Source organism: Rattus rattus, chromosome X (assembly GCF_011064425.1).
Source record: "Rattus rattus isolate New Zealand chromosome X, Rrattus_CSIRO_v1, whole genome shotgun sequence".
Taxonomy (NCBI): domain Eukaryota; kingdom Metazoa; phylum Chordata; class Mammalia; order Rodentia; family Muridae; genus Rattus; species Rattus rattus.
The window spans coordinates 86,183,775-86,311,501 of record NC_046172.1 but is presented as its reverse complement, the minus strand read 5'-3'; the positions used below and the strand labels follow the sequence as shown (position 1 = coordinate 86,311,501).

General features: G+C 40.8%; 4 protein-coding genes across 5 annotated transcripts in view; 2 read left to right on the top strand and 2 right to left on the bottom strand.

The window, feature by feature from the left end:
* The first annotated feature begins 7,139 nt into the window (after positions 1-7,139).
* Positions 7,140-56,024, top strand: Sytl4 (synaptotagmin like 4). The gene is given in 18 exon segments (XM_032890198.1): positions 7,140-7,261; positions 29,582-29,754; positions 29,986-30,207; positions 30,746-30,849; positions 31,085-31,187; positions 40,041-40,145; positions 40,681-40,756; positions 41,097-41,187; positions 41,300-41,403; positions 41,864-41,885; positions 42,206-42,282; positions 43,305-43,483; positions 43,733-43,835; positions 44,724-44,885; positions 48,871-48,979; positions 51,204-51,303; positions 51,996-52,204; positions 54,360-56,024. Coding segments are annotated over 17 exon segments (2,025 nt in total). The 5' UTR covers positions 7,140-7,261; positions 29,582-29,644; the 3' UTR covers positions 54,509-56,024.
* Positions 56,025-59,468: 3,444 nt separating this feature from the next.
* Positions 59,469-80,176, bottom strand: Srpx2 (sushi repeat containing protein X-linked 2). The gene is made up of 10 exons (XM_032889439.1): positions 80,092-80,176; positions 75,581-75,661; positions 67,485-67,676; positions 65,176-65,352; positions 64,778-64,904; positions 63,933-64,064; positions 62,376-62,554; positions 61,957-62,090; positions 60,950-61,071; positions 59,469-59,948 (listed from the first exon to the last, which is right to left on the bottom strand). The coding sequence occupies exons 1-10, from the start codon at positions 80,174-80,176 to the stop codon at positions 59,768-59,770; spliced, it is 1,410 nt and encodes a 469-aa protein (XP_032745330.1). The 3' UTR covers positions 59,469-59,767.
* A 9,638-nt stretch (positions 80,177-89,814) lies between these two features.
* On the top strand, positions 89,815-96,812 carry Tspan6 (tetraspanin 6). Of its 2 annotated transcripts, XM_032890127.1 has the most exons (9): positions 89,828-90,006; positions 90,380-90,396; positions 90,886-91,074; positions 91,400-91,474; positions 92,265-92,363; positions 92,769-92,903; positions 93,253-93,336; positions 95,133-95,239; positions 95,967-96,812. In XM_032890127.1, the coding sequence occupies exons 3-8, from the start codon at positions 91,063-91,065 to the stop codon at positions 95,199-95,201; spliced, it is 474 nt and encodes a 157-aa protein (XP_032746018.1). In that variant the 5' UTR covers positions 89,828-90,006; positions 90,380-90,396; positions 90,886-91,062; the 3' UTR covers positions 95,202-95,239; positions 95,967-96,812. The 2 variants fall into 2 exon arrangements, with proteins under 2 accessions (XP_032746017.1, XP_032746018.1); XM_032890126.1 differs by lacking the exon at positions 90,380-90,396 and having other exon boundaries at positions 89,815-90,006; positions 95,967-96,808.
* A 19,246-nt stretch (positions 96,813-116,058) lies between these two features.
* Tnmd (tenomodulin) overlaps positions 116,059-127,727 on the bottom strand; it is a 15,308-nt gene continuing 3,639 nt past the window's right edge. The window contains 5 exon segments of the mRNA XM_032890217.1: positions 116,059-116,431; positions 116,743-116,909; positions 118,840-118,993; positions 122,111-122,212; positions 122,428-122,568. Of these exon segments, the coding sequence (XP_032746108.1) occupies positions 116,222-116,431; positions 116,743-116,909; positions 118,840-118,993; positions 122,111-122,212; positions 122,428-122,568 (774 nt within the window). The 3' untranslated portion in view covers positions 116,059-116,221.

The window sequence follows — 127,727 nt, the reverse complement described above, 5'->3', positions numbered from 1 at the left end:
ATATAATTCAATGGTAAAAATATAATTCAATTAAAAGTGGAAAATGATGTGAATAGATATTTTTTAAAAGAGGAAAATTTAATGGATATTAAACATGAAAAGATATTCAACATCATTACTTTGTAAGAAAAATGCAACCTCACTGGGATATCTGTAATAAGAAGACTGATACTAGTGGGTGCTATTAAATCTATCTATCCATCATCCATCTATCCATCATCTATCTATCTGTCTGTCTATCTATCTATCTATCTATCTATCTATCTATCTATCTATCTATCTACCTATCAATCTAAATTGTCTTTGGGAAAGTAAAATGGGGAAGCTACTTTGGAAAGCAATCAGGATTCTTCAAAAGTCTGAACTGAGTTTTAATAAGCACCAGCAATTCAATATATGGGTATGTAAAAAAAAGTGCTTTGAAAACAAATATTCGTTAAAAACTTTATATGTGATTGTTTATGTGAGCATTATTCATAAAGGCCAAAATTGGAAATGGCTCAAATGGTATCATCTTCTGAATATATTAACGAAGTGTGTTTATCTGTAAAAAGAGTATTATTCACCTAGAAAAGGAGATGAAGACTAGTTAAACTATTGGCGTCACCCAAACCCCAAAGTCTTAAAAAGCCTCTGAAGTTCTAACTCTTACCCATATATTGTGAGTTAAATTTTGTATCTTAAAATTCATGTTGAAGTCCTAACCTCAGCACCTTAGAATGTGTTCTAAATTGGATCATTGCAGATGTAATTAGGTAAGGTAAATTAATTAGGATGGACTCTAATCTATTATGATTGATGCCTTTATTAGTGTAGCTCTCATCCCTCATAAAGAAGCTTCTTTTTGCGAACAGATGGAGATTATTAGAGAGATACATAACAGGTCAAAATGCAGAGACTATGGGATAATGGAGTGCCTAACTCTAAATGATACATCTGCAATGCAACCCTTACACCCAAAGCTTAGGAAAAAAATCAGAGAAGAGGAAGCAGAAAGGTTATAAAAACCAGAGGTCTAGGGCATCTGCTTTTAGATATTGTTCTTTATACATGACAGGAAATGTATGCAACAAAACAGTTGCCTGAATGTAACTGGCGTGACAAAAGCAGTTGGCATGCCAACTTGAATAAGGAAAGTCCATATTGTCCCACTCCTACATGAAGAGGTACAGGAGTCAATGTCTGCTGGGAGAGGGAGAATCAGTTTCCTACAAAGAAGAACACCTGCATAGGATGTCCAATCCCAGTGGTCAGCCCTGAACACATGTATGTGTGTGTGTGTATATATATGTATATATATATGCATCTCAATATATTATATATTATATATGTGCATTTGTAAATTACATATATGAAAAGGTCATTAATTTGGCATGGGAAGAATTGGGCATGGAGGGTGAATACTGTAGATACAGTACAAAGTTCTCAAAACATATTTTAAGAGAAAATTTATTGTGGCACAGGAACACATAGAGAAGACACCACATGTAGGTGAAGGTAGAGATAAGGAAATCTTTCTACAAGCGAAGAAATCACTAGCTGCTGGGGATGGAGGCATTAAACAGTTTTTCTCACACTACTGAGGAAAAACTCTGTAGACAGCTTGGTCTCAGACTTCTACTTTTTGGAATTATTAGACAAGCTTTTTTTTTTTTTTTGCCTAAGCCACTCAGTTTGTGATAACTAGTCACTGCAGCACCCCAAAACAATACACCATCTTTCCCCTGTTTTCTAATTATTTGTTTCATGCAATGTATTTTGATATTTTACCCTCTTCTGACTCCTTTCAGATCATACCCACCTCCCCACTCACCCAACTTTATGTTCTTTTTCTTTCCTTGAAAACATCATAGAGCAAAACAAAAATTAAAATGCAAGAACCAGTAAGACCAAAACCATCATAATGAAATAACATATGCATGCATGTGAACACACAGACACATAAACACACACACACACACACACACACACACACACACACACACACACACTTCATGGGGTGCTTTTTGTGTTGGGCTTGTGCTTGAGTATAAAGTGACATTCCATTGGAGAAAATTGACTCTTCCCTTTCCCAGAATGTTTCAATTGCAAATAGCTTCTTGGTTAGAGGTAGATTTTGTGTCCACTTCATCTTCTCTATGGGATTTTGTCTGGTTCTAACCTGTGTGGGTCTTATGTGTGCTATCATAGTCTCTGAGACTTCATACATGTATCAGTCCTATTGCCAACACACCATCTTTATAACCTCATTCATCATAATTTTTTTCTTGGCACTTTATTCTGTAATACTCCCTTAGTCACAGTTCCACTGTACATTACTTAGTGTTTATAGCCCTTTTACTTTGCTGTATGCTATTTTTCTCCTATAATACCTTTCGAAAAATCATCTTTTTTTTTTAAAGATTTATTTATTATATATAAGTACACTGTAGCTGTCTTCAGACACACCAGAAAAGGGCATCGGACCTCATTACAGATGGTTGTGAGCCACCATGTGGTTGCTGGGAATTGAACTCAGGACCTCTGGAAGAGCAGTCCGGTGCTCTTAACCACTGAGCCATCTCTCCAGCCCCTCGAAAAATCATCTTGATCTAAATCCTACTTATCCCTTAAGGGTTAAAGAACCTAATTTTCCCCAGGAATACTGTATTAGTTGCTTTCCTATTGCTGTGATAAAAATATCATGACTAAGGCAACTTGTAAAGGAAAACGTTTGATTTGGCTTATGGTTTCAGAGGGTTAGAATCCCTCATGGAGTAATGAACGCATGGCCGCAGGAAGGGCTGAGAAGACTGATCCTCCCTCTCTCAGTAGTCATTAACTGCCTCTAGCTTTTTATCTAGGTGTGTGGCTTTGTGAGATTTCCCTAATCCATGTTGAAATGTCAGCTGATGCTGTCATTGTGCAGATGTTGTTTGGGTGATCACATTGTGGTGCTGCTCTCTGTTATATATAGAAGACACTATTTCACAGAAGATGCTCTGGTTCTATGGCTGTTACAATCTTTCCAGCCCATCTACCATAAAGTTCTATGAGTCTTAGATGTGGGAGCTGTAATGCAGATGCCTCAATTAGATATGCAAGCCTCAGAGTCAGTTGTTCTCTGTATTTTGACCAGTTATAGGTTTCCGCGATGGTTTCTTCTTGCTATGAAAAGAAGCTTCTTTAACAAGTGATGAGAGATTACTTATCTGTGACTATAAGAATAGGTATTTAGAATGCATTTGGGATTATCCTAGTTTAAGAAGTGGCAATAAAAGTTCTCTGTAGTACCAGACATGAGTACTTCCTCTTAAACTGGCCTTATGTTCAATTACATACACCTCCAATTACATTGGTTACCTCCAATGTGTAAGTGCCACTATTGCACCCGTGGGGTTCTTTCGGGAGGCCAGTCATTGTTGTCTCTCCCTATCTTTACAATTGGAAAGATAATTGATTGCTTTTCTCATCTGGCAGCTTGTATACAAATTTAGATACAATGAGAGCTAGTTCTTAGGGAGGGAAGTCTCCAGATGAATTCCAGATCAGTTCCTCCGAGTTCTGTGCCCGAAATGTGTGGTATCTTTAGCAAACAATTCTTTCTTACTTTCAAGTTCTGTGCTACAACCAAGGGCAACAGCCAGAGCCTATGCTGTATTGGGAGTCTCTTGAACTCCCCTGAGGAGGGACTTGTAGGGAAGTTTCCTGTGGCTAGTACTAGGGTTTTAATTAGCATATGATTATTGAGGGACCTGTTAATCACCCCAGTGACATAATTTAATTTATATTTGTATTCACATATACACATATATTATATGTACATTTATATTAAGTAAATAGAAAATTGTAGGTTTTCCTACAGGTTTTTCAGTCATCTTTAGTGTTCTATATTTCTCTTTCTCCCTCATCCTTGTTCCTTCCCTCCACTCTCACAAGTTAAAGCCTCCCCCACTCTATTTTCCCACGTTTTCCTTCATAGTACTTGTGTTCTACTGCCTCCCTTTTGGAGCTCTGATGCCTGATGACCTGTTTTCATAGGTCATTGTCTGAATTTGTTTGTATTGTTAGACTCTTCAAAAATATTTAGTAGAATTTGAACACAGAAATATTGTAGCAGTCAACTAGTGTCCAAGCAAAAGTGACAGCAATTTACAAAGCAGACTATGTGTAAAAAAGGTTAAGAAAGGGTTACTGCCCAGTTCTTTTAAAATCCATTTTGATGTTTGACTCAGTGCATTGACTGCTGGGTAGGTAAGGGTGTCCTAGAGATGAACATCATATCCTTGCATCTTTTTATTGAACTAGCTCTTGATGACTAAGAAATCGCACATTTGGAAGCAAAATCTTAAAGTGTTGCTGAGTAATAATAAAGGAAGAATAAATATTTTTTAGGTAAATTCTGGTTGAATATATTTTCATCCCTATTAAGGACCACCTGCAAAAAAAAAAAAGGTATTTCCACAAAACAGCTTCGCATGTATGTGCATGTGTATGTGTTTAAAATAAAGTCCACATACTCTCCCAATCCAACCTAGATGTTAGCTGTCAAAGCTTCACAAAGCAAGAAGATTTCAGCTTTGAAGGGGTTTCTTCATGCTTTAGGGTAGAGGAGTGTATTAAAAAGTCATGTTTCAGAGCCCGGGAGCTGGATTTTTAGTGTTTTGTCTACCAAAACTGAAATGATTTTTCCCTATTACAATTCTTTTTTAAAAAGATTTTGGTACTGGGGCTGGAGGGATGGCACAGCAGTGAGGAGCACTGGTTGCTCCTCTGGAGGACCTGAGTTCAGTTCCCTGCACCTACATGACAGCTCACAGCCATCTGTAACTGTGGTTCCAGTGGATCTGATGCTTTCTTCTGACCTTTGCACACATTGTGTGCTTGTAGTGTGCACACATATATGCAGGTAAAACATCTACACACATGAAATTTAAAACATCATAAAATAAAAATATTGGTATTATCAAAGCCATCTATACTTACCAGAAAGTTGACAAATAAAGAAAAATGGGAGAACAAAAATTAATTCCATCAGTTTTGTTACAAGTATCCATTATTAATATTTTTGAATGTTTCCAAACATTTATTTATATTGTCATAATCATATTCTCTATTGAAGGTTGTATCCTACTTTCAAACAATATTATATATTATACACAATATAATAGATTCAAATATTATATACACTATATTATACATAGTATAAGCATTTCCTTGTTATTATAAACTGTGTATATATCAGTTGAATTGATCATAATAATATTTTATTTGTAGGACTATATAATATTCTACTTAGCCATTGAACTATCTTTATCTGTTTTTTTACTCTATTTTATAGTGGAACAGAAACTTTGTGTCCACCTCTATTTCCTTAGGATTCATTAATTAATTAGCCCATCATGCAATTGATACTCAGGGCTTACTATTATATACTATTTTGGATGCCAAGTGTCTGCCTCAAGTGGCAGGTTGTCTTTTACTAAGAATCCTTGGGGGAAAGGAACAAATTTCAGAGAAAAGCTGCCATTCAGCTTTGGTTGTGTTGAATTTGAGGTGCTTGCAGGCTATCTGATGGAGATGCTAAGGAAACAGAGCTCAATATAGCCATCTGGGAAGAATTATAGAATTACAGTCGTGGTCATATAGATGAAAGATACCATTTAGAGAGAGCACATTTATCTTCACTTTGAGATTGCCTGACGTGACAGCAGAACATGAACCATATCAAGGAAATGGAGGAGAACACAAAATACTAGGAGGAAAAGCAAGGCAGTGTGGTGTCACAGATAACACAGAATTCATTTCAGGGGTAAGGAAATGGCCAATGGGGCTAAATGTAGGGAAGAGGTCAGGCAAGATAAGAGCCAGCGATGCTTTATTTGTTTATTTATCAAGGAATTTATTGAAGCAGAGATCATTGGTTGGGTAGCTCATTTAGCTCAGTCTTAGTGGTGGGGGCAGGGAGAGGAAACTAGATTTCTAAGAGTTGAGAAATGAACAAGAAAGAAGAGAAGTGAGAAATTATAGACATGTCTCACCTGTAAAATAGTTGCAATCAATTGACCCTTAAAGGAGGTATATATATATCTATATATATCTATATATATCTATATATCTACATATCTATCTATATATAGATATATATAGATATATATATAGAGAGAGAGAGAGAGGGAGAGAGAGATCTTATATATGCATAGGATGCGGATTTTCTTTTAAGCTGGTAGAAATTTGGGTATGTTTAATTGGTACCGGTAGATAAGAAGGATCTGCCTACCTTTCATGGCTGATGTGAAGCAAAGACAGAGAGAGAGAGGAAGGTGGAGATGTGGGTAAACAAAGCATTTTAGTGTGTCTTGAAGAACAATGAACACGTCCTTTCAAATGAGAGTTTTTAAGCAGCATACATTCCTGCTAGAGGCTACAAAGGAGCTTATCTGGCGATTACTCAGTCACCATTGAATGCCTTTTCCAAATCCCTCACAAACTTTGTGCTGAAGAACCCACTGTTGTTCTAAATCGTTGTCTAGTTCTTAATGAGGTGAAATAGTTTAAATAGTTGTGTCTTTGAGTGTGAATGCATATATATCCTTTCCCTAAAGAGTACTTTCACTTGCCTAAAAAAAAAACCGGAAAGTCAATCTGAATGGTACATATATTAATATTCCCTCAACTAAAATTCAGACTCCTTTTTATTTTATTTAAGTTATTTATTTGATGACCCAATCCGTTTCATCAGGGTTGCTTACAGGGTCCTGGTGATTATTCACAAGCATATGGGCTCCTTTCCAATGCCTCCATCGATGAAGAAGTTATCTTTCTCTCTCCCCAGTGAGAGACTCTTGTTTTCCTAGTACTTGACAATTGGACAACTTTTGGCTTGCTGAATAAAGTGGGAACTTTATTTCCCACCTTCCCCATTATCTAAGAGAGTGAGCAAAGACAGACAGAAAAGGCAGAGGAGGGACGACATCTAGTAGGTTCTCAAACTCTACTAACTCAGGAGGAAATTCCTCCAGTGCCTTAAGGCTTCACTCCCGGAAAGCTGTACTGTGCTAGTTGGCCCTCAGTTAAAATAGCCCTGCGCTCGGTGCGGCCCCTTTAAGAGTCCAGCTCCTCCCCGCTCCAGGGAAAGTTGCAGCTTTTTCCGCCTCCTGGGAGGGTTGAGTAGGGCCGGCCGCCCGGGTTGCTGGTCTCAGTCTTTTTGGAACTAGAGACCCTTCCAACCATTCAGCACCCGGACCTTTGGTCACCTAGTAGCACCTGTTGCAGGTGACAGGTAGGTGGCAGCTAGTGTCTGAGCGCACCCTCGCCTTCTGTCTGGGACTTCGCGGACTCCCCCAGTCCCGTGTCTCTCCCCCACCTCGGGGGCGTGTGTCCTGTTTTACCTTGTGTGCGGTCCCTGTCCTCCCTCCCCAGCTGCCACGCGGGCTCTTCGGCTGTGTCCGCGTCTAGGGACCGCACCCCCACGCGGTGCCTCCCGTCTGCTCCAGGCGGTCCCTCCCTGCCACTTTTCCTTCTCTCGGGCTGTTTCTGCGTGGTTCCCTTGGACAGAGTTTCTGAGTGCTGCCTCTCCACAGGTATCGCTGGCTCCGTGCGCCCCAGCTCCCCCCCACCCCCCTGCTACCCTTGGCCCCTTGGGAGAGCTGGTCCCTGGCGCAGGCTTGGACAGGCTTCTAGTGGAGCTGTGCCCTCGGACTTGGAGTCTAGTCACCTTTTCAGTGACTGCTTCTCACTAGGCTTGGCTCTCCAGCTCCTTCTATGGCCCCTCGCTGTTTCTGAACTCCAAGCTTCTATTTCCCTAGCTTCACCTTGTCTCTCCACTACTGGTACAGACTAAAGGCAAGTTGACTCTGAGCTCTGCCTCAGTGGGCTCCCTTTGGGCATGGAGCTGGAGACCCAGCTGTGTCCTTTAGAGCTCCACTGCTTCACCATGCCCCCTTCAAACAAGCTTGGGGTTTTGCACCTGGCAGAAGGACACCAGTGTCCCTCCAGCCTGCAACACTGAAGTAGATGGATGGGGTCTAGGAGAAGTTGATAGCAAAATAATTTGGTTAAAATTTCTGGTAGCTTGAAAAATTGATGTGTTTGCTTTAACCAACCCTTTCTTCCCCTAATATACTACAGTTTCAGGACCAGAGGACCTAGAATTCGCTTCTAGCATGATTGACTCTAAGCTCTTCATATCCATGGGAGAAAATAATCGCCTATATTCCTGGACATCCCCCTACCCCACTTTCCCTTTCTGTTTTTGTTACTTCAAGACAGGGTCTCTCACTATAGTGCAGGACAGTCTGGAATTCATTATGCAGACCAGGCTGGACTCACACTGGCTGGTAATCCTCCTGCCTCTACCTCCCAAAGTGCTGCTGTTACAGGTCTGCAACATCACATCTGTCCTCTGCTTTTTTTTTTTTTTTTTTTTTTTTTAAAGCGGGTTACTTTTCTACTCTTTGTTAGCTGCACTCTTCATAAATATGTTGACATTAAGGAGTTAATGAACTAAAGTGTAAATTTGCCATGAAGAACTAAAAACAGTAATTAGCTCTGAGAGCTGTGGCAATTTTTTCCTTGGTGTGTGTGTGTGTGTGTGTGTGTGTGTGTGTGTGTGCGTGTGTGTGTACCTACTGGAAGTCCTAGTAGAAAAAGCCCCTTTGGGTAGCAGATGAACATGATTTTAAATGCTGCACCCTAGGTCAGAGTGGTGAACTTGAGCTTGGAGTCCGGTTCTGGGATTATTGGTCTGTGAGTATAGAAAGCATTCTGGTTGGTGTTCTCTGAGCTTTTTTCCTTCAAGGCTGGAGCTATTGTAGAGATGGCATAATGAACAAATGAAGTCAGGTGATGTGATCAGTTCTTATGCTATCTCAGACAAGCCTCATACTAGTTCAATGCAATTGGTACCACAGTTACAACCAGGATACAATGCAAAGGCGGCCCAGAGGTTAAGTGTGGTGCTCTAAATTACACTCTGACAATGGGACAAGCTTGTGTGAAGCTATCTTCTGGTCCTTGGTTCCATCTTAGATGCACCGTGGAGGAGTTGAATCTCCTCATTCATGTCTTAACCGAGTTAATTTCAAACATGGGGCCAGTTGCATGTTGCTGTTGTTAAGTACATAGGATGACTGAAGCCTCCTAGGCTCTCGGCTCCGTGGTAATTGTCTTGAAGTTAGGAGAGCATATTCCTGGGTTTTAGAGGTACGTTCCTGGATTCTAGGGATGGACACCTGATTCAACTTCTTCCTTTCCTGATGGCCAGGGGAGAAACAATGGGGTAGTAGCTGACAGGTATTTGACAGAAATATGTGTATGTGACAAAGCCACACAAGGCAAACAGAGTGATAGCATACCCTTTTTATTTGTAGGTTAGGCAGCGATACTCAGGAGAGTATCTCTGGAACTTTGTTTAAAGTATTGTTTTTTTTTTCTTCTGACAAACTTGGTACTCATATTCCCAATGTCGTCCTCTCATTAATTCTTATTCAACTCTCAGGATTTAGCCTAATGTCCTTGCCTTTGAGTTAACCTCACTGAACCCACACTTCCTTCCCCCAAGCAGAATGACTAGTTATATTATCTTGAAGGACTTTATTTAGACTTCAACAAAGGTCTGAATACCACTCCGTTTTTCCATCTGGAAGGTTATAATGTCTGTAAAGGCAGTAACTGGATCTTGAAGTACAAATATTTGTGCTAGGGATCAGGGATGCCATGTCTTCCAGGGATCTAGATGTGCTGGTGGTGAGATTGGAATAAGAAGAAACCATCCCGAGCTATTTGTAACACACAGTAGGGGTTTGTACACAAGCATTGTGCCTATGTTTCAAGGCAGTCACTTGACCAACCCACTGAAAATTGCAATCATGTCCCTAACATTCTTTTTTTTAAAAGCTTACTTATTTTTATTTTATGTGCATTAGTATTTTGTCTGCATGTATGACTGAATGAGGGTGTTGGATCCCATGGAACAGACAGATGTGAGCTGTCATGTAGGTACTGGGAATTGAACCTTGGACCTCTGGAAGAGCAGCCAGTGCTCTTAACTGCTGAGCCATCTCTCCAGCCCCTTAAACATTCTTTCAACCTCCTTCCTACATTTGTTTTGCTTATTGATTGTTTCACTTCTACCTCATAACACAAAGGCCATGTGGATAGGACTTTCTGTCTTTTGTACTCACTGGTGGTCAAAGGAACCAGGGTTCTGAGCAAATCATAGGGGTGACACTGATGCCGTTGAGAGAATGAATGAATGGCATTGCCATTCTAGGAATTGGAACTCTTGTACTTTTCTGAGTCTGAAACCAAGCCTCCAATTTGCTACCTTATACATATAAGGATGCCCCAGCCCCACGGCCCGGTACTCACACTGCTTTCCTTCTGCTGAGGTTTTCTGTTTGGTTGTTTGTTGTTTTGCTTTGAGACTCTATTTCTGATAACAACTTTGACCTAGTGATAAATATTTCCTCTCTCTTTCATTTCTATGTTGTTGGAGATAAGAATCTCAGAATGTACCCCAGGCTGGCCTGGACCTCACTGTGTATCCTGGCTAGCCTCATACTCATGGTTATTCTCCTGCCTCACCTTCCTGAGTACCAGGATTGAAGATGTGAACCAATATGCTTGACTAGAACTTCCCCTTTATGTTGAAGTACAAATCTGTGGGTGGAAAAAGAAAGACACCCTTCTCTTGTTCCATCTTAACAGTGGCAGCACTGGGGAGAGAGGTGTGTATTATCAGATGTCCCAAGGCCATTCCGGCATTTGTCAAGGTCAGTGAGAGCGGACAGAATGTGATTGTGTAACAGGTATAGGCCCCAAAGAATAAAAGATGACAGAAATTAGGTTTTTATTCTCATCGACCTTAACCTTTTTATGCGTGAGGTGCTTACTATATTCTGGGCTCTATGGAGACGGTCCAGCTGAGTGGTACTTTTACAACAATTGCCTAGTTGAATACTAGTTTTATAGAGGAGTAGGCAACAACCGCGTAGCAAAATAAAAGTGCTATTTTGTTTAAATGCAGTTTCAAATATCCAGTCAGAAAAAAAGTCCAGAATTCATGTGATAACAGAATTGGAAGGACCTAAACCCTGGCAAAAGTAGTGATGATGTGTACCTCTCACCATTTATTGTGTGCTAACTTCGTTGAAATTTAAGTTTGCACAAATAACTGCTCAGGCTCTATCAATCTTATGTCCCTAAACCCTGAGCATTGGACTGTCTCGGAACTCAGCCTACAGACTTTTCTCCCTCCAAAACCTGCTCAGAAGTTCTCTTTAAGCACCAAGGCTGTGACATCTAGATAGCCATCATTCATGTTTGTGTTCTGTGTTTCCTTTGTGCTGAAGCCTCGTGTTTTTAGTGGCCTATTTGACATCTCTACCTGTCATCTGATAGATGCCTCAAGGATAGCATGGCCAAATGTGGATTACTGATTGCCCTAACACCTTTAATCCTTCCCTTTTTCTACCCATGAGTAGGAAATAGGGTACCATTATACATTTAGTTGGTTGAACCAAGAATATTGGGTTATCCAGGATTTCTGTCATCTTCTTAGGCCCACCACATACAATGTTTGAACTCTCATTGATCTCACTTTCAAACTGTATCATGAACTCTTCCAAGCATCTCCATCTTCTCTGCCTGCTACCCCCGTCCCAACCACCATGAAGCTTCGCTGAACATTCTTGCACAATGGTAAAATATACACAACTATTTCTGTGGAACAGCTCCATATGGGTGTGCGAGATGCTAAACCATGCCAGGAAGCTTGGTGGGTAGAGAGGGTTGAGACACCAGAAATTCATTCCTATGATGGTAGGAATCTCCTGCTCCCTAAGGAACTCCTGGCCTACAGTAGGCACCTCCTTAGTTCCTATCAGATTCCTGGCCTGGAACATGTGCCACATGGATGTGGGATGTATGTGTGCGTGTACACATGTGCTTATGTGCGGGGAGGGCTTTAGGTGTTTGGCTCTATCGCTGTTGCCTTTTTGCCTTGAAACAGAGTCTCTCCTCACTGTATCTGGAGCACACCATGTGCTTGCAGCTAGTGAGCCCCACCAATCGTCCTGTCTTCGCTCGCTCTCTATCAGGGTTTTTACACGGGTTCTAGGGATCGAACTCAGGTCATCGCTAGAAGTCTCACCCACCAAATCATCTTCTCAGTGCCTGGAAAATCATTGTAGTAAGTGACCTTCTGGGTGAGGGAAGTATTGATCAATGGATTCATATTTCTCTTCTATTGGGGAGATTTGTTTCAGTCATTTGTTGCACTACATGCTAACAATAATGCATCGTATATTCTTACATTGTTAAAAGAATAAACTGAGTCTTTCTATAATATATACACACATCCAAATTGATTCTTTCCTATAAATATACACAATTATTGTTAATGAAAGATAAACACACACATACATATATTAAAAATTTAGTATCTCAGAGAATTTGCATATTTACAATCAAGAGCACTTTTGTTTATTCCCTTATTAATGTTGGATGATTTTTAAAAAATATCTTTTTTTCTGTGGTGGAGATCGAACCCATAATCTCGTGCATAGTAGGCAAGTAATCTACCAGTCAGTTACACTCCCCTGTTTGGGACAATGTGGTATTTATATTGAAGAAGCTTGGCTGTAACGGAGGGAGGACAAGTCTCAGGGGAGATGAAGGTTTTAATTTTGTGTTACTTTAAATACAGGATTGAGAGAAGGCTGTTTATGAGGCAATCACATAGAATTAGATGATAGAGGGTCCCTGAGGAAGCTGGGGGGGTAGTGACTGAACAGAATGAAAGTGGAAAAAATACTGTACTTAGAGAAAGGCAAATAGCTCTTTGGTTGAGACAACAGAGAGAGAGCAAAACTAGTGATGCTCTGGAGGACAGAGCTGTGGATGGACTGGTATTCTGAGGATGGTCCTCTTGACAAGAGTGGGGAAGGGCACCAGTGGTCTTTGAGAAAGATGAAAAACAGGTGCCCCATCAAGATTATACATATGTGTTTCATAGCCTCATATTTACTGCAAATGCGTCCATCTTTTGTTAATTATCTCTCCATAATGCTGCAAGAAGTAAAATGGGTCTGGACTATTATGTTTTGTTTCTACCTGAAGTCACAGAGGCTGGTTTCATTTTTTCCCAGAATCACCAGCCAAGATCTTGAAGCACTATGAACAGTATAGTTTGAGAGATTTGTCCAGATGGCTGTGACAGAAAATGACAAGGTCAGAGATTAGACAGTGCCAGCAAATGAAGAGTTGAAATGACAGATCAGTCAATTTCATGGCCATAGCTCTCTAAAACTACCTTGAATTCAAGGTAGTTTTAAAGAGCTGGAAATCTCCCGTGGTATCTGCACTATTTCATGTTTGTAGGTTTGTTCGGTTTAGGTTCTAGGAGTACCTTAGTGTGTGCATCTTCAAATTATTGCCAGTGATGCACAAGAAAGCAGGGTTTTATCTGCTGAGGGCCCACTGTGTGGTAGCTAGGAGGAACTGAAATGTGCTAGGAGCCTTGCATTGGGTCTGGCCATCCAGACATTTGACTTGTAGTGCACACAGACACTGGTCTCTTTTCCTGGGGAGCATTTCAACAGGGAAGGCGTGTGTTAAACATAGATTAAATTCATTGCAATTGGGAAAAGTTCTCTGAAGTTCAAATTGTGAAAAATCAGCGTGTTCTAACAGATTTTTTTTCTTACTACTTTACGTTTATCAAGAAAGTTTTCTTTTACGTTTCTCTTTTTAAAAGTTGAACATTGGGGCTGGAGAGATACCTCAGTGGTTAGGAGAGCTTGCTGCTCTTCCAGAGGTCCTGATTCTGGTTCCCAGCACCTACTTCAGACATAGTACACATGTGGCATATACCCACAAATATCCATAAATAAAAATAAATCTTAAGAAGATCAACACTGTCTTTCTGTAATTTTGCAAAATTGACACCCAAACATTTAAAAACTTATTTTCAGTATGGGTGGACCTTTTTCTTTTAGATTTCTTTTGACCATTTGATTTTCCTTCATTAAGACTTATCTGTTTGTATTCTCTGTCTGTTGGGTATTTTTGTCTCTTGTATGATGCCACTAACCACTTTTTTATTCCTCCTCAAGATTTGGAGAGTCCACCACGTCTTTTCTCTGTATTTATAGTTATTTATTTCTATTTCCTTTTAACTTCTTCCTTATATAGCTTGGTGTGCTCAGAGATATGAAGATATTTTTATTACTTGACCTAGGAAGAGTTAAAACATAATTTTATTGCCTCTGCTTATCTTAATTCCTAGAGGAAAATTTTTTGTTTGTCTTTTTTCCCAGACATATTTTATATGCCTATATAAGATATTCCAATCTATTCATTTATCCTTTCCATCTCTCTATTTTTATGTATAAAGAAATACAAATGGACTCATATACGTTTTTATTTAATATCCCATGGTAAGCTTTCAATATTGGTAAATAGGACTGCTTTTTAAAACTACTGCATAGTTTACTCTTATATGTATCCCAACCAACCAGTTTCTTATTAATGGAATATTTTTACTGCTTTAGACATTGTTTATCCCTGAATCTCTCACTCTCACTCCCTGTCTCTATCTATTCATCTGTCTATCTGTCTGTCAGACTGTCTTTATGTCTATCACATCTTGAATGTCAGCCCAATAGTTTTTCAAAATGTAATAGCTCTATTAAAAATGATCAGTTCTGCTATATTAAAAGTGGTTAGTAGTAGTCAGGTGTTGGTGACACACACCTTTAATCTGGGGTGACAGAGGCAGGTGGATCTTTGTGAGTTTGAGGCCAGACTGGTCTACAGAATGAGTTCCAAGACAGTCAAGTCTACACAGAAAACCCCTGTCTTGAAAAACAAAACAAAAACAAAACCAAAACAAAACAAAACAAAAGTCAGCGGGGCCAAGGATTGAAAGAAGTTTAGGGAGAGAAAGACTAAGAATTCCCCATGGTGTTTACTGAGTTTCTGACTCTTACCATATAGCAGGAACAATTTTAAAGTGCTATAAGTTAGAAGGTTAGACTGATAAATTGAGAAATAATTTGGGGAGATGAGGAATTGGAGGTACTAAGTATGGCCAATTCCTTAGAGAAATTTGGTTCTGATGAGCAGAGAAAGGATAGTAGTGGGAGAGGGGGGGTTCAGGGAATTCACTTTTCATTTAGTATCTCTGAAGGATGATCAGGTGGATGGTGGAATTGATGCAGCAGAATCCTATGCTTCATGGGAGGGGATCTGGAACTGGGTAGAGGTTCATCATGAGTGGGCATAGATGAGCATAAGTATAGATTTGGCATCAGTAAGTAGTCTGATGGCATTTATATTTCTTTATGATAAAAGGTAAGACCAACCTCTTGAACAAGAGTTGAAGTAGACAGGGTTTGAATATTAGAGTCACTCGAGCAATAGGGATTGTGGAGAACAGGCGGGCTAGCCAGACCCAGAGAAGCATATTTGTGGTGCCGAGCAGTGTTGAGGTGAGCTTGGTGATGAAGAATTCGTGTGGATAATAATCTACCATGCCCATTTTCTTTTTTCACTGGATCCCAGGAGTGCTCATGAAGGCATAAAAGTGCCAACATGAGCTCAGCTGAGTTTTAAAAAAGCAGATATTTGTATATGAAATTAGGAGTTAATGAAGACACTGACAAGAGTGTATTTGAAAGAATAGAATCCAAACTGTCTAGGAAAGGTACTGAAGACAGAAAGGGGCTGACCAGATGAAAGAGGGTTTGTAGAAGACTGTTCAGTGAGGTCTTTGAGGAGGAATGACTCGGGAGAGATCACTGAGTGAACAAGTTGGAAGGATAGGTTGTTAAATTCAGAGAGGAGTATTGAATCAATGATGTCAAAGGTGGAAAAGTTCTGCGGAATAAACTCTTGGGTGTGGTTGAATGATAAGTGGTATTTTTTGATGCCAGCTCATTCACTCTACAAATATTGATTGTATATTGTAGGTCAAGTATCACTCTAAACACTAAAGGTACAGAGATGAACAAAATAAGCTCCATTTCCTTCCCCCTCCAATAATCCACAAAGAGATGGACAAAAAATAAAATTCCATTTCCTTTCCCCTCCAATGATCTACCAAGTTTCTTTTATACAGTTTACAATCCAGTAATATATAAAATATATATGCACACACATATAATTTTGACATTTATAAAATAAGAGGATATGAGCAGATTTCTCTCTGTGTAATTTTATTTAGAGACCTAATAATTATAATACTAAGAGCAAAACTTTGTATGTGTGGCAAAGAAAGCCCTTCTAGGCATTTTGAGTGCTTTCCCTTTCTTAAAGTCTATTTGTTTCATTATGAGAATTTGTATCTCTTTCCCCTTAGAACTTGTAAAGGTCCTTTCATGTGTCTTGTCAGTTTTGAAAATAAAGAAATGTACGAATCTACTTTGAACCTTTTAGTGTTTGTAGCTTCTTGTGTTTGTTTTTTGTAACTGTGAGGACATTGCTTGTGCAGCACACCAGATGTTGGTAATGCATGTACTAATCTTGTGCTAGGGATTTGAAGTAATGTGTCAAGTAATTCTTGTTAAACAGTTTAGGAGGAAAGGAACACTGGCAGCCACTTTGTATGTTAGATTTATTTCGTAGTTTGTACTTTTCCCTTACCCATTGCAGAAACATTCTCACATATTTATTAGCATTTTACTTGAAAGAAATTGACACTTTAAAATGGTTTGCCACATATGCTGCTCAGTTAAAGTTCAAATGCAGGTTATTTGGTGGTGTTTAAGGTTTCTATGGCCATAGCTAGATCACAGCATCCCTAAAATTAAAAAGAAGCCGAATGCATGAAATTGCAGCTAGGTGTGAACATGGACTGGATTAGTCATGAGCCGTCATGACTTCTCATTTAAGCGGATGGTGTGGGTGCTTGGGAGGTGACGTGGCCTGAGAGAAACAGATGCCAGTTAGAGTTTAGCTTAGAAATCGCCACCATCTGTGACCCTGGCAAAAGAACAGGGTCTTCCCTGCGGGGTTTCTGCCTTATCAAAGCTTATAGAACAGGGAATGATAATTGAATTACAAGGTGATAAGCTTTATTGAAAAATTACAAGCCTTACCACACTTAAAAATGATTATAAATTAATAAGATTTTATAATATTTCTTTATTTGGGGGAGTAGGTATGGGGTGAGATGGATCAAACCAAATTCAGGGCTTTGTGAATGCTAGTCAATGCTGTTCCACTGAAACACACCCCTGGCTCGTGGATTTTTGCAACCGGATCTCTTACATACACCAGGCTCACTTTAAACACACAGTCCTATTGCCTTGGCCTCCTGTTTGCTGGGATTCGCCACTAGGCTGGGTAGTTTTGGTTTGTGAAGACCCTTAGAGTCTTTACAAACTTTGAGGCTCTTAAGGTCTTTGGTATAGAAGGTGGTGAACTGTTTGCTCTTCTACCACGAACTGTATGGGACCCTATGGAGCCTGCCCGGCTTACATGAGAGGAAGATTTTCTAGTGAAGATTTTGAAAGTTAGAGATTTAAGTAGGATTGTCTTAATAGCTATTTCTCCTCTTGCCAGATGGGACATTTGGATCTGTGATCTCATGTTTGACTAACAATCTCATTTTTTATGATACTTAATACTTCTGTGAACCACCTGCATGGAGACCTGCCTCTAAGATTTGTGGCAGGTTTAAGTCCTGAGAAGCAGGGTTTTATGACTGTGAAATCATGGGAATAAGGCCACATCCACATGTTCTTGTATGCTGCCCTGTAAGGGCAATGTGTAGAGTCGCATATCTAGCTTCCCCTTAGGAGTTACTGTAGAGTTGTTTATAACACACAAAGTGGAATTTTCCTCAAACCACTCAAGATCAGTATTTGACAATTTTGAAATATAACTATGCAGATACCGTCTGGCGAAAACTGTCCGCACACATGATTTTAAGAGCTAACTGAGGACACTTCATGTTGGTTCCTTTTGCTCCCTTCGGTATGCTCCCACTGTCCATTAGAAGAAATGCCCTAGATGGGGAGAGCGGATCTTTTCCTGTCTGCAGAGGAGCGGTCTGGAGAATGAGAGAGTAAGCCAGACTGAGGGCCTCTCAAACATTCATCCATTAGTACATAATGACTTTAAATACCTACCTCAAGTTCCTAGGCATAAAGTGTACCCTTTTCCAAATGTCACTATGCAGTACACTATTTCTAGAATGTAAAGAGATGGTACAATCAAATGACTAAGCCCTTGGACTCTGGAACCAGACTGCCTAGTCAGAAAATTAGACTGTCTCTTCCAGGGTATATAACCTTGGGCAAGTTATTTACTCACTCTGTCTCACTTTCCTCCTTTGTAAAGTGTACACAACATTTTAGTGCCTGCCTCATGGCATGATTCTGAGAACTAAATGACTCCAGGCATAGAAAATGTGCAGAAAAGTGCCTGATACATAATAAATGCTATAGACATGTTAGCTGCTGTCACCTTCAACACAGCCATCATCCTCGTTGGTATATATCTTAAAAGGAGCTAACACTGCAAACCACCACAGCACATACAAACCCCTTTCCTAGAACCCATTTAAAGAAAAAAAATATTTGAGACCATAAAGCTTCATGTAGACCTGTGAGCTAGCAGTAAATTTCTCACTATCAAGGAAAAACAGAAAACAACTGTGCTACTCTAAAACTGTTGATGGCAGGCCCAGAGAGGTCAAGGCCTGAGGCATGAGTGAGAGGAGGTTGCCTCTGTGACGGCCCAGTGGGAGGCTGAACTGTGGTGAATCCAGGTACTTGACTGAAGCCTCATTTGCTCTTTGATGTGAGCTTTGGCTTGGGATCTTTTTCTTTCTCTCCGTTCCTGTTTTCTTTTTTATTCTCTCTTTTTGATCCTACTTTCAAAATGTATGATATTTTTCTATGTTTTATGCATCTTTATAAATCACTTTAAGTCCTGTCTGGAACACTGTATAAATAATTATCTTTAAAAGCGATCATATCTAATTACTAACATTTGCTTAATATTTATGCTTACCAGTCTACATCCATGCAGAGACGTACGGGCAACTTTCCATCTGGGCAAGAATACTGATTAGATTTCTCAAATTTCATAGAAAGATGTCAAAACAGCCATATGCTCATATATTTTCCAAAGCATATGGTTAATAATAATTAAAACTAAGCAGCTAACAATGTTGGGTTTTTATTCTAGGCCAGACACTGTGCCATGCCTTTTACTCATGCATATTTGATTCCTCATGGCCCCTGGCAGGAATTCTTATTTTTGCCCTTCTTTCAAGTGGGAAAACTGAGATTTAGAGAGCTCAAATAACTGTTGCGAAGTTCAGAGAAATAAAATGCCATGAAGGTAGCATCTGACAGGCAGCCTGGCTTCAGCTCCAGTACTTTTAAGTACTCTCCTATGCTGTATTGTCCTTAGTTAGGAATCTGGTCCATCAGAACTCCATGTCCTCAGAGGAGAGACTGTTTCTGTGTTATAGATTTGCAGATGTTACCTCCGCGTTACCTTTGTCATTGTCTCCTTTCCCTCTCTACTACTTCTGTGCTCTGAACTTATTGTTTCTTGTCATTTTCTCTCAGGATTGATGCCACACGCTTCTCAAAACAGTGTTCTTCACAATTGTGTGAGTGCTCTGAAATGTCCTTGGCTTACCTGAAACCACTTCAGTGTGCCTGTTGTCAAAAGCTGACTAGCGATGCTTCTGTGCACAGCGTGCCAAGCTCTCAGAAACCTTCTGCTCCCTTAACACCCTCCCTTTATTATTTGTCAGTCGTTCTCATCATAGTGCTTGTTGTAGCATGTTGCTTTATGCTTCCATGCTTTTTCCTCGTGATGGAAAGCCCTTGTTCTACTGGTAAACCAGCTGCTACCCATTAAACTTACATTCAGTTCATGTGTTCCTGCTGATAAGTCCCTTTTTCCTCTCCTTTCCACCCAGCTGGGTTAGAGGCTCCAACGTAGTGTTCTCATGCTATCATGTGCATGTATTTGTGTGTGTGTGTGTGTGTGTGTGTGTAATCATTTTTTACACTTTATTTAATCGTCAAATTGTTGATAATTTTATATCTGTATACAATGTGTTGTGGCGATATTTACCTCATTACTTCTGTTGTCCCTCGCCCACTCCTGCTAACCCCTCCTCTTCCCACACTAATTCCCCTCTTACTTTTAGTTATTATTAATTTTCTGTGCAGTAGCTGCAGGTGCTGTGTGTGAATGATGGCAATGACTAGCTCATATCTCGAAGCATTATCATAACACTCTTCCCAATCTTCCAGCTCTTTTAACCTTTTCTACACCTTCTTCTAGACCGCAGAGGCAGTAGTATAGTTGTCCCATTTATGGGACTGAGCACTCAACACTCACTTTTCAGCACCTTGGTAACAAATGAGCTTTTGCACTAACCATCACCCACAGCAGGAGGAAACTTCTCAGATCCACGGTGAGAATGCGGTTGAGTTACAAAAGAACAACAGTATTACATTCCTCATCAGTATAACGTTCTGTGGCCTCTCCAGATATAGGCTTTTGATTAGGTTTACGGTACTAGGCATGCATGTCTTCCCATGGAGCAGGCCTCAACTCTGCTTGGAAAGTGGTTGCTTATGTCCTACGTAGCCATGCCACTATTGTACCAGTGGGCAGATGTTGCCTGGTAAGTCATTGCTGATCACACACAATTCACAGCTGGGTAAGATTGTTGATGATTTTTTTTTTCACCCGGAAGCCTGCTTAACACATCTCAGCACTATTAATGCTAGCTAGTTAAAAGGAGGCTTCCAGTTCAGTTCCACCTTAATTATCCACAGTGCATAGTGTCTTGAGCAACATTGTCTTATCTGAATCCACTGGGCAAGCAGGAGCAATGACAATATTTGGGGGAAAGCTCAGGGCGTAGGGTCCCTGGTCAACAATTCATGGGAAGTTGTTTGCTCTGGATTTCATTTTAAAAAAAAAATACATGGATTCTAAGAACAGCATTATGCCTGTGCTTCTTTGCTTAATGTTTAAATGATTATTCAAGTGTCTGCTTCTCTGACTGTGAGGTCTTTGTGGTCATGTGCTGTGCTTTATGCATTTATCCTTAGTTAGCTTGCATAGTACTTAGAACACAGTTGGTTCACCTAATCGTGAACGTTTTGTACACAGTACAGAGCCCTAAGCCTGGGAAGAAACCATACAATATTCAAAGGTAACTGCTAGGACAGTCTAGAGGGTGATCTTATGGGGAAAATCTGTAGAAAAATATCTGGATAAATTTATACTTACCAATCCAGGAGGCAGAAGGGGAGCAAATATTCATAGATGTTATTGTGATAGTGCTTTTGGTCTCCTTCAGATATTGTCATTGTCCTAGTGACAGTTAATGGAGTCCACTCTGGAACGCACCAAAAAGAACTTCTAAATTTTGGAGACACCAATTCTAATACCTTTGCTATTTGAATCTATGCTAAATTTCAGTAGTCTAGACTAGGTCGTTAAGACATATTTATTTCCATGATTATATTTATTAAACACTTCTCCCCTAAAATGGAGAGGAACAGTTGATACAACAACCCCACAGTATTCCAATGTGACATTGTGTTGTACCTAGTGCCTTCTGTGTAGCAGAACCAACATGGGCTTTCTGGAAGCACTGAATCCCAAGAAGTTAACTTGCTTGTTTTCCCCCTGCCCCCTTTCTCTATATATTACCTAATTTCTCCTGCCCCTTTCCTTTTCCATCCCTCTTCTCCTCTTCCCTTCCCCTCTCCCGGTCTCTCTCCTCTCCACCCTCTTTTCTTTTTTCCTTGCCTTACCTTTTTGAGACACAGCCGTGCACCGTAGCCTGGTTGTCCTTGACGTTGTGAGTCTTGTGTCTTTGCCTCACTGGTGTCCAGTAAAAGCCTTCTTTTCTATGTGCTATGGTTTTTGTTTTAAGTTCTAAAGATTGAACTCACACCCCGATACACACACACACACACACACACACACACACACACACACACACACACACACACACTTTACCATGCTCTAGAAATCAACACTCTTACCTTAAGATTGTCAAATACGTAAACCTACATAGGTGCTCGGTTTTTCAAAGTCTTAAGAACTTCACCCATGATATGGAATCTCATAGATATAACAAGTACTAATTGTGACAGTTCTTTATAATAGTCTGCTTCAAATACTGTCCTTTTGTTGGTGACAGTAGAGTCCACTTTGTCATGTGCCTTAAGACTGCACAGCTTTCTACGCTACACTGTGTGCACCAGGATAACAGCATTGTAGTCATCAGAAGGATTTACTACCTCCTAGATAAAAGTTACCTTGCATGTCTATATACAAGCAGATTCAGAAAACATAGGGTATGTAGTTTGTAAAATTAGCTTCCCCTCAAGTCTCCTGTAATCTGCTTTTCAAGAATTTTGGTTACTTACCCCTTTTACTGAAAATTTAACCCTTAAAATACGTACTTTATTTAGCGCTGTACTGATAGCATATTATGAAGCATGCACAAAACTAGAAATATGGAAGAATGAAAGATAAATACTGGGAAGAACAATTTAGCATTTATTAAAAGTTTGAACATTTGCACTCATTTTGATGAGAGCAGTGCCATAAATGCTTTTACTCTATTAGAATGATTGTCGGGGAGGGAAGAGACAGAGGGAGAGACGTTTGTGTGAGTGCCAGCATTCAAGTACCATAGCACATGTGGAGGAATCAGAGGGCAACCTTTGGGAGTTGGTTCTCACCATCCACCTTTCGGTGGTTTTTACTGTGCCATACACTACCAATTCTAGGCTAGCTCAGTCCTTGAGCTTCTGGGTAATTCCCTAGTCTCTGCCTGCCACCTTGCCATAGAAATTGCAGATGTGTGCCACAGACATTTTTCTTTCTCACATGGGCTCTGGGGATTGAACTCAGGTCATGAGGCTTATGTGATAAATCCCATTACCCAGTGATTACTCCAAGAGCAGTGATTTTTTAAACACAAATTTGATTGTGATATGGCTGCTTGAAGATGGGATTCTAACCCATGTTCATTTTATACTTGATTTTTCACAGAATACATACATCTATAAATGAAAGGGCCTTTTTGGATGTACTAAGTTACAGTGCTCATGGTGCCTCTGTTCATGGTTCAAAAGAGTTTGCTATTATTTCAGCTTCCATTCTCTGATCATGCGACAGGCTGTGTTTTTAACATCCTTTCATCCTTCTACTCTTGAAGTAGTAGAGCATGAGAGGGTTTAGAGGAAGGAGTGGGAGGGGAAATAATGGAATTATAGTTCAATTACAAATTGAACAAAAGTGGTTGAAGGCTGTAAAATTATATAAATATGTCACACCTAGTTCATACTGTTTTATATTTTAAAAATCTTGAAATAAAATATCTTAATGTCTTAATTTAAAGTTTCTCAGAACCCTAGACATACTTTGTGATGGTAAAAATCACGATTACATAAAGTCAGCTTGTATATTTATTAATATATATATATATATATAAAATTGACATAATAATATGTACATGAAACCAATAAGCAGAAAGATACGGTACATATCCACTGCTTCTGCTTCCTGCTATAGTCTGAATGTGGTCTTCAACATACCCATTTTGAAAACTTAATCCCCTCCATGTAACAGTGCTGGGATGTGGACACTAGTAACAAGTGTTTTGATTGTAAGGCCTCCCCCATTAGGAATGGACTTATGACATTATTGTGGTAGTGGGTTTGTTATAATGGTAGTTGAGCTCTCTCTTTCTGTACCCCACTTCTTTTCTCTTTTCTGCATGTCCTTTGTCGCTCTTCTAAACCTTGTGCCATGGGATGAGAGAACAAAAAGGACCTCTAAGATGTGTGAAGTGAAATGAGTCATATTCAAAAATGTAAATATTACATTTTTCACATTCAGACTCTACACTTTATATAGATGGAGTGAGATACTTCCAAATTTTTCTTTGTAATCTGTTGCAATCTTTGCTTACTGTCCCTTTAAAAAATAGGTTTTATTTTTACATGCATGGGTGTTTTGCCTGCAAGTATGTCTATGTACCATGCATGTGTGTGCAGTGCTCTGGAGGCCAGGAGAGAGCCTGTAGTTACTGTTTGAGCTGCCGTGTGGGTGCTGAGAATCCAACCCAGATCCTCTGGAAGAGCAGCTGGTGCTTTTAACCTCCGAGCCATCTCTCCAGCCCTTGATTCTTTCAACTGTTGCATGTTTGGAAACGTTGTTCATATAACCCTGTTTTGAAAACAGTGATTGTTTTTGTTTTGATTACATGTATGTTTATTATGTGCTCCTGAGTGTGAGTGCTTGATGATGCCAAAGGCACTGGATCCCCTGAAGCTGGAGTTCCACTCAGTTGTGGTCTACTGACATGGGTGGATGGGATTAAAATCCAGTCTTCTGTTAGAACAGTAACCTCTCGTTAACAACCGAGCCTTCCTTCAAGTCCCGCACCTGTTTACAAGTAATATTTCTTGTGATGTATACTTTAAATAGATTGTATTTTTCCTTTTAATATTTTAGAGATATCATCCGACTTTTGTTTACAGTTGATTTTAGTAATCAATGTGTTTTCATCATAATCTCTGGGTATCCATGTGCAATGCACCTCTTAACTTTTCTTACTGTTTATGGTTTTAAGTGACTTGACTATGGTCTACTTTCCTTATATATCATGACCATAACTTTCCTTCTATACTATGCTTGCAGTTCAGCGAACTTCTTGTATCAGTGATCTCATAGTATTTTTTCAATTTTAGTTCATTGGTTTTCGGAAAGATTTTTAGAGCTTCCAATTTCATTGATTACTCTCGAGTATTTACATATATACTAGACAGCTCGGAATTGTCAGGCAACTCATTTCATTTCTTTTATAGTTTTCCTTGCCGTGCATCATTTTGTATATTATTTTGTCTTTATTGCTAATTGTCTTTCCACTACAATGTCTAATCTGTTGTTAATGTCATGTTCTGTACGTTTGGTCTCCAACACTATAGTTTTCTATTTCTAGGTTTGACTTCAGAATTTACTTTTACAGCTCCCAAATCCCTACTTAACTTTTCAAACACACGGAAAGTAGCCATAGGAACTATTTTTAGTGACCTTGTTAAATCCTATATTGGAAATTGTGGAACATTTTTAATTATCTTGTTCCATATTAGAAATAGAAATGCCTAACTTTTGGCAGGCCTGTAACTTTTCACGGATACTAGAAATGATGAATTTTACATTATTAGTTGTATGTTTTTGTATCCTAAACATTCTTGAGCTCTGCTTTGGGATTCACCTAAGCTGTTTGGAAGCTCCTAAGTTATTTGAAAGTAGACTGAGCCCTTCAAGTTTTTCCCATCAGATTTGGTAGGCAGGATAAGAACAATTCACAATGTAGGCCTAATTGTTTCCCACTACTGAAATATAAGGCAGTTCTTTAGCCAGTGCTCTATGAATCATGAGGTTTTAACAGTCTGGCTGGGAGAATAGGCATCCTTCTTGTTTTATTTGAATCCTTTCAGGTGGGTCTTCCCCTAGCCCAGAGTGATTTCATTACAGGGATGTCTTGTACTGGAAAGTCCTTTGCTAAACACTTGAGAGAGGCCACATGTGGTGCTTGAGGGGCTCTTTTGCTGTTCTAGCACATACTCTGTCTCAAGTCTAGCCCCCTAAGGTTTGCTCAGGTTCTCAGCCATCTCAATTTGGGAGGCTTAGCAGGCTTTCCCTGGTTTCCTCCTCTATCCTTTGGCTTGAAAACACTCAAGGCAACGAGCTCTAAGAATGAGAAATCTCACCCCACTGATCCATAGAGATTGAAGACTTGCACAGCCTCATTTACAGTGTCGTGGGCAGCATTGTTTCATGTATTTTGCCAATTTATTGTCTGACTAGATGTACATTGTCTATTACTTCATCTTGAACATCAGTAGGCATGGCACTTGGAACCTCTCAGTGATTATGACCAAGCTCAGTTTCAGTTGTCATCTTTCAAACATGTTGACAGCCTCACATTACTTGTTTAACATAACCAAAGCAACCCCTAAATAACTATGTTCAAATGCATACAGAATCTGGCATCCGGTAATGTAAATCTCACATAACAAATGAGTGTCTATGTATACTATACCAATATTGGCTTAGCAAGAATAGTTTAATTCGGACCTTCATGGATAAACTAACATTTTTTGAACAAATCTAGTTCCCTCCTTTATGCTTAGTAAGATCTTAATTTGTACCAAAATTGTTCATTATCCTTTGGTGGGAAATGACAGTTCATCCATTAGAGTTGACATATTAAAACCATCATATTTTATTAACATTTGTAAGTCTAGAAAAATGTTTAATATCACTTCAAGCTTTTATCCCTTCAGCATGAGTCAGGCTTTCTGAAAATCCTGTCTGCAATTTCTTATTTAAAAAGTGCTAAAAGCATCACATACTGTTTAGAGCCTAACTCATGATCAACTCACATTTTTTAAAAGAAAATGAACAGTTTTCCAAGATGTCGTCGAATCTGAAAGTATGAATTCTAGTGTATAAAGTGACAGTGTACAGGCTGGGGTAGCTCAGTGGTACACAGTAGTAGTCACCTGTAATGTGTGGGGCTGTTTTAAAACACAGTATCTGGGTTCACATAACTTTGAGCTTTAAGCTCAGAGGTGTGAGTCTAGTTACAGATGTATAAATTTATTTTACAAATAAAGAAGGCCTTGATGAGGTGTAGCAATTTACCCAGTCACATAGTGAAGGATAGAGTTGAGGTTCTAATTCAGCCTGGTTCCAAAGCCCTAGTGTTTAATCTCAGCATCCACACTGCATCAGAAGAACAACTGTTTTTGTTTTTTCTTCTCTCAGCTCTTTTACTACTATTCTGTTTTTGGGAATCTGAATCTAAACACATAAATGCCAATATTTCTCAGAGTTGGAGACAAATTCTGGCACCATTTATCAGCTATGTGACCTTTGGAATTACCCTCGAAAGTCATTCAGACATATGCATCTTCCTAATGGCACTCAGATTAAAAATTGCTACTGGTGTTCTAAAAACAAAAGGTGATAGAAATAAGAAAACAGTTCTTACAGTACAAAGAAAATTTAACATATTTGACTGGGTGGTATATTTGTTGAACACACGAATAACCTCTCTGTCTCTCAAACATGAAGATTTCTTATAAATGTGAAGATCATAATATTTGTGTTCAAACTAGAAACTTCTGCCAGATATGACCTCCTTAGAAGAAATTGTTGGGCATAGACACCCAGAAGTTTAATGCAGTACCTGACATACAGTATGATTTCAATGAATGATTGGAATACCTTATTCTGGGCCTAGGCCCTACCAAAGTGTTAGATCAATGAAAACTGACACTATGTGACTACATAGAACAAACAAGTGGTCCACCAGAGCTCATGTTTTGACAAGTGATCTTAGCCGTGACTTGGCCATTTTGACTATACATTTATGACTGATGGGAGTGAAGTGGTGTGGTAAGTCCTCTTAGGCTTTAATCTCTCCGTTATGAAGTTCTCCTATCCATAAATTGGGAGTATCTGAGTGGCCATAGAGTTTTAGACAACTTTGTGTTTGTCTTTCTGACTATGTGTATGCCTTTGTTATTTTCTTTATCCTGTTTTTCAAAATGTGATATTATCATTTGCCCTAAACTATTATCACTTAATGCACTGCACAGGAAAGCATTATTTTTCTTTCCGTGTATTCCCTTTTGAATTCCTAGAGAATATTTTTATCCAATAGTGTGCAAACAGCCATGGTAGCAGAGGTGAAGCAAAAGGCAGGTTTATTTGCTAAGATATTAAAGACATGGTTAGTCTATGATGAGTTCTTCTTTGACCTATGAGTTAATTAGAACTGTCTGGCAAATTTTCAGACAGTACTGAGATTAGAATTAGCCTTTAAAATTAACTTCTTTTTTAATGTTCTTGAACTCAAAGACTGGTTGTATGAAAAATACATTTTTAATTTATTGAGACTTAGGACTTTTTAATTTATTGAGATTTATCTAGTACATGATTATTCCTGGGGGGGGGTGGTGGTAAATATTCCAAGTGTGCTTGAGAAGAATACTTTCAGCTCAATATATAGTTTTTAATATGCCATTTAAATGAAGTTTCTTTTAATGCTCAACTTGTTTATACATTACTAATTAATTTGTTTTTCTTTTTGAGACAGGTTGTCATGTCTACTAGATTGACCTTAAGGTTGTTGTGTAGCAAGAATGCTCTGAATTTTGGTATTCCTGTTTGTGCTTCCAGAGTGCTAGAAGGGGTGGGGTTTACAGGTGTGAGCCACCACACTTTGTTGTTAAGCTGCTGGGCTTGAACCCAGGACTTCATGCATGGTAGGAAAGCCCTTGTTCAATCGAACTACATCTGCAATCATAGTCATAGGATGTTCTAACATCAAAAAGCATTACCAGAATTGCTTGATGAATTTGTACTGTGTATGTAGTGAGTTATAAACTTACTCACTGTCAAAAATACTTAAGAGGTATGTAAGTTGTCTACAACCATTTTCCCCTTCATTCTCCTTTATCAACAAATGTACTCATAGGGCTAGAGAGATGACTGAATAAGAATGGCTATGACTCTTCCAGAGGACTCTAGTTATGTTCTCAGCACTCATGTGGATTGGCTTACAACTGCCCATAACTCTCGCTCTGTGAGATCTGATGCCCTTTTTTGGTATCCCTTTGTACCTGCATGCTCATGATAAACACACACACACACACACACACACACACACTTTTTAAAAACACTCAATTCAATAAGGTAAAAATCCATATCGTCTGTAAAAATCCTCACATGTAAATAGCTTTCTCTTTCTTTGACTATTTCTCTCCTCCTTCCCCTGTCTGTGGAAGACAGAATTGGATTCTTCTATAAGTTTCCATAGATTTAATCTAAAGTTTCTGGATAGCATTTGCACGAAGTATTGTGGTCATGCCTGTCAATTTCTGGAACACAGGGACCATGGTTTAGTCATCTTTGTGTCTCCAGTGCTTTGAAAATACTTCACAGAATGGTGCTCAACAAATGCTAATGAAATGGGAGAAGCGGCTTTCAAGTGCAGAGCCAGTACATGTTGTTTGGAAGGTAGCTGGGGTAGCAAAATCTTTTGAAACGTTATTAGTAAGATGGCTAAATTCCAGGAACACATGAGCCAGTCAGGCATGGAGAATTTAGCCTAAACTGGCAGCCCCCTTACATCCAGAGAGCACCTGCCTGATTATTTGGATTAATGGACTTGAGAGTTGAGAACATTTACAATAATAAACTTGGATGATGAGGACATCCTTCGTGGAGGGAGAGTTTGACTCAGCTGTCTTATAATTCTTCCTGACTAAGATGCTTAATCTGAATGACCCAGCCACTTTCCAGAGTCATGAGTAATTTCTTGAAAAAAAAAATTCATTGTAGGCCAGGGTTCAAATGTGCAAGTAGAAATAATGAATCGCAGACATTTTTTTTTTCTGTTTTGTCTCTTTAGCTTAACTCAAGAAGAAGGCAGACTGGAAAAAATGTTCTCGGGCTGGGCAGTGATTCTGGAGTTAATAATCTTCATGAAATTATTGCTCTTTTATTCTAGACACCTCTGGTCACTCTTCTTGCCCAGGTTGCTTTGAAGAGAGAGGAGGAGACTCAATACATCATGTCGGAGATACTAGACCTCTCTTTTCTGTCTGAAATGGAAAGAGATTTGATTCTCAGTGTTCTGCAGAGAGATGAAGAGCTCAGAAAAGCAGATGAGAAAAGGATTCGGTAAGAGTCCCAGAAATACTAAGCACTTCCAAGTTTTCAACCAAGGAGACAGACCCAAGCTTTCGAGTTGCTTCTTCATTCACTGTCAGAATTGGGTATATGATTTAAAGCTTCGTGAGTCTAGTTGGGTTCAGAGTTTGTTGCTTTTGCAGAACACAGTAGTCTTACTGTCATTCCCTCAACTTCTGTACATCCTGAACCCACTTGTGCTTCTCTTTCCGGTCTTGGCAGGCGACTGAAGAACGAGCTCCTGGAGATCAAACGAAAAGGTGCCAAAAGGGGCAGCCAACACTACAGTGATCGAACCTGTGCCAGGTGCCAGGAAGGCCTGGGCCGTTTGATTTCCAAAAGCAACACTTGTGTGGGTTGTAATCATTTAGTGTGCCGAGAATGCCGAGTTCTGGAGAGCAATGGCTCCTGGAGGTGCAAGGTGTGCTCGAAGGAAATGTGAGTGTCATGTCATGGTGGCATAAAGAGGGGACATAAGTTGGGCTGCCCTGAGAATTTCTCTCATCAACTTTGTTACTTGGGTGACAAGAGTCATTGTTTCTACAGGTCTTACTTAGGGTTTCTATTGCTGTCACAAAAAAACCATGGCCAAAAGCAAATTTGAGGGGAAAGGAGTTTATTTGGCTTATACTTCCAGGTTGCTGATGATTATTGGAAGAAGTCAGGATGGGAACTCTCCAACAGGGCAGGAACCTGGAGGCAGGAGCTCATGCAGGGGTGCTGCTTATTGGCCTGCTTCCCCTGGCTTGCTCTGCCTGCTTTCTTATAGAACCCAGGACCACCAGCCAAGGGATGGCCCCATCCACTATGGGCCCTTCCCTCTTGATCACTAACTGAGAAAATGCCTTACAGCTGGATCTCATGGAGGCATCTCCTCAAGGGAGACTCCTTTCTCTATGATAGCTCCAGCTTGTGTCAAGTTGACACACAAAACCAGCCAGTACAACACGTCTGACATTTCTTTTCTTTTTCCTCAGAAGAGCTGAAAAGCAACTGGAGATTGGTTTATGACCAGAAAAGTAAATCGCTTTGCTTACAGAACAGGCAGCGAGATCATCAGGATGTCCCTGCGCCGTAAGCCTGCAGGTATTGTTCAGGGCTAGAGGCTGTCTGAAGGACCCAGCCTTGGAAATAGCTAGGCTTGTGTGGAATCCAGCTGTATTCTGGTTAGTGGTGACTTAAGCCCCCAGGGGCTCAGCCAGGCTGTGCGAATATCTCTGTCTGTCTTGTCTGCAAGTGTGTTTTTTGGGGGAAGCAGCTGTGGAAGTTGTTTCCTTCCTTAGTCTCATTATTACTACCCTGCCATGCTTTTGTTTTGAAGTGAATAAAAGAGAGACAGTGGGGCAGTCCCTCCTTCAGCAGACCCAGATGGGCGATGTCTGGCCGGGAAGAAGGATCATTCAGGAACAGCAGAAGGAACAAAGGTGAGAGCCAAGGAATTAGTATTGTTTAGTTCTTCTATTACTATTACTTTGTTTTCTAAAATAATAGGTATTATTGGAGGGAAATTGGAAAATACAGATAAAATTGTAGAAGAAGAGGTGGAGGAGGAGGAGGTGGAGGGAGAGGAGGAGGAGGTGGAGGGAGAGAGGAGGAGGAGGAGGAGGAGGAGGAGGTGGAGGGAGAGGAGGAGGAGGAGGAGGTGGAGTCAATCCTGATCCCATTAGCCCCACACAAATATCAATATTTTAGCAAATTAATTTTGTTCTTAGGCTGCACTCTCCTGTAAAAAAGTAAGCTATTAGCTCTTTTTAAAAAAATATATAGCACAATTTATTCATTTTTTCCGGTTTTAACAAGGATTTATTTCCTTAAAATGTTAGTCTGTGTTTGCAGGTATATATACCTGTGGGTAGGTGCCTGCAGAGGCCAGAAGGGTGTTAATCCCTTGGAGTTAGACTCATAAGCAGTTGTGAGCCACCTGACATGGGTGCTGGGAACTGAACTTGAGTCCCTCTGCCACAGCAACACCTATCATTAACTGTTTCCCCAGTCCCATATTAACTTTCTTCCACACATCCCCTAATCTTTTCTTTTATTCTCGCTATTCATTATTAAAATTTATTTAACTTTTTCAGGCTTTGTGATATTTTCTTTCTGTTATGCAACCATAAATCAACAGACTTTAAAAACCAGTTTAGTTTTAGTTTCACATTTATACATATTGTTTGCTTACGATCAGGCCTGGAACCGTGACTTCTCTCCTCCTGAATTCTTTACTTTGGCTTTATTTCTTGGTTGTCTAGATTTCATCACTGGGAAGTGCCATCAAGAAGGGTTTGTGATGTTCACTGCATTCTTTCATGTTTAGAATGCTGCCAACTACCTTGGCAGTTGCATAGCATCTTAAATCAGTATTACAGATGTGAGTTATGTTTTCTCTCACTCAGACTATTGTAGACGTTGCTCCATTGTCTTCTGCCATTGAATCTAACTATGAAAAAGGCCAGCTTGACATTTTTACCCTTGGAGGTAACTTTGTGTGTATACATACACACATGCACACAGGTGTGCATGGGTGTGAGATCTTGTGTTGAAATTATTGAATTTACTGGAAAATTTTGAATATTAGTTATTTAAGAATATAAATCAATAAAGATTATTCTGTACTTTTTGACATATGATATACTCTTCATGATCTTTTTCTTCATAGTTGGAATTTTTTTCTGAACCACCTCCTTGAACATTTTTCCTGTTTTGTTAGTTAGGGATCCCACCTTGGGAATATTGGATTCCATGATCCTCTATTTCTGTAATGTTTTAAAAAAGTGTATGATGTAAAAGCAAAAGAGAAATATGGAAGCAATTAAGCATGGAGACCCCAATGTCTTTGTTCCCTATATGCTATTTGGGTTTGGGCCATTCTTTTTCTTTCTCTCTTTCTTTTCTGTTTCTTCCTTTCCATTTGCTGAGTTTAAAGGTTTGAAGGAATTACCTTGTTTAGATTTGGTTTATATCCTCTTCAATTGTTTTATCATTTTTGTTGTTTTATCATCTTGTATTTGAGTTCACACACTTTAGAAAGTCTACATTATGCCTGTGCAAACAGAATAAAATAGATTATGCAAACTAAGATGGCTGTGACATTGTTATGTTATATGATGAAAATTTGTGGGCCCAACATCATTCATATGTATACATATATATTCATACATACACACACACACATATATATGTATATATATGTATATATGTATATAGCCCCTTTTGAGTACCATACGGCTGGGTTTTTAATTAATTTTATTTTTTTAAGATTTTTAAATTTTATTTTGGAACTACGGACCAAACCCAGGGCCTTGTGCTGCTAGTCAAGTACTATACCACTGAGCTAAATTTTCAACCCAAGATTTAAAAAATTGTATATACTTGCATAATAACTCATAGTATTTCAATAAATCCATGTAATAAATTAGTGTAATGCTTAAGTCAAGGTGATCGAGCAGAGCTACTTTTCATATTACCTCTTATGGTGAAAACATTCAAAACTGCTTATTCTTTAAAAGGATATAGTACGTGTTATCGTGTGTGGTCCTAAAAATGCAGAGTTGCGTATTCGAACTTCTTGCAGTGATCTAACTATAACTTAGTATCCTCCCATTCTCCCTTCTTTTGACAAGCACTGTTGTGCTCTTATGTGTGGGGATGTTTAGCCTGCTTGTATGTCTGTGTAGCACATTAGTACTTTGTGTCTGCAGAGGCCAGAAGAGGATATTGGATCACCTGGGGTTGGAGTTACAGATGACTGTGAGCTACCATGTGGGTGCTGGGAACTGAGCCAGGACCCTTAGACAGTCCAGCTGTCATTCCTAATCACTTAAGCCGTTTCTCTCGGCCCTGTTGTACTAATTTCTCTGTAACCCTAGAAGAGAGGTAGAAGGTGGGTTGTAATCTCAATGTTTGTCTCCTGAACTTGGAAAATATTTTTTTCTATTTTTTGTGTCTGTATGGTGTGTGAGCACATGTTTATGTGCATGTGTGCGTGCATGTATGTGCATGGGTACGTGAGGAAGACAGAAGAAATAAATCATCAGGTGGTTGGTTGGCCCTAATATCCTTCACCTTCTTCCCTTGGAACAGGGTTTTTCCCTAAGCCTGGAGACTAGGCTGGAGGCCAGGTCTCAGTGGTGCTCTTCCTCTGCTTCTACATGAAGACTGGGTCCAGGCACACGACAATACCTGTTCTAGGGATTTAAACTTGCTTTCCCCTGCTTGCAAAGCAGTCATTCCTATTTACTGACCCATTTCTTCAGCATCTTCTTGGCTCCCAAACCCTTTGTTTTCTGAACTGTAGGGTTTATTTTTAAACGTTGCTTTATGATCATATACTTTACCCCCTGTTAAGTTTTAAAAAATGAAAGAAAAAGGACTTTCAAAACAGTAGTACAGACAATCCCCTAGAAAAGGAGAAAAAGACCTGAAGAGATAGTTCATTAACGAAAATATACAGATGTCAAATAATGAAGTTCAATATCATTAATCACTAGAATACAAATAAAATAACAGTGAGATGGCCCTTGTCCACTAGAATGGCCATCATTTGAAAAGATCAGTTGTACCACTTGCTGGATGCAGAACAACTGGCATTCCCATTCATTTCTGTGGAGAAATGTACCATGCTCAGCTGCTCTGTAAGTTTACTCCTTAAAAAGTTTACCTGCACACCTACTGTGATTCAGATGTTTCATGAATGTAACTCAAGAGAAGTCATATATGTCCATTCAGCAACTTGTATATACATATTCATAGAAATTTCATTTATTTTAAGACAGTAAGAAATTATTTTATTGGATTTTTGTTTTTATTCATTTTTTGCCAGTGCTGGTAATTGAACTTAGGGTCTCATATATGCTAGACAAGTGTTTTTTATTGCATTATATTCCTAGATCTGGAATTAAAAATGTTTTAATGTACGGGCCTGGAGAGACAGCTCAGTTGGTAAAGTGCTTGCTGCCCTACTAGAGTTTAGCTCTCCCAAATGGACTTAATAGTTGGTTTAGTGTGGGAGATGGGGAGGCTTTGACAAAGAATCCCATAGCAAAATGATAGTTCACCCTGTCACCCAAATACCCTGCCTCAATATATGGGTAGAAGGATCAAGGAAAACACCCAGTGCCAATCTTGGATGGACATACAGACACATGCACACACACACTTTGTGCCTACAAATATGTAAACACACATTTCTCTATCCATGCAACTCAGACATATGTCTTAAGTATATTTCATCACAGAACTAATTAAAATTATTTTGCCCTTATAAAAACCTGGAAAACCATGATTATAGCAAATTTAGTCACTGAATATATAGTCTATAAAACCAAAAGATGGCATATTAATAGTAATGATGTGAATATGAAGGGCTTCTATACAAGTAAAGCTACTTCTCTCCTTATACTTTTATCTTTCTTTCTTTCTTTGCAGATTTTTTATCTTGTGCAGATAATCATAGTTGCAGTGAGTTTATGGGTGGTGCAGTAGCCATGTCATGTCCCCAACACAGCCTTTAACAGTACTCTTCCTTAGCCTCCAGCTTTGACATTCTTTTCACCCTTCTGTGATGTTCCCTGAGCCTTGGCAGGGCACAGGAGGACAGTTGATCCAGACGTTCTATTTAGGACTAAGCACTCAATAGACACTTACTTTCAGTTATAACTTTCTGTAGTAACTGTCGAGCATTTCAGAGAGAAGCTTTTTGGCCAGAGTTCAGGCAACATTAATTTATGGATGTAAAAGTACAAATACTTAGAAAGCAATTTGACAACATGTCATGTACCAAAACAACAGTAGTAGGTTTTTCTCTAGGGCAGTGGTTCTCAACCTTCTTTGTGCTGCAGCCCTTTAATACAGTTCCTCATGTTGTGCCGACCTCCACAACCATACTATTACTTATGTTGCTACTTCATAACTGTAATTTTGCTACTGTTAGGAATTGTAATGCAAATAGCTGATATTCAGGCTGGTCTTAGGCGATGCCTGTGAAAGGGCCCACAGGTTGAGAACTACTGCTTTTGGTCAGGTTTACAATACCAGGCCTTAATTCTTCCTGTGGAATAAATAGCCGATTGTCCTCATATACATTATGCCCCCACTGTACCACTGGTGCATCTTGCCTAGCAGGTTAGTGTTGTAGCATGTAAGGTTGGCTTCGGGGATACCACAGTTTTTGTTTCGTTTTTTGTTTTAGTTTTTTGTTTTTTGTTTTTTGTTTGTTTCCCTCATAGTAGCCTACATAGCACCTTGTAGTACTATGAAAGCTTATACACAGAAATGAAATACTTGTATGACCTTGTCCTAGATGCTAGTTTATTGCTCTATGAATTTGCTTCTGTGACAGTACCATGTGTGTTTATTACTATGTCTTTGCAGTTTAGCTTGAAATCGGGTATGGTGAGACATCCCAAAGTATTGTTTTTTTGTTCGTGCTGGACTACTGGGGTCTCTTGTGCTTTTGAGTGAGTTTTAAGACTTTTTTCTCCTATTTCTATTTCTATGAGTGTCACTGGAAATTTGATAGGGATTATCTGAATCTGTAAGTTGCTTTTAGTAAAATAGCCATTTTCACAATATTGAATCTTTTTCTTCCAATTCGTAAACCTGAAGGTCTTCCCATCTTTTAGTAGTCCCCTCAGTTTCTTCAGTGTGTTGAGGTTTTTATTGTAAAAGTCTTTCCCATCCTTCGTTAGGTTTATCCCAGGGTACCTTTAGGCTATTGTGACTGCAACTGTTTTCTATTTCAGCTTGTTTGAAGTTTATATATAGAAAGACCGGTGACTTTTATGTATTAATTTTATATCTTGCCATTTTGATGAATATGGTTATCGGTTTTAAAAGATTTCTGGGGGTGTCTTTAGGCTCTATTATGTATACAATGGCTTCATTCATGATAGCTAAAACCTAGAAACAATTGAAGTGCCCACCAGCAGGTGAATGGATAAACTGTAGTTTGTTTATGCCACAGAATTTGTTAATGAAAGGTATCATGAATAGATCTCAAAATACATATATCGAGTGAAAAGCACTAAATAGGAAAGTACTTATGTTCTGAGTGTGGTGGTGTAAACCTCTAGTTCCCGCAGTTAGGAGATGCAGAGGTAGAAGTCAGAGGCCAGAGGCCAGAGGCCAGAAGGCAGAAGGCAGAAGGCAGAGACAGAGACAGAAACAGAGACAGAGACAGAGACAGAGACAGAGGCAGAGGCCAGAGGCCAGAGGCCAGAAGGCAGAGACAGAGGCAGAGGCAGAGGCAGGTGGATCTCTGTGAGTTTAAGGCTGATCTTGTCTATCTAGCAAATTTCTGACCAGCTAGAACTAGATAATGAGGCCATGCTTTTTTTTTTTAAATAAGAACAAAAAACCCTCAAACAAACAAAACAAATAAGATTCTATGAATCTGTATGATTCTGGTATATAAATTTCCAGAAAATACAAACTAATTTTTAGTGACCAAACTAAATCAACATTCGCATGAGACCAGGGGCTAGAAGGGAAAGACAGGATTGCCAACGGGCATGAAGACACTTCAGCAGAGTGATTAATGTGTTCCTTAACTAAACTGTAGCAGTAATGTTCAAAGTGCCTGTCTATTGCCAGAAATCATTAGCGTGCGTAATTAAGCACGTACAGCTTGTTTGTACCAATTAGTTAAAACCAGCAGAAAACTGCAACACAGACACTTTTCCAACGCCAGAGCACTCCATTCGTTTTTATGTTTGTGTGCTGCTTGACTGTCTATATGTACTGTGATTTTATCAGATAGCCTTGGATGTGTGAGTCATCTGTTCCAGGTGATGAGGCCCCCCCTAGTCCTTTGTAGTTAAGGTTAAAAATGGCTTTTATTTGCTGAACTTGATTAACGCATCTGACATCACTGGTCAGAATGTAATTTCTGAAATCTACTGCTTCTGGCTGTCTGGGACCTCTTGTCTCATTGGATTGAGAAGCCTCTTATTTATTATAAACATGAAAACAGATTGAGTGAGCATAAGTGACTTTTACATAAAATTATGGAGCCTCAGAGATAATTTAATTCAGCCCTTTTATTTTTATAGAAAAGAAAGCAGGATAAATGATTTACCTGAGATCACACAGATAAAGACCAGGACTCCTATCTCTGAGTTTATTTTTTACTGCACAGATGTCAAATAATTGCTTTTTTGCCCTACGGTTGTTTACATCAGCTCAGGATCAGAACTTATTCATCTTTAGGAAAAAAAAAAGAAATAGAAAGGAATACAAGCACGGAACACTCCATGGACCATTGTTGAACAGTGGCTCTAGAGGAATGATTCTGTTTGAAGTTCTTTTTCTCTTTGCATGGAAGGGGACAAAAGAATGCTTTTAAAAATAAAGTAAAGAAAACCAAGCACCTTGCTGCGTCTTGTACAATAAAGCTGGTACATTTGTCAAGAATGACCTCTGTCCCACCTCCTGTCTTCTCTAAGGTTTCAACTCAGCTCCTTCTGTTTGTTTGCACAGCCATATCTCAAACATCACCTGACAAGCTGGAAAGCTTATTCCCCACTGGCTGAGACACGGAGACATTATAGATTTGGTTACTTGTTCATTCGCTAAATATATGTGCAAGCTTACTCTGAACCAGATACTGTTTTACGTGCTGGGATACTAGCGTGGATACAAAAAGGTCCCTTGTTTGTAGATTGTAGATTTGGGGGTAGGGAGCACATAAAACAAGTCAAAAGCAAATAATCAAATAAGTAGTCTGCCAGATGTTGACAAGTGTGATGGAGACAATGGCTCAGAGTGAACAGATGTGGAGGACCAGGAACACGCGTGTGTCTGTATATGCTGTTTTCCTTAGATAGGTAAGGCAGGTCTGGATCGTAAGGTGACATTTGAAAAAAAAATGCAGGGGTAAACATGGAGAGTATTTGGAGGGAGGAATATTGTAGACAGAAATCTCAGCAGGTATAAGGAGCTCAGAACAAATTTGACACATGTGCAATCTGGAGTTGACTTGGGGAGTGGCGCTTGTGCGAGGAACTAGGCACAGAAATGAATGGGAAGCCAGTGGTGTAAGACTTTGTTGGCCTCTGTAAAGACTCTAAGTTATTTTGAGAGAGAAAGATATCAGAACCAGACTTAACAATTATTGCTTCTTTTTTGTCTTTTAAAAACCGAGGTAAAATTCACTTAGCATTAAACCATTTTTAATTCTGTCAAGGTCAGTGCCATGAGTGTTAGAACTTTCAAGATGTTGCACAACTATCACTCCAAAAGGAAACCTTCTACATGAACTAGATACTACCATTTCTTCCAGAATGTACTCTCTGATCTGCCTTTCCATGTTTTCATACCCTGGATTTATCGTCCGAATTGAGTCATAGCAACCGTGGACATTCTGATTGGTTTCTTTCAGTTAGCATAAAGTTTTTGATATTCATCCATGTTGCTGCAGACATTAGAGCTTTATACTCTTTTATGGAGGAACAATGGGGCTTTGTGCTGCTGTGCAATATTTTGGCTATCCCGTCATCTGTAGATGAACAATTGGATTATTTCTACCTTTTGGGTTATGAGAATAACGCTATGTGAGGCTTCACTGTTCAAAGCACTTGTTCCTCTTGCAGAGGACCTGCATTTGCTTTCCAGCACCCACCTGGCAATTTATAACAATTTATAACTCTGGTACTGTGGATACTGTGCCCTCTTACTAACCTCCATGGGCACCAGGCATAGACATGCCCCACAGGCAAAACATTAATATGCATAAAATAAAGGAATGAACAAACACTTAAAAAACAGGTGTTTAAGGGTAGGATGTTACCACCAGGCATGGTGTTGCAGGACAATAATCCTAGTGTTCCAGAAGCACAGGCAGGTGGATCTCTGTGAGATTGGGGTTAGCCTGGTCTACAAAAATAGAAGAACGGGCTTGGGATATTTAGAAAGTAGGAGATATTAGTCTTCTGGGATGTAGAGTATGGAGAGGGGTGATGGGTGAAAGATAAAGCTGGAGACCTTTGAAGGGGCATTACATTAGAAGTTCCACATTATGCTAAGGGATTTGAACTTGGTTTCCACAGAAATGGGAAATGACTTAGATGTTTGCAAAGTCTGCTCACACAGCTGGGCATGCAGCTCAGTGTAGAGTATTTGCTTAGCATGTGCGGCCCTAAGTATGATTCCCACTGTTGTAAAATCGACTCACATTTATGCTAAAAAATTGCACAGGTACTACTGTGGGTCAGTTGGAGAGATACCTATCCAGAGGCAGGAGAATTCCATTCCTGTAAAACACTGGATCTTGGTTTTTATTCTAGTGTGCTGTTTGAAGTGCCAAAGCTGAAGAGTGGAAAGAGGCGGCGCTGGAGGCTGAGAGGCGAGTCTGGATGGCACCACACCGCTGACTCGGTTGGCACACTCAGGTGGGTTCCCCATCTGAGTCAGAATCTATCAGACTGAACTCTCATTTGTTCTCTAGCATCAAGTGCAGGTTTCTTCTGCCTTCCTAGTTTCTGTTCTTGGGCTGTTGGATGAATCTTTCCTCTGACGTCACCAGAAATCTCTGTTTAGTACTTCTATTGCTTTGGCTCTGAGCACTGCTTCCTGGAGTGAGCTAACTTCCCCTGGATGCTGCATTGTGGAAGACTCTGCCCCTTGGGAAAGGAGGTCTGAGCATTTGTGTGTGCATGTGCATGTGTGTGTGTGCGCATGCGTGTGTGAGTGTGAGTGTGAGAGTGTGTGTGTGTGTGCGTGTGCGCACGCGCGTGTGTGTGCAAACAGAGTTGTTTGCCCGATCTTCTGCACTCTGTCAAGGTGCCTTGGATGGATGTGAAATGGGCCTTCTCAGTTTGGTTGCTATAGTTCTGGCAATGACTCTCCTTCCTTGTTAATGCGTTGGGGGCTGGCTAGAAGATGGAGTGGAACGCGTGGTTTAGTTCTAACTTCTGATACTTCTAGGAGAGATTCTCTGGATAAATCTGGACTCTTCCCAGAATGGAAGAAGATGTCTGCTCCCAAATCTCAAGTTGAAAAGGTAGACTTCAGGCTATTGGATTTACTTCTTTTCCCCTCTATCCTTTCCTCTTTCCCTCCCTTCCTTTCTCCCTCCCTCCCTTTCTCCTCTTTCTTTCCTTTCTTCCCTTCCCTTTCATTCCACTCTGTTTTCATATCTCAAGTCAGGAATTCAACTAAAATGTTACCCCAGCTTCATTTGGAAACGTTTCAAAGGTCTTGGCTGAAATGTGTGTGAACATGAGTTTTACATTAATCTTTCCTTTAACTGTCATAGTTGGATCAAAATCTAACTCTTAAGTTCCTCCTTTGGTCTACCTGCTGGTCTTTTTCTCCATGTCCTTGAACTTATTCTCTTCTAGGAAATTGCACCAGGGAACCAGAATGCAGTCTGTGGTGATGAGGGTGACATGATATTTAAGAAGAACACTAGGAAAGTCCTGAGGCCTTCAGGTAGCATCTCCATCACAGCAGCCCCAGGCTTGTTTTCTAAGTGCTTTTGCTGGGCTCTTGGTGTGGAGTACAGTGGGTTCCTTTTGACTTAAGGTTTTGGCCTTTCATGCAGAATACACTAAGTCTGTGATAGACCTTCGTCCAGAAGATGTGGCCCAAGAAAGTGGCATCTTGGGAGATAGAAGCAAATCTGTACCAGGCCTCAGTGTGGATATGGTGAGTACTCTTACCTTTCACTTGGGTACTGTATTAAAAAGTTTAAATTACGAATTTGCTTTAGTACCCAATTCTCTTGTTCTAATTGTTTTAACTCTTTAGGAAAGGTGAAATAACCTATAATTTCCCTTAATTTCTGAACTATACTAGCACCTGATTTACTTAAAGTACAGCCTTTGTTATCACTCACCATTGTCTCATTGTTGGATATGTGGTTGGCCACTCAAATAAATATTTATATTGACTAAAATGTAAAGAGAGGACCAGTCAGATGACTAATGGGGCAGCAGCACTGGTTGCAAAAGCCTGACAACCCATTTGACCCCTGGAGTCTATCTACACTAAGGTGGAAGGTAAGAACTGACTTCCTAAAGTTGTCTTTGGGTCTCCACATACATGCCATTGTACAAGCATGGTTGAATACAGACACGATGATGATGATGATGATGATGATGATGAGGAGGAGGAGGAGGAGGAGGAGGACGACGACGACGACAATGATGATAGAATATACAAACAACAAAAATTATAGTAAAAATTTATACAAAGAGATGGCTACACTGGGATATTCAAATGGGAAAGTTAAAAACCTCCCATGAAAATATTAAATATTTGTTTTCTTTTGAGACATCATGAAGATATATTTTTTTAAAGGATATGTGCATATAGATTCACATGAAAGCTCAGAACCTTTGCAACCAATTTTTATCCTCACTGAAGGGAAGACCTTGGTTTTTTTTTAACCTTGCTTTTTTATTAACCTCAAGTTTCCATTTGTTCCAGGAAGAGAGGAGGAGGAAGAAAGACATTGACCACCTGGTGCAGTTGCATCACAGAAACTGGCCAGAGGGCAGCATGCAGAGCGGCTCCTCCATGTATGTCCATCCATTTGGTTTTAGACACATTGGCGCTGCCAGGAAGGAAAGCAGAGCCGCCGTCATTAGAGCAGACCAGCAAAATCCCCTAGTCACTCTTCCTAGACAGGGGGCATGCATTTGTTTTGCTATCATCACTTAGAGTTTAGGTGCTAGTGGAAGCTTCTAGGTGACTGCCAGAACCTCTGATCTGGAAAGTCTCCAAGAGATAGCGAAGGCTCTGGTCGTTCTTTCATCCTAGCTTTGGGGAAACCTCTGAGAGGATAACCAGGCCATGATGTAAACAAGATCATACTTCCAGATGTCTTAAGCTGTACCCTATTCTTACACTAAAAGGCAATCAGGTGTCATGAGAAAGACCTTTGCTATGATACTGAGGTTGTAGATAGGATGAAGACAAAATAGCCTCCTGGACACTTGCTAACCAGTGCCTATATCTATTATAAGTACAAAGATTGCTATTTAGGATAAACAGATTTTGGAAGAAGACTAATTCGACTTTCACACTTACACTGGAAGAAACCGTAGAGCTCAACCTTATCTTCTTCACTGCTACCAAAGGGGAGGGCAGTGGTAACTCTCCTGCTGCTCTCAGTTTTGGCTCAGTCACTCTCCCCTGTCGACACTGCTCGATAGAAGGTAGATAATTGAGGCCCCATTTAAAACCAGTGACTAACATCTTCTAGCCAACATTGCAACATACATAACACGCAGCACAGATGGGCTTAGCTGTACCTTACCTCCCTACTCCTTGTCATCATTCTAAAGATGGGGAAATTAATCAATAGATTGTGTAAAATGAGGTGGAAAGAGACATTAAGAGTCTGTGTGAGCCAGGAGGTGAGCTAACTCAAACAGTTGTGGATGTGCTGCTTGCGCTGACTTACCCTGTGGAGAAAGGACAGTTGGCACTCCCAGCTCCTTGCAGTCCTTTCTGAGGCTTTTGGCTTTATCAGAGGGGAGATGTGAGCAATTCTGGAGGTGGAGTTTGTTTCCCTGAGCTATTTATAATTGCTTTCCCCTCAGAGTACCATTGGCAGCATGATGAGCCTCTATAGCGAAGCTGGTGATTTTGGGAACGTCTCTGTGACTGGCAAGATTGCCTTTTCACTGAAGTTTGAGCAGAAAACACAGACTCTGGTCATCCATGTGAAGGAGTGCCACCAGTTGGCTTATGCTGATGAAGCCAAGAAGCGTTCTAACCCGTGAGTGATTCTGGGACCTGAGTAATAAATACTCTGACAGGAGAAAGTAGACCTCAGAATCTATCAGGGTACCCTTGACCAAAATGATCAGTTCTTTGGTGACAGAATAGTAAGATATAATTTAATAAAGGCCTTGGAAAAAGCAAAAATGAAATTTTCACATAGTATTTCATCATGTGCCAAGCAGGAAAGTAAAGACAGGCCTTGAGAGAGGAGAGCAAATAATTTAGTGTTGTTCTTGGTTACTAGATACGTGAAGACTTATCTTCTGCCTGACAAGTCCCGCCAAGGAAAAAGAAAAACCAGCATCAAACGGGACACCATCAATCCACTATATGATGAGACCTTTCGGGTATACATTTGACCCTAGAGGGGAGAAGGGTTTTTTGTTTGTTTGTTTTGGGTCTTTGTGGTATAGCTTTTCCTGTATAGTGTGACTGGAAGAACATGCCTGTGTCTGAGGAATCACTGTTCATATCCTCACCTCTTTGGGGAAGAGAACAGAGGTGAAATTCCCAGTCCCCACATGATGGGTCACAGCTGTCTGTAACTCCAGTTTCAGTGATCCAATGTCATATTCTGGCCTTGGTGGGCACCTACATACATGTGTTGCACATAAACACACTCAGGCATACATTCACATAAAATGAAAAAGAAATTATGTGAGGGCTAGCAAGGTGCCCCACATGGTAGAAAGTGACAACCGACTCCTGTAAGCTGTCCTCTAATCTCCAAACACATGCCACGACCTACTTGTACCCACACATACATGTACTTACATCCATACTAACACAAATAAGCAAAATATAACAAAATCATTAAAAACAGTTTGAGATAAAGACTCTCCTTGACATGTGTTTGTGGATATTCTCACGTCCTTTCTGCCAGTCAAGGAAAACTTTAACTTTCTCTGGCTTCCTGTGGACTGTGTTAGGGTTAATGGACGAGGAGCAGTTGATGCTTTAAGCTGAGCACTTCCAAGAGCTATTCAAAGTGCTTAGGAGCTAAAAACCATTTGACACGCTGAACTACAAATTGGGGGACAGATTGTTTAGGGTTTGGAAGAAGTAACTTTTGAGGAATTACTGCAAACTGCCCACCTTGGGATGTTTCTTTCCCCTCTTTTTCTTTTCTTTTCTTTTTTTTTTTTTCGGAGCTGGGGGACCAGACCCAGGGCCTCTGTCGCCAGGCAAGCTCTACCACTGAGCTAAATCCTAACTGAGTTTCTTTCCCCTCATAGTATGAGATTTCGGAGTCTCTTCTGGCTCAGAGGACCTTGCAGTTTTCCGTTTGGCATCATGGTCGTTTCGGTAGAAACACCTTCCTTGGAGAGGCGGAGGTCCACATGGACTCTTGGAAGCTGGATAAGAAGCTGGATCATTGCCTCCCTTTACATGGAAAGGTAGGCAGTCTGCTTTCAAGGTCTTTCCCAGCTTGCTTTCCAGGTGAATTGTCTGCAGCGGCCTCTGCTGGTCTGTGTTGGAAGTACCTTTGCATGGACTTGTATGTAGAACTCTACTGCCCTCTGCTGGCCTTTCTAAGTTTAGCAGGAACAATTTCTTCTGTGTAAATCAGGCAAAGCAGAAAGCCACAGCTCACATGACTGTCCAGAGCCTGCATGTACTCGGACATCCTAACTTGCACTTCCTCTCAAATCTAACCTTTGAGGCATATTCTAATCTGCACCCTTTCTATGCCCAATTTCCTGCTTTAGAAGTGAGAGGTACAACAGTTGATGGGTCTGCAATGGCTGGCATCTTGGTTCTTGTGCAGGCCAGGGAAACTTTAGAGTTGGCATCTCAGATGGCAGTATAATAAGGTGGCACCATAGTAATGGGTCAGTTTAGTGCAGCTCAGGACTACAGTCCTGCTTCTGTGACTTACTGGTGGTCTGGTGAATTCACCTACCTTCTATGAGCCTCAGTTTTGTCTTCAGCAAAATGAATAGCAGTGCTACTCCATGTTGCGGGACTTAATGCTGTATCGTTTAGTGTGTAGCACCCAATGGCCAGTCCATAGTGTACTGCTATTCTTGTTCAGATGAAGCAGCTACATCAGGAACTTTTAGGCAGCAACTTCCTGTTTATCATAGTGAATCCGATGCCAACCCCTTTAAAAGTTATAATAACATTTCGACTGTTTCAAACAATTAACAGCACATAGAATACCTTTACCAAGATGGCCTAGAAACTCAGAAAAGGGGCTGCCTCTTGGAAGTGGAAGAGGGATGTACTTTTTCCATTTTATTATTGTCTTTTTTAGTGTTCTTTGTTTTAAACTTTCAAATTTTTGCCCTGCTAAGAATATTAAGTGCAAAATGATCTATATATACATGGTCCCAATTAAAGCAACAGAAATATGTAAAAGAAAGTAAATTTTATTAATTACAAACATCTACATATTAGCAATATTTAAGTATCCTTCTAGAATTTTTGTATTGAGCAGCATAGATATTAATCTATCATCTATCATCTATACATACACATACATAGTGTATTCTTTTTTGACTCAAGTGAATTGAATAAGCCTTATTCACATATATGTATATATAAACAATTTATTATAGGTATCACTCTACGGCATTACTTACAGATTGATCTGATTTTACTTGTTATACACTATTCTCTTAGATTTTTGTATTATACATTTATTTACTAGCACCCTACTAGTGACTACTTAAATTATGACGTCATGCTTGAAAACTGCTGTCACACATCTTCCCCTCTGTTTTCAGTACTGGTGATCCAATCTGGAGCTACATATATGCTAAGCAAGTGCTATCCTGCCGAGCCACACCCTGCCTCCTATCTTGACTTTCTTTGGGGGAAAGTAATTGTCAGAGAAAGTCCTAGTGGCAAAATAATTGAGTCAGAAGAGAGTGTATCTAGTAAATTGATGGCTGTTGCCTTCCAGAAAACTTTAGTGACATTGCATTTTTCCACTTTAAAGAATCATAAAAACAGGAAAGCAATTACTATCAAAGTAAAACATGCTATTAGAGTCCTAGAATTTCTTAACAATTTGGGATGCAAATCATTTCCCTGTGGCTTGGAGCTTATATAATTATATCAAAAATGTCACTGTAAAGCACCATGAATTGCCACCAAAACATGTCTTCCATTAAAATGGAGGCATTCGCTCTTTGGAAATATTTTCAGCAGTATGAAAGAAGCCCATCATACTAAACTCTGGATTTTAAGAGTTCACTAAAGTCAACAGGGTAGGAATTAATAAATCAGGTAGCTTATGAAATAAAATAATATCTTATCTTCCTCTTTAAAAATTTTAATGACTTGAAGTTTTCACCTTATATCATATTTAAAACTTTCTCAAATCATTTTGCTATAGTATTAGTTAATATGTAAACTGTATTTGCTAGACTTAAAGCAAGGTTTTTAAAAACTAAACTTGTAGTTAAAAAATTTAAAAATCATACATGTCTTCTTAACTTAAAATAATCCTATATTTAACGTTTCTGGGGTTTTTGACATCCCCCCCCCAATAAACGATGTGCTACCATTTTCTTTTCTCTTGCTAACAGTCCTTCCCCATAAACTAAGCCTGTGTATTCTGGATATGCAGTATGCCTGTTGAAACGTAAGAGATTATGCCTACCAGTATTAGCATGCTCAGTGGTGAAGACCTAGCTTAGCTCAGCCTCAAGAAATATGGGTACATGAAAGGGTACTCTGGCTTGTGGTTGGAAAAACTGAAGCATAAAGAAAGTGACAGCCAGTGAGCTAAGAGAGGGAAGCACGCCCCGCCCAGAGCTACCTGCTCTGGGTCCTGGGACTCCTGTCCTTTCACTGCTATATTCATTCAGTCAACATGGGGGTGCCTGTGTCAGCTTGGTACTGTGCTAAGTGTTGGCCTTTCTGGGATGGACAGAAGTAAGCTTGACTCTGGTACACAGATTCTAGTAATAGAGAGTTGTTAGCTAAAAGCATGTTTAAGTCAGGGGCTAATATAATGCAGAGGTAGCCTATATGCTTAGCAGGTCCGAGGCCCTGGGCTTGATACCCAGCACTGAAGCAAGTAAGCAAACTGTCAAATAGTAAAAGTATTTTTTTACTTTTAAGAAGCCGATGTGGCTCTTTTTTTCCACAAGCAGGACACTGTCGATGGTGATACAAAGTAGCACAAGGTCCTTTTGCTTTCCCCAGTCTGTTCTCCCTAGTGTTAGATTCTTCTGTATCTTTTTGTATTGTTTTATTCAGTCTAGTGGTAAAAAGCATGGACTCTGGAACCAAGGTGTTGTGAGAAAATGACTTAACCTCTCTGTTTCTTTATGCAATAGTCCACAAGATGAGGGTAATACCTATTTCACAGAGATTACATACTAAACAAGTGATATAGTTAGACTATTCATAACAGTATCTGGCAAATAGTAAGTGCTATAAGAGAGTGATGAAAACATTACCCAATGTTGTTCATGGGTATAGTTTTAGTATATTTTATGTTTATATATAATACGAGGTTTTGTTTTTCTACTTCTTGCTTTGTTTACTTAAGAGTAAGTATATCTCTAGTATTTTCCCTTTTTGGAAAGTATAAAATCAGTGTGATCATATTTAAGGATATAAATGAAAGCAGAGATGTAAGTTGATTTTACTCAACAGGTATATAACTAATTATGTGTTCTATTCAACCAAGATTGGAAATAGAAACATGACTGAAATCATCCAGGTTCTATTTAAACTAGCTGGAGTGTAAGAGGAAGGTCATGTTTAAACTATGACTGACAGGAAATCCAAATGGTTTCTTTTCTGCTTTGACTTTGCTTGCACTTAAACTCTCAGAAATAGTCTGTGTTCCTTCTGATAACCTCATGCCACGCGTCACATGAAGGCATTAAAATCACTCTTAACCTGGCCTGTGTTCACTGACACTTAGGTAGCTTTCACTTCTTGGCTCTTACTAACAATGCAGGTAGCAAGAGTCTTACTCACATATCATTGATTCTTTTGAGAGTTTGTGTGGCCATCTTGTTGGCATGCCTTTGGGAACATTTGGAATCTAGTAATCCTATCCCCAGAGTGCACAGTAGTGCACCTTGGTTCTTCTGGATCACCTTCTGAAGAGACTGCCAAAGAAAACTGTATCTGCTGTGGCATTTAGCCATAAAAGATGGATCGACTTGTGCCATGAACCTGTTCTTGGGGTAATTGTATCTGTTTATTTTCTTCCTTTATTTTTGTAATAGGGTCTGGCAATGAATTTGAGGCTAGCCTCCAACTCACGGTCCTTTTCTTCAGTCTTCCCAGTGCTGGGATGACAGAGATGTACCACCACACCCACCTATGGGGACAACATTATGATCCTCTCAGGGTGAGGTCCCAGTGTTTCCCCGAGAGTCCTGATTTTACTTGTTGGGTTTCCCTTTTCAGATCAGTACTGAGTCCTCGCCTGGTTTGCCAGCACACAAAGGCGAGTTGGTGGTTTCATTGAAATACATCCCAGCCTCCAAACTCCCTGTTGGAGGTGACCGGAAAAAGAGTGAGTTTTCTTTGGGGGGCCCTGGATTCAGCTCTTAGGCTTCTATACAGGGTCTGTGAAAGATTCGTGCTGGCACTGTTGGCTAGGAAAGAATGGAATGTTTCCTGGATCTTCTAGGTAGGAGTGTCTTCCTAAGGAAGCCTTTATGTCTCTCAGTTGGAAGGAAATGCCATAGTGCTGTCATTCCTTTTAGATGACGTTTAGGCTGTTAATGTGATTTGGTCTTGTTCTATCTGTGTCAAGCTGCTAATAAGGCAGAAGAGAACAGGAGATTTGTGGCAGAGAAGGGTACTTGGAAGGTGTAGTGAAGCATGAGGAGTAGGAAGGACAAGGCTGAATCACTCAATGTGGCCAGCATGGTGCTGGGGACTGTAGATATGTATATAGGAGAAACAGAGTACTCGTCCTCTGAAAACAACTTTTAAAGAAAGGTAATCACGTGCCCAGGCCATCCACCTATGTGGGTGATGGAGAGGCCTTTGCTGAGGAAGTAATATTGAAACTGGACCTTGAGATTATACCAGGCACAAAACGAGGGATGAGGAAAGGGAAAAGGGAGTTTGGCCTAGGTGATGCATGTCTGGAATCCTAGTACTTGGGAGGTGGAGGCAGGAGGATTGCTATGATTTTTCAGGCTGGATAGGTTACAGGTTTACAGGATAGGTTACTGGGTTACAGGTCAGACTTGGCTGTAGAGTGAGACCCCATCTCAAAAACATTGAGTAGCTAAAACAAAAAGGAAAAGAAAATAATTATTTAAAAATGTCGGTGGGGAATGCGGCTCAGTTCACAGAGTGCTTTCATAGCATGCATAAAGACCTCTGTTGTATGCACAGAGTACTTCAGAAACTGCCACTTGGGCGGTGGAGGCATGAGGATCAGGAATTGAAGGGGATCATAGCTACCTAGAGAATTTGAAGCTAGCCTGGGCTACATGAGACCTTGTTTCAAAAAATAAAAATTAAAACAGGCTCAATCTATATGCCTGGTAAATGTGGGGTTGAAGATCAGTGATCAGGAATATGTTCCCAGTTTTAGTGGAGCTGGAGTTATGATGTACGTGTGTATGTATATGAATAAGCTGGGATCGGTGATGAGTCTAGAGCCAAATTTAAAAAATGGAAATGGGCCTTTGATGAAGAGCTTAATTTGATCTGCTGGCAATGGGAAGCCCCAATTCCCTTATATGTATGTATATGTTTATGTATATATGTATGTATATATAATATATCACACACTTATATTCAGGAAATTGCAGTGTAGGTTTGAGGAATCAATAGGTCACAAGGACTGTGTACAGAATGACTGGAAAAGAAGTAAAGACAGAACCTTTGGGATCAGCAACATTTAAAAAGGATGAAGAAATGGAAAATGTCAAGGAGGGAGAAGGTCATCAGGACACAGAAAGGCCAGGAGGAACTTTGAAGAAGAGGTGGGCAGGAGCTGTCAGCACTCTCCAAACACTCCGAGCAGCCAGGCCAGATGAGGACTGAGAAAATGCAGCTTCTTACAATTAGGTTGGAAGGCATTAAAGGAATCTGATTTCCCAAGAAACCAGGCTCTCAATGGATGAGGCAGAGAAGCAGAGGGTGATGAGGGCAAGAGTTCTTTGCCAAGCATTGGTGATTGGGAAAGGAAAGAAAGGCACAGAGAACAGCTTGAAAGGACTGTCAGATTGAAGGAAGGGAAGTCTTCTTTGAAATTGATTTTTTTTTTAAAGAAACAGATCAGCAAGTGCTCAGACTGAGGGCAAAGGATCAGTCTGGGGAAAGGCATATTCAAAATGGTAGGTGAGTGAGTGTGGAGATAGATGGTGTTCCGGTGAGTCCTGTGCAGTAAGAGGTGCGGTCTAGAACTCAGCAGAGGACTTCCTGCTTTAATTGCTTAGCAAATGACAGGCAACTGCTTCTTTTAGCCTCAGTCAACTCATGAATGAAATAAGGACAATCATAGTGTGTATCTCATATGACTATTTGGAGAATAAATGCTTAAGGTGGTGTTTGGTTCATAGCAAGTTTTTAATGAATGTGTGTTGCTATTGGTATTATTAGTTGAGCTCCTACTGCTTATGCTGGGCACTGTGCTAGGAACAAAGGATGCAGGTCTAATTCAGTTAAGGAGTTTGCAGTGTTCCAAAGCAAAGAGAGAATGTGCTATGCAGTTAAAGTTCAGGATATAGCTGGTGGCATGGGGGTTCACTTGCAATGGCTGACATCCCTTACAGGTAAAGGTGGGGAAGGGGGAGAACTCCAGGTGTGGATCAAAGAAGCCAAGAACCTGACGGCTGCCAAATCAGGAGGGACATCAGACAGCTTTGTCAAGGGGTGAGTCCCTGGACCAGCATCAAACTAAGCAGTTATAAGACAAAAAGTTAGTGGGGAAACCCAGTTTAATTTTTCCCTTTGTAGATCCTGCCTCCCTGCCAGCCCCAGCAGCTTGGTTTTGTAAATTAGGATGGCAAAATCTCCACCACTGATTTTGCACTTTGGTTCTGAGATCAGTTAGGGTCTCAACTCTGATGCTTGCTTTCACAGGCGGGAGAGTTGGCTCTGACTTTCTCATACTGCCGTGCTCTAGGGTGGAAAATTCATGTCCCGTGAATTAGGATACGATGCTGTGTGCTCCATAATTTTTATTATGGACTGTAAGCTTCCTCCGTATTAGAGATCATTTACTGACTCCAGGTCTCTTGAGAAGCCATGTTGACTCAACTTATGCATATAATTAATGGCTTCATTTACCTTGTGTGAGAAAAGTAGAAGCACATATTTAAACTCAGCCTTGGTGGAGTAGAGGCCACAGCATGACTAATGCCTTCATTTTTCTCTTTAGGTTAAAGGAAGTAGATGATCTAGTGGAAGTAGTGGGAAGTCTGCTCAGCAGCTTCAAGGAGGAGGTTGTGTGTGTACTTGGACCTAGGGTTGCTGGCTTACCATCCTGGCTAGGGCCTGTGGTAGGGGCAAAGGGAACATATTGCCAGCTTGAGTAGGTGTTGATGACTCCCGCCCTCTGCCAGATACCTCCTTCCCATGAGGAACAAGGCCAGTAAGCGTAAAACTCCTGTGATGAAGAAGACCCTGAATCCCCACTACAACCACACATTTGTCTACAATGGTGTGAGGCTGGAAGATCTACAACACATGTGCCTGGAACTGACTGTATGGGACCGGGAGCCCCTGGCCAGCAATGACTTCCTGGGAGGGGTCAGACTGGGTGTTGGCACTGGTGAGACTCTCTCCCCCATCTGATCATCACTTGTCTTAAAGGTTCCTTGTCTCTCTTCTCTTCACATCTCTCGGCCACCGCTATGTACAAAGAACTTTGCTGACAAAAATTTTCTTCCTTTATGTAAACATCCAAAAAATACTTATAGAGTGCCTGCTACCTCCCTGCTAGGCCTAAGGGAAGGTAGACGTCATGCAGTGTTCTATGTATAGAAAGGTGACCCTGAAGGCCAGGAACTTCATCGTTCTCCTTTAACTGCCTTAACACCTGACTTCTATCTTCTATCTTGGTATAATGATAAGGGTCTTTGCCAGCAAATCCTTGTTCTCTGAGGATTCTAGATTACCTCTTACCTCCTCCTAATGGTTCTGCTTCTATAATTTCTGTCTGTTCTGTATGATCAATTTCATTTGATTCGACTATTGAAGGGGAATGCTCTGGTGACACCAATCTTTCTGTTCATTTCTTTCTTTGTTTTGAGACGGGGTCTCATTAACCCAGATTAGCCCTGAACTCTTACCTTGACCTTCCAAGTGCTCAGATCTAGACAAGGGCCAATGTACTCAGGCCTAATTTGATTAAATAAGAGCATATTTTCCACGGACCACATGTCCTCCTCACTCTAAAAAGAATGGCCTCTGTGTACCAGCCTCTTCTTCCAGATCTTAGCCCACCGTGATACAGCATCTATTCTTCTACTCTTAAGAGTGCTTACTCATGCAAAGTGGGGTTATTATCTCACTAGAATTCCCGAGCACTATGTAACAGAGCAGAGCGCTTCCTTCGTCTTGAAATGCTGTTTGCGTTCTCCAACTCCCTTTGATTCTATTGTGTATCAGTTTTCAATTCCCTTCATGGGGTCTTCATTTTGTACTCAAACTCTGAATGATGGTGCTCTCTGGCTTGGTCTTGGATGCCTTTTTTTCTTTTCTATAGTTTCATTCAAGCCTATCCAACCTTTTGACATTGTATCTTCATGACATTTTCAAATATAATGCTCACACTCAAGAACTATGCAATTGAGTATCAAGAATCACAAAAAAGTAAAAAAAAAAAAACTTCATTGCTTTAATTAGTTATGATTGGATCACATTCATAGCTATCCTTATCTCCTTGAAGTTCTGGTTTGACATGTCTGCTAGATTCTTATGACCTTGAATACTGCTTGTATATGAGTACCTAACAGAGCATCTACAATGATATTTTTGCACGTGTAAGTAACTTCATGTCTGCCCCTTTAAAACCCTTCAGTGTCTTTCTCCCACATTTAGAAATTCTTATCAAATCCGCAGACCCCATATAATCTTGACTCTTCCTTTCTTATCTTTCCTGCACCATTTCCCTGTATTATTGTGTTAAAACCACTCTAATTTTTACTCTGCTCTCCAAATATACCAAATTACTTCCTACTTTCGGATTTTATAATGATTGTGCTTTCTATTCTCATGTAATCTGCCTAGGGCAGGGGCCTTCTTTGTGTGTTCATCATAGTATCTCTAAAACAGGCATAGAGTAGGCACTCAGGAAACGTCCACCGAATGGATGAATGAATGAGTTACAATAGAACAGGAGTAGGAACACATAATATTAATGGTAATAGAATTTACAGCTATAGAAAAAGGTATTTACAGGTTGTACATGCCCATGATATAAGTACTTGGCAGACAGAAGCAGGATGATTGCCACAAATTCAAGGCCAGCCAAGATTTCCATGTGAAACCCTGTCTTAGTAATAACAAAAAAGAGGTGTTCAATTCTTTAAAATGTTAAGTCAAGGACCCATGTAAAGACTAGTACTCCTGTGACCATCCAGATCACTGCCTTCTTACAGTATAAGCAAAAAATTGCACTTTTGAAAATCAAGTCAAGTTCCTAATGACAGAAGGGTAGCAGTTCTAATATGGGGTGCCAGACACCAGAGCTCTGAAAAGGTCACTAAACAACAAGCCTCTATTGACATCACATCATTTCAAGTCCCCTTTTATCAACCTACACTCTCCTTACTTTCTCAGAAGCACATGTATTCGTAGACTTAGCTTGCCAGCTTACTGTCCCCAATGTCTTTTCTGGGTTGGATTCCTTTGCCATATAACCAATCCTCTCTGAGGGGCTCAGTGGTAGGACTCTGTTCAGTGTCCTCTGTGTTTTCTCTCAGGGATCAGTAGTGGCATAAGGGTGGACTGGATGGATTCGACTGGTGAAGAAGTAAGCCTGTGGCAGAAGATGCGACAGTACCCAGGGTCTTGGGCAGAAGGAACTCTACAGCTACGTTCTTCAATGGTCAAGCAGAAGCTGGGTGTCTGAGTTCCTATCCTCATCTGCAGGTGCAGCCCTGGTCAGTCCAAGTCAAAAGAAGCAACGCAACTACAAGGAACGATTTCTAATTTAATGTGTGTCCGTGTGTGTGTGTGTGTGTGTGTGTGTGTGTGTGTGTGTGTGTGTGTGTTTGTGTAACGTGTATTTCTGCATATCTTATTTTGCTACCTAGTGTGACACAGGCTTGTTCCTTCTGTTAAAGCAGCCCAAGAATAAGGGCCCTTTCAAATGGTTTTTATTTATATATAGTCTAGTATGTTTTCTGAGTACATAGTTGCCTCTTTCTGTGGTTTAATTAACTTTAAAAACCTTTCCCAACAACTCTACCTTTTATCTTGCTATATTTGCTTACCCTTTCCCTGGAAGTGTGGCTACTTTGGGCACTAGTTCTAGTTTGTGGGTCTAGGTGCGCCTGATTAAAGGCCAAAGCTCTTAGAAGCAAGATATTATTAGACTATGGGAGAGGGGTGAACGACCAGTCCTTCCTCTCCAATTTGTATTTTATCTCATCATCTACCTTGATACACTTCTAGAACTTGTCTTTTAACTTTTCCCGTTTTAAGCAATTTCCACCTTGCTTGAGTATAGTGCTTTTCTTTGAAATGCAATGAAAATTCCCCAGCTCCTTCTGAGACCTTTAGGGAGCCCTTATAATGGAGTCACTTTAGAAAAATCACTTTAATTAGATAATGGCCTTTTCAATGAGACATTAACATGTCCTGTGAGACCTACTAGCTGATCCCACTAGGTCCAAGTGACTCTGAGTAAAGTTTTTCAAAGCCCTGCTGAGTTCTCTGTTTTAAACTGTTACCGTAGTTGTTGGAGAGATACCCCCTTATTTTCCTCATGGAAGATGAGGCATGTTCACTCTCCCGTATTATAGCTTTCTCTAAGTTTGTGTCTAAGGTGTGCTGCTACATAGAACATAGGCTTATACCTCTGCTTCAGCTGCAAGAGCCAAAGACTGTCTAAACCGACACAGTGCTCCCTCAGGTTGGGGACTACTACAACCCCATGATAATGTGGATGGAATCACCCAGCTATTTTAACTTTTCACCCAATATATTTTCAGTTCCTCTCTTTGGTTGTTTCCTAAACTTGACCTGGGTGTAACATGGGAATAGTGTGTGAGACTTAAAAGAGGCTCTAGTGAGCTTTTATTTCCTGCTACTCTTTCTTCTGAACTGGGCTTTTCATTCATAGCAGTCTATTTGTAGATGGGTGGGTGTGTGTGTGTGGAAGGTGCCTGTAACAGAGAAGACTTGCCCGCCAATGGAGCCAGCTGCAAGCTGATGTTCCTGTGAGGTCACTGGATTGCAGGCAGCTAGAGTGGTTGAGATTATGGGTGGAAATTGCAGAGAATGTGTTTTCGAAGATGCCTTCACTGTGGATTGATCCTGTAATGGAAACATACCTGAGAGCCGAGGCTCAGACTTGTTCTTTAGTATTACTCTACTTTAATATGCATGTGCGTTTCAATAAAGCTTTCTCACCTGAGTGTTTACATTTGTGAGTTCTGCAGATGCTTTTGTCTCTGTTGCCACTGACACCCACAGCTTGAAGATCCGAACCAGAGAAACGAATGCACCTCACTCTACTGGAAGAAAATCTGCTGTTTCCCACGCTGCTGTCTGATACTTTTGCTGAGCCCAGATTCCTTGTTTTATATGATTGGAAACTTAAAGTAGCACTGCTCTTTTCCCTCTTGGGTACCAATAGAAGCTGGCCTTTGGCTTTATACACTGTCCTCACTGGAAGAAGAGAGATATCCAGGTGTGGGTGACACCCATGCCACCAGCGCTTCTTTTCTAGGTTATTCAGTTTCCTGGGAGGTTGATATTTTTCCTCATCTCTCCATTATTTAGATTCGAGAGCTAAATCATTGATTCTAGACAAATTGTCTTTGAAATAAGGCCTCCAGTTTCTAGCCTAAGTGATTCTTGGCCTCTGTGCAAAAGCATATCTGCAAAAACAAATTGGGTTTTGTACACAAGGTTTGGCATAATATTGCCTGACTCTAACACCTTATGAAGTAGGAAACATTCTCTTCTTGCAGCCAAAGAAACATGAGCTCCTTGTCATGTGACAGTATTGGGTTTTGAATTCAGATCTAACTACCAGATTGCCTCTTATAAATAGGATATATGTTAAGGGCGAAGCGCTAAGGAAAAGGATGTCTTCAAAATACCATAGAGAAATGGAATTAATTTACAAAAGGGGACAATTAGAATGCTTTTGGTATCGCCAAGCCAGTACAGTGACAAGATAGCTTGTGTTTTTGTGTGTATGTGTGAGAGAGATTAGAAGACAGGGAGGAGGAAGGAGGAGAATGGCAAAAAATGGGAGAGCAGGACAGAGAACAGGAGAGGGGAGGGGGAAAGGGAGTTGCACAGGAAGGAATTAAATGGTGCTTGTCATGCTAGCTCCCCTGTGTCTGACTGACTGTGGCCCTGACTCTACTCCTGTCTCTTTCCCCTATTTGTATTTCTTAAGTCATAATCTCTAAAGGACTACCTAGGAGATTGAGGTAAGACCTACCTAAGGGAAGTCAAGAAGTATTTGGTTACTCAAAATGAAACAAAAATACCCCCACACAAGTTGTTCTAAGGTTCACTTGCTTGGAATCTTTCCGTGCAAGGATCAGGCCCAGCTGGGCACTTTATGTAGGAGGCAGTTGGGCCCAGCATTATTTTCTGGGCCTTTGATCTCCTAGCATGTCCTGGCTTGCCAATTGATGTGCTAGGGTAAAGACAAGGAGAAGGTTTATCTCTCCCAAGGCCCCGTCTTTGCCTTTGGAATCACAGACCTTGTCTGAGTAGAAATTTCCTACATGAATTAACTGTATTTCCCATTCTGCCTATGATTTGCCTTTAGCCTTCCAAAGTTCCAGTGTTTCTTTCAAGAGACGATGAAGAAGGGCATTTGCCCTTCTTTGAGGTTTGATCATTTCTTCCATGTTCTACTCCACTTAGCAACTGACTGACTTCTTGCCTCTTAAATCAGAGACTTCCACTAAAACCCCAGTTAAAATTGCTTCTCTCTGATTTCACTGCTGCCCCTGTGCTTAAGCTGCGGATTTGTGATTTATGGCTTATCACTCTGCTTTAAGGAGGAATTTTTCTGGGCTGAGAGCCTTTCGTTTTGCTCTTCCCTCCTGGGACTCATGTGAATATTGTATCCATAGAAGATGAACCTCGGGCTGGAGAGATGGCTCAGCGGTTAAGAGCACCTGACTACTCTTCCAGAGGTCCTGAGTTCAATTCCCAGCAACCACATGGTGGCTCACAACCATCTGTAAAGAGATCTGATGCCCTCTTCTGGTGTATCTGAAGACAGCTACAGTGTACTTATGTATAATAAAATGAATAAATCTTAAAATTTTTTTAAATCTTAAAAAAAAAAAAGATTACTTTTAATGGAAAGTAGAAAGAGCTGAGGTCCATGGCTTAGAGGAGCTCAGCTGCAGTTTGTTTAGGCCTGACTGCCACGTCCTAGTTGTTTGGCTCTTAGCATATTGCCTAGGGGAACCGACCTCCTGCGGCTCTTGTGACGACATCTGACTTAATAGTTTTTCCTTGTTTACAGTGTTTTCACAATGACACCTGACACAGAGTAGGTGCTAGAGTACTGTTATCTCTGCCTCCCCAGCTAGCCTGTTGCTGTCTCTAGTTGCCCAATGAAGCCCAGGAGAAAGTTGAAGGAACAGGGCATCTAAATCTTGACTATGACTGTGGCTCCCACTTCTGTATAAAAGACTGTTCTCAGAAGCAAGGGAAGAAGGTTGTGTATCAAACACTAGGGAAACACTCTGTGTGACACCAGAAGTGCTCCTAGCAGCAGTGCTTGGCATACAAGGGCAGGGAGTTGGGGGGCAGGGGTGGGATGGGGGAGACAAAGGGTGCATGGTAAAGGAAGAAAGAAAGGAAGAGCAGAAGAGCAGGGATCAGTGTGGCTCCATTTCCCTAAAGCCCAACCTCATGTTTACTTTCAGGCCTTGTTCCTTACCTTGACCTACTGTAGCAACCTACTCTGTGCTCTTCTTTTAGAAGTGGGTAGCAGGGGTTGGGGATTTAGCTCAGTGGTAGAGCACTTGCCTAGGAAGCGCAAGGCCCCAGGTTCGGTCCCCAGCTCTGGGGGAAAAAAAAAAAAAGTGGGTAGCAGAGGAAGTTAATGCATGAAGTTATCCATTTTGTTTTTCTGCTATGTTTGGTGAAGTGGTAGTGGTGGTGGTGGTGGTATGTGTGTGTATACATGTAAGTGCACATATGTGTACCTGTATGTAGATATCATTGGGCTTTATTTCTTATGCCATTTACCATGTTCTTTGAGATAGTGTTGCTTATGTGGCCTGGTACTCACCATTAGACTCTGCTTGCTGAGCAGAGACCCCCACAGATCTGTTTATCGCTACCTCCACTGGAGATTCTGAAGTGCACACATAACCACTAATCTGGATTTATGTTACATGGGTTCTGGGAATCAAACTCAGGTCTCAATGCTCGATGGCAAGCATTTCACCATCTGAGCCATCTCCCCCAATTCTTAGGAGCCAATCCTGTTCGTCGACTGCAGAATTCTCTAACGAAGGGCCATCACCAGGGTATTAAACACCTCAGTAAGCGGAAGTTCTTGCCCACAAGCTAGTTGGATCATCTAGGAGCTGCTGCGGCTAGATGATGCTTCCCAAACTCCCTCTGGAGAAAAGGTTTTTCTAGCTCTTGATGAAGAAATGTTTGAAGTGAGCATTGTTTTTAAGCCCAGCATCCTGGAAGTGGGGGAGACTAGCAGCTTTGTTTTGTAGATCATAGCCCCCCCTCTCCTGCTCCTAACACAATTAACTGTGAGGAAAATCTATTTTTTCTTGTCCAAAGTGTCCTGCTTGTCTGTTGCGATGCTGCCCTCTGCTGTTACCATAGGGTAGAGGAACCATTTACAACAGTAAAGGAATGAATTTAGGATTTACTTATTTGAAAGACTTTGGAAAGCTCCAGTCAGGGGAAGAAGACCTTCTGTCTACAACTCACTGCCCAAGACATATCCTCAGTCCCGACCTACTTTCGAAGCTCCTCCAGCGCTACCCGAAGTGGACACTTGCTTAAGGAAATGAATAATCTGCCCTAAAATAATGCCTGGAAATGTCCTAGAATTGGCAAACCTCGCCCCCACCCGAGGGCTGCTCCCAACGGTGTGGGAAAACATTTCCTCCTCAGTTTAAGCTTCCTAGGAGAGCCACACCCTGGCTCAAGATCACTCGCAAACATCCCTCTGCTCCGCTCTTCTTGCCAGCTCCTGGTTGCTCAGTAGGTAGTCATCGATGAATGTGAAGATTTCCTCAGGGGTGACAGGTTCCATGTAGCGCTCCCGGTCGATACCCTGCTTGTCAATTAACACCATGTTGAAGTAGGAACGAGTGAGGCGCTGGAATTGCCTAGACAGAGCAGTTCAGAGAGGTGTGAGACCTTGGTCCAAGTGCCACAAGGCTGTACTACTACCCTCTCCTGTTTCATAGTTCTGCCACTCTTTTTTCTACCCCCCCTGCCACCACCATCGCAAATTTTTTTTTTTGCTTATTTTCTGTTGCATTTCTAGGCTTGGTAGCTTTCATGTCTCACCTTCCTCCTAACTATGGCCTGTTATTTCTTCACTGTGTTTTCCACTTGGAAGAAGAATATTGCGTACTGCACACAGCCCACGTGGAGCAACTCCAGGAAGCATGTAATTGGAGAACGTAGGACTTGCATGCACGTCCAACCTAGAAGCCCCAAGGTTGATTAGCAAATTGTGCTTAACTCTTCTATCTGTAGCTGCAAATCTCCGTCCTCAGGATTTTCTAGTCTCTTTAACTGCCCTGAATTGTTCTGTCCCCATTGAAACTGAATCCTAGAGCTAGGTATTATTTCTCAGAGAACACTGATGCCTTTATTGGACCTGAGTATAATTGGGGGCACTGTAAGGCTGATAATGGATAGATAATGAGAAAAGTCAACTTCTACCACCTGTTACCTCTAACCGTCTCTTTCCTGAGGGACAGATAGATACAGTTCAGATTTCAGTGACCAAAGATGCCTTTTTCTCTTTTGGAGACTGTAAGTAAACAGAAGAGTGCATAGGCAACGGGGTCAGAAGCTTCCTAGTGATTCTAGTCTGGAGTAGAATCCTTTGTGTCTCTCTCAGTTGTGGCTCTTCAAAGTCACCTGAGGTGCCTTTATGAAAGCCCAGATCTGTGCTTTGAGATAAAGCCTGGTTATGTGTATTTTAAGGCTCTGTTTAATTCCTTTAGAGCTGAGAATCACTGTCCTTATTTAGCTATAAGAGTTCAAACACAAGAAATGTCTCCAAGACACTAATTCACATCTGCCTGCTCAGCCCTGTTCTTGGTTGCTAGTGTCCGTCTTGCCCATCCCTGCCCCACAGCCTCGAAGCCTGCACCTGAGCTCCTCAATGATGCCTGCTGATAGCTGTTGCTCCCGGATGCGCCCCACCTCCTGAGGTGGCTGTCCCACCAGCTCAATAATGGTCACATGCCGCAGGTCCAGTCCACAGGTGGATTGCTGGGAGGGAGAGAAAACATTAAATAGAATAGTATTTACATTCTTAGGCTGCTTGGCTAACCCCCCACCCCATGACTCCATTAAGGCAACATAGAAAAAGAAGGGTTTCTGCACCAATCACACAGTCCTTTGGAATCAAATGATCACAATACTATGAAGTCTGTACAACCTCTTCCCTCTCATCCCTGAAGTACTGGCTTCACAAAAGCGTTTTCTTTATTCTACCTAACTGTCTGAAACATACTGTACAATGTGGAATAGAAGAGAGAAAATTGTTGACAGCCACCTAGTCTGGTCTTTTTATCAGTCTTTTACCTACCTCCCTTTCTCTCCCACTCATCAGGTAAATTCACCATGCAACTTCCTTGCTTTCCTTTGCGATATCATGGCACTTAGGTACTGATGGTGAAAGACAGCACAGACCTGGAGCTAGGTAGCCTGGCTTCAGTCCCAGCTCTACCACTTACTAGCTAGTGATCTGGGGCCAGTCACCAAATCTGACTGTTTCAGTTTCCTCAAGTCTTCAGTGGGGCATAGTACAGTACATACATCATAGGGGTTGGTGTGAGAATTAGTTGTATATGTGTAAAACCATGCCAGTGAAATTCCTTTGGAAACATACATGTAGTTTATTCTTAATATTAATATTTGACCATAGCTGTTTTACAAGCCTCTGTATATTCCATTCCCAGCCTACATCCAGTTCCTTGCAAAATACATCTACTATGCCATACTTACTGACTTTTCCACAAAACACTATTTAAAATGTGACCAATATACGTAATGATAAAATGAATCAAATACTATCTACAAAAAGTAGGGAGATGTAGGTTTGGTGTGGCAGAGTAAACTTTTTACTAAGCCATCCTGAGGCAGTAGGCTCACCTGCAGCATAGAGATTTGCATTTTGTAGTATCGATTGGAGGGATCAGGAGCTGAGACTATGAGGAGTCGCTGTTTCTCATAGAACTGATCCAGGAGGCCAGCAGCTGAGTTAACATTGACATTAATCTTCATAGCTAGGGCAGAAGCATATAGTCAGTCAGAACATGCCCCCCCTCTTCACCCCGAAGGCATTCCAGTCTTGTACATTCTTGCCACCCGTTCCATGAGGTGAATTCCAAAGGGAAACCTGAATATTTTATGCTCTTTTTTGAGGTATAAGTCGTCTTTGGGGGAGTGTTGGCCCTTAAAATAGAATCTCTGTTCTTATACCACACACTGATAGTTGGCCCCTAGGCCATGGAAGGTCTTCCGGAGTGCCCCTGAACATGCCTAGTCACTCCCTTCCTAGTTTCACTCACGAGTACAGACAGGTGGTGATCCAGACCACTGTCGACTTGACTGACAGACTCGGGAAGGGGTCCCTTGGCGTTCATAACCACCATCGCAGTGGTATTCACAGATCGCACCATAGTTGTCCCCCGCTGAGCTGCAGGTGAGGTAGCCATGCTGTGGTGGTTTCAGAATAGGACAGCGCTCACTGCCAGGGAGAAGGGTGGGTTAGGGGTTATGATATCTCTCATGGTCAGGAAGGCCTAAAGGGTCCACTTCAGGTTTCTAGAACAAGAGACTTGAGATAATCCAAATGAATAGATTTTTCTGAGTTTCCAGTAGCCAGATGGAACTAAACTTGACATGCAAATCCAGGTTTGTAGTCTTTAAATCATGCTTCTCTCTCTCTCTCTCTCTCTCTCTCTCTCTCTCTCTCTCTCTCTCTCTCTCTCTCTCACACACACACACACACACACACACACACACACAGAGTCATCAGATGACTGTAAATGTATAAAAGAGAATATTGTCATCTATGTTTGTAGACTTTTATAGATAACCAGTGTAAATATGACCAACTTGCAGAATGACTTTCTTTCTCATGAGACCTGATTCACAATCAATATAGCACAGGCTGAAAAGGATTCTCTAGGGGTGGGGTGGGGCGCAAGAGGCCCCAAACTCACCATCTGTCTGCCTTAGCTTCCCAAGTGCTGATTTTACCATACTTGGTCACACTCACTTTTAAGTGTGTATATGTTCGATGAGACTATGATTGAGAGACTGTTTAAACCAACCATGATACAGATTTAGAGCAGAATTATTATGTTGTGCTTAAATATATTCTGAAATATTTTTAAATACACTTGATTCTGGAAGTGGTATCCAAAAACTTGTGAACATTATTTGTGTTTTAATGAAAAGTAGAAAGAGTGAGCTTCAATTTCACATTGCAAGTATGTCTAGAGAAAAGACTAGAAGGAAAATACTAAGATGTTACCAACAAGGCCCTAGAAGATGGGTACAATAAATTATTCTGTTTAAGTGTTGCTTTAATTTTGTTTTGAGGCAGCATTCTGCTACTTAGCCCAGGCTAACCTGCAACTTGCCTTTTCCTTCCTGCTTCACCTGCTGGATTTAAGGCATGTGATACTCTACCTGTGTTTGTTTGTTTGTTTTTTAAATTTTCAAATGTCTAATAAGCATGAATTATTTTAAAGATGACAAAAACAAAGTAAAACTATGTGACCAGAAGCAGGTAAGGGGACCAGTAGGCCACCAACGTTATCATTTCAGCAGATAGACACAACAACTGATTAGATTTGATTACTTTGAATACTAAGAAATAGATGTAGACTATTTGTGAATGTTATCTAGATTTAGAAGGACAATAAAGTCTTGTTGGAGAATCAAGGTTTACAGAACAATTTTGTGACGAAGTAGTGTAGGTTTTCTTAATGAATTTGTTTGTTTGACGAAGTTGGCTTTTCTCCAATATAAAAAGGAGGAAATAGCTGTCATGGGTTTCTGAAGGTCAGGGCAGAGCAGGAATTTGAACAGTGTATACAAGGAAGAGCTCCCCCCACCCCTTCTGACCTTGTACTTTTACAATGAACTTGCAGCTGGCCCGGTTATAGGCTCGGTCATATGCAGTATAACGAATCACATGCTCTCCTTCAGGGAAGTGAGAACCAGGCTCTGGACCCCGAAGTGTTACCCTGCATGAGACAGGGTGAAGGAGTTACTGAACAACTAAGGGAATGATAGTTAGAATTGAGATCTGAGGCACATCTTCAGGCCCAGCCTGTATTATCTGATCACAAGCACACTTGGGGGTTGGAAGATCCTGCTATTTAAAGGTCATAGTCTACCATGCATAGATAGCTCCCCTGAGCTCCATGCTAAATGGAAAAACAAACTCCTTTTCCCAGCAGGGCTTCCTCTTCTCTACCTTATCTGGGGAGCCTAGCCCTTACATTCTAACTGAGAAATGTCACCTAATCCTTGGTGAAATTATAGGCTTAACTTCCTGGATTGCATCTCTATGCAAACGAGGTATCCCAGAACCTTAAGCCTCAGCCAATCAACCTTCACCTTAAGAAGAACCCTTTCCTACTTTCTGAGGTTTATGTAGTCCTTGTTCACCACAAATAAAGAATATAAACTCTTTCGTGGAATACCATCTAAGACAGTTGTTTCACTCAATGTTGTCTAAAAGAGCTGTAACACTGAAATCCTCAGAGAACCCCCCCCCCCAATTCACTGCTGGACCAGGACCCTGCTGACCCACCCTTTCAGGACTTTGCTCCATCATTCCTCACCTGGTCCACACCAGTGGCTGGATACTCAGAGGAAAGAAGTGGACAACAGAACCACACTGGGAAACTAGAAGAAACTGGGGACACAAGAGGCATGAGTGACTCAAGCTCACCTGGTGATGGTACCATCAGCGGAATCTTTCACTAAGGGTGGGTCCCAGTATACTCGAGCAGTTAGTTTCTCTGGCTCTGCCATTTTCTCCCGAGAGTGAGGACAACGGATCTTGGGTGGATCTATGTCTGCCAAGGTCAAAAATCAAAGGTGGATTTATAGATCTCCTGCCTTCCCTCATGGAAGCAATATCACACACCACTGGGTAGGTAAAAGAACAAGAGTTCACGTACATCTAGCAAAGAGGAGTAAAGGAGCCTGGCTCTGTAGGTGATAATGCTATGCCCATTCTGTATTGTCACAGTGAAAAATAATTCTATCATTAGAATTCCACATCTTCTGTGAACATAATGCCAGATCACCTTTTGCAACAGGATAACTGGAGCTACTGGCATTTACCTACACATACAGGCTCGCCTCCACTCCATCGCCCATCTTCCATGCAGATGCGGCTGCGATCGCCTTCCAGGTGGTAACCACTAGAACAGCTGTAGTCACAGCGGGAATCAAGCAGCATTCCATTGGTGCAGGTGTAGGTGCCACTAGTGATGAATGGCAGTGCGTGGCACCTCATCTCTAAGAGAGAACCAAACAGCAAGTTCAGCACCCTATGGGACTATCTGGAGAGGGTGCAGGAGTGTCTACCACAGTGTGTGTGTGCGTGTGTGGGGTATATTCAACAGAGAATATACAAATCTCACCCAGTCTGCCCTTAACATTTTTTAGTGGAACCGCTTTTTCCTCAAATTGCCTTTTTTTAATTTTTATATTACAAAGTAAAAAAGCAATCTGAGTGGAATGGAGAGTGGGGTCTAAAAAATTAAGTTGTTTCAGTTGTCTGAGTGCATGGTTATGAAAATGAGACCTCACTTTGCATCCTACCTTTACCTCTTGCTCTGTGACTTAGAGACATTGCCTTATTTCTTTGAGTCTTACTGTTATTATTTTTTAATCAATAGACTACATTTACCTCACAGGACAATTTAAGGGAAGCCTCAGCAATGGCTCATTTTTGTTTCTTGTTCCTTAGACACTAGGAATTCTTCAATTGTTATATTCCCTAAAGCATGTTCAAAGTTCCTCAGCTGGACACAGTTAAGCCAAGACTCACTTGGATGCCACAGTCACCTGGCTTTCAGTCCTCTTGCGTCAGGCCACTGTCTGGAGGGCATGGTGATATTTAATAAAAGTGGAATTTGTGTGCTTTCAAGATTGTTAGCAAGAGGGCGATTCCGCTCTATGTATTTAAAGGTTGTTATTAATGTTCTTAAGGGATGGATGGTACTGGGCTTTGTATGTTTAGGTGGGCAATTATATCTTACCAATTGGATCAAAAAAAAAAAAGACTGTTAGCATAGAATAGTTGTGAGCCAATCATTAGTCTTGTTTAGGATAACTGATATTTGAAAGAAGTAAGCCACACACAGTTCTTTAGCTTGTCTAAGTCCTACATAGAGTTTGAATGTTAGGACTTTGAACAAAAATTTTATATAGGCTCTGTTCATTTTTCTTCATGACTAAAGGAAGCTTGACGATGAGCTGATGAATTTTCTTCCCCCCTGCCCCTGCATTTGTTATGTAAAAAAATCACACCCAAAAATGACCACTTTGAAACGAGAGCCAATGATAAAGCTAGGTCTCTTCAGATGAATCTATCAGTATTATGGGACAGTGAAAAGAGCAGATTCAACCATGAGGAAAGTCCAAGCTAAAGAAAGGACTCAACTGTAATAGCCAATTCATGGAAATGGGTACATCTCTATGCTTTGACAAGTTTTATGCTGATAATTCATAGCCTTATATCTTTTTTTGGTCAGGTCAAATTAATTTTGGAAACGATGAGGTTTAAGTCCTAAAGCAATTTACTTACCATGACCTGAAGAGTCACTGTAGTGACTCCTTTTTGGCCATCCAACCTCTTCTCTCCTCCATAGCTTCTTTTTTCGCCAAGTTCATTTATCTCTAAATACTCAGCCCATATGCATACAGGTGTGCAACATGCATGTGCACACATTTAAGTTTCGATCCCATTAGCCTATTAGCAACCTAAAGGTAGTCAAGGAGCTGAGTGAGCTCCTGAAGCACCTCATGCATATGGAGGTCCTTCAAATGGTGTGTGCTGACCACGTATGGAAAGACAAATCTTGCTGTCAAAAGACTGAAGAGTTCGAATAAGAAGTAGGGCTTTGAGAGATGAAGTGAGTTAGAATGCAAGATATGTGTGTATTGGTATTCCCATATCACGCTATTGGGAATTCTTTTTACTTTAAGAAGAAAATGAAGACTAGCAGATGTCTCATCAGCTTTACTGGCAAGACCTTTAAGGCTGTAGGCTAGGAAGGTTAATGACCTTTGACCACACGTGGGAAGGAGTCTGGAACACATCCTTGGAAGCAGCAAGAGGTGGTCCAGGCTTAGGTCAATTCCTCATGGCCAAGTCTTATCCTCCTACACACATTTCTGGGTTCTATGAGTCAGAGTGGCCTGGCTGTGGCTTAAATATCCACATTACTTGGACAGTAACCACCACATACAGAGAAATAGAAACCACAATGTCAGGAAGAGGAAAGGCTCTGTCAGAGGCCTATGGAAAGTTGCCAAATTTCACAGCATAAAGCCTCCAGGTATATGCCTTTCATGGCCAGCAGGCTAACTTCTCTCTCATACACATATTTGTATATATATATATATGCTCACATGCAACTTACGCCTGCAGTAGGCAGTTCCAGACCAACGCCGGCTTGGCAAACATTGTACTGACTTCCGTCCAATCAGTCGAAATCCCCGGTCACAGGAGAGCTCACAACGTGTGCCTAGGCTACTGTGATAATTGCCTCCCCTTGGTGAGTAGCATGTGGCTTCTCCATCCTGGATATTCAATGTGTAACACCATCGGGGGACTATAATAGCAAAAGAAAAGTAAGCTAGAAGTGCAATGATCAACCTTACATGAATAGTAACTATAGGCAACTCAGTAAAGCTGGGAGTAGGAGAGGTGACCCTCCTCAGGGAAGAGTACACTGATTTGTTGTCCAGTGCCTTAAAGGTCAGCCCTGAACACATGCATACAAGTAACATTATATGGACTCAATAGGCTTATATTTAGGAATATGTGTGTGTACACACATGTGTGTGTCCGTGCATGTGTGTATACATACAAAGGCATATATGCATACAATAACAATTGATAGATAAAGAGGCCATAAATTTGAAGGAGTTATATGGAAAGGGAAAGGAGAAATGTAATGAAAACACAAGCTAAAAATAAAGTAAAAATAACAAAACAAAAACAGCAGCAGCAGCAGCAGCAGCAGCAGCAGCAGCAGCAGCAGCAGCAGCAGCAAAAAGTGTGGTGTGTCAAAAGGGAAGAAACAGAACTCATTGGAACAGAACAGAGATCCCAGAAACAGGCTGAAGTAGGTCAACATGATTTTGGACAAAAGTGCAAAAACAATTCAATGGAGAAAAGACAGCTTTTCAAAACAAAGGCTACTAGAGAAATTGGAGTTTCAGGTGCTGAAAAAGAAGGCAGGGAAGGAAAAGAACTAGAACTTAAATCTCACACATTACTCAAAAAAATTCATCAAAATGGACATTAGATTTACATTGAAAACAAAAGAACAAAGCTTACAGAAAAGTAGAAATTTCTGGGATTCAAACATAAGCAAAGAAGTCTTAGAAATGATACCAAAAGTATAAATTATTAAAGAAAATCAATAAACTGAACCTTTTCAAGGGTAAAAACTTTTGCTCTATGAATAATTTCAAGGAAAATGCAAACACTGGGAGAAAATATTTGCAAACTCCGTATCACATCCACAACAAAAGGCTAGTGACTAGAATATAGAATATAGAAAAAAATGTAACAGTAAAGATGTGGACAAAACATACAAAAGAGACGTGTTATTAAAGAGGGTCTATGAATGATTAATAAACATATAAAATGATGTTCTGCACCATTAGTCACTAAACAAATGCAAAGTAAAACCTCAGAGCAATCATTAATAAACCCCTTAGGATGTCTAATGTATGGAAATAAAGTGCTAAAGGAGATGGAGAGAAACCAGAACTACAAATTGCTTTAGGAAATAGAAAAACAATGGCACACTGGAAAATAGTAGTTTATCGCGACATTATATACTTTCTGGTAAAGAAAGTTGATCCTGCGACTTCATTTCAAGGTGTTTACTCATTGGAAATGAAGACCTGAGTTCACACACACTCTTACACCCTGATGTTTGAAGTACCTCTATTCGTAATTGTCAAAAATTGGTTCTGCGTGTGAACAGCATAGCTAATGGGTTTATCTCTGTATAAAGATGTTTAAGAATAATGTGCTGATACAGGTGACAACACAGATGAATCCTAAGTGTATTTTGGGAAGCTAGAGAAACACGACTCCATTCTACGACAAATACGCAGGCAATACCATTGGCGTAGAGAACAGCTCAGTAGTTGCCAGACGTCAGAGGTAAAGACAGAGGAGAACTGCAACGTGACAGCGTGGCACACATTCCTGAGGAGGCAAGACTGTTTTTGTTCTCTGGTGGTAGTTATCTTACTTTATGGATTGGTCAAAGTTCAAAGAACTGTATACCAGAAAGTGCATTCTGCTGTATGAAATTTAAAACAATGGGAAAAAACCATGGAAGATGTTCATTAGAGAGAGAACAGGAATGTGACCGCAAAGCAGACTGATGAGGACTGAATGTCTGATCCCAGCTCAGTATTGAACACATAGAGGGTGGTTCTATCATAAAGATGCCTTACTGGTAACAAAAGAACTGACCCTTCCACTGGTTCCATGTTCTTATTTATATGTTGAGATAGCGTCTGCTTATATATAGTCCATGCTGGCCTCAAACTCACGATTCCCTGCTCTAATCTCCAGAGTGTTGGATTACAGGTATGCACCACAACTACTTGCTCCATGTGGGTCAGCGTTTAGAGGGACACAGAGAAACAACTGCATGGTGGACTGCACAAGTTTCCCCACACAGCATAGCACAGATCTGTTTGCCTAGAATTTGGAAGGCAAAAAGGATGATATAAGGTTATTTGATTTTCAAAGCAGAGGGACAAGGATATGGGAACCTTTTACCAAAAGCACATAACAGCGGGTCAAGGAACAAATGAAAAGGTAGGGCTTCTGTTTGCATGCAACTGGAAAATAAAGATAGATGACAGAGGGAAAACTCTTCCCCAACCACTATTAGTTTAAGTCAGTGGCAGTGGTGGGGCTGCCATCTGGGGACACCATCTCCAAATTACATAATGTCGCTTAAGTGCTAGATTTGTGCAGAGCTGGTAATTACAAAGCCACAGCACATATCACAAAGACGCACACGGGAGCCTGGGACCTTAAAAGCACGTCTGTTCTTTTTGTCTCTCATATTCTGTGAAGGAAAGACACACCAGATTGAAACTGGTAGAGGAAACAGGAATGGAAGTCAGAGATACAAAGCTCAGAATCAATACAGAGAGAGTGATGGGGGCCCAGCTACTGTAAACAAATTCAAGTTTGGTGGCCTGGTCTCAAAAGACAAAGAGTACATTTAAAAAAATGTCTGTGGTTTGTAGACTATATACAGATGTAGAGAATTATGGCATGCAGGTACAAATGGAACTATCTAAGGGGAACAATGGAAGCAGTGAGGGGTGAGAAATGGGAGGATACAGAGGTAGGGAGGGATTCATTTAACACATAATATATACTTCTAGGAATTTTTTTAAAATCGCTAGCCCAGAAGAATCGTGACATAAGGACAGAATGTTGGAAGACAGGAAAGGGGCAAAAGCACAAACTCATTTTTCAAATAAGGGAGAAGGTAGTCTCTAGGTAGTGTAGTCTGGTGCCATTGATGGGACTGATAGCGCAGTGTTCTTGAACATTTCAAGGTGAGGCTTGTGAACCAGCGGGAGCACTCAAGAACAAGTTATTCCAGAATGACCTGATTTCCTTTCTGGGCAGGGCCACCGGACTGGTAGAACCGGGATGATGATAGATATGTGCAAATCAGTGAGGCATATGACAGACTATGCTTTCCAAGCCACTGATGTGGAGAAGATGAAGAAATACAAAAGAAGTGACAGTACAGTTCAAGAGAGTTGTAACTGGTCAAACAACTGTACGTAAAAACCGCCAGTGGCAACTGAAACTAAGACTGTGGCTAAATGCTGCATGGTGAAATGTCTGATGGGAAATGTAATCATACTGAGTCCCCTGTTTATGCATCATTCTTCTGTTTCCATGTCCATCTCATACAGTTCTCTCAGTAGCTCTGTGAGGTATGCAGTCTTCATCCTTATTTTGGAGATGAGGAAGGACTTTCCCAGAGTTCCTTGGGAAGTAAGGCATAGGCAGGATGGAACCCAAGCTTTTGTGTAGTCTAGAAATGGGTTGTTCAAGTATAAGACCTGTGACTGCAGCTGCCATTTTGAAGTATTTATTAATCCACCCACATGTTTTATGAATCCAAAGTGCAATTAGCTATATAGTAAAATGTCTCCTCTGAGTCTTCCTCATATGCCTATGCTCAATATTCCCCTTCCAAAGGGCCATGGTGCCAGTTTGTTTATAGATACAAGTCCTTGCATAGCGTCTTACTTTTTGTTGCTTTTTTGACACACGTGCGAGCATTGTGTTCATTGTTCGCAGCATTGCTTTACATTTTGTGGTTCTTGGGATGAAACCCAGGACCTTATGCATGCTGGGCAAATATTCTATCACTGACCTATAGGCGCAGTCCTAACTTCGCTTTTTCAAGTGAATACGTTTCTGAAATCTTTGCATATCATAACAAAGCAAGTGTGCACTTTATTTAAATGGATAACATTTATGGAACACTTAGTATTCTGAGTGGCACATGGTAATAGCTTGACCAATGTTAAGAAGCTTGAAGGCCTCTCTCTTTAGGGCATACAAGGACAGGAACGTCTGTCAACAAGGAAAAGACCTTCTCTGTGGTAAACTCAAGGTAACCCAGGCAGTTACAAGTTTGCTCAGGACTGAGACAAGCTTTGAGGTAGCTGTTTAGCCACGTGGCAGGCTAAGGCTGCACCTCCAGACTAAAGTTTCTGACTCCAGGCAGGTTTTCTGGTAAGAAAATGGCAGAAAGTGTAAGGTTTGTGAAAAAAAATATGAAACTATGTGGATAGTTTTTCCTAAAATGGGAAACCGTCCTTTCCTTTGTTACCTCTCCTTTTATCTTAAAAAAATTACATTTTAATGAAAACATAAAATAAGCTTTGTGGTCAGACAGACCTCATTTTAAATGCCCATTCTGCCTCGCTAACTTCTGTCAATATAAGCCTTCCCCATGCTTAGTTTTCTGGTGTGTAAAATGGGAGATAATAAAGCAGCCCCATGTGCCTGTGATGAGAAGCAAATAGAATCCTACCCATGAAATGCCCACTCTCCGGAATGCTGCTCTCTAAATCAGTGTCTGGGTTGGAGTCAATGTCTCACCTGTCTTGAAGCATCAATACACGGTGGTGTCTATTTTCGGTCCTTCCATGTGGAGCTATCACCTCTAAACTGTAGGAAGTTTTTAAATGGTACAGTTGCAGAGAAATGGATACAAGACACAAAAGAGATTACAAGGGAGGCCAGGACCTTTTCCTGGCCCCTCCTTTCCATGCATCATTGATAACCTTGTTTAGTTTGTTTTAGGCCTGGAGACCAAGTTCCAAAGACACCTACTGGATACTCGACACCAAGGCAAATGCTATTGTGTGGCATATAGGTATTTAAAGGGCTTTTTGATCTTTTAAAAATAACCAGTGAGGCATATTAAGGGGTAATATTGGGGATGCTAGACCCTTCCAAAAGTACTTCTGGGACTGGAAGTGTGGCTGGGTGGTAGAACATTTGCACAAGGCCCTGAGTTTAATTCACAACACCTTGTCCTCTGCCATCTGCATGTGTGCAGTGGCGCACTCCCTCCAAATAAATGGATACATTAAATAGAAAAAAAAAAGAATTAGTTGTCAAGGAATGGCTCAGTGTACTAAATCAACGTTGGAGGAAAACAGTATACCACTCTAGCTAAAAAACAGATTTCCTATGGGGAAATGTTTTAAAAAGTGGTCAGACTAGGACCCAGAGCTAGACTTTGGTTTAAAATTGGTTTACTAGGTCACTACATTAGGTGAATGCAGAAATTGAGCCTGGGAATCTAATTAGGAAACAGTAGCCTTTGTCCATGTATGAAATAATACTAAGTATAATTCCATGTACTAAAGAAATGATAGGTCTTGGAGAATGACTACTAAGAAATGACGAGGAAAGGGGGTTAATTAAACGTGCTGGGGGTTATTAGAAGTGACACTAGGGTACTTCGAGGTCTGAGTCACTAAGAGGGCGGTGGTGGGATTATCAGAAAATAGAAGAAGGACAGTCAGGTTACAGTAGAACTTTTTATCAGATAAGACAAAAGAATTCTCTTTTAGACGTCTCTAAACGGGTGTCTAGCAGGGTTAGAGATGCAGTCCTGGAGCTCTGGAGCTGTGTCAGGGATGCCCGACATTCAGAGCCCAGCCTTCTTCTCTCTATGATCACTACCCACACCGCATTTTCCTACCTTGGCTTCAACTATGATCAGAATAGAGAAATTACCATGGGATCCAAGGAAGGAGAACCAGGAAGAAAAGGATGTGCTTACTCCTGCTTGAGAGACCAGGGAGACTAAAGCTCAAGGCCATATGATTTGGAGATCAAGAGAGAACTATCATTTTCAAGATGTGGTGTGTCAACTCAGATATGTGGGTGGATGGGGAGACAGGCTGCAGGGGACTTAGAGTCAGAGTTAATGATTGTGCACCAGTAGCAGTAAAGAAGAAGACAAGAAAGAATAGCTTGAACGATGGAAGAACCCCATTTGGATCATTTCCCTACTGGAACGACTTTCTCAAAGAGCACCATTTTCCACCTCAGCAACTAAAATATTTCCTATCCTTTGGTTTGATCTTTCTGCAATACATGTAGTCCATCCCATATACTTTCCAGATTTCTAAATTTTCCTCTGTAGCTCTTGTAATATTCCCAATAGATAGTCTTCTTCTACATTGACCACTAACTCTCATTCGCTGATGTATCTTCCTCTTCTACACATATCTACCAATGGCTTCCGAGGCTTGACCTTAGTTCTCTCTTCAGAGAGCCTTTTATTTAAGTTGCATATTCACAAAACTTAACCTTCCAAATTAGTGTGTGTGTGTGTGTGTGTGTGTGTGTGTGTGTGTGTGTGGAGACATTTGAGTGCTCACAAGTGTGTTGTGTCTGCGTGTCCTTATCTCATGTGATGCTGGAATTAAACTCACGTTGTCAGATTTGGCTGCAAGCTCTTTTACCAGTTGCGCCATCTTGGTGGCTCCTAGCATAATTTTTTAAGTTCGTCTTTCTGAAATGGTTTATACAGTCCTCCTTGGTATTCAGAATGGATGTTTCCAGGCATTTGTGCACCCAATCTTATCATCTGCTTTCCAACTCCTGTGGAATATATCCTTTTATTGAGGTGCTTGGAGTCAAACACAGGGGAGCCGTCTACACTCCATGAATTCACTGTTATTGAGCTCCACAGCTGGCTCCTCTGGGCTCCATCCTCACTCTACATTTATTGGCCCCTAGACTCAAATATTTCTACATAACATTACTGTATCTGATTCCTGGAGTCCCCTCAACTCAGGCTCTCCTTCTAACCCTTAATTTCTAAACAAAATAACCTAGTGTTCTAAAATATATTTGACATTGTCAGCCCCCTGTGAAAAATCACACGACTACCCTTTAGAGCTCCTAGTATAACAGATAAACTCTTTCGTGTGTCTAGGAAAGCATGGGCAGAGAGAATCATAAATTAAAGTCGTATTAGACATCGTATGACCTAACTTGCTATCATCTCAGGAAATACTAGCCAGCATTCTTTCTGACTCTCCTTGGAAGGACCCCTAAGTCATGGGACCTTTTCTACTTCACTCTTTCTATTCAAGTCTCTTCTCTGCTACTCCACCCATATATTCCATCCCTTCAAGTCAGTGCGATTTCTTCGTCGTCTCTTAGTGCAGCAAATCTGGTTTACCTTGTTATCTTTGGCTATCTGCTTTGGCAAATGTCTATAACCTTTTCCAGTTCATAACAATCTGCCCATTTTCAAGGCCTATCCTGGATGTCATGTTTCATGCATGACCTCTTACCTGAATTCTTATATTCCTAGTTCATTTATGGCTGCCACACAGTTTCACATATTCACCCTACATGTGTTAATTTTATTCTCACTTCACAACCAACAGAGTGCAATCTCCTTGAGGGGGCAAACCCCGGATATATTCTGTGTGTTCCCCATAGGCTTACCCTGCACAGGAATAGGCATAGAGCCGATACTCAGTCCATACTTAATGATCCCTTCAGGCCAGGGAGGTAAAACCTCACAGCAAGCTTGTAACCAAATTTGTAATTAGGAATCATAGCACACCTGCTGGGTGTGGCGGTACATACCTGTAAGGCCAGCGCTGAGGAGTCTGAGGCAGAAGGATCTTGAGTTCAAAACTGTGCAGGGATAAATAGCGAGACCCTGTCTCAAGAAAGAAATGAACAAAACAAGAGGGCTTGGGCTCAGTGCTAGAGCACATACCTAAAAGCAAAGAGAAGCAAAAGAAAAACAACGGCAAAGAAAATCAGAGATCTTCATGATTCTCTGTGCTTAATTCTGACACATATGAGCTAAGCATGTGCGATGATGTTTCTGGGAAGGTCCAGATCTTAGGCCAGAAACCATCCTTCCTGAGCTTAAGAGACAATGAGAATTACCTCTGTAGTCCAGGGCACGGGTGTCGGGGACCTCTTCTGCATATACTTCATTGTAGCTTTCATCTGGAGAATAACCTGAGCCTAGGATGAGGAGGAAAATATAGATGCATATTCATTTCTCACTCAAGTACTTCCAAGTACCCTCACCCGTGTCTTTTCCTTGGGATCTGACACTTCACGATAGAGCTGTCGGGTCATTTGTAAAGCTGCTGAATGGCTGTGGGTGATCCTGATCATAGGAGGTCCACAGAGAGCAACATCAGAGGGCTGAGGTGTGGTAGGGGCTCACTGGTTGTACTAGAAGACTTTCAAAATAAAGACCATCGAACTCCTTAACCACTTATCAATTCTGCCAATCTTGACTATAAACCACCCAATTCCCTTGATGTAGTTCAGGCACCGTTTTAGTGAGTAGCCAATCTCTGGGGATGAACTGTTGTCCCAGCTCTGAGGAAATAATGGCACCTAAGTGTCTTCTCCAGTGACAGACAGTGTACACAGTTTTCACAGGGAAACGATATTTCGAGTTCTCACTAGCCTACAGGGCATATTAAGCACCTGATTGTAATTGGTAGGGAGGCACGCCAAGACAGATGGATGGCTTTAAAGGGCAAAGGGGAACAAGAACTCTTTCATAAGCACCTTATTCTGGCTTGGGATAAAAAGAGAAGTCGGAGTAAGGTTTTGTTTATTTTTGTTTTTGTTTGTTCTTCCTCAAAGCTATTGATTGAGCTTAGGACTCACACCTGTGAAGATAATTTCCTCTCCTTCCTGTCAGAAGCAGCTTTAGCAGTGAGCTGCTGAACTAGGAAACATTCCCAGTCTATCTTCTTCCACTCAGTTAAGTGGCACAGTCCCTCACAGTGGCAGGTCTGCGGCTGTCTGGGAGACTAAACAGTGTGTTCCACCAGACGCAGGAAATCGGGCATGAGTATGAACTAATTGGAAAACAATTTAGCTCTTTCCATAGCAAAGTTTCCGGAGACCTTCTTTAATGCCCCTGAGCTCTCATGAATGCACAGGAAGAGGGCAGCCAGCCTAGTTGCAGTCTGAAGATAACTCTCCAGTTCCAGGAGAAGGTGTGCTTACAGGACAGGGCTGGGCTTTAAAGCTGGAGCCCTTTGACCTATGTAAACACAGAGCAAAAGCTCGTGGCCTTTCTTTTCTTGGGCAGAGGCACAGGGCTTCCTGCAGGAAAGAGAGGGAGGGGAGGGAAGGTGGGAGGGGAGGAAGGGGAGAGGGGGGAGGAGAGGGCAGGAAGAGGGGGAGGGGAGAGGGGAGTGAGAGGCAGAGAGACAGAGAGACACAGAGAGCATATTCTGGACATGATGGTGGTGGTGGTGTCCAACTCAGTAAACATGGAGATGAATTAAATAGAAGGTTTGCCTTATGAAATCATGTCCTTCTTGGTTTGCCCTTATTCCAAAGGAAAGGGTTTCCCTTTTCTCTTCAGTTTTGCTCTTTTCACATTCCAGTTTCTCTGACTTCCCTTTATTCCTCCCTAGGTCCCCTCTTGTTTCTTTTCCCACATGGGAGGTTTGTTTGTGCAGCATGGAATTCTTGTCAGCTGTTTCAGTTTAGTGTTAGCCTCAATCCCTCACAACTCCCGTAAACAGGGGACCAGATGTGCTTGGTTCCTTAAAGTATTGGGTCTCCCCACTTTATTGCAGAGCTAGCTTAGAAGAAGTGTTCATCAGGGAAAAACAGCTGTTCACCAAAAGAGAAAGAGGGGTGTCATAGGCCTATGTCTGGATATAGTAATGACAATGACAACTTAGCTCTTAATCTGTAGAGCATATGCTAGCTCATTATGTTGCCATAGCATCTCAACTGGGTACACAGCATTAATGCTCTCCTACATAACGACACAGCAGCTGACTCAGGAATAGAAGGAGTTGCCCAAGGCTTCCTAGATAATACATTGTAGAGTAGACCTCCTAGCCCGTGTCTGTTTGAACCCTATGGACTCAGATACTAAAATGCAAATGGTTATAAAGGCAGAGTTTTGACTATGTCCAGAAGTGATAAAGAACCAAAATCTGTCTTACAGCGTAGCATTTTTTTTCCCTGTGGCAATGGGGTGGAGTGAGGAGACCGTAGACCACCGTGAATTTTATACCATTCCAGAATTACAGGGGATGTGGGAAAACTAAGGGGAAGATTCAATCACATAATTATAGTTTCCACCAGAGTGCAGAGGTAGCTAAACCAGTGCTAGGTTCCTTTTGTACCAGGAATGGCTTTGGGCCACTTAACCACTTAAACTTTTCCATGTTGCCCGGTTGCTTTTTTTGAAATTTTTATACATATTGGGATACTGAACTGGGATCTAGGAAAAAAGAACACAGCTCTGTTATTCCATTTTCCTGAGCAAAATTCTCAGTTCCTACATCAATCAGTGGTTTTTACTGTGTATTCTGTTACTGGGTTCCTTCAAATTCCACAGCCAAGTGGGATCCTTTAAGTCCAGCCTTTTGTGGATGTATGGTTGGAAAGATATTGGATAATTAAAGATGGTGTTAAGAGACACATTAATGCCTGCCTTCTGATGACAAATACAGTGTGAGCCTCTGACATATGCAGATATTCCAGCACACATTTTTAACCCACTCGGTTTCAGTGTACTCCCTAACAATGTCCCACTCTCCGTTGATTATTCCTGGACACAGTTTCTCACTTGCTCAGAGTCCACGCGTAGCTGCTTTCTTCCCGCCATTCCCATTTGAGAACAAAGGCAAACAAAGAACAAAACAGTCCTTGAGGTATAGGCAATGTTTAACACTTGACTGTTGAATGAACAAAGGAACAAATGGGCAAATGGACACAAACCCAGACTGAGCTAGCAATTAAGGGGAGAAACTTGAAAACGCCAAATATCATGTAGCCTTCTAAGAATGCTCACAGGGCTGCCAGAGACTTTACCAGCCTGGGTTCCTCCCAAGCAGACTGGGGGTAAAGACTGATGTAGAACTGGGGAGTGCCTGAGTTGCGAACAGCCATGAAGTTATTCCTTTTTAATGCCCTGTCTGAAAAAAAGTCTCTGGCTTTAACGAGTTTCATACAGGTGTTCAAAACTGGGGTTCGAACCTCAGATCTCCACTCCCTTAGTTCTGTGGTCTTTTGAGTAGATTTTGGTCTTCTGTACTTGAATTGAAGCCAGTGGGTGTTTGGGGAGAACAGCTGCATATTTATCTCCAGAAGACTTGGGCTCTTTTAACCCAAACAGTGTGAGCTCTGCCAAGGGCTTAATTTGAATTTCTTCAGCTGAATGTCAACCCTTGTGCTTTACCCCCTACAAAGCCAGGTTAAGCCAAAAAGGGGAAGAAGCTCGAATACTTGTTTGAAAGCTGGATGCAGCTGTTCCAGACAAACCGAGCTGCTGCCAAAGGCTTCTACCAGGAGCTGGGGGGATGTGGAAAATTTTAGCTGCAATGACTGTGGCTGTGGTGGTTGCAGTTTGTTATTTACTCATCTCTGGATATTTTCCTAACCCCGCTGGTCAGGACTGTCTCATTCCCCCCACTCTCTCCAGCCCTTATGAGGGCAGACACTACAGGCCGCAGAATATTCTTAGCACTTGAAAGCCACTGGAACGCAATCAAAATCCTCTGTATGGTGGTTCAGTATCCTTTCCTTGTCTCCCATTGTATTCTACCCACCCCCTTAGTCCACTCTTGTTGGCTCCCTATGTCCCCCAAGGGTGAGGCATGAAACATTCAAGAATCCAAAGAACTACATCATTTTTGAATAAGGAACAGCTAGAGGGGTCTGGAGGAATCCTAATTCAAAGCATGTAACCTGCATTGTCATTGACCCTGCTGGCCGATAAATGACTATACAAATCCTGTAGCTTAACCCTGGGAGGAAGAAAGGGGGAAATCTGGTGAATTCTTCTTCCCTCTTAGTAGACTGCCTGTCTTCTTTATATTTTCCATAAGAGATACATGGTCTGAGTTTTATTTTGTAGTCTTCACGAGGATATTTGACTCAGGGAAGAAATAATATTAATAAAGCTTTGGTTTATTAAAACTACACCTTCTAAAGAGTTTTCACTGGATTGTGGATAGAGTTTAGCAGTAGAGAACTTAGGTTTGTGAGACTCTTAAATTCAATCCCATGTGTAGAAAGCAAACATGTAACAAACCAACCAAATACACAGTCAAACCTAAAATCCCCCCTGTTGTCAGGAAGTTAAGTGAAAAGGGCAACTGAAAAAAAAAAGAAAGAAAGAAAAAGCAAGAAAGAAACTAGGAAGCATCACATCAAAGGCCATGCTGTCTCCCTCTCTCGCTTGTGTGTTACAGCCTATTATCAACTAGCTCTTGCTAGGGTGCCCCATGGGCCTTGAATGGCAGCCCCTTCTATTATTTGTTTATGTTCATTGCCATCCATCAGTTTTTCTCTGGCCTAAGTTAAGGATCTCTCATTGTCATCTCGTTCTTCCCTCTTCTATGTCTTGGTATTGTTCTTGACCTCCCTAGAAGGAATGGACAACAGCTCACAGAACTTACCTGCATACCATGTTGGTGTCACTGCTGGTGCTAGGAGGAGCAGCAATAAGAGCGCACCTCTTTGAGTCAGTGAACCAGTCTTCATCCTTGACAGGGAAGCTTCAGAAGGCAAGACTAGGGCTATGTGGCAGAAGTATCAGGATAAGGGGAAATGACTTTCAGAGTGGAACCAGCTATGAACTCCCAAAAGTGAGAGGAAGCAGGCATATGGGATCTGTGAGGAAGAAGATTTAACATTCGTCAATTCCAGTCCTGTTATCTATACCATAAACCTTTTCTGCTTCAAAGCATAAGAAGTGTTCTTTGGATTTGTGGTTCCCTTTTCTCCAAGCAGGAGGAAAGGGGTGTTAGGCAACTAATCCTCACTATACTATGGGGCCATCAAGTGCAAATATTGCATGGTCCAAGTCACAGGGAGGAACACGGAAGTTCCAAGACCAGGAAAATACTACCATAAAGTCACATAGAACTAGAAGGGAATGTGGAAATCCAAAGGGATTGTGGCCACTCAGCATTTCTTAACCACGAACCTGGAGAAGCATTAATATATATGGCCTAAGACCTTCAGCACTACAGTGAGGCAGATCTGGATATGAATCCAGTTCTGTGACAAATCAAACTAGGTAACGTCTCTAGGTCTCTGTACTTCACCTATAGAACAAGAAAAATAGTGTGTACATTACTGCCTGCCACAGAGGGAAAAATCAGTGTGTTTTGATGTTATTATTACTAACTTCATATTACACAAGACAGGGTGTTTTCCTTCTCCGACTTCCCAAGCAGTAACTATAGCTCTGTGCTTTTCTTAGCTCTGGGTTTTGAGGCTCAGTGGTTTGATAGTTACTTCTAGTTTTGAAGTCCAGCCTACCCCTCCAGCTTTGCCCTGCTGAGCTAGGAGGAAGACAGAGAGATTGAAGAGGACCCACCTAGTGAGCCCACAAGGAGAGTATGACCAAGTCCCTATTGCTATCTCATTTTCTTTTCTGGGGAAATCTTCACAGCAATGAGATGAGACAGGAGAATTCTGTAGTGCTACTGGACAAACACACCTCAAGTAGCATTGCTACAACTTGCTGCCCATCAATGTACAACAGCCACTGGACCTTTCAGCAAGCATCCATTCATCCACATGTTTTCGATGCAATACCATGCTCAGAGAGGGAGTCAGTCTGAGACATGGAAACATTAAAACAAAAACAAAAACAAAAACAAAAACAAAAACACTTATGGCAGGTTCTGGGCAGAGTCCTTAAACGGACATCGGATAAAGCCCAAAATTCATTTGTCAAGTCATTACTTCTTGATTTCTAGATCTAGAGTGTCTATAAAGTAGGAGAGAGAGAGAGAGAGAGAGAGAGAGAGAGAGAGAGAGAGAGAGAGGTGAGAGTAAGGAATGCTATGCTCTTATGAAAAGAAACTCTGATGGAGATAGAGGAAATAGATGGACTAAAGCACCAAGTGGCAACAGAAGATTTAAAAAAGAGCCGGGGAAATGAGCTCATCGCTGACCCTTCTCCCACATCCAGCCTCAAACCAACGCCTTCGCAGTGGAATAAAGAAAGGTTTTCCTGTGTCAGCCCCCATACTCTTTTTGAGCCTATGACCTCTCTCCTGCCCACCTCCTCCCCAATCTCAGACTGAGAAATTGGACTCACCGGAGGGAGCCATCCTTCTACTGGGAGCTGAGAAAAGAGCAGGAACATGCATCTGCAGCCAGCACAAATGAAAACAGCATATGATCCAATTTCATTAAAAAAAAAAATCTCTTCCCCCCACCTCCAGCTCTATCATCTGAGTCCCGAGTCTTTTGACCTCTCCACAGCTGTGAAGAGAGCAGTTCAGTTTGAGGAATTAAGTGCAGTTTACTTACCTGCTTTTTATTTTCTGATTTTTGTGGTCTCGTTCATCTCTCCTCTTTCTCCTTGCTTTCTGCTCCTCTCATCAGTCGAGGGGGAAAAAAGCCCTTCTACTTTAACATTCCTAGAACCAGTGACTTCTGGTCTGTCAGGGCCTCCGGGATTCTGCTAACACTGCCCAGATGTTAGGACATTTACATTTGCCAAAAGTCGTCTTAAAGCTATATTATCCCCAAAGCTATAATTTTTCCTCCCCAAGAAGAGAATTTGGGGGAGGGAGAAGCAGGAGGATTACAGGAGCTGGAGCCGTCTGCTGCAGAAGAGGGAAGTGTCAATGTCTCAGGTCTGACTGGAGTGATGACTACCAAAGGACTTCCAGAGATGTGTTCTGAGGAACACTGCTTTTTATGACTCAGCCTGACCTCAGGATTGAAAGAAAGGGAATTTCACCAGTTCCCAAGAGGGGACACATGTAATTGACTTTAGCTTTCCCCTAGATTTTTCCTATGTTTCCCTTTTTTCCCCTCTCAGATTCACACTTGCTTTGTCACATGTGTGATAAAGGGTCAGACACACTTGGAAACATTCCCATTGATTACCTAAGTTTTTGTTTTAGATCTGTTAGAATGTTTTTTGATATAATAAATCGTGATAGTATTTTCTCCTCCTCCAGTTCCCCTCAGATCCTACCTACATTTCTACCCACCCAACTTCTTTTTCTCTCTATTTGGTTACAACTTTTTGATAAGATTATGTTTACCAAAAAAAAAAAAATCATGCATGTGTATGTATAAGGTGTTGGGCATCAAACCTGAGGCTTTCTGAATGTCATGTGAGCATTCCACCACTGAGGCATACCAAGGACTTGCCTGAAGAATTAAGATTAATTTCCCTTACTATGAATGGAAGGAAAGTATGCCTAGGGAGGCTTTTCTGAAAGGCTCTTTAAATAAATCTAAATAATCTATTCATGGCAAGGTGATATCTATTGCCAAGATGTTTTTCAGAGGTCTTGGCTAGAGGGCTAGTCATCAAAGGGAGCAGGTTTTCTTTGTCCTTTTGTTTGATAATAACATTGCTCTTACATAGTGTAGACTACCTTATACCCTTTATGTACTCATAGTTAACATTTCTATCACTTGTCAGTTTATGTGGGTCTGGTGCTATACATCTAATGTTCTAGCACTTACGAGTCTGATGCAGGGGAATTGGGCATTCCAGACTAGCCTAAACTACAGAGTGTATTGCAGGATAGCCTGGGATAGATAGGTTAGATATGTCGTTAAAAAATCAGTGGTTTCTGTGAAAAACTATCTTTTGAATATGACATCACCATCGTACTCATTGATTCACAGCAGCAATCAGTGGGTATGTGCACAAGACCTGCACGAGCATGGGCCCATTGACATCCCACTGTAGAAAGGGAAGGGGTTGTTAGGTCCCATCCACCAACCACACACCCAGAAGAGGCCCTTAATGGTCTCCGAAGGAGAGGAAGTCACATTCCTCAGTGTTTCAGCCATTGGTAAGTTGCTCTAATTCGCAAATAGCTCCCCACTCATGCTCCTGCAGGTGACTCTAATTAAATGCACCCAATCACAAAAGAGACTTGAAAGTAGAGTAGGAACTTCTTGAGAACAGAAAGGAATTCGGTGTGTGTTGGGGGTAGGGGATAGATGTGATAAGAGAGGCGGATAGGGTCAAAACATACCCCTTTCCTTTAGAAAAAATTGGTTTTCCTTTTGAAAAATTCGTACAAGAGCTCTGTTTAGATAATTCTACTCCTCCCTTTCCTCTCTTGCACTCCTTCTGTACCCTTGCAACTTCCTCTCAAATGCATGACCTCTTATTCAATCCTGTGTTCAGCACCAAACGTATGCACATGGCCAACATTAAATGGTGTCTGTAGGTTGTGTTTAAATAATATATGTTTATACCAAAGTACATTTTTAAGAGCCGTATACAATTGTGAAAGAATCAAGGCTTTTGTCTTTGTTGCTTGCTTGCTTGTTTGTTTCAAGACAAGGTTTCTCTGCATAGCACTGGCTGTTCTGGAACTCACTACATAGAGCAGGTTGGCCTTGAACTCAGAGATATGCCTGCCTCTGCCTCCTAAGTGCTGGGATCAATTGTGTGCCACCACACCTGGCTAAGAGTCTATATTCTTTCAAAGGAAAAAAAATCAGTAGTTGTAGGAAATATTTTTTGCTCCATGTATGAGTACATGGTAACAGCTTCTTGATCTTCAAGAGAAGAATTGGGTCTATAATTTTACAAAGTTCAGTAGTAAGCCTGATATCGGATTTTATTTCTGAACCACCAGTTACATGTATGTATTGAATATCTAGCATGGATTCAAAAGTGTGGCACAGTATCAAAAAGTAAAAGGCATATTTTTGCTTCATTATTTAATAAAATATTACCTTATGAATTATTTATAATTTATTTATTTAATAATCTTATATATAAACAATAAATAAATATTTAATAAAATGTGAAAGAGTGGTGGGCAGAATGGTGAATACAACAGATAAAATCCCTGATATCTTGATATTCATTTATAATTAATTCAACAAATATATATGGAGCATCTATTATGTGCCACATATTTCTCTAGACACTTGAAAAGCTTCAGTGAAACAAAAAGAAAATCACATCAAAGAAAAATGCACTTAATGATCACTGCATGTGCTTGGGGAATTTTTGTTGCTCAGATCAAATAAGTAAGCATCAATGAAATAGTGTTGAGCAAAGGATGCAGTTTCTTTAATCTTATAGGACTTGCATCTAGTTCCCAGAGACTTTACGTGAGTATCGGAGAGAAGGATGGCTCAGACAACTGGCAAACAATACAACACCAATAGCACTAAAGTACCCAAAACTATAGTGTAGTTTCTGTACACTCTAGGCAGAGGCCAGAAGTGGGGAGGTGGCAGATGGTAAGAATTAGACTTTGGTGTGTTTTCAGGCAAAGGAAATGATATAAACTGAGGTTCACTTTTAGATTATGGAGGGTTGATGGGTAAGTTGGTTCAAGAGAGTTACGTTAAACAAAGTTGAATACATAGTTTAGGGTTAGAAGATTTAAACTCATGACTAGGAAAAGTGAATATGTAATCTCTCTCTCTCTCAGTGTGAGAGGTGGGGTGGGTGGGGAAGGAATAATAATAATTTTAAGCAGATATTTGCTTTCTAAAATAACTCCTTCACTGGCACTGGCACTGGCACTGGCACTGGCACTGGCACTGGCACTGGCACTGGCTCTGCCTCTGACTTGGCACAGGGAACAGTCTGAGTCCCTGGCATGACCTAACACTCCATACTGTCTCTGTACAAGCAAGTCCACATCTGTCTTCAGCCTAGTTTGGAGAATTCATCTCATTACTCGTCTCATTCCCAACACACTGAGTTTTGATCCCTTCCACGAACACTTTTATGATTTTGCACACACGAAATCCCTCCCTCTATTCTTGGCCCCCTGAAAACCATACCTCCTGAGAAGCTCCAGCTCAGTCAGTCAGTCAGTCAGTCAGTCAGTCAGTCAATCAGTCAGTCAGCCAGCAGGAGTTTACTTTCCTTCTTTATCTTCATACAGCATAGTTTGCACACATCTCAATTATTTTATACATATCACAGTTATTGCCATTGTTCTTGACTTATGTCTGACCCATAATAGACTGTGAGGGCCTAGTGGGCCAGGGTCTTATCTCCACTCTTCTTCAGATTTCCAGCACCTAACAGTGAGCTTGGCACAGACTATGATGAGGATGTTCCAGAAGGACTCATGAAAACATGGGCATATAAGAGGAGATAACATTCCCATAAAGCACAAGGATGAGCTTATGCTCCCCCTGAACAGTTGGGTTAAATACATCATACACACGTACATGCACGTGCACACGCAAACACTTTTGCAGCACCTATTCTGTGTGGAAAATACCATGCTAGATACTTCGGAGTATACATTTAAGCAAAACCACTTCTCTTTGTGTTTGGCTAGAAAGATGAAATGAGAACACAGACAAAATACATACTAAATGTATTAAAGCCTAGTATCATTTTCAACTTGAGACTGTTAATATGAAGCCCCTAAACATTCAGTAAGGGTTATTCTCTTTAAAACATTAAATACATTTACTTGTGATCTCAATGAAGCTCAAGGAGGTACATATATACAGGCTAAACACTCACACAAGTAAAAATAAATGTCAGGAGTGGTGGCACAAGCCATTGATCCCAGCACTCAAAAGGCAGAGGCAGGCAGATCTCTACTAGTTTGAAGCCATTTTGTTCTGTATAGCATGCCATCCAGGACCCTGTCTAAATAAGTAACAAATGAATAGAAAAAATAGACATAGAACAGACTACTAAAGAAGAAATAGTGAGAATTTGTAGGGGATAAGAGGGGACAAAAACCATTCAGGAAAATGTTTGTACACTATGTTGAGCAATGGATGAAGTTATAATGTATACGATGATGTAACATCCTATTTTAAATGTTAAGAAAATAACTGGGAGCGGCTTCTAAATTTTATCCCATGTATTAGCAAAGGAAATGTGAGGACATGTAAGAAAAGGGATAAGGAAGTAAAAATGCCAAGGTTATGTGAACAAAAGGTAAAATGTACTCTGACTTTTTCTCCTTCAAAGACAGAATAGAATACATGAAGATTGTATGTAGCGGCTCACATTAATTTCGCTGTTTGTGACAGTGAAATACCAGGATAATTTAGACTTTATTTTAAAATTTTAAGTTATATAGTCAGTCCTGAGTAACTAACATGATGTTATTTCTAGACCAGCCATGATCTTACTGAGCCATGTGCTGAACTGGGATTGGCTGAAAACTGGATGAGGTCATCAATAAAGCATTGTGTCCTAGGTGCTCAGAGGGTTTAAAAGGCAGCGCAGTGGCCCTGCCCCACAGGCTCTTCTGTAGTTTCCAGACATCTAGGTAGCAGGATGTAGAGTAGGTGAGTAGGTACTACAGTAAGTGACTAACGGTCTAAATTAAGATCAGAATGTGGTCAGACTACAAGTACTAAGTGATGTTAGAGGGCTGGGATGTGGGAGGGAGGACACTGTCACTGAGATGGGGTGATGGGGGACTTTGAGAACAGGAAATAGCTTTCATTGTCAAAGGTTGGCAGGGAACAGGAAACAAGCCTTGTTCAGAGGATAATCTTATTGGCTTAGTGTGGAATAGACAATTCATGTTGGCAAGGCAGTGGGGAATGAGGGCTTAATAGAGCTTGGGGGTTGGGGATTGGAGTGCCACAGAAGAGAGCTGACTTAAAAGCTAGCTCTTGTTTCTGATGCTTCCCATACCTGATCTCTGCCAAAGAAAACCATTTAAATCTAATCTTGAAAGTTAAAGGAATTCGATAGGAAAGAGACACAAATCCCCCACTAAATGTTGAATGTAACAAAATAGTAAAATATTTAAGGAAAATATTTTCTTACATTTTTTGGCATCAAGTGTATTGTTGCCCAAAATGTGGAGAAAATAACTGAATTAGAAAACAGGGGGAAAAAAAGATTGGATGCTCTGCCTCACCACTTGGAGACAGTGTCAGTACATGGGTAATTGGACTGTTGAAGCTAAGGCAAAAGCCAAACTGAGCTGTCCCCCTTCCCCAAGAGCAAGGAAGAACTGGTGGCAACAGGCCCTTCAGGGACTCTGCAGAGCCCCCATTTGTGATTCAGAGTCTAAGCAGCAGCAATCTTGGCTCCATCTGAGTCAAGATAGGTGTTTGTTTTATATTAGTCATGTCTCACTGCAGAGTGCCCCGTGTCTGATACAGGGAAGAGAGGTATGCTGGACAAGGGACTTAGGCTCTTTGAGTCTGGTTTTCCATCTGTAAAATGAGGGGAGTAATAGATCTGAGCTCATAATAGGACCTTTGTGATGTAGGTATGAGGTAAGAGGTAGCAAGGGCTGAGCGGCAGTGGGTGGTACCTGTGCTCAGCACTGCACTCACTAGTAATATGTGAAAGTAGAGATTCATCTTATGGCCCAGGGAAACATATGTGAAGTTGCTTTTGAAGGGATTAAGTGTCCTTTTGGTTTGGTTTGGGATCCAGACCCCAGCCTACATTTTAACTAAATTGAACTTTGGGATTTGTTGGCAGGGCAAGGGGAAAACTGGCCCAGCAAGGCAGGAGTGGTACAAGGTGTTGTGGCCATAGGAATATGAATTTCCATGTCGGCTTTTGGTTTAGTTTGGCACTGACTGTCCTTCAAACAAAGCAGTGTTGTGAGTGGCAGAGGAAGGGAGAGAAGGAAAGTCAACACATTCTTGGAAATAAGATGTGCCCTTTAGCTTTAGATGATTTTTTTTTTTTTTTGCTTCAGCCACATAAATATTACTTTGCTCTCAGGCTTACAATGAACATAATTTCAAAGCCTTGGAACAAATCGAAACTTCAGAGAAAACTTTCTGTTTAGGATGACAAGGAGTTAGTGAGACTTCCCTTAATGGATGTTTTTAATACGGGAATCCTCAGATAGGGTCAGATAGCTTCAGAAGGAAGCTTTGCATATACTTAAAGCTTCGGCGCTCCAGCTACCTGACTGTAGCTATGGTAAATACATTCTAAAAGCTCAATGTCTGTTTCCTGATGACTTTACCTCAAGGTATTTATGGAAGTATGTTCTCCCAGAGCACATATGTGGAGAGGGAGAGAGAGAGAGAGAGAGAGAGAGAGAGAGAGAGAGAGAGAGAGAGAGAGAGAGAGAGAGGGAGAGGGGAGAGGGAGAGGGAGGGAGAGAGAGAGAGAGAGAGGGAGAGAGAGAGAGATAGAGAGGGAGAGAGAGAGAGAGAGGGAGAGAGAGAGGGAGAGAGAGAGAGAGGGAGAGAGAGAGGGAGAGAGAGAGAGGGAAGAGAGGGAGAGAGAGAGAGAGAGAGAGAGGGAGACAAAGAGAGAGAGAGAGGGAGGAGAGAGAGAGAGAGAGAGAGAGAGAGAGAGAGAGAGAGAGAGGAGAGAGAGAGAGAGAGAGAGAGAGAGAGAGAGAGAGAGAGAGAGAGAGTCCATTTTCCATACATTTTTGTATTTCTCCTTGTGCTTTTGGGATAAAAACTTAGTATAAAGTCTGGCAATGAAGTAACTCATTTTCCAAATGTTGTTTGCTTGGACTGCAGACGTCTGGTTGGATGTTATAGGAACTGGTCCTAGGTCAATATTTAAACCACAGGAAAGCTCTGCATGATCAAGTCAATGGAACTTTCTTGTCCTCTGCTTCTGTAGTAGCATATGTTTAGAGCAAACTTTCAAGTAGGGAAAAAAATGGGGATCTAAGTGTCTGTCATGAATACATAACCCAGCTGTAAAGTCGGTATTGAATATGAGATAGATATTGCTTTGCTTTCAAACCCTGTAGCAACACCACACACTTAACCATCTCTGCATCACTTCACTAATTCATCATTTTATATAAATGCTGTGAATCTGATTAGAAGAAGAAAATATCCTTATGGTGTTTTTCTATGAGAAGCAAAACTCGTATTCAAGTGAAGGGCAATCTGATTTTTGATTTTATTCTTTTCTTTTAGGACACTATAGGGACCTGGGAGGCTGGACCTTCCAGCACTGCGGGCGGTGATAGACAACTTACGATGACGTAAAAAAGACTCGAGGGAGAGAGGTGGGTGGGAGACGGAAAGATTCCACAGAGGAGCAACAACAATAGCAAAAGCCACCACGAATAAAAAGAAAAAAAAAACCACACCGAAGCAAGCTCCACTGTAACCTTTAGTTTTCAGTAACAATCAGCAGGGGGCGCTCCGAAATTGTCGCAACTTGTGACAGCCTCCTAAGAATGACCCTCTAGAAAATCGTCTCCTGTTTCCGGTTCTTCTCAGTAGCAGATACTCGTAAGTTTTCGGCAGTTTCCGGGAAAACTCGGGAACTTTCGCGCCCGGCTGGCTCCAGCCGATCGCCTGGTGCAGAGGCGCAGGGTCTCGGGGTAGTCATGGCGTCCCCATCTCGGAGACTGCAGACCAAGCCAGTCATTACTTGTTTCAAAAGCGTTCTCTTGATCTACACTTTCATCTTTTGGGTGAGACACGGGGACGACTGGGGAACCCTGGCTTTGGTGGTGGGTGTGACTCGGAGCAGAGAACCTCAGGTCTGGAGTGGGGATGAGCTTTGGGCGGCTGTGGTTCCAGAGACCCCAGCCTTGCCCACGACTTGGCCTAGGCCGCAGTGGCGGGGTCCTGGACAATGGAGCTGGGGTCGGCGGCACAGCGTTGGCGCTGGGGTCCAAATGTGAGGTGACTGGTTGAAGTAGGACCCAGATATCTCAGAATATCGAGGTCGGAGCGGGAGATGAAGAAAGGAGTTAAGGCCCCTAGAGCACACGAGGTGTCCCTGAATCTTTCCTTTGAGGGGTCTTTTGCATAATAGTATCTCTCTTTTCACTGCTTCATAAGAGGGGAGTTTTTCACAGGTAAGTATGGTGTGAATCCATTCCTGCCAGTCTCTGCTTGGGTTTTCTTTTGTGTACCATCCCTTTGTATCCTATGTCCATCCCAAACTTGGGGATGGGGGATTCGAGAAGTTTCTGGAATCCAGAAACGCTTTTAACCATCTCCTTTTACAAGATGGTTTTTGTTCTTCGACTGGAGTAAATTGCTTGAGAAAATTTTGATTTCTAGACACGTATGCCGTGGGGAATGTATTTTACGCAATGAAACAGATGGATTTCTGCAGTTTTGAGACGATGCCTTGTCTACAATCCAACTTTATTTGCAGAACCCTTTCCTACCTCTCCCATATTTACCCACCCCATCACCCCCATATCCTGGCCACGGTGCTGTGGCAACTGGGCTATTAATCAATTCTCACAAGCATTGTGCCTTAGACACTTCTGGGTTTGTGATCGAAGACACAAGCTTGTAAGGTGCCTGACTGGTTCTTTTTCTGATTTCTCACATAGATCACTGGTGTTATCCTTCTTGCCGTTGGCATTTGGGGCAAGGTGAGCCTGGAAAATTATTTTTCCCTCTTAAATGAGAAGGCCACCAATGTGCCTTTTGTGCTCATTGGCACAGGCACTGTCATTATTCTCTTGGGCACCTTTGGTTGTTTTGCTACCTGCCGAGCCTCAGCCTGGATGCTGAAACTGGTGAGTACTTGATTTCTGTAGACTGCTCTTGGTTTTCCTAGGAAATTCTTATATGTTCTAGAACGGCTTTGTTTCTTGGAACTGGCTATGGCTGTTTACACTTTTTACGTTCCTTATGGGGGGGGGACCAAACTAACAGTCTCACTGCCAGCTTCCATATTAAATAGACCTCCTGAAACTGCTTTCCCTGCCCCTTTCAATAAAAATATGTTCAATCCATTGCTCAGAATTCCAGCCACCCCCTTCTTTTCATCTGTGATCAGAGTCTTTGGTCTGAGCCCTGTTTGTGCTAACTTGAACTTTTTAAAAACTTTTTCCCCTACAGTATGCGATGTTTCTGACTCTCATTTTTTTGGTCGAGCTAGTTGCAGCCATTGTAGGATTTGTTTTCAGACATGAGGTAAGCCTGAATTAGACAATCCTAATATTATCCTTTTAACATTTATCCTTTTGTCGTAGATAGAGTCACTAAGTAGCCCGGTTTGACAGCTCTCAATATTAAAAAAAAAAAAAAAAACATTTGAAGCAGTATTGCAAGCTAAGCTTTCGATCTGCTTTCTAGTAAAAAATTGGTAGGATGGTAATCACTAGAAGAAAATGATGCCATGATCACACTAATTTCTAGTTGTAAACTGGTGTATAAGCACCTATTAAAGTGGAGTTTTATAGCTTTACTAATAGGAAAGTAAAATACAAAGTTTATGACAAAATTAATACCTTCCCCGTAAGTCACATTTTGAAAAGACATAATTAATGCAAATCATCAAAGGCTTAATATTCATATATTAAAATCAAGTAAACATAGCACTGTTGAGAAGCCATTTATCAAGTAGCGAAGGTGTCTTCAAGTACTATTTGAACTGTTAGTACAGCTTCATTCCATAGGCATCCAACTTGTATGTTGAGGAAGATATAGGCTGAAGCGGGGAAAGGCAGGGCACAGTGGCCGTTGGATAGACGCATGCTCTCATAGCACCTTCATCTTGTAGGTATTTTATTGTAATATTTTGCTTGATAGTCCTTTCATCCCAAACTATATTCCTTAGTAGACATAATCAGACTGTGGAAGTTAAATTACCACATAGCAAAGAGAGAATGATTGGCTAGACATGAGAATTTCTTAGTTGATACAGCAACCCAAAGTATTTTCCAGAATATTTGCTTACTGGCATTTTGTTTTTCGGATTCAGATTAAGAACAGCTTCAAAAGTAACTACGAAAATGCTCTGAAGGAGTACAATTCCACAAAAGACTATAGAAGTGAGGCTGTAGACAAGATCCAAAGTACGGTAAGTGGTTAGAGCTGGTATGTTTTCAAGAGGGAAATACATTCCTTGTCGCCGCCAAGGAAAGGCTAGAGCTAGGCTGCTGGGTGTTCCTCACTTGTATGCAAAGGCAGTGTGGGATGATACCGGCATAGCTCTGGGTTATTTAAGCCATTTGTCCTTTTTCTTTTCCCTCCACTGATGTCATCAACATATACTGTTAGGGTCAACTACGACAGGGCAGTAAAGGCCATCTAAAACCCACGCTTATTGTTAAAATCAAGTGCCAGTCTCTTGAATAAATCAAGGAGATCACTGAGGATAGTACATATTGTTTGGGGCACACATTCCAATAGAAGATGGTGTTAGGCTGAATGGTTGGCTGCAAACCAGTAATATGAATCAAGGCTTTTTACATTTCTTTCTCAGTTGCATTGCTGTGGGGTCACCAATTACAGGGATTGGAAAGGTACAAACTATTACTCAGAAACAGGATTTCCCAAGAGCTGCTGTAAACTGGAAGGTTGTTATCCACAGAGAGATGCAGATAAAGTCAACGAAGAGGTGAGGGTCCTTTCAGGACTTTTTATTTGACAGTTTTTGAGGATTTAATGGAATACAAAAATGGACTCAAGTTTTACTCGCATGACTATACATAATCTGAACCTTGTAGGGAAGCTTGTACTTTGTTTCATACAACTAGCAAGTGACTGTCCAGTACATGATCCAAAAGGTGGGGCGAGCTGAGGACGGATGAGACAGGCTAGGTTTCAGTGACATGGTAATCAAAGGCTAATAATAGTAGTTCAGGACCATCCTCTGTGGACAGCTGAATGAGTAAAGTAGTTCTTACCGGGAAGAAAAGCACAGCTTTCTTGTTTTGTACGTAATGTCTTTTTCCCTCTCCCTTTAGGGTTGTTTCATAAAGGTAATGACAACTATAGAGTCAGAAATGGGAGTCGTTGCTGGAATTTCTTTTGGAGTTGCTTGCTTTCAGGTAGGTTTGCTTGTTCTGTGGGAATGTCTTATTCTTAGAGGTATAAGGGAAGTTTTTGGGGTTTTCTTTGTTTTGTTTGTTGCTTTTGGGTTTTTGTTTCTTTTGTTTTGGCGTGGAACTCGGTATGTAGACCAGGATGCCCTAGCACTCAAGAAGAGCTGAAGACCTACTTGCCTCTGTCACTCAAGTGATGCCGTTAAAGACAGAGGCAACCATACCCAGTGGGCTTTCACTTTTGAGACATGAGCTTTTACTTCAGGGGACTGGATAGAGGAGACTATGTAAGAGGAATCTTAGTGTTCACAAAGCAGTCAATTACCCATCACAGCGTAGGTTTTCTTATGGTGAAGTCATGGGACTTAACGTTGGATGTATATTACTGATTTTATCATTGACTCATTTTTTTTCTTTAAGTGGAGGATTTCCTGAATCCTGCATTTTACACAACAACAAATAACTATAAATGGAGTTGAGTGGTGGTGGCACATGCCATTAATCCCAGCCCTCCAGAGGTAGACACAGACTGATCTCCAAGTTCAAGCCCACCTTGGTCTGTCGAGAGAGTTCCAGGGCACTGAGGACTACACAGGAAACCTTGGATTGAAAATCCAACAAAACAAAATGAAATGAAATGAAACAAAAGAAAAAAATCCTCTATAGTTTAATTCACATTGTCATAGCCAAACATGCTTTGAGTCTATAAAAGACCTAGAATTCACTCCCAGCAATAAGCATATAGCATGCATGCATGTATGCATACATACATACATACATACATACATACATACATGTGTCTTGAAGTAAGAACCTTATGAATAGATGCAAACACTTTACCACTGAGCCACATCCCAAACCCAGTACATATTTCCTGAAAGCGGTTAACTGTGAGAAGACATAGTACCGTCATAGTTGATCAAAACATGAATTGATAGGAATCTTTTTTTTTCTCTGAGATCAGTCAAGGTTCTAAGTTTTCTTAGTCTCTTCCTTTCCTGGGCTGCACCTGCCTGGTGCTTGTCTAGAGATCACACAAGCCTCTGTTTCCTTCGTGCCTATCATTTTGTTATACTATAGATTGAGCTTTTCCCTGGGTTATGCTGATCACTACAGCATGAAAAGTTTGATACTGTGATTTGGAATGGATTTTTCAAGCCTTTTTTTTTCTTTACACATTTAGTATTATAGAAGTAAGACTAACGAAAGGCTAGTCCTAATAGATTTACCTAGGTGCACGTGTAACCATGTAAATCTGTACCAATGTAACAGCCATTAGCTTCCTTCATTCTAATTATGAGACAAACTTCAAAGCCCAGTCATTCTACCTAGATTTAAGTCCTTAGTAGCCACACGAGGCTAATGTCTGTTGTGTTGAACAGTACAAGTGCATCCAAAACTGACTTGTCCACATCAGTTGGGATTTTTCTGGATAAAATGCTTAGTCTAGACAATACTTTCGTTTTCTTTTTAGTAGCTGAGGGCTTTTCTAAATCCCTGGACTCCTGAATTTTCCCTTACTGTCCTTTGTGAAGTTCTGGGTCGCTGTTAGTAATGAGGTTTGGATTTTGTCTAATAATTAGAACGAAGGAAGCTAATGGCTGTTACATTTGTGCAGATTTACATGGTAAGACATGCACCTAGGCAGAAGTAGCTAATGTAATCAAGGAAACTCAAGGAAGGAAATTACTGGTAAATTACAAATAAAATGAGAATACATCCATATCCCGAGCTCTTTAATTTCTACAAATCTGCACGTTTGTGTGTGTAAATGTGTAATTTTGTTCATATTTTCTCTCCAGCTAATTGGAATCTTTCTCGCCTACTGCCTCTCCCGTGCCATAACGAATAATCAGTATGAGATAGTATAATCAATATGAACACGGGCTTATATCTCTTCAGTTCTAAGGTGCGTTCATTTTGGTTCTTTGTGCTGTTTCTATTGATATTTATGTGGTATTAATATTTACATGTTAATTATGAATTAAGTTTCCCAAGGTCTTTTCCAGTAGCTCATGTAAATCTTTTTGGCATGTAAGCACTGTTTACGCAGGTCAGGTTTCCATCTGCCAGGCTGGCCTGAAAGGATTTATGCAGCTTATCTGTGGTCGCCTTCTCAGACATTTGTGCAAGAAAAGAGCATTTCTTGATTTAAGGGTTCACTTACACTTCTCAACCTAAAGGTCGTAAGAGGTCTCCTTTCTCATGTATTTTGACCTAGAGGGAAGAGAAATAAACAATCTAACCTTGACCTTTGTCCTTTAATTCATGAAGTGTTAAGGAAAATATGTCCTGCTCCTGAATGCTGTTAGCATTTCCCCTAGACCCTACTTGTCATTCATACAGCCTTAGTGCCTAATAGTGTCCCTTTCTTGGTAAAAAGATAATTTTTGTCAGACTAGATTTTCAGTGAGTTAAAGTTCACCTGGCCTAAACCAGAAACCAGATGTGGGGACAATTGTTCCTGACTGAATTAATCTTCAGGGTACTTGTCATATTTTAACTGGGGCATGACCTGGGAGCATAGAGGGAGGGCTTCTCTAGTGGGAATAGACCAGAATGCAGGCAAATACAGATGATAAAATGTAGGCAACAACTAAATTAACCATGTTTTCTTTAATTTTTTGGATACCAAGGTTACCTTTGTGAGTTATAACAGCGCCTGGATGGAGACTGACATCTTATTAGCCTGAAAAGCTACACCAGTAGACTGATTCAATCAAGATATTTGTGTATTGCATTCTATGTCCACTTTCTGTCCTATTCTTACACCCCTATATCCCTGAGACACTGGAAGAGCTAGTAAATTGTAAATGAAATAATACTGTGCTTCCATTGGATTTTATTTTCCAGTGTGGGAATTGGGAGGAGTGCTGTGGATTTGCTCTCTTCATAACAGTGTTCCTGATGGAAGTTTAACCTCTACAAATTTGCTGTTGACGTAGTGTGATTGAAAATTGGCCTCCTTAAGTGGGCCTCCTATTAGTCAAGATTAGCTGGCTTGATTGTGTAATCTGCAACAAAAAGGACAATGTTTCCTTAGTCTCTGATGGTAGGCAGAGTGGCATGGTATAATACCATTCCAGCTAGTCAGCACATGGTGCCCATCATTGGCATTCCTGGGTGGTGGTACCAGTCTCAGGCTTTGGGTGCAAAGGACAGAGACTAAGAACTGCTCCCTGTATTTTGTGATACATCAACTTTCAGCACACAATGTATGTATTTTTGTCTCCAAACTAAGGCCTTTATAATGATCAGACTTTGTCATTTGAAAGGTTATCCTTTAGTGGCATCAGAACTCTTGTATTTTCCTTATAATTTACTGGAACTTACTTGATTAACTTTAGCTAGATTTTCCAGCAAATAATACTTCATATCAACTGTCAACATTTTGGTGAATTTTAATAGTATTTGTTTTGTTTTGTACCCTTGATTAATAAACATAAATCCTTTACACAATAAACACTGCATTTCCTCTAAAAGAATCATTTTAATCTTTAGAAAGTCTATTGGAATGGTTGTTTTTTTCACTGAGAAGGTGAAATCCTACATTTCCACATGGAGTCTCATTTTTAGGGAGAAAAGGAAAGGCCAAGGACTTGACTCTGTTGTTGAATATCCCTATAGAAAATAGCATTCTCGGGGTTGGGGATTTAGCTCAATGGTAGAGCACTTGCCTAACAAAAGCAAGGCCCTGGGTTTGGTCCACAGCTCCAAAAAAAAAGAAAAAAAAAAAAAAATACTATTTAAAAAAAAAAAAGAAAATAGCATTCTCTATGCTACTACCACTTTCCAAGTCATTAAATAGCACATGTGTACCATTGTCTTAAAAGGTCAGGCTTTTGTAGCGGCGTAGTTTGCATTGAAAAGTTGCAAAACAGACCATATAACCTGTGTCTTTAAGATAATGAGATAATTCTTTGACTTTGAGTCTATGCATCCAATATGTGATGCCCTGCTGTATCACATAGTCCCTGATTTCATGGTAAGGAGTCAAACACATCAATGAGAGAGAGAGAGGGGGGGAGGGAGAGAGAGAGAGAGAGAAAGAGAGAGAGAAAGGGAGAGAGAGAAAGGGAGAGAGAGAAAGGGAGAGAAAGTGTGAGAGAGAGCGAGAGTGTGAGCAAGCTGGGGAGAGAGCTTAGTTACACTGCTTGCCTTGGTCTGAAAGCACAAGGACCTGAGTTGTGTTGCTGGAACCCGCCTGAAAACAGCCAGGTAAGGTGCTGCACGTGTGTAATCCCAGCGTTGGGCAGGTGGAGACAAGTAGATCCACCTTGGAGCTTGCTGGCTAGGCAGCCAAGCCTACTTGGTGACCTCTATGCCAGTGAGAGACTGTCTCTAGAAAAAAAAGACGGGTGGTGTCTGAGGAACAACACTTAAGGTGTTTCCATGTCCACTCCCTCATGAACATAAATTTTCATAATGAAACCCATTTTGTGCAATTAGTATGTGCTGTAAACAACAAAAACCTACTTGAATTTGAGGTACCTGTGTTGAAATGCTTGGGGTTGTGTAAAAAGGAGTAGCCTAAAACTTTAGATAGGTGTGGCTTATTTTTGATGCAAGAGTGCTAACAATACAAACATGAAAATGTCCCCAAAGTGATAAACCCGATTTCTACTTATAGGGAGTAGTGATGATAGGGAACCAAGTATCTGAAGGGTCAGCACAGCAATGTTTCTTTTCATTCTAGTAATTTATTACTGTAAAAATGTGCATTGGTGTTTTGCCTGCTTGTACATCTGTATGAGGGTGTCAAATCCCCTAGAACTGGAGTTACAGTCGAGCTGCTATGTGGGCTATGTAGTTGCTGGGAATTGAACTCAGGACCTCTGGAAGAGCAGTCAGTGCTCTCAACCATAGAGCCAACTCTCCAGGCCCCGATCATCACAGCAACTTTCAAAGACATTTATATTATTATATTATAAAATATTAACATTTTGATATTTGATTATCTTGAAATCTATCATGCACTCTGATGGCACTCTCTTCCTAGTCCTCCTGTGTGTGTCTCCCCTTCCTGTGACCTCTCTCCACCACCCCCAAAAGAAAAAAAACATTTTATGTTGTCCATATACTCACTGGAGCATGGTCAAACTTCCAGTGTCCCAGGTAAAGCTGTGACTTTCTCCACTTGCACCCCAGGCGGAGCCATCAACTGGGGTGAGCCACACCTCAGCATCCTCCCTACTTGTTCCCCCGCCCCCCTCAGTTCTCCTTGATGGCCTTCTCTTCAGGCTGTCGATCTTTCCTTTAGAGCTTTGTGGGGTGAGATGGGGTGAAGGTGGGGGGGTCAGAGGCCTTCCATGTTCCTCCTTCCTAATGGTACATCAAAGACAGTATCGATCTTGAAAAGCCTTTCAAGGTTTTCTTCAGTTTCTATTAAAAGTTTTTTTTCCTCACTAAAAACAACTGTAGGAAATTAAAATATGGCAATAGAAAATAAACAACCAGCTGGGAGGAGGATAATGACTGGATTGTAAAAAAAAGGATTTAATAATAATAATAATAATAATAATAATAATAATAATAATAATAATAATAGGAAAAACAATCTTTCACCACACATCTGAATGGCTTGGTGAATTTTAAGTCCGGCTTATTTTGGATGGCAAAATACAAAAGGCCATTTATAAAGCTGCCATATGTCTGTGCATATTGGATGATAAACCTTAATTCTGAGGCTAATGAGGGCACTGGCTTGCTCATAGTCTACCTGAGCAGTGAAAAGTTGGGCAGGCCTTTGCAGCTGGCAAGAGTGAGGGGCTGCAGTGATGTAAGCCAAGCTTATACGTTTTCTACTGGGCCAAAAATATCTGCCCCTTCCTGGGCAGACACTCATAATAGCTCAGTGAATGACTTTTTTTTTTTCCTGTGACACAGGTCTGCATTTGAGTCTTCATTTGAAAAAATAAAAAGCCTTTGAAGCTTTGTTTTGTTTTTATAAAACTCTTGCAAACTTTCTGTTTTTCTCTATATCATACCCAGGTTTAAATTTAAAATGATTCTTTATCTTTGATGTGTTTAATGCATCCAGTGGGCTGTATTACTGTCAGCCTCCAGATTTTGCACTGCAAGGGGGCTTTGAGCTCCATGTAGAGACGCCGAGCTCTGTGGGCATATTTTCTGAAAATGTGGGATGCCTGGTAGTTTTCCATGGCCTGTTCCATGTGGGTGGCAGGTTTATGCTTTAGGCTTCAAAGTTGTGGACATACATAACTAATGCAAGGTATAAATACCATTTCTGTTTTCCCTTAGAGCTCACACAAGATTCTTTGAGACTCGCTCTTTTTAACCTCCTGTTGGCATTCAACTTAGTACTTCGCCAGCGATGTGGCCAAACAAATGTGTTAAGTTATGAGATGCGAGTCAGTATAAGCATTTGTGTGTGTGAAGCAGAAGGAACTTTGATTCCTTTGGGCTATGTTGTGTGGGCTTCTGTGTTTGTCTGGTAAAAATCTAACACAAGATAAAAATACCATTCCTGCCTTTCTTCACAGAATTCTGATTTTACTTTTACATTTTTTTAAAAAACCAATTTGGTGCCCCTAGTTCTAGATCAGCAAACCTAATCTCCCTAATTTAAAACAAAAGCCCCCAAAACAAAACAAAACAAAACAAGAAAAAAAAGGCTACTATATTAGAAAAAAGAATGTATAAATTGAAAATAGCTACAGGGAAGTGAACCTTTCATTTTGAAGAAGTCTCTAGTTTAAAACGTTGCCCAGATTGCTCCTAGGAAAGGAGCACTGTGATTTAATTATGGTTTTTTTAGTAGGTGCCCTACCCCGTGGAATTAGGCACTTACGAGAGCACCCTAAATGCTAGTGGAATAAATGAGTGAATGAGTGAGTCTAATTATAATGAGTCTTTAATGGTGGGAAAAACAAGATGCTGATCTAAATATCCCCGTTCTATACACACCAGCGTTTATATAATGGAAGCCACCTACCTACCCAGAAACCACTTAACCTCAGAAACCACTGTCAACTTCCTTCTGGTCAGATCACTTCCTGCTGTGTCTCCTTCTTCAAACCTTTGCTGTGTTGGATGGTTTTGGGCTTTTGTCCTTGTTTTGTTTTGACTGTGAGATGCTGATTTTCTTCCTTTCTGGGGATCTTTCTAGTTTCCTGGCACTTCCTCTTTCCTGCTATCCTTTTGAAGGCTTCTGTTCCTTTCCCGTTCTTCTTTTATACTTACCTTTCTTTGAGGAATTAAATATAAACGACGAACAGTTCTATCTTTTACATACTTCTGTTTTGTGTTGGTCATAAATGCTCATTTTCCTGTTCTCACCCTCTAACACCTAGAGACTTAGCAGTATGAACACTTGCACATTCCTTAACATCCTTCTCCTATGTTGTCTAACGCATGGCCAATAACAGTTAGACCTACGCCATTCACCAAATTGACCCTGTCACCAGCTGCTGCCAACGTTGATCATCACTGGCTCTGTCACACACATTTATTAGGTCACCACAAATTCTATAGGTAGGATTGCCTTACATGGTCTGGTGGTGGTATCCTCACCATGTTGTCAAAGGTTTTGTTTAAGAAAATTGAAATGGTTACTTGGAAGGACTTTTCTGGATCAGAACAGAAGCTTTTCACCACCGTTTTTGGGGAAATACAAGTCTGATAGCAATATCTCAAAGCTAGCTAAAAAGGATTTTGTGATAGGCAGGTATATGCACTGGGAGTGTAGAGTGGATGGAACAACTTGATTATGTAGAGACAAAGCCTGTAGAGTAGCTCTCTATTGTGTAGAATTCAGGGAATACACCTACTAGGTACAGCATAGGAAAATTTGAAAGGTACAGCAGGATGGCTGTATGCCTTTTCACTGCCTGGAAAAGCCATAGAAAAAGTAGGCAACTGGCCCAAAGGATTTTCTTTCCTATCTCAGTCTCTTGCTCTCCAGAGGGGAGACAGGGGATTGTTTCCTGATATCTAACTAGTTGCTCCAATTATTTGACTACCACAGGTAGGGGGGTAGCATGATCCCTTCTCCCACCTTAAAAAAAGGAGATGATTTGGTCCAAGGTCATATAGCTGGTAGTAGCAGATCTGGAATTTGAATATAAATCATATTTTGAGCCTGTGCTTCTTTTACAGGACTGTACAGTATCTTGTTTGTAGGGTGTGTGTGTGTGTGTGTGTGTGTGTGTGTGTGTGTGTGTGTGTGTGTGTGTGTGTGTGTGTGTTTATGACGAGGAACTGAACTCAAGGCCTTGAGTTCAGGACAGGAAAGTCTTTTTCCATTGACCCCATGCTCCCAACCCTATATAATGTATTGTCTTGATTTTGCTGCATCTTTTTATTGAAGGAGATTGTGCGGCATAGCTTATTGTTAGAAAACAGAAAGAGTAAAAACAAAACCCTCTCTCTTCTCTCTTCCACATATTTTCCATCAGTCTTTAATAAATGTGAACTTTAGAAAGAAAGGCCTTCATGAAAAGAGCATCCTGTTTTCTCACGGCATGCCCTTGAAAGGGGTTAGTACATAATTAAGTACAATATCACAAACCAAGCAACCCCATTGTCCTTCCTGGTCCCCTCAAAATTACCGAATCAAGGAAATGATCACAAAAAGTTTATTATGGCTTAAACATTAAGCACTAATTTTATGCATCTTGTTGCATAACTAAAAGGTTACAAGCTATTATTTCCTGTGTTAGTAAAGATATTCCCCCATCTCTTGATTGCTTTAATAGTCTAAACACATGGGAGTTTTTTTTTTTTGAGCAGAAAAGAGAACCAGATAAATAAGTAAGCCTCTTCTGCACAGACATATATATATATATATATGCTAGAGGCGTAATCACTCTCACCATGTAGGCACGAATCCAGACAGTTTCATTAAGTGGGTTCCCATTCTTGTGTGAAAGTGCGAATTGAGATTTTCTTCCTCTGCTGCTCTTCAGTCGTGTTTGAGGTAGCTAGCACCCCTGAAGGGACTCAGGATGTTCTGGGATTGGGAACTTCACAGCATAGTTTACTGTGGGCCCGAATCCAATCGGACCAGGTAGCACAAACAGCTCAGGCCCTTCTTTTATGAAACGAGTCTCATCCCTGCTTAGACAGGCCCCAGAGCACCCTGGGGGCATGGACAACGGAAGGATGAAATGTAGCAGAAAGCATGTCATTGTAGCTAATGGAGAATTTGACCTCTCGAAAACATACTCCCAAAGAACTTGGAAAAAGATTTTTAAAAAATGTTCAGAGGTGAGGTAACCCAATCACAGAAAAACACACATGGTATGCACTCATTGATAAGTGGCTATTAGCCCAAATGCTCGAATTACCCTAGATGCACAGAACACATGAAACTCAAGAGGGATGACCAAAATGCGAATGTTTCACTCCTTCTTTAAAAGGGGAACAAGAATACCCTTAGCAGGGAATAGAGAGGCAAAGATTAAAACAGAGACAGAAGGAACACCCATTCAGAGCCTGCCCTACATGTGGCCCATACATATACAGCCACCCAATTAGATAAGATGGGTGAAGCAAAGAAGTGCAGGATGACAGGAACCGGATGTAGATCTCTCCTGAGAGACACAGCCAGAATACTGCAAATACAGAGGCGAATGCCAGCAGCAAACCACTGAACTGAGAATAGGACCCCCGTTGATGGAATCAGAAAAAGGACTGAAAGAGCTTGAAGGGGATTGAGACCCCCATATGAACAACAATGCCAAGCAACCAGAGCTTCCAGGGACTAAGCCACTACCCAAAGACTATACATGGACTGACCCTGGGCTCCAACTGCATAGGTAGCAATGAATAGCCTAGTAAGAGCACCAGTGGAAGGGGAAGCCCTTGGTCCTGCCAAGACTGAACCCCCAGTGAACGGGATCGTTGAGGGGGATGGCAGTAATTGGGGGGAGGATGGGGAGGGGAACAACCATATAGAAGGGGAGAGGGGTTAGGGGGATGTTTGCCTGGAAACCGGGAAAGGTAATAACAATTGAAATGTACATAAGAAACACCCAATTTAATAAAGATGGAGAAAAACAATGTTCAGAGAAAAATAAAAATATATATTCTAACAAATGAAGATAACTAGTACTTTGATGTAAAAATAGAGGTGTCATCTACAAAAAGAATACATGAATTATTGTAAAGTGTGTACGATTTCAGAGTTCAGAGAATGATATGTAGAAGGGTCCCTTTCAGGCCCCCTCATTCCTGTTTCCTAGGGAGTTGCTAATGAGAAATCCTTGTCATTTCTTCCATACACTGTCACATAACAAGGAGTATATCTGTGCATTCTCGTTTCCTCCACTACAAATAGGTTCATGGTTTAGAATAGATCACAAATTATAGAGCCAAGCCAATGGGCTCGTGTTCAATTTCTTTGCGCTTTGTGACAAGTTAATTTATTTTCTTTGTACCTCAGTTTCCTCATTAATGAAATGGGAATAAATGGTATCTACTTTATAGGGCTGTTGTGAGGATTAAATGAATTGTCGTATGCTAAGTACTTAAAACAGTGTCTGATACAAATTGCCTGTCATTTCTAATGCTTACAAGCAGTTCATAGAAATATATTTTTCTTGCTATAAAACTCAGTTATTTCAACTGTACAATTCAGGATTTTACTGACATTCCTGCGTGGTGTAGTCATCCCCATAAACTGATTTTATATTTCTGATCTCCATGAAATCCCTTGTCTTTGTTTTCAGTTCAACATTGTCTTGACCTTCAACTGTATACAATCGTCACCCTTCTTTTCCACTTTAGACATTTCATATAAACAGAATTGCTCATGTCTTTTGGGTTGAACACATTTACACCACAGAATGTAAGATTCCCCCATGATGGAGCATCTGTGGTAGTCTGCTCCTTTGTACTGATGAGCAGTGCTGTGTGGTGTGGCTCTGCCACATCTACTTTCCAGGGATGCACATTTATTCTGTTTGGAGTTTAGGGCAACTCTGAGGAATGCATTTCCAGAGAAGTCTTTGTGTGGGCATATTGCATCTATTCTCAGATACACTATTTATTTGATATTCTCTAAGTAGGGTCAGGAAGATAAAAGTTCCCACATGCATTTATACTGTCCTTGTTTATCTGAAGCACCATTATTAGTGTTTATGTTGTATAGATTCGAGTTATTGCTTGGCATTTTCATTTCAGACTGAAGGACAGCTTTTCCTATTATGTTTCAAGCCTATTATTGAAAATACTTTGTGTTTTGTTGTTCATTTGGGAATGCATCAACTATTTTTGTTTTGAAAGATAGTTTGGTCAAATCTAAAATTGTTTGACTTATTTTTAGATTTATGTTACTTTATGTTAAGCATATGAACGTTCTGCTGGGATGTATGCATGTGCATCCCACGCATGCCTGGTGCACATGGCAATCAGAAGAGGGAATCAGAGCCCCTGGAACTGGAGGTACAGATGCTTGTGAATCCTCATGTGGATCCAGGAAACTGACCCCAGGTTCTCTGTTCGAACACTAAGTGTTCTGAAACACTGAGACATATCATTAGTATCAAATACAGAATTTGAGACAATTTTTTCCTTTTGCTCTGAGTATGTCTTCTCAATGCACTGTGGCTGCTGTGGTTTCTGATGAGAATGGTGCTGTTAGTCTTGTTGAGGATCCCTTGTATAGTAATGAGTTGGCCACCTCTTGATGGCCACAAGAGTCTTTTAGCATTTTGACTATGATCTATTTGAATACACACACACACACACACACACACACACACACACACACACAGAGTATATATCCCGTTTTGAGTCTAGTTATGTGGATCAAAGTTCTTCATAATGCTCATTATTTCCTGAAATGTTCTTTCTGCTCCTTAATCCCTTCCTCAGCTCCTTTAGAGACTTACCTGTCCATGGACATGTTTGTTGTGTACTGCAGGTCTCTGAGGGTCTGTTTATTTATTTTACCATTTGCACTTTCTGTTGCACATACTGTACAATTTATCTTGATCTGAGTTTGAATTCTCTGATGCTCAAGTCTGCTGTGTGAATGCTACATTACTGTACTTTTAAACTTTAGAACCCCTTTCCCTGCTTCTCCTGTTCTTCTCCACATTTCTCCCCTCTCCCTTCCTTTACCGTGTCTCCTCTATTTTGTTCTTTAGTAACTCAGATTGGTTTTAAACTTGCAATCTCCTGCCTCCCTGCTTCAGTCTCCCAAGTGCTACAACTACTCTGCCTGTCCAAACTTCCTTTCGAATGTCTATCTGGGTATTTAACAATCTTTACTTTTGTTGACATTCTGTGTTTGATGATAGGATATTGTGGTCATATGTCTCTTATAAATTTTAAAGTCAGTTTCTTTTAATCTTTTGGATGCATTTATGGAAGCTTTTATTGTTTTTTAGTTTTCATATCTGAACCATCTTAGAGTTGTTGAAAGTGGATATTTTAGCTAAGTAAATTATGTTCTATGCTTACACTAGAACACTACATAAGATAGGCATGACCTGCTGTAAAATACCTTCCAGAGAAGTGGTCAAATAGGGAGGGAGAGAGAAATGATCTTAGAGATAGTTTCCAAAATAAAACAATAGCCAATGAGGTGGGATGCCAAGGAGGGCAGAGTGAAATATTATGCAAATCTAATCCTCCACAAAACAATAATATATAAGTAAAAATGATAAAAATGAACTTTTCCAAAAATCTTGGAATTAATCAAAGGACTATTCTGAGGAATATTGATTTTGAAGAGGGAGAGAGAGAGAGAGGGAGAGAGAGAGAGAGAGAGAGAAGAGAGAGAGAGAGAGAGAGGGAGGAGAGGGAGGGAGGAGGAGGGAGGGAGGGAGAGAGAGAGAGAGAGAGAGAGAGAGAGAGAGAGAGAGAGAAGAGGAAGAGAGGAAAGAGAGAGAATTGCATTCTATCAGAACACTTCATGGCATTTCAGACAACCTATTTCATGTCCCTTGCCCCAGCTCCGTGGTAACCTTGAAGACCTGCAGGATTGTAATTGCAGTACCTGTGACAAGCAGCACTTTTCCAGGGCTCAGTGTGGGCTGATGGTGGTTTGCAGTTTCTCACAAAATCCCATCAAGAATATGTGACTATCAGAGCTATCTCATGGCTCCCTGGGGAAACCCTGTTTACAAAGTATTTTTCTTTTATTTCACCTGACTCAAAGCTTTTCTCCTTGAAAGAGACCCCCATCTGTACTGCAGTTGTCAAATTGACTCTCATATGGCTTCTATGTGAGGTGGCCAAACGCCCACAAGAAAGATCCGGTATTAAGGATGGACTTTAAAGAGCATTGATCTGGTTCAAAGGCTCTGGCAAGCTACCTATACATGCAGAGTTCTGGGGGAACATCCATCTAAGCCAACCTCTGGCAAACCTCAAGTCTCTGGCAATGCCAGAGTGAAGGCTAGGTCAGAGTTGAAATTTGGGAAGAGAGAAGGTGTGCCCCTCCCCCCATGGTAGGGGCATCATTGCTGGCAAATGGTGGAGAGATTCTTTTAAGCCATTGCAGGAATTATCTGATAAATCAGTAGCTTATTACCAAACTAACTGAGCAGAAACATACTGCCTTATGGTATAGGTAACATACAGAAACCTTATAGAATTAGTCCCGAAATCTCTAAGTAAAAGAAAAACAAAATCGAGAAAATAAGTCATTTTTAACTTATTTACTGTTCCAGACTGAGGCTAAAACATCATTTATTTAGCTGCGGGCTGTGAAGAAAGTGCAGCTCCTAGGCCAGCGGGATGGTTCACTGGGTAAAGCTCGTTGTTCTCAAACCTGACAGCTTGAGTTCAAGCCTTGGAGCCCAGAGGATTGAAGGAGAGAATTGAATTCCTTAAGTTGTCACCTGACTTCCACATGTACACACTCACCATGCTAAATAAATATATGTAAAAAACTTAAACTCTGCCCCGTTTTATAAATTGCTCTCCTACTCTGATAAACTCTGAATGGAACATACAGTTTCTTGGAAACATTTGGCTATTTACTGATGACCTCTTGCATTCATAGTCAGTCCTATAAAGAATTGCATATGTATGAGCTCACAATGTTTTTTGTTTTTTTTTTGTTTTTGTTTTTGTTTTTGTTTTTGTTTTTTTTTTTTTTTGTTGTTTTTGGTAGAAGCTCAGGGGAGAAAACCATTGTGTCTTTAAAAGTAGTTTACGCAGAGGTTATTTCTCCGCTGCCAGTGAAATGAGCCAATTCAAACCAGATTAGGTTATATTAAAGACAGGTTTATTGGGAAGCTGCTCTCCGATGAGTTCATTGGCTCTAAGGATTGAGGCCAGGGGAGTCACCATGGGGAGAGGGGGTGGAGGAAGAGAAAGGGAGTGCAAGCATTCAGAGAGAGAAGAGAAGGTGAAGAGAGAACAAGAAAGACCAAAGTGTCTAGACTATGTGGGGAAGAGCCTCTGGGAGTACACCATCCCATCCCCCCATGCCTCCCACCCCAAACGCAAAGTTCAAGGTTGGGGGCAGGGTGCACTAGTTAGGGACTGAGGGATGCTTGGAGAACCTGGAGGCCAGGTCTGCTTTGATATGTAAAATATGCACTTTAGTCCCTTGTCCCAGTCAGAAACCAAACAAACACAAAGAAGAAAATTGTGGTTTAAAGGAAGGCTACAAGAAGGAATAGGTCTGCAGTTGAAGATGTGGCTTGGCCCAAATGGTAGGTGTGGTTCAGAGGGAGATTTATTACACTGACTATAAAGAAAACACCCTTCTCTGAACTGATGTCTTAAGTTATGTTTGTCTTTGGGGCATGACTGTGGTTTCAAAAACAATGTCATTTTTTTTCAGATTATATAGCTAACTATATTTAGCTAATGATATTATCAGGAGGTTTTGTAAAATGTATTAGTGTTATGCAAATGTGTTCTTGGTTGGGGCTGGGGTGATGGCTCAGTTGAGAGCACTGGCTGCTTTTCCAGAGGACTCAGGTTTGGTTTGCAGCACTCACATAGAGGCTCACAACCATTTGTTAACTTCAGTTCCAGGGCATCTGACATCATCTTCTGGCTTTCATGGGCATCAGGTATGCACACAGTGTGCATACATCCATGCAAGCAAATATCTAGATACATAAAATAAAAAAATAATTTGAAAGCATTCCCAAGCTATATGTGTCAGAATTACCAGTAGAGGGAAGAATTGATATAATACAAATTGTAGAGTCTTGTCTCAAAGCTGTTGAATCCCTGGACCATGAAGCTAAGACTTTGTACTTTGAACAGGCACCCCAGGAACTTCTGATACAGACTACAGTGGGAGAACCATTGAGTCAGGGTATATTTAAATAAGGTTTGTCTAGCATACAGGAACAGCTGGTGATACTGACCATGATCTCAAATGATACTGGTATATGAATGCATATTCACCTTGACCCTGGAGCTGCTCTGAATTTGCTCTCTAGCTAACGTTGTCTTGTAATTTTTGAACTCAGCAGCAAGAGATCGTCTTTCTGGGCACTGTAAAGTAATTGCTAAAGCCTAGCTCTATAAAGCTTTTCTAAAGTAAGGGTTTTATACTGCTGTAGCTCCTGATTTTACCAGTAGGGAGCACAGTAAGTCTGTTGATCTTAAGCTCTGTAAAAACAAAGAGCTCTGAGATGTTTATTTTCTTTCTTTTAGCGTGGGTATTTTTTCCTCCTGCTTGGATAGAAAGAGACAAGAGTCAGTTCTATACGAGGGCAGACATATGTCCTTCTAGATTGCGGTATTCTTTTTTCAAACATGGCATAGAGTGAAATCCGTGGAATACCTATGTAAAAGCATAGAAAAAGATCCCCTACACATGCCACTTCATGAGATGAAAGGGATGTCTCCTTTCATGTACAATGCAGGCTCTGATTGAAGACTTTAAAATGGAGTGTGAAAAGTTGAGAAATGTGTAAGAACAATTAGGAGATGCTGAATTACCAAACTTTTGAAAACAATATAATTTGTTATGTGTAATTAGACACTTAGAGGAAAATATGTGAATCCCGATGAAAGTATTCTGTGTTTGGAGTTTGTGTGTGTGTGTGTGTGTGTGTGTGTGTGTGTGTGTGTGTGTGTGTTTGTTTTTCCTTTCAGCTACTAAAAATTGCTTCATTTTGATCTATAAAGAATGCTGGGTGGAATGGGTTTTGAGGTTTGGGAATAAGCTAAAATGACTCTGAACTTTCTCTCCCCCTTTCCTAACTCCCACAAAAATAAAATATCTGAGACCAAAATACTACTAGCTTAAATGAAAACCAGTCTCGATGTTTTCTGTACAATTTCGCATAAACAAATAGAGAAGGAATAGCTCATTAAGATTCAGTCAATCAGCAAAACACATTTCAGAATAAAAATATATTGAATGTAAGACAAATAGAATTTCTGTGAAACCATTTCTCAGGACTTGGACAGTCTTCATTCTTCACATCGCTAAGTATAATACTAGTTCACCACACTGCATGATGTTGGTTAATATTTATTGAGCATCCACAATGAGTGTGCTGGCACAGAATCAGTTTTTGTTGGTTGGACCAAAGACTGAGCAAGTTTCAAACTAGTAATTTTATTTTATTCTCTGAGTATAGAGGTTTTTGCTCTCAGGATTGGTATATAAATTGGTCACAGTCTTTTATATCTTCAAATCCACATTCATCGGGATGACTGATGAAATCCACTGATGGTACAAAAGGTTTGCAGACATTGAAGACTGCGTGTGGATCATTGGCTGTTTGATAGAAAAGAGGGATTTCCCTGAATGACAGTAAAATAAACCTCCCCCATCCCCTGCCTCAACCTGTCACATCTGTCTGTGCCATTAAATTTACTTTTTTTTAGACAGGTTTGATTCTCCATCATGGAGAACACAAAATTATCTGTAGTTAATTTAACATCAAAATAAAACCTCTTTAATCAATACTATCATCCTAGAAGGTCTTAATCCAAAATCTAATGACTTTTGAGAAGCAAAACCTGTTCCCCGAGTTTTCTCCAAAATAACGCTATACTCTTATTCCAGGGTGCAAATCAGGACTGTTTAAAGGGCTTTTTCCCGCATTCCTTTCCTAAGTCTTTTTTATCCTCCCTCTTTTGGCAAAGTAAAACCTTGTAAAAAGATAACAGAGGAATTGTTCAATTTGGGTTCTGTCTTTTGGTGTAAGCTGTACAGCCATAGCAATTCATACCAGTGCATTGACTCAAGGGCGAGGGATGAGTCTGCAGCAAAGTGAGAGCCAGGGAAAATGGTCTTGGGTGTCTTCCTGACCTCAGCCTTGCCTTGTGTAGTAGAGCTTTGACTTCACGCTGTCTATGAACAGGGCGGCCGTTCTTCTCTTTTGCTTTGGTTCCTCAGAGCTAAAGTTAATCTGACTGGTTTGTGAACGTTTAAGAACAGGTCATAGTTTGTTGGTGTCTTTTACCCCTTTACAAGAAATATAATTGAGTTGAACAGGGATTTTGAAAGGTAGCAGATGAGCACCAAAGTGATGCCTTTTCAGTAGCAGAAACTTTCGATGTGATGACAAGTTACCAGATAAGTACCAAGTTACCAGTTACCTTTTCTACTGTGTCTTTTACATTCTTCATCACCAACAGAATCTTGACTTCATTCGAGGTAATTGTAAGATTTATTTAAAAAATCTCTTTCAGAACTCTATTTGGTTATGTGATTACATGTAAGCTTAGAGGATCTATATGTACATCTATCCAAAGATTGATGGCACTTTATCCTATCTACCCTCTGTCAGATGCGAGTCTGGATATAACATAGAGTACAGATATAATTGATTACACTTAGAGTTGTCTCAGATCATGAGGTAAACTTGAAGATAAAAACTAATCAGGATGGTGGAACAGGTTCTCTGGTCATTTGATTGAATAACCTGGATTGCCTTGTTTAAATGTTACATGTTTTGAAGGGTTTACTGGTATGTATAGTCTACATGATCCTAATGATACAGTAGAAGTAGAAATATTTTCTGGAAATGAAGGTTTACAAAACCCCCCAGAACACTTAGTAATATAGTTCAAAGCGAATCAATGGTTGTCCTTTGAAAGAAAATTTTCTGTTTTCTGAGAGTGTTTGAAGAAATTTTTGCTTTTGTGGTTCCTTTAACAAAAACTGTTATGCTTTCTTAGTTTAAGGTATATAGATTGCATCATGCCAAATATTTTATAAATGCTATAAAACAAGGAAGGTACTTTATTCTCATGGTCAAGCACAATGCTGGCTATTCCTATGTTGAAGGTGGTATTAGTGTGGCAGCTGTCCTAGGTTTGTATGCCCCTAGAGGAAGACTCTCTTAAAAGGAGAAGTAATTTTGAGGAACAGGAAATAGAAACGGTCAACCACAAACCATTCTGATTTCAAGATAATATGATTTAGCATGACAAAAATATCAAAGGCTGTAATTGGGAGTAGTGGTGGCAGATTTCAACATAAATTTACTAGATATATGTGGCTATCCAATGTTGCTATACAATAGGCAACTTTCACAGGAAGAAATGGATGTCAGGTGACACAGTGAGTTTGTACTTTGGCAAGCCATCTGGGCTCCTTTGTAACATAAACAAGCTCAAAGTCCGACTCCTATCTCTTGGCACTTACCCAGCTGCTGCATCTTTGCTCCCCTATAGCTCGGTCTTGTCCCCTAAAGTCCCTTGCCCTTGGCTCAATGAAGACTGATGAGGATGTAAGCGCAAGAAGTATTTTAGTAGCCAATATCTCTGGAAGAGCAGCAGAAATCCTGCTGTCAGTGGAAAAATTCAGAATGGCAGACGATAGCATCAATTAGGGAAGGAGAAATGTAAACAGTATATTAATATCACTGTCAGATATGGATCAGCTCAGCACTATGAAATGTCTGGAATCTCTTGGTTGTTGCTACCGTTTGTTTTGCTTGAAGAATTTCTTGTGGCTTGATCTGTTTCCTTTGGTTCAATATGCGTGTCTTTTAAAGCCCTTCTACCAAGGACAGTAGGCATGAGCATGAAGTTAAGAAAGTAGAGGAAAATATAGACAAACAGAACCAAATCTCAAAGCAGCAGGTAGACAAATGACTATTTACTTCTTAGTCTGTAAATACCAAAACAGAATATTCATCTAAGGAAATCACAAGTGCAGTTATTGGATAAGGGGCTTTCATGGAAATTGATTTAAAATACTCTATAGACGTTGAAGCAGGATTTCTGTGCTGCCAGCGACAATAACTTTTGGTTATACACTCATACCTGGTTCTGAACATGGAGTCACTTTTCTTTCTTGTTAGGGAACAGCATGCTGTCAGCAAAATTAAGCCCTGGATGAAACTTCTTCAAAAAAGGAAAGCCAAAATGAAATCATTTTTAAGGGTATAAATAAAATAGATCCACGCATTTCCTGACAGCCCAAATGAGAAGGCCCATATTTATCTCAGTAAGCTTTCAGCGTTAGACTTTAGGAGCCAAAGTGACAGTTTTGGACTCAGCCAGACAGTGAGCCTTATATATAAAAAAACTCAAAATAGATTTTCTTGCCCCAGTCCTGCCAAAGAGCCATTTTAGGTGTGCAGGAAGGCGCTGAGCACACTAATGCATAGTGTCCTTCTGCTGAGTGGGGACAATGGCTGCCTTCCCCTCACCTGACTTTTCTTAATTGGAATTTAGATTCCCCCCAAGAATCTGGAAGGTAATATGATATTTCTTGTGATTTCACAGGAGTTTTGCCTTTTGCACCCCTCCCCCTTATACTGAGAATCATTGAGATTAAAATGCAAAAGGCAGCAGTTTTATGATGGAAATAGATGTCTGGACTGTGGGCAGTCATGGAAACGTTCAATCATTCTGGGATTAGAGGCATTCCTCACTGTTGTAATTGTCAGAAGACGACGAATACAGAAGTGGATTTAAGAAAGAGAAGATAACTCACCCTCAGTTTGAACAGAACTCAAGGCTAACTTTGGAGTATTCCTGAGGGCTTTGTAGTTGTGCTCTTTTTTAGCCTCCTCTCTTCTACCCTTTTTCTCCTCTTCTATCTGATTGCCTTTAAAAAAATATGTTTAGGAGTGTCCTGTATACTTAGGTCCCACATTGAAATCCAGAAATCCCAAAGATTTAGAGTTCCTGTGTAGGCAAAAGGGAAAAGAGATGATGGGTTGACTGGGCAAGCTGATCCTGAAGCTAAGGTGTTTGAGGATTGCCATGGGGGAAGATACGGTAGTGAGAGGAGAAGGGGGTTTGAAGGTAGACGTTGAGTAGTTTGGCTAAGGATGTCTGTTATGTAACTTACACCTGATCTTTAATATAGTAAGTACCTATATGAGATCGTCAGGTAAGGAAATGACACAAATAAAATCTGTATGTGAAAAGCAAACTTCATGTAAACACATTTAAACTAACTTCAATCTACAATGTGGGAGTTTCATCAAGGGCAGGTTGTCACTGTTAAGGCTAAGTATGTGTGTACTACACTACAAAAACACAATTGAGGTGTGATGTAGGAGAGAGAGTTTGGAGTATTTGGTAAGAGCCTGGCATGGAGGACAGAGATACATTTAAATTTCTGCCAGTGGAGAGATTAGTTAAAATACCAAATACAGGGGACAGAAAAGATGGCTTAGCAGTTTAAAGCATTTGCTATTCTTACAGAGGACTGGGAATGGGTTTTCTGCACACACACAGTGGTTTGTAGCTGCCTTCAGCTGCATTTTCAAGAGGATCTTGTGCCCTTTTCGGGCCTCTAAGGGCGTTAGGCATGCATGTAGGACACATTTATACACAGGTGAAACATACACGTGGGAACCGAGGTTTCTTTGGTGTTGCTCCTTGGGATTGGGAAGTTGGCATAGGGAAGAGAGGCAGGAGTCAGTGAGGCTGCTCTACCTCCTATCAAGTTGATCTGAATGTGGCAGAAGGGATAAAATGGTAAGGAGTTGAAGGTGAAAAGCTCTGGAAGAAGTGGGAACACTGTCCCCTTTTCCCTTCTGGCTTGTACCTAAGCTGGAATAGTCTAATGTGTATGGGCTCATTTGATTCTTTTGGTGCTGTTTTTCTTCTCTGTAAACCAAGGGATAGTTTGAATGTTTCTTAAACATGCTCTTTTCTTTCCCCATTTGGATCAATAGTCTGCTTCATTAAAGGACTCATACTTTTTCACTGTGAAGTCGCTAGCGGATTGAGGTTATGTTATTGGAATAAGATGCTTTCGGTGCCTCACATGCTCAAGACTCTGGGTTCATATTCCAGAATGGAGACAGAGAAAGGGGCACGGAATAGAAGAAAGGAGGGGAAAATGTGAATAGGAATCCTGGCTCCAGAACTGTTACATAGAACACTCCATACTTCCTAATATGTGTGGTTATATGTGTGGGTGTGTATAGGTGTACATGTATGCACATATACCTGGGAAATACAACTGTAGTTATTTTTCCTATATGATCCTGTATTTGCAATCATGTATGCTGGTTGTCATTCTTAGGAAATTTCACAGAGCATGGTATATATTGTATCCTAGAGACTATTTAATTTTTAGTGCCTCCATAACTTAAAATTACTGGCTAATCATTGGAAACAGTGTTAAAAAGAGTAAGTTATTTTTAAAAAAATGATAGCTAACATCACTAAGTTCATACAGCCTCAAATTGATCTCATCTTTCACATTTTTCTATTTCAAACATAAATTAATTCCTATTATAACTGGAGTAATCCAAAAAAGTCTGGGGCCTTTTAAGTAATTAATAATAGAGGGAACATTGTTAGATATATTTGATTGTACTTTCATTTTGTGACTATTAACAGCCTTAAGCAAAGCATGTATGCTATTAATTAGTAACTTGCTAATCCTAAGTCAGTCTTGGTCATAGCTGTTTCTATGTATTTTCTCAATGGGGAAGTGGGAGAATTGACTTCCTGGTCCACAGAAGTGAACCAGGTGAGGGTTTTATTTGATGGAAATTTCCGGACAGTTATTGTCATGACACAATAATGTTTAGTTGAGCAATGGAGGCTGTTATCTTCAAATGAAACTATAAGGGGTGTGACAGATTGGCAGAGCATGAATTTTGAAACTTGACCTTGCAGGGACATCAAAGTTAACATTACCTTTTAACCAGTTTTCTTTTCTTTCACTTTTGTACTCTTTCCTATTCCTAAGGAAAAGATGGGGTAATTGGGAACTAGGTCTTACAGTTTTAAGTAGCAAATGGCTAGTTCCCTGTAGTCTGGGAAGAAAAAGCCCATTTGATTTTTCACCCCAGTAATTTTGTATGTCTGTTTCTGTGGGTTTTATTTATGGGTTTTTATATTTCAGAAAATTGCCTTGGAACATTATGGAGCCAGATACTGATGTTAAAGAAAAGTCAGGTATGGAGGTTCTAAAATGTTAAATTTGTCCAAAGTTGAGGGAAATCCAGGACCCCTTTTGCTAAGTTAGCTTTCTCCTTTGCTGAGTCGGAGCAGTTAGGATATTGAAGTGTTGGCCTGCTGTGACTCACTGCCTGACGAGCAGCTTGAGAGACTCTGAAGCCCACAGCATGCCTTTCAGGTAATTAAGCACTGAGACTATGCACACGAGTTTATGCTTTTCCTCATTGCTTCTGGGGACATTTTGCCATCACCCCTTCATTTTTATTTTGTCAAAACAGCACAGTAAAAATAGGGGATTTAGGAACTATTATGCTCTACCCAAGCCTGGTGATGTAGTTCAAACTGGCATTTTTGCCATCTATCTTAGGCAGGTCTAGTCCATTCCAATTGCCAGGAGTATTCTCAGCAAACACTTCCCCATTGTGTTCAGCAGCAACAAGGCCATTGATGATGATGTAGAAGTTTATTAGAACACGAAGAGAGGAATATCCTACAAATAATTCTGGAGGATAGGCTACTTGGAGGCAAATGCAGAAATTCATGGAGTAGCATGCATTAATTATATGTTGGCTAACAGAAGGTTAAGCATTTGAACTCAAACTTCCTATTAGACTCTCCCAAGCATGCGGGCCACCCACCAGTTGCAAGGCATGATGACACGACAGATGACTCGACCTCCTTGGTAGCAGTAGGGGTATGGGTAGTAGCCTAGTAAAGGTTCACAGACCCTGCGGCAGTAGCGGTTGCCTCGACGACAGTAAATACAACAGTAACCTCTCTCATCCAGCATGGGATCAAATTCGATTCCATTTTCAGTCTGAAAGAAGAAGAAGAAGACAGTGTTGGATGGAGAACTCTTTAGGAGGAGGTCCTGCCAAGCAAGAGCAGACTATGTGACTCTGAGTTGGGGGTGGTGGTGGTGGTTGATGAGACATTAAATGTCTTAGCCAAATCATGGAGATGTTGCCATGCCATCAAAATTGGTTTTGAGCACACTCCCTGGAGAGTCTGAGTTTCTTAAGTATTTGTTAAATCTGTGATAATTTTCCCAAGTGTTTTGGGAGGTAGTAAGTTTTATGAGAGCTCTTTTGTTGCTGCCCTAACATGAGTGCAGCGGACAGCACTCACATAGTCATTAACAGGAAGGTCTTCCTCGCTTGCTTGTCTGGTGTGGCGGGTCTTCTCCACCTTCACTTGTGGGACCACCCATTGCTCATTCTGGTCAATCCCTTTTTTTTCGCTGGTAGGAAAGTGAAGATCTTCACCATCCTCCTCAAAGTCCTGTAATTCTGAAACTAGGATAAGAAATACAAAATTGGGATGCCATCACTTTGCAAGCATTTCCGAGAGGAGGGTTAAGGAGGACAGAAGTTAAGGAGAGCTATTTTTGTCTGCCCTTTGACTGGGATAATTTAGGCACACATGGGCTGCATTTCCTAGCTGTTTAAGTGGATAGGTTTAGAAACTATTTGGCTTCTCACCAACTTCATTGCTTGTTTGGCATCAAACATTTACTCCTTTTCTTAGTAATAGAATCAATTGACAAGACAAGGGACTTCCGTCTCCCTCAATTATTTTTAGCTGCTAGTGATCCAAAATATTTCTTGATTGTCTGATTTGATTTGGTATTAGTTGTCTTCCCATCAATTCTCTTTTGTTTCTCAATTTTTTAGTTTATGTTTTTTTCATATATAGATGTTTTGCCCAGCATGTATGTCTGTGCACCATACACATATAGTGTCCACAGAGGGCAGAATAACCCTAAGTATCAGATAACCTAGAACTGGAGTTGAAAATGGTTGTGAATCACTAAATGGGCACTGGGAATTGAATCCTGGTCCTCTGCAAGAACAACCAGTGTGTTTAACCAGTGAGAAATCTCTCCAGCACTGCCCCCCTTCTCCCCACCCCATGTCTCATTTATTTTCAACTTAGGTCTGTGGAAGACTTGCTGAAAGTATATGTTCCCGCATATTTTTTCACTCCTTTTCTTGTTATCTTATACAACTGTGGTCCAACTGTCAAAACTAATAAGTAAGCATTGGTTCATTGCTATTAATTAAGCTACAGATTAGGCATCGATATTTTCATCCTTGTTCTTTGTTTTGCAGCATCCAAGTCCAGGATACCAGATTGCATTTGTCACCTTTAAAAATAACAATAACAGCAAAAAAGCACAAAATAAACAACTCCAAATAATTCTAATAGAGGCTTGCATTCTTGGGACTGTGCTGCCTTGAATAATATAGTAGTCTTTGTGCAAGATGAGGGAGGCCCAAGTCTGTGACACCTAGACAGAATAATGTGTCTAGGGACCTTCATCTTCCCAAATTGAAGGTTGTACTTTTCTGCTCTGGACCTCTAACCTTCTATCCCATTTATAGTGATCCCTTACACACACACACACACACACACACACACACACAGACACTCACAAACACACACACACACCACATACCACACACCACAAACACACACACACACTCACAAACTCACACACACACACCACATACCACACACCACAAACACAAACACACACACTCACAAACACACCACATATACCACACACCACACACACACACACAAACACACACACACACACCCCACACACACACCCCACACCACACACCACACACCACACAAACAGGATTGTCCTTAATTCTGGGGTAGAATGCCATTTGACATGAGAATTCTTGAGACAGTCGTGTACTTGTTTGGTCTCTACTCTCTCCAGTTCTTGGGTTGGGCCCACTGTGGTTTTGAGAAATAGTCTGGTATCCCTGCTGCAATGAATATAGATGTACAAAGAAAGATAGATTAGCTTTCTGCTATCACTGGTCACATTACGGTGGTGTTACCTTTCCTGAGATATTTTAAAAGCCTGTCAGCATTAATTTATCTGATTTATAACTTGGCTGTGAAAACTTCCCTCTTCACCACAGTCAGCATATACAGTTTCTTCCAAGAAGGTATAAACTGATCATTTGTTTTCATAGAAATGTGCTCTCTCAATGCTGGAAACATTAACCTGTTACAATCTTCTTTTTTTTCTTTTCCTTTTTTTTTTTATTTTTTGAGATAGCATATTGCTCTGTAGCTTAGATTGGCCTTGAACTCAACATCTTCCTGCCTCAGACTCCTGGGTACTGGGAATACAGATGTGTACCACTATGACTAGCATGTTACCATCGTTGGAAGGAACAGACTGGGGACAGGAGACCACACCTGCTATTAGAGTGGGATTGATCCAGTACATAGTCACATTGTCGCAAATCTCCAGAATTTTAGAATTTTTCAGGAAGTCTCTGTTTTCAATAGGCTTTTCTGCAGGAACCCAAATCACTGACTGTTCAAAGAACGTTGTAGTAATTTCTTCATTCTGAAAGAAGAAAGTAGGTTGGACTTGGGATTGTGGAAGAATAGTGGGGCCAGTTCGATGATACGAGTACTGAAACCCAGGATGTTTTGAGCCTGGGTTGCAATGCTATGGCTGGTTGCTCATGAGCTATCTCCGTGTCATGCCGGCAGTAGGTGCACACAGAAGAGCTAACGACCGATCCTTTCCTTCTGGGTCTGGCTGCAAGGCTACTCACTAAAATAAGGGCTTCACCTGCCATCATTTTCCTTGAAAGGCTTTTCATGGTGTTCTGGGCACTCCCTGGGCCACATAAGCTTTCATTTGAGCTTGTACTATGAGTGATTTATATGTCTCCCCTTTAAATGGGCCAATACTTGCCATGGTTTAGTAGTGTAGCTAAGGCTGGACCCAGGATTTCACCTCAAGATGGAAAAAAACAAAGCAAAACAAAAAGAAAAACAAAAATCCTCTCATAATTCAAACTAGTAAGATCTGTTAAATTAACCTATCATCTTAGATTTACAAGAAATCTGGCTTTCCCTATTTTAAAGTCTTCCGCTTATGGAAAGTCAACTCATTAATCCCATTCATTCTAGATGCTTAACGTTTATCTCACACAGGGCTCTGGTTCACAGCACTTTGCAGTTTTGTTAAAAATACCTTCTCTTCCCTTTCTAGTGCCGGCAGTAGTTGCCTAGAATACCCAGTTCTTATCAACTTGTCAAAGCAGTTTCATCGCTATACTCCTGTTCTTCATAGAGCCTTTTCCTCCCCTCTTTTGTTTCTTCCTGGCTTTTCAAATTTTCAGTGTGTTTATTTATTCACTTAAATATGTCATTGTGTAATTTTTCTCTGAACCATTCACAACTTTCAAGTCCTGGCCCTTTCGCCCTTGAGTCTGTAAAGACCTTGGAACACATTGAAAGGGATTGCAGGAAATGAGGTTGATGTGTTCCCTAGCATTGTTAGCAAACTCGGGGCTATTTAGATACTGACTCTGCATGTTTTCCAGGTGCACACCCTGGACACCGTGCTGAGGGAAGTCCAGAGTAAGAGGGCTTTTGCAATTTTCCAACCACAAACTTTTGTTGCATTAAAAGAGACCTGTAGTGTGACATTCTGTTTTCTTGGAGACGGGATGATTTTACTATCATGAGGTGAATATGTGGATGATTTTAAAGATCTTACCAAATTAACAGAAGAAAAAACCATTAGGGCCCAGTGAAGATATGGGCCTTCGTTCCTACATCACTCCAGAACAATCCTATTATATATAGCTTTAGGCTCTCATTGCTGCCTGTCTGTACAGAAACAGGAAATGTTTTCTGTAAACATTTTCAGATGATTTTTTATGTAGTTGCTTTCTAAAATATGTTTATCTATTGTGTGTTGGGGAAGCAGGGTCCATATGACAGTGCACGTGTGGAGGACAGAGGACAGCCCTGTAGGAACTAGTTCTCCTTCTTTTATGCAGATCCTGGGAATTGAACTTGGATCATGAGGCTTGGCTATGGGTGCCTTCACCTGCTGACTCTTCTCTCTAGCTCTGTGGTACCCGTTAAATCCCAATCTTCTTTCACGTTATCATTGCTTCCATACCACTTCCTAATTTCTTGGAAATCAATCCATTTTTCACAAGCATCTAATATAAGCGTATTAGAAACAAAATGAAACTCTACAAAATCTCTCACTACCATAGGCCTCAGCAGCAAAGCATCCCCTCTGGAGACACTTTCTTCTTCTGATTGGCAATTCTAGGAGTAGGGGGTCTGTAACTTTTCTAGGCACAGGGAGAACAGTGACATGGGAACTAACAACAGCTCTGGGGAGTCTTGGGTGAGGGGAAATAATGTAATCCCCCAGCACTTCCCATAAAAGACAAGGAAAAGGCGAAGATAAACATGTATGGAACCAGTTAGAAGGTCATGAAAAAGAACTTGGGATCAAGAAGAGAATGAGTCTCCAATGTCTATAGAACCCATTTTGCCACCGCCATAGTCCCACCTTCGATTTTCCAATTTTAAACACAAAACCAAACTAAATGAACCCCAAAGAACCTCAAGGACAGTGAGGATTGGTGTACTTTAGGTGGGTGATAACTCTTCTCCCATGGCTTCCTGAGATCATTCATTCACTAATTGGAGCAGGGGCTTAGTCTTTTTAGTTTAGTGGATCCAGAGAATCCATCTTAGGTTGACATTTTTGCCTTTTTTTTTCTTCTGAGGAGAACTTTGGATTATTAAGCATGGTAAGGGAAACAAACAGAAACCTTTAAGGTAGGTGAACATTTGGAGCATGACGGAAATGATCCTCTTGTAGCCTTGGGACCAATTTCCCACCTAAAACACAATTTCTTTTAATTATTTAATTTTAAAATTTATATATATATATATATATATATATATATATATATATATGCTTTACCAGAAGAAGGCATTGGATCTTCTGTAACTAGAGTTACAGATGGTTGTGAGCCACCATATGAGGGCTGAGAATTGATAACTTGGGTCCTCTGGAACAGTTAGTACTCTTAGTCTCTGAGCGAGCTCTCCAGCCCCTGTTTTTATTATAATTTTAGTTTTGGGTATGCATGAGTATCTTTGTTGGGATATACATGTGCATAAGAATGAAGTTGCCTCTGAAGGCCAGATGTGGTGGATAGCCCTGGAGCTGGAGTTGCAGACAGCTGTGAGCTGACAGATGAGTACTGGGAATTGAACTTAGAATCCCTGAGCCATCTCTCCATCCCTGGACTCATTTTCTTCAAGTTTTTCTCATACTCATGATTACTTTTGTTCCTCTGATTAATTCCTCTCACCAGAAATTATTGGTTCAGGAACAAAAAGTATTTTTTATAGGTATTCGGGTATAAAAGTATAGTGTTATACCCCAAACCACAAACGTCATTTTCTTAATAGGTCTCAGTTTAAGACCTCAATCTGCTACTCACTAGCTGTGTACTTTCAGCAAGTCACTCTTTGGTCCTAAATCCCAGATCCTATATCTGACAATGGGGATAACAATAATCATAATAATCCTATTTACAAGACTGAGGATTTCATGAGAAGAGAACATCTAGTCCAGTGACCGGCCAGTGAATGATACCTTTTAGTACGATCATTGTTCTCACTCACATACCTCATCTATTTCCTCTTCTGGTTCAGAAAATTCAGGAATCACTTTGATTTGAGTTTTAATAAAGCATTTTTGAAGACCTACAAAGTAGATGCCAGTGTATCCCTATAAAACAAACACAACAATAATACAATTAATTTCCTGTGCTTGTTTCAATTAATGAGTCCCATGACCTATCAGAGCCCCAGCCTAGCAAAGTTTGAATTCCAAGGGAAAGCTTCCTTGTAAATTAAATGAAGGTTAAAGGCTATTTTTTTTTAACGCGATGCAATTATTGTAGTATTTTAAGGGAAAAACTTCAGGGGAAACAGTCAACTCACGTTTTTAAAGTCATGGACTTCCAATGTTTCATCAGTGCCATTTCCACTTCTGAATATTTCTGTTCTGGTTATGGGATCAATTTCCATGGAAATCTTCTTCTTCTCGCCATTGCTGTAGAAAGTGTGCTCCATGTCATAGGTCTGGGGAGCAGAGGAAGAGAAACAAGCTCTAACATAGTCTGAGTGCCCTTCATAAAATGCTTTCACTGGGTAAATACCTGAGCCATCTTCTCTCTTCAGAACCTTCGCACTGAGGGGCTATCTCAGCATCTTACCATTGGACAGTCTCTAAAACTTGGGATTAAAATGGGGTGCTTTGTGGTGCTCAGGGAATCCCTTCAGAGTCAGTGTTTTGTATTTAAGCCAAACAGCTGAACTAATTATGAAGCATCCCAATGGTTTTATTGGCAATCTTGGCTAAGGAGCAAATGATAGTCTGCAAAGCAGCCTGTAAAGTATTTTCCCCTTGTGTTAAGCCTAGAGATCACCTCAAGCCTATGCTGTTTCCTTTTCTAAGTGTTCTGTGATTACTCTCCCCATCCTTTCCACGAAATCCATTAGGTCCTAGAAAGAGATGTGAAACCATTTAGAGTGGTTAGGCATTACTCTCTATTCCCATATCCAGATTTTAGTAGTGTCCCAACAGTATTGTTTGCCCTTTTTAGAACCTCAAGATGTTATTGGCCAATATTAACCCATAGACTTATCCTATACCGATTTATATCTCTTCGTTAAAAATCTAGCAGTCACCTGCCTTCCCTTAGCCTTCTACTTTATAGGATAAAATTCCCACTCAAGTTATTGCTGAGTTAGGTTTTTAAAACGTGATTCTAGTGTTTTCAACTTCTGTAGATCCCTCTGGATAGATAGCCTTTGGTGACAGGGTAAAGTGCCATAAATTAACAGAACCTTCCAAGGAGAGTGCTTCTGAAAGGCTGTTTATCAAGCCTTTCTTGAGTGGCTGAAACAAATCCCCAAACTTCCTTCTGCTCTCTAAAAGAGATAATTCTCTCACCACGGACCAAGAGGCCCAGTCACATGATATATTCTATTTCAGGATTGATCATGCAACTTATAACTTGGGACATATTTGGGGCTAGAATCCAATCTGAACTCTGGAGGAGTCTGATCTCTATGGTAAAGCATGCTGGAGTTGATGGTGCCATTTGCAAGCCTGGGTGTCTCCCGGTGGCCCGGAGGCCTTTCCCTGTTAGGTTTCTGCACATTCGCTTGTCCTTCTGAAGAAGCAAGTTGCCTTCGGAGCCAGTGTTGCTTTCTAATAACACAGTTCCTAGTGGCACCCTCCTCCTTCAGTTTCCATTGGGTTGGGTTGTTTTTAGTGTCTGCTGATGTGCGTGACAGCATGTTAGTTTAACCTGGTCAAAAATTTCCCAGCTCAAATAGAAGAACAAGTTGGATGGGTTTGTAGAAACAAGTGTTACTTCAAGCATGAAAAGTCTCATGGAGCCACTGAAAAGAAAAACAGAGGCAAAGCCATTTTACCTCCCCATGCCCTGGAGTAACTTAGACATGAACAGTGATTATTTGTTGAATAAGTATTGTTATCAGTGGTACACTCTCATGTTTCCCAAGGAATGTATTGTAGAATTGGCAAGGTATTTTTTTTTAAAGGAAAGGAAAAGAGTATTGAGAACTTTCCAGCAACTGCACAGTTAAGTTGGGAAGGGCAGTCTTTGTTGTAACAGGTAGAAAACTCCTTTAGGCTTGTTATTTGCTTCTGCTTCTAAATATCCTCTCAGTTTCAGCTTTGGTGCCAGCTAGAGAAGAGAAACTTCTAGGTATGGCAAAAAAAGCTCTCAGTCAGTTGGCTGACTTAAGCAGAGGACAGAGGCATCCACTTCAGACACAGCCTTGTCAGGTTTCCCAATAGGGGGCAGTTTCGTTAGAAATACTATCCATTGTGGAGACAAATGTTGACAGTGCTAGCCACCAGGGGCTGGACTGGGGTGTTTGTTTCATCAGTAGCACCACTGATGGATTATTGCATGGAAAAATTGGGTTAGAGACTAGGGATATTGGACTGTGGCCTACCTGGGCAAGAGAAAGAGAAAATACAGACTGCATTTTCAATCATCAGTAGAAGACTATGGGACTGTGCTGGTGACATTTAAAATTTCAGTGTACTTCTGTGGAATGACTTTTCCTGCACTGTTGGCAATGCACTTTACTTGGACACCTTTCTGGATGAGCACTATTGGAAACTGCCAAGCTCAGCAGATCTTCATTATTTTCAACATTTCTGCAAAGAATTGGGTTTTCGTTTGTTTGTTTGTTTGTTTGTTGTTTGGTAAGGGAAGAGGCATCCGTGTTAATTGTACCTATTAATCATCATGTTGATTTTGTATTAGCAATGGTAGCTTCTTAAACAGAGAGATCAGAATGACTTCATTTGTGTTTGAATCCTTAGTGTGTGGGAGGGTGCAGCAGTAGGGAGCTACATATTCACCCAGATGGAATTCTGCTATCAAAGGTGTCCTTTTGAAACAGACTGTCCTTTGTCTAGGAGGATGATGCCAGCGACTTACTTTGGACTGTGTGGGGATGGCTTTGAGTAAATCCAGACATACTGTCTCACTCAGGTCCCCGTGGAGCTCACTGCTTGGGTAATGGCTATGCAAGCTTCACTGGCCCATATGACGACTGAGCTCATGCCTTTGGCATCAGAAGGACTTTGCTGTCTACTAAGATCCTGGGCTCCCCAGTTGAAGATGAAGAATTAAATGGCTTTGCCCTGTCCAGGAACAAACTAAAGCAGAGACAGGATGGCTGACCTTAGAAAGGTGTGATTGGGCCCATGCATCTCTCCCCAGACTTTGCCCCCAACTTAGCTTTATTCCAGGAGAGCAAGGACAGCATGTGACATGGAATGGGCCCTTGCCAAATTGGCAAATGGATGAGCCCCTTTTCTGGTATCTCCATACCCTGTCCACTTTGCATCCTCATAGCCTTTTTTCCATGCCTTTCATTTCCATCTGTCCCCTTGTCTCCTGTCTAGACAACTAGGAATCTGCCAGGGCTTTAGGGATCTTATGGAAGAGAAGAAACCGATCTGACAAATGATTTTACATTTAATTATTAGCAACGGAGAATACATTTGCCAATTTGAAAAATGGAGTGCAATGCTTCACTCAAAGGAATGGGGCTGTAGTGGTGCATTTTAGGTACTGTGATACCAGGAGCAAGAGATATGGGGAGGGGTGCTCGAGGCTTCCAACACAATCCAAATGGGTTCTTACTAGCCTTATGAGGGCTGGAATAGGACATAGAGGCCAATGGGATAATGGGGGGTATGGCAATGTGTACAAAGATGGCACTGACAAAGTATGGGGGAAATACAAATCCATTTTTATTCCCTGTCCAGGAACTCTGTCCTCAGTCCAGTTAAATCTTCCATTTGGGTAGCCAATAAGCCCTGACTTCCTCCTGCAATAGGAACACTTTCCCCTGTTTTCTTGTTTCTGTTGGTGACAGTCTGTGAGACCAGAAAAGAAAGGTTTATAAAGAGTAAAGCTGACTCACACCTTAGTGTGATGGATCTGTTTGGGGGCAAGTAGCTGTACCCTGTCCTGACAGGGATTTGAGGACATTTGGCTTAGGTTTGTTTTTCTGAAAGCTGTGATTAATCTAGCTGCTCTTTTTTTTCCACCTTCATCCTTTACTGTCTGTTTATGAGGTACACTCTCCAAAGATGAAATACATGCTCAGAATAGCTGGCTAGCAGGTGTTAGGCTGGCAGAAAGGAAAGAGAAGGGAAAGCACTGTACCATATTATTACCAATCTAGCCTGCGAGAATTAAAGGTCCTCTGGGTATTTCTCCACCAACACAGTGCTGACAGATTATTTCTTATGCATAGTTGGACTTCTGCATCTTCAATCACCAGTTCTCAGCCCTGAAAAAATTGGCATAAGCAGCCAGACATTCCTTTTTAAAAGGAAGGAAAGAAGGAAGGAAGAAAGGAAGAAAGACAAGAAAGAAAGAGAGAAAGAAAGAAAGAGAGAAAGAAAGAAAGAGAGAAAGAAAGAAAGAGAGAAAGAAAGAAAGAAAGGAAGAAAGAAAGAAAGAAAAGGCCATTTCTTCCACCTACCAAATTGAGATACTAGAGAAGTTTTCTTGTATCCACAATCCTCTCTCTAATTCCCAAATTCAGTTGGAGATCAGGAAAGAATTCCCAGAAATATTCTAGTTTTAATGTTAGTTCTTTCACCTACAAGTTGTGTGACTTTGGAGAAGTTACTGAGTGTCTTTAAAGGTTTAGTCCCTGTCTGTATCCCCTCTCTAGTTGCAATGTTGGGTTGTTGGCAAATCCATTTTTTCTCACTTTTGGTCTGGTCCCTGTCCAGTTGCTTGGTGAACTGCAACTACCTGTTGATCGCCTGAGCTTCTCCATTTCAGCCACTCATGATAGTTCTACTTGAAGGCAACAGTTGCTTATAAAGTACTCAGTTAAACAAATACTGCCTTAGGAATAAGGGGTAAATATTCATAGCACTCGGAATCTAGCTTCATAGAAATTGTAAGGGCTATCCATGAATAGTCTAAAGTAACAACTGGCCCATTAAGGATTGTCATACAAAGGTAAAATTTGAATCTTGCAAAGAAAAGAAAACGAAGAGATGCCTTCTTTCCCAAAATGCTGATGTGGTGGCATCTGGTGAAACTCAGTTCCCTGCTTAAGAGATTCCAGCTACATCTCCAGCTTTTCCCTTGAGGTTTTAAATGCTTCTCCCATTCCTTGTTTCAACTGTCACAGTGTTGTGTTAGATGCCTAGGCAATCTAGAGAGAAAAGTTGTCCCCTGTGTGCTTAAAGATGACTTAAGAGACTTGGTCTGGAGCTAATGCTGGTAGTTAAAAAAAAAAAGTCACAAGGAAAGCTGGGCTCACACTTGGCAAGGAAGAGTTTCCTTTGTGCAAAGGAGTTTCAGCCCAGAATGATTGATCTTGGATGTGAAACATAAATGAGACTGTTTCAGTGGTCTTCTGCAATTGGGGTTGCATGGGCAGGATGCTCTCTTATCTTCATGACCCATGACCTCTCATCTCATTCAACTAGAATATGGAACTTGAAGGAGCGTCTCCAAGAATATGCTGATTGTTGGGGAGTGGGTGACCATCTCCCAGCAGCACTAAAAATCACCACATAGCTCTGATGTCTGGCAGAGAAGCACATAACATTTCTTTCACATAACTCATTATGTTTATGTCTCATTCCACAAATGTTTTGAAGAATAAAATAAAATATGTGCTGTGTTTATAACTGATGGTTTAAGAAACACAGT

Bases quoted from the DNA above. Each gene is read 5' to 3' on its own strand.
- Srpx2 (XM_032889439.1), bottom strand. From the start codon at position 80,176: ATGAAGACTGGTTCACTGACTCAAAGAGGTGCGCTCTTATTGCTGCTC. The intron at 65,353-67,484 runs GTAAGTTGCATG...GTTCTCTCTTAG, and splicing joins TGGAACTGCCTACTGCAGGC to AGATGAGGTGCCACGCACTG. The intron at 62,555-63,932 runs GTGGGGGGAGCT...TCTCCCTGGCAG, and splicing joins AAAGTACAAGGTCAGAAGGG to TGAGCGCTGTCCTATTCTGA.
- Tspan6 (XM_032890126.1), top strand. From the start codon at position 89,920: ATGGCGTCCCCATCTCGGAGACTGCAGACCAAGCCAGTCATTACTTGT. The intron at 90,007-90,885 runs GTGAGACACGGG...TTTCTCACATAG, and splicing joins TCTACACTTTCATCTTTTGG to ATCACTGGTGTTATCCTTCT. The intron at 92,364-92,768 runs GTAAGTGGTTAG...TTTCTTTCTCAG, and splicing joins TAGACAAGATCCAAAGTACG to TTGCATTGCTGTGGGGTCAC.